Source organism: Lissotriton vulgaris, chromosome 1_1 (genome assembly GCF_964263255.1).
Source record: "Lissotriton vulgaris chromosome 1_1, aLisVul1.2, whole genome shotgun sequence".
In the NCBI taxonomy this organism is placed as follows: Eukaryota; Metazoa; Chordata; class Amphibia; order Caudata; family Salamandridae; genus Lissotriton; species Lissotriton vulgaris.
In genome coordinates, this window is record NC_141685.1 from 55,926,172 (window position 1) to 56,070,350 (window position 144,179).

At 46.7% G+C, this 144,179-nt stretch overlaps 1 protein-coding gene and 1 long non-coding RNA gene across 2 annotated transcripts; both read left to right on the forward strand.

Annotated features, from left to right (window-relative positions):
- Window positions 1-22,508: 22,508 nt before the first annotated feature.
- LOC147737234 (uncharacterized) lies at window positions 22,509-65,243 on the forward strand. Its single transcript, XR_015295872.1, has 3 exons — window positions 22,509-22,549; window positions 45,752-45,843; window positions 65,176-65,243. It is a non-coding gene; the product is annotated as an uncharacterized LOC147737234 (long non-coding RNA).
- A 1,904-nt stretch (window positions 65,244-67,147) lies between these two features.
- Window positions 67,148-69,738, forward strand: LOC147737235 (uncharacterized). Its single transcript, XM_086920602.1, has one exon. It carries the CDS (start codon window positions 67,607-67,609, stop codon window positions 69,335-69,337), a length of 1,731 nt encoding a protein of 576 aa, XP_086776728.1. The 5' UTR covers window positions 67,148-67,606; the 3' UTR covers window positions 69,338-69,738.
- The last annotated feature ends 74,441 nt before the right edge of the window (window positions 69,739-144,179 follow it).

The following is a 144,179-nucleotide window of genomic DNA, read 5'->3' on the forward strand; positions in this document are numbered from 1 at the left end:
AAGTGTCGGTTGCAGCTGTGCACTCACAGCTGAGCTGTCGGGCAGGGTACTGACCAGAGGGGGGTTCTCACCGGCGACTGTCCGTCTTCGCAAGTGGATTGACGGCTCGAGGCGCGGTCAATTCGGGAGCTTGGACCGGACGGGTCCTCCTTCACTTTGCTCTCGGGCTCCCGGTGCAGATGCGGTCACAGTGTTCGGGCCAGCGGCGGCTGGACCTCACTTTGCTCTCGCGGTTGCTTTGGGCCCCGGTCACGGTGCTTGGGGGGATGTCGATGCTTTGGAGTAGACTCCTCTGTCAGTACTGCGGCGATAAGCAGCACACACAGTCGCTTCCTTCAGGATGTAGCGCCCACTGGTCCTGGGGCGCTGGTCAGGGGGCAAGTTCAGCAGCAAGCCCTTGGAGATCTTTTAGCAGAGTTTGGCACAAAGTTTCATAAAGCAAAAGTCTTCTTGTAGTCTTTCCTTTTCCTCTCCTTCTGCAGCAAGGCACCAGACACAGGCAAGAGTCGGCACTCTTCCTTGTCCTTCCCGGTCCTTCTCGTCGGGCAGAGTTCCTTCTGTAGCCCAAACAGGATCTAATTTACAAGGAGCAGGGCTCCTTCTTTTATACTGCATTTCTTTTGTTCTTGCAGGCCAGGGGGGCCTTTGCATAGCCACTTTCAGTCCTTGAGTACTCTGGTGGGTGTAATCGGGCTTCTGCTTTCAGTGTGAGGGGCAGGCGCATCAGACGCCCCACAGGAGGTGGAGCCAGCATTGTGTGGACAGGGGCAGCCAGAAGTACCTTGTTGATGGGGCTCCGCCCTTCCTGGGCCAGGTGTCGGCTGAGTCATCAGTCGCTCCCTAGGAGGGTGGAGCCAGCATTGTGGTGGCAGAGCACAGCAAGATTCAGAGTCAAGAGCCACTCCTACCTCCCACTAAGGTGTAATCTGCGCATTCACCACCTGTCATCCCCCAGCCCTGTCACTCACACATCCCAGACAGTCAGATACACATACCAGCAGAGGCGGGCTGAAATGGTTAGGCAAGCAAATGCTAACTTTCTAAAAGTAGCATTTGCAAACACAGGATATTAAAATAACCTTTACTAAAAGAAATATTTCATTATTCTGAGTTCAGGCATACTAAACATGACTCTCTACCATGCTCCCTGAGCCTGCTAGGATTATAGAGTGTAATAATTCCAGCAGTCCATTCTGGCCTAACGGAAGCAGGTAGCCTTGCAATAGTGAAATACGAGGTCGGCAGTAATTCACTATTAGGACATGCCACGCACATCTGGGCATGTCCTACCTTACACCTACAATGCACCCTGCCCGTAGGCCTACCATAGGGGTGACTAATATGCAGTCAAGGGAAGGTTCAGGGGCTGGCGAGTGGGTGCACTTGCCCAGCCGGCATGACAGTACGAGACTGCACGCGGGGTCTGCAATGGCGGACCCCAGACACATCTTACGGCTGCTTCTGTGGGTGGCGCAACCAGCGCTGCAGGCCCACTAGCAGTAGTGGCATTCACAAGCCCCGGCACTCCTAGTGCACTTTACTAGGGACTAACAGTAAATCCACTGCACCAATCATGGACACCAATCACATGTACAATTTACAGTAGGGAGCACTTGCACTGCGGCACGGGTCGGCCGTGGCGCAGTGCCCTGAGTATTGGAAAACCACCAAAACATCGGAGGCACACCAGCAAAAAGTGGAAGGGAAACTCACGCCAAGGTGCCAGGTCTAACACGTGTCCCCTCCAGCTGAAATGTGGGGGGAACTACCCTTCCCCAGGGAGTTCCACATCACTAAGGCAGAAAAATCTGGACAGACCATCAGCATTGGCGTGATCTGTGCCAGGGCGGTGTTCCACCGTAAAGTCCATACTCTGTAGAGAAATGGACCACCTCAACAGTTTCGGGTTCTCACCCCTCATTTGCATCAACCATCTGAGGGGCCTGTGGTCCGTCTGAACTCGGAAGTGAGACCCAAACAAGTAGGGTCTTAGCTTCTTCAGCGCCCAGACCACAGCAAATGCTTCACGCTCTATTGCACTCCACCTACTTTCCCGTGGAAGTAACCTCCTACTGATGAAGGCTACGGGTTGGTCAAAGCCCTCCTCAGTCATCTGTGAGAGAACAGCCCCTACACCATGCTCTGAAGCGTCTGTTTGCACTATGAATTCCTTGGAGAAATCAGGAGCCAGGAGCACGGGCGCCGTGCACATGGCAGTCTTCAGGGTGTCAAAAGCCTTCTGACAGGTGTCAGTCCAAATCACATTCCTGGGCTGCTTCTTCGAAGTCAGCTCTGTCAAGGGGGTCACAATTGTGCCATAGCCCTTGACAAACCTCCTGTAGTACCCAGTGAGCCCCAGGAAGGCTCTCACTGCAGTCTGGGTCTTGGGGGGTTCCCAAGCCAGGATGGTCTCAATTTTGGGTTGCAAGGGTGCCACCTTGCCACTCCCCACTTGGTGTCCCAAGTACACCACTGAGCCCTGCCCAATCTGGCACTTGCTTGCCTTGATTGTGAGGCCTGCTCTGCGCAGGGCCATCAACACTTCCCAGAGGTGTCGCCGGTGTTCTGGCCAGGTGCCACTGAACACCGCGATGTCATCCAGGTAGGCGGCACTGAACTCATCCAGCCCAGCCAACACCTGGTTGACCAATCTCTGAAAGGTGGCAGGGGCATTCTTCATTCCAAATGGCATAACCCGGAACTGGAAATGCCCATCTGGTGTAGAGAATGCTGACCTCTCCTTTGCCCCATCGGTCAAGGCGATCTGCCAGTACCCAGACGTTAAATCAAACGTGCTGAGGAACCGGGCAGCCCCTAGCCGATCAATGAGCTCATCAGCTCTGGGGATGGGGTGCGCGTCAGTCTTGGTGACTGAATTGAGTCCTCTGTAGTCCACACAGAACCGGAGTTCAGGTGTGGCTCCCGGCGCAGCAGCCTTTGGGACCAAGACCACGGGGCTGGACCAAGGACTGCTGGAAGACTCAACCACTCCAAGGGCAAGCATCTTGGAGACCTCCTCCTTGATGCAGGCCCTGACCCTGTCAGTCACTCTGTAAGCCTTATGCTTCACAGGTAAGCTGTCTCCTGTGTCCACATCATGGACGCACCAATCTGTGACACTAGGAACCAGGGAGAACAGATCTGGAAACTGCCCCAGCAACTGGCGGCAGTCTTCCTGTTGTTCAGGGGTCAGGGTGGGTGAGAGGTTAACTCCATCCACTGACCCGTCTTTCTCACAGGCCACTAAGAGGTCAGGAAGAGGCTCCGACTCCTCTTCCATTCCATCATCAGCTGCCAACAACATGCCCACTTCGGACCTTCTTAAGTGGGGCTTGAGGCGGTTGACATGTAGGACCCTCAAAGGGTTCCTGGGCGTCTTCATGTCCACCAAGTATGTCACTGGGCTCTTGCGCTCCACAACCTCAAATGGACCTGTCCACTTATCCTGAAAGGCACAGGGTTCCACTGGGGCCAGGACATACACCTCTTGTCCAGGCTGAAGCTCGACCAGAGTGGCATTCTGGTCATACCACCGCTTCATTTCCTCCTGGCTGGCTTCCAGATTTGCTTCGGCAAGTTGTCTGAAGCGCCTGGTATGGTTTCTGAAGGCCAGCATGTAGCTATATACATTCTGGGGAGGTTTCCTGGGAGATTGCTCCCAGCCTTCCTTTACCAAACTCAGTGGTCCTCTCACAGGGTGACCGTACAGCAGTTCAAAGGGGCTGAACCCTAGGGACTTCTGTGGTACCTCGCGATACGCAAAGAGTAGGCATGGTAAGAGGATGTCCCACTTACGCCTCATCGGACCTTCCAGGCCCATGATCATGCCTTTCAGGGTTCGGTTGAATCTCTCAACCAACCCGTTACCTTGGGGATGGTAAGGTGTGGTGAACTTGTAGGTTACACCACACTCTTGCCAAAGGGACTTCATATATTTGGATATGAAGTTGGTCCCCCTGTCGCTCACCACCCCTAGAGGGAATCCTACTCGTGAGAAAATACCCATCAGTGCACGCCCCACCACGGGGGCCGTCACTGTCCTCAGAGGGATGGCTTCAGGTTACCGGGTGGCATGATCCACCAAGACCAGGATGAACCTGTTGCCCATGGCTGTCTTGGGGTCCAGAGGCCCAACAATGTCAATACCCACTCGCTGGAATGGCGTACCGACCACAGGGAAGGGTTGGAGGGGAGCCTTGTTCTTCCCTCCGCTCTTCCCACTTGCCTGGCAAGTCGGACAGGTCCTACAATGAGCATCTGAGCTCTTGTGCATTTGGGGCCAGTAAAAGTGGGTGACAAGCCTGTCATAGGTCTTGTCCATCCCCAAATGTCCTGCTAAAGGCACATCGTGAGCCAGCCACAGTAGGAAGGCTCTGAACTTCTGGGGTACCACCAGCACACGGGCTGACCCAGGTTCAGCAGCCTTAGGCTCTGAATACAGGAGGTCGTTCTCCCAGTACACATAATGTGTTTTGGCCTGAACACCATTGGCCTGGTCTGCAGCCTGCTGCCGCATACACACGAGAGAAGGGCATTCTTTCTGCTCCCTGCAGAATTCCTCCCTGGAGGGGCCTCCTTCTTGCTGCCAATGGGTCAGCTAAAGCAGGTCCCCCAGCTCGGCAATCTGTTCCCCAGTAGGCTCCAGGGCATCCCCCTCAAGGTCTGCTTCTTCCTGGACCGTGGGAACTTCGGGGGCCGGTTTCCCGTGCCCCCTGCGCCTTCTCCCTAAGGCCGGTTCCTGGGCCTCTCCTTCAGGCCCCAGGACCTCTTGATCACCCCTACTGGCTGCCATCGACCGGGTGGTCACGCACGCCCAGTCAGGTAGACCCACCATCCTCAGGTGAGTCGTTTTCTCCACCTTTTCCCAAGGGGAGTGCTCCAAGTCATTCCCTAGCAAACAGTCAACAGGCATGGTTTTCCTCACACAGACCTGCAGAGTACCAGAGACCCCCCCCCACTTGAAGGGAACTTGAGCCATCGGACACTGACTCTCTGAATTATCAGCATTGATAACCCTACAGTAGGCATGGGGTACAACCTGCTCTTGAGACACCAGGTGCTGCCTCACTGCAGTCACGCTGGCTCCTGTATCTCTAAGAGCCTCAGCTTCCTTGCCATTGATGATCACCACCTGCCCATATTTCTTAGTGTTAGAGGGCAGGTAGTTTGTAGGGACCATCTCACTGTCTCCTAGTGAGACTAGGGTCATCTGAACGGGACCTCCACCCCCCGGGACCATCGCTTCTTCTCCTAAGTGAACACTAGTCACTTGACGGGGCGGAGCACCAGTGGGTGCGGGTTTTCCAAACAGGCGACACTTGGGGTCACTGGAGATGTGCCCCGGCTCACCACATTTGAAACAATTGAAGGGCCCCTTTGGAACAGGTCTACCTGTCGGGGCCCCATTCTGCTTTGGGGGTGGGGGAGGCTGAGAACCTTGCTGCTGGTTCCCTTGGGGATTACTTTGGGGGCCTTTTTGGAACCCTTTCTGTTTTCCCTTGTCCCCCCCACTCTTCTGCTGGGGACCCTGCCCACCCTTGGCGGAGTCTCCCACTGGACCCTTGTGGACCCTGGTGCTGAGCCAGCGGTCCGCCTCCTCAGCAAGCTTCCTCGGGTTGGACAGCTTGCTATCGATCAGGTGTTGGCGTAACTCAGGAAAACAGTGATCAGACAAGTGATCCCATGCAATTAAATCAAAGAGACCTTGAAAATCATTCACTTTGCTACCCTTCACCCAACCATCCAGTGCTCTGCAAAAAAAAGTCACATACTCCACATACGTATTCCCAGGCCGCTTAGTACATCCCCTAAACTTCTGTCTATACATTTCAGGGGTAAGCCCGTACCTGTTCATTAAAGCTTCTTTCATGTGGGAATAGGACCTCTGGTTTTCAACGGGCAAATCTAGCAGGGTATCTCGCCCTTTGCTAAGGAACCTTCCCCACAACCCCGCTCCCCAATCCTTGTCAGAGACCCGGTGGGAGGACATGGCTACCTCGTATGCCCTAAACCATTGTCCTATGTCATCCCCTTTAAAGAACTCTTTAACTACATCTTTGGGGATGTGCACTCTTGACTTTACCTGCACCGGCGTTGTGCTGCCACCAGAGGGAGGATGATCCAAGTTTCTCTCCTTTAGACTCATCTCCCTCATTTTCAATTCGTAATCCATTTGGTGCTTTCGCTCTTCCAGCGCCATCCTTTTGGTTTCAAGCTCCAGTTGGATTTTTAATTCTGCCAGCTTTCTTTCATGATCCCTCTTTTCCTTCCGGTCTGCCAGCTCCTCTGGCGACAGGCCTTTACCAAAGCTGTGCACGCTGTCTTGCCTTTCTAGATCCACCAGATCCATGGGTGCCCTCTGCTCCTCAGTGGCATCTTGATCCTCTGTGGCATCTTGATCCTCTGTGGGCTTTCGGGACTCTATCCAGGCTTTCAGGGCCTTGTAGAGCTCTGGTTTGTTCTTGCAACCGGCGTGCGGAACTTTGAGTTTCTTGCAAAAAAACTTCAGTTCATTCTTCGAGTACTTGTCCAGCTTTGCTGCGTCCCATTCCACCTCCAACATTTCAGAGGTCGTGGACTCCGCTCCATCCAGGCTCTTCGTGCCCGGCATGGTTTCTTCGCTAGGGATCTTTTCTCGGCAAAATTACAACCAATCCTGTGGCCAAGTAACTGGACTGAAATCACTGTGCAATGGTCGGAAGTTAAGGTATAGATACTGCAAATGTAAGTTCGAAAAATCCTCACCGCTGCGTCCAATGTTGGAAGGGGGAGTCTCTAGTCGGCGCAGTGCGGCACTGGCGACAAGCAGGGACTCTCTCTTCCTGGTCAGGGCTGAGGGTTACCTTTAAGACAACCTCTGCTTACCCTCTAGGTAGTGTGGCTTAAGCAGTCTTAGGCTAATCTCTGGGGCACATGGGGTTAAACATTGGCAGTATTACACCATCACAACCAACCCACCACACAATGACACCAAACTGTATTTGTAAAAATATATATCTTTATATAAATTTCAAGCAGGCTTGTAAATACAGTTGTCAAACTTTCAATAGCGGGTCCAGTTTACTTAGTTTCAAGTTGCCACAGTTCTCTCTTAGCAATACGCAATCTTCTGGGCCTTCTGCCCGTGTTTCGAAAGGTTCAGTGTCTCGTAGCGCCTCAATGCGCGTTCCGCTGTCTCCGCTCGCTTCCGGGAGGAGATCGAGCCTCGGTTCTAGAGGCGGCTCGCGTTGGGAGCAGATAGCGCGGTGCGAGTGCGAGTTGCAGGATGCTCGCCCCGTGAGGATACAACACAGTACCTTTCCAGTCTTGTGGAGCGGGCGGCTTCTAGGGGCGGGGAGCTGTCTCACGTCGCGTTGCTTTTCCGGCGTCGCTGTTCGCTGCGGCTCTCAGCCGGGCAGGTCACGGGTCGTCCGGGGCGGCGATGTTCAGTGGCGGCAGGATCCTTCCTTCGTCGTTCGCTCCGACCCTGGAGTCGGCGGCTGTGTGGTGGCGGCAAGTGGCAGTACGGTCCCCAAGTGCAGGACGTACCCAGCCAAGTGTCGGTTGCAGCTGTGCACTCACAGCTGAGCTGTCGGGCAGGGTACCGACCAGAGGGGGGTTCTCACCGGCGACTGTCCGTCTTCGCAAGTGGATTGATGGCTCGAGGCGCAGTCAATGCGGGAGCTTGGACCGGACGGGTCCTCCTTCACTTTGCTCTCAGGCTCCCGGTGCAGATGCGCTCACGGTGTTCGGGCCAGCGGCGGCTGGACCTCACTTTGCTCTCGCGGTTGCTTTGGGCCCCGGTCACGGTGCTTGGGGGGATGTTGATGCTTTGGAGTAGACTCCTCTGTCAGTACTGCGGCGATAAGCAGCACACACAGTCGCTTCCTTCAGGATGTAGCGCCCACTGGTCCTGGGGCGCTGGTCAGGGGGCAAGTTCAGCAGCAAGCCCTTGGAGATCTTTTAGCAGAGTTTGGCACAAAGTTTCATAAAGCAAAAGTCTTCTTGTAGTCTTTCCTTTTCCTCTCCTTCTGCAGCAAGGCACCAGACACAGGCAAGAGTCAGCACTCTTCCTTGTCCTTCCCGGTCCTTCTCGTCGGGCAGAGTTCCTTCTGTAGCCCAAACAGGATCTAATTTACAAGGAGCAGGGCTCCTTCTTTTATACTGCATTTCTTTTGTTCTTGCAGGCCAGGGGGGCCTTTGCATAGCCACTTTCAGTCCTTGAGTACTCTGGTGGGTGTAATCCGGCTTCTGCTTTCAGTGTGAGGGGCAGGCGCATCAGACGCCCCACAGGAGGTGGAGCCAGCATTGTGTGGACAGGGGCAGCCAGAAGTACCTTGTTGATGGGGCTCCGCCCTTCCTGGGCCAGGTGTCGGCTGAGTCATCAGTCGCTCCCCAGGAGGGTGGAGCCAGCATTGTGGTGGCAGAGCACAGCAAGATTCAGAGTCAAGAGCCACTCCTACCTCCCACTAAGGTGTAATCTGCGCATTCACCACCTGTCATCCCCCAGCCCTGTCACTCACACATCCCAGACAGTCAGATACACATACCAGCAGAGGCGGGCTGAAATGGTTAGGCAAGCAAATGCTAACTTTCTAAAAGTAGCATTTGCAAACACAGGATATTAAAATAACCTTTACTAAAAGAAATATTTTATTATTCTGAGTTCAGGCATACTAAACATGACTCTCTACCATGCTCCCTGAGCCTGCTGGGATTATAGAGTGTAATAATTCCAGCAGCCCATTCTGGCCTAACGGAAGCAGGTAGCCTTGCAATAGTGAAATACGAGGTCGGCAGTAATTCACTATTAGGACATGCCACGCACATCTGGGCATGTCCTACCTTACACCTACAATGCACCCTGCCCGTAGGCCTACCATAGGGGTGACTAATATGCAGTCAAGGGAAGGTTCAGGGGCTGGCGAGTGGGTGCACTTGCCCAGCTGGCATGACAGTACGAGACTGCACGCGGGGTCTGCAATGGCGGACCCCAGACACATCTTACGGCTGCTTCTGTGGGTGGCGCAACCAGCGCTGCAGGCCCACTAGCAGTAGTGGCATTCACAAGCCCCGGCACTCCTAGTGCACTTTACTAGGGACTAACAGTAAATCCACTGCACCAATCATGGACACCAATCACATGTACAATTTACAGTAGGGAGCACTTGCACTGCGGCACGGGTCGGCCGTGGCGCAGTGCCCTGAGTATCGGAAAACCAGCAAAACATCGGAGGCACACCAGCAAAAAGTGGAAGGGAAACTCACGCCAAGGTGCCAGGTCTAACAGTTTAGAATATGGACTGGATGAGACCCGTGTTCATTTTTTGGCCTATCTCCATACGGACCTGAAAGCGTGGGTCAGGATTGTTGTTGGGGGAGAAGTTTCCCCTTACATCAGTGTAGAGAGAGTGGTCACACAGGGGTGTGTTCTGGCTCCTTTTCTAGTTATCATATATATAAACAATTAACATAAATCACTGATCACACTAACTAATGATATTCCCAGAATTCAAGGCAAACCTCTCCCATTGCTTTTATACACAGATGATACGGTTTTAATTGGTCGCACACCAAATGCACTATGCACTTTAGTTCGAGGTTTCACAGATTTTATATCTGGCTTAGATTTATGCACAAATTTTAAAAAATCTTTTATAATGCCTCGTGGGCCAAGGAAATGTCCTTTAAATTCTATCTCTGTGGGTGACCAAAAATTAACTTGCACTGCTACTTTACCTTATCTGGGAATGGTCTTCGCTGCGAACGGCACCTGGTGTGAACACTTGGCATATTGTAAAAGTAAGTTCTCGAGGGATTATAACTCAATCCTCAGTCTCCTCCGCCCTAAAAGATCGAGAACAATTCCAGCCTTTTTAAAGATTTTTAAGATCCAGTGTGTACCAATAGCTACCTATGGGGCAGAGGTATGGAGTGTTGCCAAATGCTCTTGCGTCCAATCAGAGGAAAATAGATTTTGTAGAAAACTCTTGGCGCTCCAATCTCCACCCCTCTGTACATATGTCAAGGCGAACTGAAATTTGGATACATTGAAGACATCATAAGGGCCCGCCCCACACTATTTTGCCTATCCATAATGAAGAATCCCGAGGCTTCTCTCACAAGGGACATAATAGATTATAGTCTTCGCTGTGAGAAAGGGATGGATATTCCATGGCTTCCTGGGGTAGTCAAGAGTCTGGAAAGCGTTAACCTTGGTAGACTGTTTGCCAATTCGAACACAGCTGTAACAATGGACAAAAAAGTTTTAAAGACAGCATTGTACGCCCTTTATAGCGCGGAAAGACTAGAAAGGGAATTGAATAAACAAACTGTTGCATCATCTTTTTCTTAAAACTTTTGTGCGGGCTGATGGACATGTATTTTGTTTTTGATGGGTTTATTTCCAATCCTTTTCGTTTACAGTACACCAGCAACTTATTCAGAAGATTTTGCAGTCCCACTAGGGTCTGTGAGAGGAGGATGGTATCATCCGCAAATGTCAGAGCACATACATGAGAGCCACCTAACTTTGGGGAATCGTGGTTTGTGTCCAATATGAAATCTACCATATCATTAACATAGAGGAGAAACAGGGTAGGCGCCAGGACACAGCCCTGGCGGACCCTCTCCTCACCGGTATCTCCTCTGTCAACTCCCCACCCATACCCCAGCGCACTTTTGCAAAATTATCTTCATGTAATTTTATGAGACGCACCAGTACGTTTTTTGGACCCCTTGATTTAGGAAATGTATCCACAGCAGATCTCTTGGAATTTAATCGAAAGCGGCCTTTAGGTCAATAAAGGCCATATACAAATTGCCGGATCTTAGTTTAGTATACTTCCAGGCAATGGTTAGCAGCCTAAACACCTGATCTATGGTGCTGATTCTTTTTCTGAACCCTGCCTGGCATGGGGATAATATGTCATTGTCAACTAGCCTGTTGTTTAGCCTGTCCAGTATCTGCTTTGAATAGACCTTTTGGGTAATGTCTATCAAGCTGATAGGTCTATAATTAGCGGGATCGTCCCTACTGCCCTTTTCGTATATAGGGACGATCTCCGCGCCCTTCCATGATATAGGGATAGCTGCCCTCTGCTAATTGCATTGCACAGTAAGTTGATATACGGTGCCCATACCTCTGGGTCATGTCTAAAGAGGTCTCCCGGGATAATATCTGGGGCTGGCGCTTTGGTCGCCTTAATGGCGGCTATAGCCTACTTAGTATCTAAGATACTAAAATATAGTGGTTCAAACTCCTTGGACATTGTCAGCTCTTTGATTATGCATAAGTTCTCGCTTGAAGGGGAACCCGGGCATGCATATAAATGTGCAAAGTGTTTGAACCATGGTTTAGGATCTAGATGGTAGTCCTGGGCTGGCTTGCTCGACTTATTGCCGTTTGCAACAATCTGCCAAAAAAGTGATTGATCTCCTTCCCTTGCTGCGGCTAGCAAGTCTTCCCAACCAGAGTCCTCCCAATTTTATGTTCTTGTTTTAGAATCTGATTGTATATTTTCCTTTCTTGCCTAATTTTAAATCGGTTCTTTCAACTCCAAGGCCTTGATTAGGTTCTTCTTTGCTTCTCTGCATAGTTCATTAAACCAGGGATTGACTGGCATCAGCTTATCCTTTGAAGAGGTTTTACCCATCACTGCTCTAGTAAGATGAGGTTCAATTTTTTCCACTAATGCTACGTGGGTTTGGGTAATTGGGATTGGATTTATATTCTCGTTAAAAAGAAAAGAAGATAGAAGGTCACTAAAAATATTATAATTGGAAGTAAGGGATTCAAGTTTCCCTAAAATGATTGCCCATCTAACTGCCCTTCTATTGTTGCACAACATAGGCTGTGATACCTGCAAGCCTGATCTAGGATGATGCTGGAAATATTTTGCTGCTAGTTCTAGGCATAGGGGGAGGTGGTCACTTTCCCTCCTAGCCGCTACTCTAAAATCAGTCACGTATGCCGAGTGCGCAGCGCTTATCATGATATAATCTATAGCTGAAGACGATTGGCCCCTCAGAAAAGTGTTTGTGGGCTCAAAATCAGAGGGACATCTCCCATTCCAAGCCCGTAGCCCTTTTTCTACTGTTAAGTTAAAGATCTGCAGGGCTGAAGCGGTGCACCTCGCTGGTCTTTCAGAGCTGAGTATTGGGATGCCCAATGCAAGGTCTTCTTCTTCTTCCAGTATGGTTTCCATGCCCCTTAGTGGTTCTGAACAACAATTAAAATTGCCATCAATTACAATGAGGTTATTATTTGAAATAGAATCAATAATCCCTCCTAGTTGGATAATTAATGGTGATTCTTTAGAATGATCTCTTGGTCTTATGCATATGTTAAGGAGAGAGATCATAGATGTGTTGGAGAACTTTAAACATACACCCTGGATATCATCTGAACTGGACAACTATTTTGGCATTTACTTGGTTTTTAGCCCATATTAAGAGCCCGTCTGAGGGTCTGCCTTTTTTTGGTTGAATTGCCTCGATACTGAATGTTCGATATCCCACCTTATATAGGGGTTCCAATGTTCAGGTCTCTTGGAAGAGGCATAGGTCATATTTATCTATAGAGTCTTGCCAGTCAGATTCCAGGTGTTGCTTTGTTAAACCAGCGATGTTCCAGGACAATAATTTAACACCATTTATATTGGGGGCACTAATCTCTTCTCTAGTTAGCCCACTATCCGGAACTAAGTTTGATCCTTGGTTTGAACCAAAGATGGGTCCGCCCTTAGAATCATCATCATCATAAGCAATTTCCCTGTTCAAACTTGTTGTCTCGTGAGTTCCCCAACAGAGACGCTGTGTCCCTAGACTTGTTGGTGTCTGGTCAGTAGATGAATTTAGTCAATCTACTGCTTCGAGACCGCTTTGGGGAATCAGGTTGGTTCCATGGGCTCCAGGGTTAATTTTGGTCACAGTAGAGTTTAGGGGGGAACCACAGCTCATTCTATCAGCTTTATTTTGCCGAATGGAAATGTTAGAATTGAATAATGAGTGAGTCCTTAGGTTCAAGGTTATTAAGTTATCAGCTATAACTTTTGAATACAAGGTTACCCTAATATCATCTAAGCCCCCTCCTTCTTGCTGTAGCCGTTCGGCGCTCTTTATGTCAGATTTGATAACAGAAAGGCAGAGGCGCTTGGTCTTTATCCAATGTATAACCTTGTTAAGCAGGGAGTCCCCATCCTCCCTGGTTCCTGGTTTCAATCTAGGGACGTTTGTAAGAAAAATGTTATGACAAGGAAAACGCACATGGGACCACCGTTTCTGGTGCTTGTTGAAGTGCTTCTTTTCTCCCTCTGTTCCCCTCATTCCCTGTCCCCCTATCGTAAGCTTGCGGGTGGTAGACTACCCAGGGGTCTTTTCTTGTGTGGGGGGGATTTGCTGCACTCTGTGTGATATATACCATTCCTGTGGGGTGGTCACCGGATGTCCTAGGTTTGGTCTTAGGCTACGGGTATAACCTGTGTTTTGCCGCCCATGGAGGTTATCAGTTTGGGAATGTTCTGCTCTTTCTGTTTGCTCTTTGAGCCTATCAGATCCAGTAGTAATATTTTCCATCCATATCTCTACAGGTTTAGTCACATCAGGTGTATAAGCTAGACCCTTATCACATATACAGAGATTGCTGGTAAGAGCTTCTATCATATTTTTAATCGCTCTGACCTCCTCCTCAACAGTACTTAATTTATTGGACAGTGCTAACAACAAGCTGTGTGTGTCAATGGCGTGAGTTTGCACCTGGGCATATGGTGGGGATGGTTTGGGCAGCCTTCTGCTATGTAATTGATCCCCCCGAATAAGGCCCTATCGTTGTTTCTGGATTTTCTACTAACACTGAGTATTTGTTGGAGCACTCAATGGTTATAATTTCATCATGAGAACCAACACTATTATCTAGGTTGTCTAATATTTCATTACTATTGGTATTAGTTTTATTTATGCTAATCCCTTTTTCTTGGGGGATAGGAACTGATGTTACAAGGGGGTGGGTCTTTCCATTGCTCCGATGGACTGTAACTATATGGCTGTTGGTATTTCCACTTATGGTTTTATACTTTTTGCCATAGTATGAAAAGATTTTATTACTTCCTTTAAGGCTAGGCTCCTTACCATTAGACAACATATTCTCTACTTCTTCAATTAGGTTATCAATGGCTGCAAGCGTGCATTTCTCAGCTGCTGATTTTGGCAGCTTCTGTGTCCTTGGGATTTTTTTCCTACCTGTGATAGTGTGACGGGGCACGGGAGCCGGAACCTCAGACTACTGCAGAATGGTGGACAGCCACACCTCTTTTACCCTGCCCCTTGTCCCCACAGAATACCGCGGCCTCATGGAGTGAAGAGGATGATTCAGGCTGGATTCCGATTAATGCTTCGGAAGGCCCCTTTAAATCTTTTGAGCCAGGTATCGAGACTCCACCCCATGTGGGCGTAGCGAGGTCAAAAGACGGAGAAGCAGAAACCTCGTCGGACGGCGTTTCCCGAGGAGCGGAAGCCCACGTGGAGGACGACAGGAGGTCCCAAGACGCGGAGCCAAAGGAGAACGACAAGCCAGGAGGCCAACGGTTTCACGCTTCGCCCCGCCACGTTCCCACGGGAGGAGCGTGGCTTCAAGAGGTACGGGGTCGGGTAGCGGGTTGGGTCGGGCGTAAGAAACAGTAGTGAACGTTTCTGTAACGAAGCCCTCTATCCTCTACCTCTGCAACTCCCCTACCTTGGCACGAGCACTTCTCTCTTTCCTCCACCGATAGGGGTAACGAAGTATAGCACGAACTCACGACGGTTACTCCCTCACTCCCTGACCCTTGAGAACGTATCAGGTTATTATTTGGTCCTGATCCTTGTTTTCTTTCCTTTACCGGTACCGGAGCGGAACCAACCGACGAATCCTCGGTGAGGACCTTGACCACCTGACGCCCCGAAGTCGAAGAGTTTAAAACCGGAGGATTCCTTTCCTTGTTTCTATTCTAAAGACTGAGTTTAATGAAAAGGACTTGTGTCCCAATAAAGCCTTCGTTAAAACCGTTATTGAAGGCGCCTGTGTTCCTCTTTTCCTCACCCCCATCGGTAGAACCGACAACCCAGAGTGCAAACCCCAACGTCCCAGTACCCTCGGGACAGATAGCTTCCGCTGCTTTCCTTTTGCCCATTGTTGGTATACGTTTAACGCTAGTAGTGAATCTGCGCAGGGGGTAAGGGAGTGCTTAAATGTGCACGACAAGCTCCTAGGTGCTAGTAGTGTCTTTCACATACAAATATGGATTCCTAAACGCCAAGTATGGATCAAGTACCAAGTATCTATCTAGCACAGTTTACCATTAACGGGTACAAAACAATACATGCACAAGATCATTAAGAATTCAAAACAGTCTTCCCTCGATGGGTGCATGAACATATTGAAACTTGCCTATACGGTAGCAACAAGTCCCGTAAGATGATTCTTCAGCGAAAAAAGTTATTGCACGTTGTTCCATTAGCCATAAGCCTGAAATCTCTCTCAATTTCATTCTCTTGCCAGACAGAGGAGGCACTCGGGACCACTGGATGTGATTTCAAGGAGGTGGCCCAGCCCAGTCTTATCCAGGCTAAAACGGGCGCGGATGGGCCCGCCCCTGGCCCATCCCATGCCGCGGGATCCCTGTTCCGGTTTTGACACGCCCCCTGGGGCTAAGAGATGACGCTCGCTTCAGGCATCACTAGGGGACTCTGGGTAATGGAGTCCCCCACTCAATGGATGATCGGTGCAGCCCCCACGGGCTGTTCTGCTGCGGGAAGATAGTCGGTGCAGCCCCCACGGGCTGTGTCTGATGCAGGAGGATCGTGGGCTAGCAAGGGCAAACCAGGACTGGTATATTTTTACTTGTATGACGAACTGAAAAAGGGTTACCTCTGTCTCCTTCGTATAAGTCTTGAATGTCTTGAGGACACAGGCCTTGCTTTTTTTTGGTTTTAAGGAAAAGACAGAGGTCACAATCAAACGACCAAAAGCAATCAAGACTTGATGGATTTCCTTCATCACTTTCCTGTAAAGATCTTTCTGCCAGAGCTGTAAAACCTTCCACTCCTCCTCAGAGAAACGGGCAACAACGTCACAAAATGTGACAGGATCGGTGACGGTGGCTCGTTCTTAAATCGATACCCTGGGATCATAGTCAGCTCGGTGTGCCACTGATTCGGCCTGTGGAGGTCGAGGTTTCCTGCTACGACGGGGAGGGACGTCAAACAGCGAGTAGAGCACCAGGTAATGGAGCGCTATCGATTTATTTTTCTAATGGTTTTTATCCTGTACATGTGTTACTTTTATGGTTACGTTGCTATCTGAATAAAGTCTTTTGGATTGGGATTGGATTGGCTACATTCAGTCCTCTCACTCTTGAATGGGATTAGAAGGGTTTCTTTAGGTTGGCTGCTGCTTATGGCTTTCCCTGACAGTGCTCTGTGGATAACTCATGTTCCTGCAGCTAGTAGATAATTAATTTCCAAGTTTGAGGGCTCTCTGAGAGGCACAGTGACAAGAGCTGAGTCACAACGTTTTGTGTATTACGTTTCTGTGCAGGTCAGTAGTGTAACAAAACTTGAGCCCTCCCCCCACTCCCCCCCTGCATATAAACATGGACGCCCTCCTTCCCCAGACTGTCAGGACCTCTCAGGCCAGAATGAGTTAAATGAAGGATGTCAAGAAATCAAATTGTAACCTCAAACTGCATATTGTTTTGTATTATCATGCTTCACATTCTAATCATGGCTAAGTGTAATATTGTTTTGAACCTTCTTTGTCTAAACAATATAGCAATGTAACTTGCTTTTTATGTGCATACTTTCATTTACTGCTCACTGAGTCATTCTTGGTGAGTGAGTCAGTTACATTTTTGCAACATTTCTTCCATGAGTCTGTTTATTCTTAAATGCATTGTGACAAGAGGCTCAAAGAAGATGTGTATGTATTTGTAAGGTGCATAGCTGCCCTTAGGCTTCCCAGCGCTAAAAGAAACATAACTACGGTGGACTAAGTCAAGTTGCCTGAGATCTAGAGTTTTTAGGGAAAGAGCAATGTTTTGAGTCTTTTCCTGAATGCTAATTTGTTGGTTATCATGCGCATGTCCCTTGGTAGGGTGTTCCACATTTTAGGAACCAAGTGCTTGAAGGGCCTTCCTCCCCATCTTGCTCTTTTTATTCTGCCCTGTTGCATAAGAAGATCCTCTGATGACCTTAGGGTCCTAATCGGGTTTCCCCTACCCAGACTTAACACCCCCGCTGGCATCAGTGCAGCCCTCGGTCACACCATAGACCAAACTTTGCGGCCCCCGGGAAAATGTGAGTACCATGATCTAGATCAACAAAAGGCGGGAGTAGTTAGACAAGAAGACGAAATAGAAGCATGCATCTCTAAAAAGGCACAAAAAGGAACCAATGAAAACAAGCATTGGCATTGCCAATAGGTCTTGCCTTTGGGACCTTATAAGTGTTTAGCCATGCAACAGTTGATGTTGTTGCACCAAGGATATTGTGCTGGATAAATAAACACTTTAAGGTCCCAAAAGCGAGACGTACTGGCGATGCCAATACTTCTTTACCTGATGGGTATTTGCTGATTGCTGCTCGTGAGAGGTTTTGCACAGCCATACCTTGTTCCCTGCTACTGGAGTAGCTCTTCGAGGTCACTCTTGCCTTTGGACTAGCGAGGAGGGTCCTGACACCTTTATGTGGCCGCAGAGGAGGTGCGAGGCACGGCGAACAGGACTGCGAGGACCAGCATTCCTGAAAACATCCGCAGCTGGTTCCTCTTCCCGCCCGAGCCGCGCCCCCTCCCAGTGCCACGCCTCCTTCCTGACAGCTCTTTACCTCTCGCGGCCCCCGCTTCGCGGGCGCCGCTCGTGAGAGGTTTTGCACAGCCATACCTTGTTCCCTGCTACTGGAGTAGCTCTTCGAGGTCACTCTTGCCTTTGGACTAGCGAGGAGGGTCCTGACACCTTTACGTGGCCGCAGAGGAGGTGCGAGGCGCGGCGAGCAGGACTGCGAGGACCGGCATTCCTGAAAACATCCGCAGCTGGTTCCTCTTCCCGCCCGAGCCGCGCCCCCTCCCAGTGCCACGCCTCCTCGTCAACTAAAAGCGGGCCTGCCAACGCGCATCGCGGGACGCGCGCGGGGCAGAGCTCGGGGCGAAGACCGGGCAAAGAGCGGGCCGTTTGAGGCCGTTTGAGTACGGGAGAGTCCGGTCCGGGCTATAAACCTTGGCCCCACTTCCATCTCTTCAGCCAACACCCCACCCAGCGGTGCACGCAGCGGCTAAGTGTGATGTCTACACGCGAGTACAGAAGCAGGGCAGCTAAGGGGAAACTGCAAAATGGAACACTTGATGACTTTATCACCAGAACCAATATTGCAATAGACAAAGAGATTAATAAGATGCAGCATAGGGTCTCCATTGAGTTAGATGCTGCCAGAAGGCTCTCCCAGGAGATGGCTAATGCCAAGAAATCCTCTCTGGGTCACTTTGCTTTTGCGAAAACACCGGACCGTACAGTGGGTCCAGCACCAAATTTCACACAGGCACTTATCCACCATCAACCAGCCTCACCTCCTGCAGTTCCAGTATTGGAGGCCGAAGCTCAACAGGAAGCCCCAACACTATTACCCAGGGTGGGAGGGGTAGACGGGCCACCCATGGGTACTCTACCAACTACAGAACTTAAGGGCAGGAGCGCGAGTACCCCGCCTATATCCCTAAAGGGCCCCAATCAAAAACGGAAGCGGAATACCAATACCGCCTATTCCAGGAAAAAGGCCAAGGTTGCAAAGGCCCAGCTGCCTTCTCAAGCATTAGCTCAGCCTTTTCACATATCTGCTCCCAAGGTAAATGGTTTTCCCCCAGTCCAAGATTCTAGTCCAGTGGGGTTGATGGAGGAACACAAGAACCTTGTAATTGAAAATGGTGGGGTGCCACTTTGTACGATTGAAGGGAAGGATGTTGAATTCTTGACGATTGTGTGGGAAACGCAAAAAAAACTGCTGACCCCTCTAGAACTCAGATTTTCCCGCATAGAAACCCAGCTCCTCGAGACGGAAAAAAGCATCCTACACCTTGCCTCCCTGACCATCCCTGGTAACAAATTATCTAGCCAACCTCCAGCGAACAATATTCCTCCAGTAGTGGTTGCCTCCCAGCCGGTACCTACGGTAACCAAACCTGTTCCAAAGCCTCGGCATAAGGTTCCTGCAATCACCAATGAAAATAGAGTAGCGGGAAGAGCAAATGAGGTGCCGGCTCCATCTACAACAGCTCCGGAAGCACCGGCTGCCCCGCGGAATAAAGATCACGATACATATGCTCACAGACATAAATACTCGAAAAATCATCATAGGGCTTATGTTGATCTCCCCCCAGAGGTTAGACCATACGTAGTAGTGCTCACAGGGGTGCCTGAAATTCAGTACCATCAGCAGGAGGATTTTGGATCTTTAAAAAACAAGGTCATCTATTGGCTCAATGTGAACAGACCTCTACCCAATCACCTGAGAAGTAAAATTCTCATGGTGCGACGTGTCCCTTGGATAGGAACATCGCACAAATCCATCACAGGTGATTGTGTCATGGTCTCATTTGAAGATCCTAAAATCGCACACTTCATACTTTCATCGAGTAATCATGGAGCAAATTCTCCCATTGCAACTAGATCACTAACCTACTTCTAGCCCCCGCATCTTCAAGCCCAAACGGGGGGAAATTGGAATTGGAACACGATGTTGGCACGGAACGGTGCGCAGAGGGGGTACCCAATTTCTGGCAAGGTGCACATGGAGGGTGGAATGGGGTCCTTACACACAATAGATTTGGATGCCTCGAGGACGTGGATTGACTTCTATATAGTGCAAATGTCACCTTGTCAGCACTAGACTCACACAGCTCTTTGTCTGATCCCCCTCCCTGTTCTGTCCCTGTATCATCACCAACACATAGGACTACTGAGAAATTGCCACCGGGACACTGTTCCTTCCCATGCTTAGCCACACCTTCGAAATCGTCTCTCTCGGAAGACCATAATCAAATCATGGGTGACAATAAGTATGTGAAGGGGCAGCCCAATGATCATCTGGAGGGGGGGCACATCCACTGAACTTAAGCAAGATAAAGTCACTACCACCAACACATGTATAGCTGGCTATATTGACAAGGACAAAGCCTCCCCTGAGGTGCGCAACGTAATTTCTCGTTCGACACCAGAGGCTTTGCCTTTTTCAAACCCTAGCCAGCTCCGGATAAGTAGGCGCAGAAACCCCCATAATCTTAGAGAGAAGCGGGGGGCACCGAGTACACTTTCGATACTTTCTTGGAATGTGGCTGGGTTGGCAAATAAGTTGGATTCCGAGGAATGGGCAGAATTCATAGAGGAATATGATATCTGCCTGTTCCAGGAAACGTGGGCAAGAGAACAACACTCCCGCACAGGTTACGTACCCTTCGAGACTATGGCCAAATGGGGTGGGAAGGGCAGACCGTCGGGCGGTCTATCAACCTGGGTGGGTTCCCATCTTGGTTGCAGGGCAAGAAATATCGAAACTAACTCACCGGACTTGCTGTGCGTTCTCCTAGAGTGGCCAGCCGGAGCAAGAGTAGCAATAATAAACGAATACTCTAGACCAGTTGCCATTACGGGCACCTAGGGAACGATCGAGGATTTATCTGTATTTATTGATTCCATGACCCTTTCTCCATTACTCGTAATTGGGGGGGACTTCAATACTCAGTTTGAGCCCCTCCCGGATCACATGGAAGGGGCAATTAATGAAGAGGATGTTCTCTCGGAGATACCCACCATCTCGGGTCCACCTGTAAAAGCATGGTCACCTTTAGTTACACAAATAATATCCTTCACCCTATCCCATTCGTTGAGGGCTTGCAACGGGCGGCTTAAGGGAGATATCCCACCCCAGAACACCTTCAACAGACCAGGACCCGAATCACGGATAGATTACATCCTGGTGTCAATTAAGGATTGGGCTAAAGTGAGGGACTTTACAATACTTAGTAGGACCGATAGTGACCATAATTCATTGTCACTGAGACTAGCTATACAGGGTGTCCCGATAGCAAATACAGATTTAAATTTAACACCCACGGAGGGCCTAGTTGCAGCTTGCAACAGACGCAGAATCAGATGGCCAACATTGGTCCAGAACCCCCAAAATATCCAAAGGCTATATGAGGTAGTGGTGCCCGCCCTTGAAAAGGTTAGGGAACCCGGAGGTCAGGGTGAGAAAGGTTAAGGGGAAAAGAGCCTCCTGGTTCAATGCTGCTTGTAGAAGAGCAAAGGTTGCCCTTTTGGAGTCCCTCAAGACATGGGAAACTCCTAGTAAGATCAGGGATAAACGGATGGCCTACAAGTCCATCATACGTATAGCCAAAATAGAATGGGACCAGGATAACTGGTCAGAAATGACGGCTGCCCTAGCAGTCCATGACGCCCGTAGGTTCTGGCTGATCGTCAAGCATGGATCAGCCGAACCACTAGCGGCAGTAAATGCAAACATTTCTGCCACAGTTTGGGAAGACCATTTTAAATCTTTGTATAGTCCCCCCGACCAGAGCCAAGTGGGTAACTCTTCTGAATTCGCTCTGGACGGAACCCCCGAAATCCTAGCCCAAATGGACGGGTTCACCCTGGATGAACTTAAAATGGCAATTCAGGGTCTCGCGCCCGAAAAGGCGCCAGGCCTGGACAAGCTCCCAGGAGATCTTTACAAGCACGAAGCAATGATCTTGACCTCACCTGGGGTTTCTTGTGGGTGCTGCGGGCCCTGCTGGGGTCGGTTTAAAAGAGAGCCTCGGATGAACAACTGCGCATGCGCCGAGAACAGACACTGCCTCCTGCCACGGAGCCCGAGTTCAGGAAGGGCTTAGGTCTTGGATGAACAACTGCGCATGCGCCGAGTATAGACACTGCTTCCGACAGTGTGGGTAAAAGAGGCTTCGGCTTAACAACTGCGCATGCGCTAAGGACAGACATAGTGTTCGCAATCGAACACCAGAAGTCTTTGCAAGAAATATTCCTTTATTTAGTTCACAGCACGGAGCGCAGCACAGGCCCGGGGCGCAGTAAAGGGCTCCACGTCAGTACCAGTGCAGGTGGGACGGGGTCCGAGAAGGGTCACATTGAATGAGATACAGCACGCGCTGAGATGTACTGAAGTGCAAAGCTCCTCTGTCCGGCTCCTCTATGGGGGGGTGTCTCTCCTCTGCGCAGGCGCAGTGACGCTGAATATCCTCTATCCAGGGCTGTTCACAGTCTGCAGTCAGTGTAAGGGCCCAACACTTTTTGATTGTTCTGCGATAGGGAGTAGTGTCTTTGCTCCGCACGAGCGCAGCTGTGACGCGCGGTGCTGCGCCTGCGCAACCGTGAGACGCCATCTACTGTTCGTTCGGGGGAATAACACACCGGGCCCCACTCCTCACAGGCAGCCGGGCCCTCGGTGCCGGACTCAGGCGGGCCGGGCCCCCGGTGTGCCCCCTCTACCCCAGGCCCTGCAAACCCCACTGAGCGGTGCACAAGGAGAGGTGAGGTTTTTATTTTATTTTATTTATGCATTTTTATATAGCGCGGACTTTACCCGAAGGCGTCAGAGCGCTTCACATTAGGAACAGAAATGAAACATAATGAGAAACATTACAGAAGAGCAGATTACTAAAACATACGTTACTTACATAAGGTAATAGTGACAATTGTGAGCAAACAAAAAACATGAGGTAGTAAAAATTGTGAGCAACCAAAAATACATGAGGTAGTAAAGGTAATAGTGACAATTGTGAGCAAACAAAATACTTGAGGTAGTAAAAATTGCGAGCAACCAAAAATACATGAGGTAGTCAAAAGTGCACAAGAGGAAAAGTGACAAGTGTGCAGTTAAAAGAGAAAACAGAGTATAATTTGAGGTATAATACTGCAATAAGTGCTAGGCACAAGAACAGGCGTTACGTAGGCAAGGTGGCACTTGTGCAAGTATCAAAGGTAAAAACATGTGAGAGGTGTCCTCAAAGCGCCCAATCATGTGTGTGTGTTTAATAATATTTTTAGTGGATCTTATGTTTTTTGTTGTTGTTTTTGTTGTTGTTATTTATGAAGAACAAAATAGAGACAATGAACGTCATCGCCATAGTCAAACAATTCCATATAATCCCATTCACCGTGTGTGTATTTGTGGAATACCAAGTAATGTCCCTGGTGTCTGATTACTGGTGTTTGTTTTTATTTATTTTATTTTATTTTTTTAACCCCTTGGCCGTGGCTGTAATTCCACGGCGGCGCTAGGGGGGAGCCGCGCGGCGCCGCCATGCTCGTGACGGAACCACTCCGTCACAAGCCGCGGGCGCGCTATGCTTGTGACGGAGTAGTTCCGTCACGGCCCGCCTGCTCCATAGAACACGCCGCGCAGGCGCGGAATTGATGCCGCGCAGGCGCGGCGGCCGGGTCATGAAGGAACCATTCCGTCACCAGCACAGCGCGTCCGTAGCTCGTGATGGAGTGGTTCCGTCACGTGCACGGAAAGGGTTAATGCATTTTTATAAAGCGCGGACTTTACCCGAAAGTGTCAGAGCGCTTTACTATAGAACCAGTTACGTTACATGAGAGAACGGTTACAGGAATGGAACAAACAAAAATAGCATGCCATAGAATCAAAGCGACGCAGGAAAAAGGCACACAATCGCAAGCGCAGACTGTACAAGCAAAAATATGAATATATATGACAAATTTTACAATGACTAAAGCACTTACTGACGAAAAATAGCAGGCCATAGAATCAAAACAACGCAGGTAAAAAAAACACAATATTAACCGCAGCAAGCACAGGATGTACAAACAAAAATATAAATATAAGTGACGAATTTACTGAGAAGGAGGGAATTAGTTCTGAAAGTGTCTTTGGAATTAAAGAGATTTGAGGTCCGCTTTGAAGATCTGGATGGAGGTGATGGCACGGAGCGGAGCGAAGGAGGAAGCGAGTTCCAGATTCTCACAGCATTACCTGAGAACGATTGTGCCATCAATTTTTCCCTTTTGATGGAGGTGGGGCTCAAGCAGGAACTTTTCCGCATTGCGAGAAGGTCTTGAGCCTCCAGCCAATTTCAGTTTCTTCGCCAGATAGCGAGGGAAGGAAGAGTGCAAAGCTTTGTGGGTGATGCACGCTGTTTTGTAGATAGCTCTAGCCTTGATGGGAAGCCATCGGAGAGAAGATAAGATAGGATAGGAGTGATGTAGTCACTTCGTTTGGACCCTGAAATGAAGCGAGCTGCTGAATGGAGGACGGATTTGAGGGGGGAGAGGTGAGATTTGGGAAGGCCAAGTCAGAAGAGAATTACAATAGTCCAGTCTAGAGAGAACTAGCGATTGGACCAAGGTTTTTAGGTCATTCTCCGGGCAGAACCGGCGAATCCCCCATAAAAGGCACCGCTGATAACGTGCGCTCTTGGCCATGGAATTGATGTGTGAGGTTAGGTTGAGTCTTTTGTCAAGTATGACACCTACGGATTTAGCGCAGTCCACAATGATGGGTTTACTGTTGAGTAGATTTGATTGATCCATCCAGGATTGAACAGGAGGCGGAGAGAGCTAGATAAGAGGAGGAATTCCTTTTTAGAGGGATTGTGAATTACTTGGTGAGCTAACATCCAGTTGTGAATAGGGTTGAGAGTAGAGCTGAGTAGTGAGAGATCATGAGGGGAAGACACCTTGAGGTAGATTTGGGTATTATCCGCATAAAGATGGTAGAGGATTCCAGATTTGCTTAGAAGGATCCATAATGATTCCAAGTAGAGTTTGAACAGAGTGGGAGCAAGGATAGAACCTTGAGGTACACCTTGACCAACCACCAGTCGAGACAACAGACTGTTCGCAATCTTGATCATTTGGGATCTGTCCGCGAGGAAAGAGGCAAACCATTTGAGTACTGTGCCTTCCACGCCCATTCCCTGTCGGAGAATGTTAAGGAGGGTGTCGTGATTAACAGTGTCAAAAGGTGCAGAGAGGTCAAGAAGAATCAGAAGGCACAATTCCCCCGAATTGAGAATATGCAGCGCATCATCGATCACTAGCAGCAGTGTTGTTTCAGTGCTGCAGTTTTGAATTAAGCCCGACTGGAACATGTTGAGGCGATTATTGTCCATAATGTGTTGGGAGAGTTGTTTTGCAACACATTTTTGTGTGATCTTTGAAAGAAAAGGGAGATTGGTGATGGGGCGGAAGTTATTGAGGTCATTTGCATCTGCAGAGCGTTTTTTTAGAAGGGGGGAAACCTGTCTAGTTTTGAGGACAATTGGGAGGGATCCTTGACTGAGGAAGAGATTGACTAGCCTGGTCGAGTAGGAGAGAGTGTCAGTATAGAAATTAATGGCGATGCCACTGGGTATGGGGTCAGAAGAATGGTTGGAGGGTTTGATTTCGCGGATGCATTTGAGGAGATCAACCTCTGAGATGGCGGCAAAGTTCTGCCAAGTGACTAAGGATTTTCGCTCCTCGATGGGGGTGGGGTGGGTGACCTGTTCCACCAGAGATCTACTGTAAAGAACTCCGATACACACCAGATAATGGCGAAGAAGTTCTTTATTTATATATCCTCGAGGATCCCTTCTGCTAGTAAGATGCTTCTTAATTACGCTCCGGCTGTGTGGATGAGAAGTGTTTATTTTTCCTTCTTTATTTTTTTTTAAATTTCGCTGACGTCCAAGGCAGGTAAACTGGACTGCTGATTTATTACTTTAAAGATGGCCGCTTGACGTTAGAGGCATCCGTCTTTGTCGCTGACATTTACACAGATGGACTGATGACGTAGGAAGAATAATTCAATGCGGCAGTTTGTGAGTGTTCGTTAAGGCAGTTGTGTACCTCAGCAAGTGTATTTTCCAGTCAGAATGTAATTCCAGCAATATTAAAAGTTGAAGAGAAAGTGTCACATTTTTTAAAATTACCTTGAAATGTGTTGCTCGAAGCTTACTTGCTGTTTAGACTTTTAGATGAAGTTTGGCTTGTGGCTCGCTGAAAATTCTTGTTGGTTTCTTTGTTGTAGTACGTTTTTTTCCGATAATTTTTCCTTGTTACTTCTTATTTCGATCGCAAGTTCCAAGTAAGTATTTTAGCCAAAGTTCATTTCTGCATGTTCAAATTTTATCAAGTTTCTTTTTCTTCAGAATTTTTACTCGTTTGAGTTTACTGTGTTCACCTTAATTACATATTTGACTGTTCTCCGACCTTAAGTGCACTGATGTTAACAAAATCAATTTATTATTTGCAAATCTTGGAATTCACCTGACACGAAGTACTTGAAATCGCGTATCTTCTATGACTGTATCCTTGTATATTTCCTTAAGTGCTGAGTTCTCGTGTTGGTGCTCGTCGCCACTTTGTAAAGAACTCCGATACACACCAGATAATAAGCGAAGAAGTTCTTTATTTATAATCGCCAACACAGGCTCCAGGGGAGCTCTAGCGTAACTTGTCAAAGCAGTGATCAGCTGTCAACTGTCAGCTGATTACCTCACGGCTGGTACGGTATCCGCACATGGACATCAAAAAAGCAATGGCAGAACTGTGTCCACGGAGGGACACAACTACAGAGGACGTAACATCTACTTATTATTTCTATGATGAGTTTGTATTGTTCTTGTTTTGTCTCAACATTGGTTTGCTTGTTCAACCTGGTGCGTTCAAGGCACTCTATATGCTCGATACTACCGCTGACCTAATGGCCTATTTAAATGTTTTTCCATTTAGCTGCCTACACCCGGAGGCTTTCTGACCATACCATTACTAAGTGGTTTATGCTCGCTATCATGGCGCTCTCACCAATATTGAAGTGGAAGATCGTTCTGAATATTTATGAGTAAGTGTTCCCTGTATCTGATGGCTTCTTCAGGCTTTTCGATGTTTGACGATTAGGGCAAGTGCAAGAGCACACTACCTGTTGTCCAATAGTTTGCATACCAATGTTCTGGTTTCTACTTACTAGTCGTTCCAGGACTCTTTACTTACGTATAACTACTACGAAGGTTCACTCGACACAGAGAAAATATTTCTGACCGACTACTTGGGCCACAGATACTCCTCTCTAAAGTAAGTGCTGGGAAGAGAGGTTGTTAGGGTCACTATATAGCTGGCTTTTAGAGATAGGTGATTTAAGTCATCTTTTGATACTTTACATTTACTATCACCTATACTGATCTCTTTAGCTGCTGGTATTTATGCTGTGAGGGGTCTCATATTTCGGATGCTCCATCTTACTGCTGGTTATTAGACTGCGGGCCCAGTAATCTTCATTGGATGTAGTAAGTTTTGGCTTGTTACTAAGCAGCCCACATGAGTTAAACCATTCATTGTATCTTGCATTAGTTACATTATATATATATATTTATATATATACATTTCTTTTTTTTTACTACACTACATCACATATATACCTTTCCAGTAAATATATTTTTTAGCTGGTATGAAAGGTCATGTGGATCTATGTTTTGACGAGATCAATCAGGACTTTGAGGAGCTAGTTGTAAAACATATAAGAAGATTGTATAGGAATAACTCGTGGATTTTCGACTTTATTTTATTTTTAGTATACATTCTACATATTTGCAGAACATCTTCTAGCTTGGCAGCCATACTACCTCATCAGAATACCCTTTGAAAAGCTTAGAAGTGCCTCATATGATATTTATAACATTCTCAACTTGGGTATTTACTTATATGTTTCTCTCTGGAATTGTTTCACTTCACCAATTATCCTTGGATTTGGAATTGGCGTACTATATGGAGATTGGGTCTATTTTTCATTTTAATTAACTTTTTCTTTCTTTCACTTGGAGCTTCAATTTGTGTACTTGGGTGTCTTTGTGATTCACTGGATATTTCCAACATTTTCCCTTCGTTTCCCTTTTTTAACTAACACTTTTAAGACCTTCCTTTCTACCCCTTCTTGTTTCTTCTACAGGCATGTTTTTATTAGAAACTTAATAGATTTTTCTATATACAAAAACGTTTTTTGTGAATAACTATTAAAAAGTTATGAATGAAATGTATTTTTCTGTTAAACAGCCTTGAAAAAGTCGTCCCAAGACACAACACGTGTCGGCTGTTCTTGTTTCTGTCTCTACGTGTCAACATTTGAGAAGACTTATGAATAAAATATTTCTGTTACATATATATAATTGGACTTGTGCTACTATTGTTCTCAGAGCTGTGGACCCACTTGAGTCCCCTTTATAACTTGTTTGAGCTGTGCCCTGTCATTCAGATTATTGTTTTGCTATATGAAGATTTTCTACATATAGATTAGCACTGTGGATGGCACAGTGCTTGGTATTGAGCACGCTGGAGAAAATCCGCTTCATCTTGTTAACTTTGTGGCAACCTTTTACGGAGGTGCTGGCTGTTGTGTACCACTGCCATCAGGTGTTTTTGTAACAAGCCAGAACTATTGGCTTTGTCTATGGTTGTTAGTTGCATAAAATAAAAAAGCAGCAACCATGGCTGCTATATTCTTTCTCGGGATGATGAGTATAGTCTAGTGATAGTGGCGCCTCACTTGATTATCGGTGTATCTGTTCTATACTATTTAGTGTGTTATGGTGCTTGGGGCGGGGGTCCTCATCCTTGACCTCATCATTCAGTACTCCACGTGAGAACTGTACAAATTTTGTTACAATGTCCTAGCACACATAAACCCTTATTCCGTTTTGTTCATATATATAAACAAAAAATAGCAGTAAACAATCTCTGTATTCATATTTTCTTTTCTTTATTCCAGTAGTTGTTGCCAACACGTGTTTCGTTTCTGCCTGGGTAGTTCATCCGCGACTTCGTCAGGGCTGTAAAACATATATACAATGCGATGTAACAACATCACACATATGTTTTGCATTAAGATCTATGCATATGTGTACACAGTCCCTCAGTCCCCTTTTAAGGTAGAGGATAAGCACCCCAAAAGTGTGAGCTTAGTGAGACAGAAATACGGCACAATTTTGGTTGTGTTGCATTCAAAATTGAGATAATTTATTTCTCTATTCCCTGTGTGTCCCAGTGGTAGGGGTATTATGCAAATAATATTAGGGGTCATATCTCCTGTATATAGTGTCTATATTCTTCATGCTATCTGTAGCGCTTACAGTGTATACCCCAGGATTGGCATACCTGAGATACTGGAATCGAGATCAGCTGGCCTGTAATTCATAAGACCAATATGAGTATTCGGGCAAACATCAGAAAACGTAATCACTCCTTACTAGTTGACATATAATCAAAATGTCACCAAAAGAGCCTACCTTCTGACCGATTGTAATTCCGTCCCGGCCAATTGTCGGCCTGGGTGAGGATGTAGGTATCTTATGTCGTATGCTCAGAAATTCTGAAACAGAATCATACCTGTCCATTATTTCCAGTCTTCATAACATTTCCATCGAGCACCATATTACTCATCCATTACCGACTCCTCCAAATCAATCTCCAACCTATTGTGTATCATCTTATCCTTAAAAACTAAAAACGGCAGTGGATTCCGTCACAACTATTAGTTATGGAATCGCTGTGCTGATCCCATTTTACAGACTAAACCTGTCTGTATTATTAAAATTATAGATATCTCATCTGTTGTACCAGATTATCATGGGAAATATCTATCAGTTCTAAACTTGGCATGCATTATTATTATACGAGCTTAAGTCTTATACTGCGTTTAGTAATATAAACCACTGTAACCCATGGTAATCCATATATTAGGTAAATCTACGCACAAAACTGCTCGTATAGATACCTTGCGTGTGTCTCAGAAGGCTCGTAGTAAGTCGATGTGGGAGAAGGCAGAACGCTGTACGTGGCGTCGTCTTCCCCAGTAATATTAGTAACTGTGTCCCAAAGTCCTAATTCGGATTCTGCATACAAGTATATGGAGATTTAGAGTGAGAGAGGTACCCCTTGGGAATGTCAAGAGAAATAGGGTAATTAAACCAGTAGAGAGCAGAGTTTCCCTGGACCGTGATATATATATACACAATCAACATACAACAATATAATATAACAACGTAAATAAATAAATGATTTCAAAATGTATTAAAAATACATCTTAACATAAAATCATTAGAAATATATGCAATTCTTAATCCCCACAATGTAAGAGCATAGATAAAAATACATAAAAACAATCATACAATTATGACCAGCATAATTTATACAAGACAGAACATGTTATATGACTTAAATTTGTCATTCCTCTTTGTACATCTCATATATTTCACTGCCACATAATGTCATCCACTTTCAAATATTTGATGATTGACAGAAATGTTGCTTAATGGGATGGTACAGGTGAATGCGTCGACGCGTTTCAATGGCTTGAAAATTTTACACCATCTTTTTCAAGACAAGTACGTTTTGTCTGTCTCTGACAGGGTTATTGGTCTTTTCCCTATAAAGATATACAGAATTAAATTCTATTCTTTTTTTGATAAAATCACATTTTATTCATCACGTTAATTTAAATGCTATACTTTAACATCATACATATAACGTCCCCTACAAAACATTATTTTCAATCTGAAACCTTCTTAATGCTGTTAGAACATTATCATTCTTTCTTTTTTTTAAATTTATTTTTATTGCAGATACACAAGGGGCCATTATACAATCTGTCAGCGAAACTCTGTGTACAGTAGCTATTATTACCTCGCACCCTGAAAGATATACGGCCATTCAGCCCACACCCCGGAAGTCGGGCGGTGCGCGTCGTCAGTGTCTCAGTTACTCCCAAGGTTGCCAGCCATGATCAGTCTTAGGCTACCCAAGTTTCCACTTTTTCTTTTTTGTTGTAAGTATTGAAACTGTCCCCTTCCCTCCCCCCTCCCTCAACCCACGGCGGTCAAACGTTAAAAAACTCAAGATAGAATTCAGCAATATACAAGCAGTTTACAGAAACGTATGATTTTCGCATACTCTCCCTCCCACCATCAGCCAGGTACATACATTTGTTCGGAGCTTGTTATGATCAGTGACCCTCTACTCCTCGATGCGGTTGAAAGCATGTCCATTCAGTCCCTCCTATACCCCAACCGGACAAAAGCAGTGACGCAATCCCTCTACCCTCTCACATCCCACTACAACCCCCCATCCAATCCATGATAGTGTCTCCATTTAGACCAAACTTTCCTGAATTTCCGGGGACAACCTCTCGCCTTGTACGTGACCCTCTCCGCTGCCATTTACAGGTCTAAACCTCTCCTCCACTCCTCTAGGTCCGCGGATTCTGGCGCTCCCCAATGTTTTGCAATGTCCCACTTGGCAACTACTAATGCCAGGACCAGGAAAATGAGTAGTGGGCGGGTCAGGTCTACTTCGGTCGACATACCAAGCAGCGCCAACTTAGGGTCTATAGGGATGGGAGCCCGAGGACTTCTTCAAGTTCCTGAAAGATCTGCGACCAGTACCTCTGTATGACAGAACAGGTCCATACTGTCCTCCCGCCGGCACCTAAGGCATCATGGTCCCTCTATTCTCCCCATTTTGTATAGATGTACCCTGTCGAAGTATGTTCTGGGGAGAAAGTTAAATTGGATCAGTCGCAGCCTGGACTTGATGGCCACTTCCCGGAATCCCGGGGGTGTGTCAAGATTATCTCCCAGTCCAGGTCTTCCATCTCCCCTACCTCCGCCTCCCATACCTGTCTAAGTTTTGTTAAGTCATCCAACATATGGTTCGTCAGTGTTTTATATGTGAGGGACACCGCCTGTCCAACCATGTGTTCCTGGAGCAGTCTCCCCTCCAGTGGTGCATACTCGGGAATATCAAGCAGCAAGATATTCTGGGTCTGCCAGGCATGGCGCAGCAGTACCTATTTGAAATGTTGCGTGGTGTGCAACCCGAACTCCATTTGGAGGGCCCTGAACGACTTTAGTTCCCCCTTGGCTATTACATCTCCAATAGTAGAAATGCCAATGTCGTCCCATCTCTGGAATCCACGTAGTTTATGTAACTCATGTAGCCAGCGACAATACCACAGTGGTGTCTGCCTTGTAGGTTTGTGTTCCCACCCCATGCGTTTTGTAGCTTTCGTCCAGGCCCTTAGCGTTATGGATGTAGCAGGGAGAAGGTGGGCTCTCCTCGCATCCCCATAGAGATACTGCAGTATATTTCTGGGCGCCAGTTTAGCTCTTTCCAGGGAATATGTCGGGTGGTCCGCCGCCGCATGGAGCCAATCATTGATTGGAGTCAGATGTTCCACCCAGTAGTAGGCTTCCAAATTGGGAAGCGAGATTCCCCCGTTGTACTGGTGTCTTTGTAGTGTGGCCAGGGCCACCCTCGCCTGTTTCCCGAGCCAGAGGAAAGATCGCAAATCTGCATGGATCCTGGAGAAGACCGTAGTTGGCAGCGGATAGTACTCGTTTTGGAGGGCGTATAGAAATTTCGGTAGGACAACCATTTTATACATGGCTGCCCTGCCCAGGAGTGTTAAAGGGAGCCGTCTCCAACGGTCCATATCCGCCACCGCGTTCACGATGATACGCTCCACGTTTTTTTGGAACGAGAGAGGGATGTTCGTCGTAATATAAACCCCCAGGTACTGGAACCCTTCTGCTGTCGTCGTCAGTTCCCCTGGTAAACTCCCCCACTGATTTCTCCCCTTCGGGTCGTATAGTACTGATTTGTGCCAATTTATTTTGTGGCCCGCCATCTCCCCATATTGTTCCAATTCTCGGAAGAGCTCCGGTACGGTCGTCTCGGGCTCTGTTATATAGAGCAGGGCGTCATCCGCGTAAAGCGAAATCTTTTCGGGGGGGAGCGTCGTCGCCCCATCAGTGAAGCCGTGCATATTTGCATTGTGTCTGACCCTGTCCACTAGGGCTTCTATTACAAGTGTAAAGAGAAGTGGGGACAGGGGGCATCCTTGCCTAGTACCTCTCTGGATAGGAAATATTCGGGAGAGCGTTCCATTAACCCTCACCCTAGCCCTTGGGCCGGTATAGAGTAGTCTGATCCACGCCGTTAACTTTGGACCGAATCCAAATCTCCGGAGCACTGCAAACAGAAAGGGCCAATGTACCGCATCGAACGCTTTTTCAGCGTCCAGGGAGAGGAACCAGTGTGGGTCTTCCCTCTCCTTTACCTCCTGGAGCCAGTTATGAGTTCTGCGGAGATTTAGCTTTGTTGCCCTGTCAGGTAGGAAACCTGACTGGTCCATATGTACCAGACCTGTTATGACCGCCCTCAAGCGAACCGCCAGGATGGTCGCCAGCACTTTTACTTCCGTGTTGAGTAGAGATATCGGCCGGTAGGAGGCACATTCAGTTCGTGGCTTACCCTCCTTGATTAATGGTATAATTGTGGCCATAGTAAGATCCGGAGGGAGTTCTCCGATCTCAAGGGCGTCTACTAGGAGGCCCCGAAGGTGGGGGGTCAGCAGGTCTGATGTGCATTTAAAGAGTTCTGCCGGGAATCCATTCGGGCCCGGTGTTTTACCCGGTCGGAGTCTGGCAATAGCGGTCGTGATGTCTTCTAACGTTATGTCAGCTTCTAATGTGTCCACTTCTTCCGGTGGAAGGACCGGCAAGGTGGTGTTGTCCAGATACTGAAGGGCCTCCTCGTAAGTCGCCAGGTCGCGCGCTTTGTATAAGGTTTCATAGTGGGTAGCAAAAGCCTCCGCTATTTCTACGTCAGTTTTGACCGCATTACCTCCCATCGTGGCTATGCCATCTATCCACCTCTCTGCTCTCTCCTTCTTGCTGAGCCATGCCAGTAATTTCCCTGACTTATCCCCCACGTCATACAATCTGTGTAGGTCGCTTGTGATTAGGTCTTGGCTTCGTTAGTCACCAATTCCCGATATTGCTTCTGAACGTCAAGTAACCGCCGCAGGGAGTTTTCGGACTTATGGGCTAGGTATTCGCCTTCCTATTTTAGAATAGACTGTTCCAGGGCTGCTGCCTCTGCCTGAAGTCGCCGTCTGTCTTCCTCTAGTCGAAGCCTAATCCTATCGCGCATGACTGGTTTCAGGGCCTCCCATAATGTGATTTTTGACAATGTCCTTGAGGTATATCTTTATGTCTGTCCTCACATCTTTCAGTATTTTTGCGTTCTGGAGGTCCCAGGCCGCGAGTCGTCAGTACCCCGCATCCTCAGCTCTGTCACGCCCTACTCTAACATACAAAGGTGAGTGGTCAGAGATGCCCCTGGCTCTGTAGTCAGCTACATCCCCTACTTCCAGCCATTGCCTGTGCATGAAAACATAATCAAGACGGGAGAACGTCCGATGCGCCCCTTAGTAGGTGGAGTAGGCGCGCTGCGTCGGGTGAAGTCACCGCCATGCGTCCGTCAGCCCCAAGGAGGACATCAGATCAAACAATGCCGTCCTATGTCCGCCGTCAACTATGGTGCCTGATCTGTCGAGGGCAACGTCCATGACATCATTAAAGTCCCCTCCCACCACCTGTATCGTGTCTGCTGTGTCTAAGAGGATGTTCGCGACTGAGGCATTTGTGCGCGACTGCAGCTTAGGTGGTGCATAAACAGAGATCAAGGTATACGTGTGCCTATTCCAGTTGCCCTGAACTCCCGCATAGGTACCCTGTGGGTCAAGCCACGTATGTGTGATGGCGAAAGGTTGGGGTTTTTTAATCATGACTGCCACTCCCCTGGAGTCTGAAGTGTAACCCGCATGGACCAACATCCTATATTTGCCCCTAGCAACAAAGGAACACTGAGTACCCCCAAGATGCGTCTCTTTCAGAAAAATGATGTCGGGGTCAGTCTTTTTAATGTATGCGTTTACCAGCCCTCTCTTGATTTTTGACCCCAACCCATTGACATTCCACGTCAGTATGTTCAACCTCTTGCCAGCCACGTGTGATGCTTCTACGGTACCGGCCATGGAAGAGTGCAGTGACCATGTGTGACCCAACACTTACGGTTGGCAGTGTTGCGAAGACATAAATTGCTGAAGTGATTTTCTACCCGAGTCTTCAGTGTTCCCACCTGAGTCCCTCCCCGTACCCTGCCCCAACAAATTTGAAATACAAATAACTGTAATGCCCTCCCCCCTGCATCCCCACCAACTTGAGCATCTCCCTCCCCCACCCCACCTCCCTCCCCTTCCAGATGTGTCCTTACACAGGACATATCTTTCCCAAGGAGTAGGCCTGTCGCCCACCCGCCAACCCACCCTAGTAAACACCCAACAACCCTATCTACGTGTCAAGCAAAGCACAATAAAGTGGGCGTGTTAACTTGCGTGCTTCCTTTTGGCAGGCTGCCACTCCAGACCTCCCAGTCCTCCAAATGGACAATATTTCACCTAACTCCCCATGGCTCCAGACTCAGAACGTAGTTTGTGCAGCAGTCTCTCTTCCGTCAGGATTTGGAGTCTGGAATTTCAGATTCGGGGGCACTGTGCTGTCCTGATAGGTCATGTTCCATGACCCGTATCTCCTTCACCAGCGGATGGTCTGATTGTCCGTCATCCTCCTCTCCCTCTCCGCCGGATGAGTGGCTGTCCAGTGTCTCCTCCTCCTCGCCTTCCGACCGTGCAGTGGTGCGCAACGCCGCGTCTCTCGACCTGGATGCAGCTGCACCTCTTGGAGAAGCGGAGCGCCCTTTCCTTGCCTGTCCTGTACCGCGGCTTCTGTATGGCGTCGCTGGGGTTTGCCTCTTAGATCGCCTGGATTTCAGTCATTGAGGTTTCGTATGTTCCCAGTGTGTCGCATTTTTCCGTGACCTATCTAGCACATCACTCTCCCTGCTGTTGAGGATCGGATGCTCCTCCAGCCATTGCCAAGCGTCTTCCGGGTGTACGAAATAGAGTGTCCGCTCATTGAATATCACCTTAAGCTTCGCAGGGAACAGTAACATGTACGGAATTTTTAAGTCTCTGACTTTAGCCTTTACTGAGTCGAAGGATCGCCTCTGCTTTTGCACCTCCTGACTATAGTCCGGGAAGATCATAACATGCGAGTTTTCCAGACGAATCTCCCCCATCTTCCTCGCCTCCCTCAGTATCAAATCTCTGTCTGCAAAGTTAAAAAAACGTGCAATGATCGGACGCGGTTTTGCTCCCTCATGCGGTTTCGCGAGGAGTGCTTTGTGTGCCCTCTCTATTATGAAGCATGGTGAGAATTGCGCCAGGGGGAATGTTTCTCGTAGCCACGCATGAAGGAAGGATACCATGTCGTTCTTTTCAATTCCTTCTCTGAAGCCTACAAAGCGTAGGGTGTTGCGCCGGGCCCTATTTTCGGCGGCGTCCACCTTCCAGGTGAGCTGGCGATTCGTGGCCTGCAGTTCCGCCATGTCTCTTCGAAGAGTTGTGATCGAATCCTCGGCTTCCCCCACTCGAGCCTCCGCAGCGGTGACCCTGTCAGATAGATTGCGGAAGTCCTGTCGTAAGAGTGTCACTTACGAGCCCACCTCGCCGATTTTGACCTCCAGTGCCGCCCTGGACTCCTGAATGTCTGTGCGGGAGGCCTGAATTGCCGCCATCAGTAGCTCAGTGTCTGAACGCGTGTTCGAGGGCGCGGGTTGACCTTCAACCCCTGGCGCGGTGCCGCAAAGTTGTCCATCGGGCCATGTTTGGGTCCTTTCGGCAGAGTCTCCTTTTTCCCCATGGTTCTTTGGGTTGTCAGCGTCCGGGCACCCCGCCGGCCGGTCTCTTCCCACCGCCGGGTGTTGTGAGTTTCCCCCAGGTGCTCTCCCACTGCCTGCGGCCTCCTCAGCCTTGTTCCTCCGCCGCTACCCGGCTGGGCGTCTTTCAGTGTGGCCCTCTCGCTGTTCCTCAATTTCCCCTCGCAGGGTCCCGGGTGTCCTGCTTATCTCTGCACCAGCTGTGGCCCCGTCCGAGCCACTCACCCTCTCAACGGCTCCTGCTGTTTTGCCTCGGGCGTGTCATGCTTCATCATCGGGGTCATCGTACCCCTCTACGGGGTACGGCGTGCTGCGACCTACGGAGACGTGGGAGCACTTGTTAGACTATGTGTGGTGTTGGTGAGGGGGTATTCTGAATAAATGTGAGTGTATTGTGGGGTTTGGGAAATAGTGATAGTTAAAAAGAACCTGGCTAGTGGGGTGACTAAAAATTATTTAATAAGCCCCCGGGCTGGTGCTGTTAAAAATGAGGGTGGGAGGTCACTACGCTGACAATGTGTGTTACCTTCTTTTTGTGTGTGTCAACATGTTTCGGTGCCAGAAGCACCTTCTTCAGAACGGGGTGCACAAATCACCACCTTACTCACGTTTCTCTAACTAATACCAGAATTTTCTAATAAAAGTGAGGAAAAATTACAGTGCAGGTAAAAGTAATGTACCTAAAAAAAAGACGTTGTCTATTGATCAACCTGTAAAGGAAAGAAGACAAAACATTTTTTTGGGGTGGTCTCCCTCTCCATATCCATAGCTAAAATATCCAGTGGTTACAGGTGACATACTATAGCTGTATTCCAGTGCTTATAGTGGGATAAAAATATTTTACCAAAAACACACTAGACTCACTGACACACAACATAGAGCACACACACTTAATGAGGACATTTTTGATCAGATGTTTTCAAATCATTTCCTGGTCGTAGCACTATTGTTGGTAAAGAGGGAAAGGACAAAGTTTGTGTTATATCCCTGTAAAGTGAGGAGGAAAAATGTCAATTTCATGCCATTACATATTTAAAACATACTGTTTTGGAGTTGTAGATAAACCTCATGAGCCAAAACGTCAGGATCTGGTGTGCTAACTAGCACCTGTTTGAGAAAGAAAGGCATATTCAGGTCTTGGTTTAACTTACATTCATGTAGTGGTGGCAGTGCTCACAATCATCAGACCTTTCTACTCACGATTTCTACGAGGAAATACCTCCTGATCGATCCCTACGTGGCTCCGGTGATAATGCCAGAAGTAATTTTGAAACTGGGGTTTTATACCTTTTCCCGGGTTGGAGTTAATTGCATGACTAAGGTTTCCTTATGGCCATATATGGTCATTGTCGGTTTTAGTTAGTTAATTGTTGAGGAAATGTTGTGCCCATTGTTATTTCTCCATTTTCCCATGATATGCCCCTTCGATGCCACCGCCAGGTTTCCAGGCCACTGAGAGTTTCTTCATCCTTTTCTGCAGTAGAATTAACCATTTCCAGCGCAGGGAAAGGTCCGATTTGAGTTTGTGAATGCTCATATACTCGCAAGCTGGTGGCCATTCACAAACTGAGAAGGCAAGCCACGCGTGCGCTGCATTTACGATTGTGCAATTCTACGCATGCCTGGTTAAGAATTACCTGGCGGGTTTCATTTTATTTTATTGGCTAAGAGGTGTTTGAACTGGAAACACAGTAGCAGGGGACAGACCCAATGAGGTGTCCAGTTTCTATTTGGCACCACTTCCCCCTTGACTAGTTTTATTTATTAACATTATAAGAAGAGCTACTGAGTCCTAAAGACTTCCGGGAACCCGCAGGTGTGATCCCTGAGATTATGATTGGACAAAGTGCCCAACCTTCTTTCAAGTTAAAACTCTCTGCGCTTACATGCGATAAACGTGTTTCCCATTGTATCTCTGCCCAAGAGAGTGGTGGTGACGCGACTTTCTTATTTTACGTACATGTATCATGACGTGCATTGATGTCGTATTTTCCAATGTTAACAGTGCGTTGTTGAACCGCCTGTTCGCTGGAGGGCCTGCTCCTGTGCTCACTCCTTTGTGATCTGGAGGTTTCTAGCCTGTATTCAGTTGAATGTAGGCGCTGGCTACACCTCTTTAGTCTCCAGCCAGCCTTGGGCATCTGGTGGTTTTGTGAAAAATAGCATGGCTTCAGAGTCCACCAGGAGCAATGTAGCCATGTACATAAGAGAACATTCCAGGCCAGTTTGACCAGCAAGAATGAACCTCTCAGTCTCTGTGCTTCTGTAGTGTAGTCTGGATAGATGGTCACTCAGCCTTGGGCAATTTGCCTGGGGCCCATGGACCTGGCGACATGCATAATGTAGTCGCGGTCCTGGTAGTTAAAGAGATGCAAAATGAATCTGTGGATTGTGGCACGCTCTTGTAGATGAAACCTAATGTATAAAGCATCCGCGCAGCACACACAGGCGACACACAAGGCACACTACAAAAAGACTCCTCACCAGGTTAGGTGGAAAACAGTATGTGTATTGTCGAATGAACACATCAGAAGGGAATCACAGGTGCAGATAAACTGTGCCAGCTGGCACTAGGTAATAATTCACATGTGACTATTTACTAGGCAGGGCCAATCAGATAAGTCTAAGGAATAGATGTAGAGTCCATCAGCTTTAGCCTTAGGGGAAAAACATTATCAGCATAACACCTCAGCATTATCATAAGTCCATTATGCCTATCCTTAGCAACATTGCCATAAACATAAAGCATTATCAATCGGCATACACCTGTGGGCATAAACATGTGAACGTTAGGGGCATATTATGCACAACGACCATCAGTGCAAGGGCCTCCACACATTTGCATAAATCATGAGGCTCCTCCCTAGGCGTAAATGCACACTAATCGCATGGGACCTACACACAAGGTCTAGAAGGAAGACATCCCTGCATCATCATATCACCACCAAAGTATGAGCATGGGAACATATGGGCAAGGAATCAGCACTGGACGCCTACATCACATTATTTAAGTGCAACGTAAATGAGGCATAAACACATTAGTGCACATGCTCAAAACAGCCCAGATCAAAGGTGTTCAGGAGAATATAAATGTGAAATTTAAGCAAAGTGTGGAACCAAAGTGCGGTAGCTTAAAGTTTTCCGTTTGTGATAAAAAAGAAAATCAAACTGCCCAGAGCTGAAGCGATCCGAACTTGTCATTATGGGGATAAAGTAAACTAAAGAAACTAACCACGTAGTCTCTTACAGTTCCATTACGAACCGGCTAAATCAATGTGTCTGTATGCACTGGCATGCAGGACAGTTAGTTTCACGGCTGTATTTCCAACGTAATTAACCCCTTCAATGCTGTCATGCATCACGGGGCTCGTGTGCTGATGACGGCTGGGGGCCGTCATAAACACGCCCACTTCGAAAAACACCGCACAGGCGCAGAATCGCGGCCACGCCCAAGGGGTTAAAGGAAGTAGAAAAGGGACTAACCGGAAGCCGTACCCAAATGTAGACTTCTGTGACCGCAATCTAAAAAAGACAACGGCCAAAGCGAAGGTGCTCAAGACCGTGTAGTCGCTTATCGTTAATTTACAAAGCGGCATGTTTGGAGTGACCATGCACGGTTGAAGACGAGTCAGTGAGTTTTGTGCTCTACCATATTTACTTTCTGGGGTGATTTGCGGGATCTCTGGCAGTGCTGACCTTATTTCCAGTTGTCTTTGTAAGTCGCTTAGTGTTTCCATTGGTTGCTGTGTCTCTGTAAGTGACCCATGTCGCTTTGTGATGGGTCTGAAGTGTTCTTTTTGCTTAGCGATGGTAGATGCAGTGTTAGCTAGATTGACTTTTTAGGTCTCGCCTGTCAATGAGCATGCGCATTGAGCTTGCGAGACTATAGGGGCTTAAAAAGAGTTTAACTAGACTGGCGATTTGATGCAGTGCATGTGCGCTTTTAGCTCAATGCGCAAGCGCAATGAGTTAAAATGCGCGTGCACAGCATCAAATCGCCAGCCATCTGTTGCCCAGCTTGGTGCCGCCAGCAGCTCTTCCCACTCCACCCCATGCTGCATCAAAGGCTTTCACGGCCGGCCGGCCGTGCTTTCAGTTTCACGGCCGCCAGGCCGTGTCTCCTTTTCTGTTGTCCAGCTGGGTGCCGCCAGCAGCTCTTCCCGCTTCGCCCCCTGCTGCATCAAAGGCTTTTACGGCCGACCGGCCGTGCTTTCAGTTTCACTGCCGCCAGGCCGTGTCTCCTTATTTTTTAACTTGTTTTTTTTAATTGCCTACACCCAGTGACTGAAACACTTTTAATGTTGGGCCAGGCTACATATTTTCCCAAGTTTACTGACAACGTGGCCTCTGTTTACAGTAGATGCTTGGCCACAGTTACTTCCAACACTTTGCACTGACACTTCTTGGGTTGCCTTGTCCTACAGCTAAATTCGAACTGTTCTGAACTAGAGTCTCATAATTTTCACAATTTTGCAGTAAAACGATCAAAGAGGTACTAACTTAATTTCGACATCATTATTGAAGTGCAGTTTATCTTGTCTTCCTCAGTACTTCGTACATCTCTCTAGAGATGTGGCCTAACGGCCAGAGCTGCCATCTAAGTCACGTAAATACAAAACATGTTGCATTACAAATGCTATAGGTGTCACATTCGCGAAAGTTATAACTATTGGCATTGTAAATGACAAAGCTATCAATTTAGCTATTTTAAAAACCAACACATAAATAAAATATTTGTCATTTACAAGACCAATAGCTCCAACTTTTCTAATGCGAGACCTATTGCATTTCTAATGCTTGTTTAATACTGATTATCTGTTCTAGAACCGCCGGTAGGGAGCTCAGTTTGTTGATTATAGGGTCACAGGCATAGGATCCTTGTAATGATGAGTCCATGGATTGAACTCTCGTTCTTAGACTGGAGTCAATGGATTGAACTCCCAATGTCTCATACCGGGATACTACGTCCTGAGGAGTGACCGGTAACAGGGGAGGGGAGGAGGCATTGCCATTATTTTAAAAGAGGGTTGTAAATGTCACATCGTCTCCAACATCCTACCGGATTGTGAAAAATGTTCTTTCTCCATCACGCTTTCCCTCACCCACACCTTTTCGAGTATTCTGATTTTCCACCTCCCTTGACCCCATGGACAATTGTTCAAAGTTTTACCACAAATTGTCTCCAACATGGCAAGCTCCCCCTCCAATTTCACTGTACTAGGGGATCTCAACTTGCATTTTGACGATCCCTCGGACCCAGTAGTGACTGAACTAATCCAGAATCTCCAAGGTATCCAGATGAAGCAAAGTGTTACTAACCCCACCCATGAAAAAGGGCACCTCCTAGACCCCATTTTTTCCAATTGTAAGGAACTCTCAGTAGGAGACCCGGTCCCAGTGCCATGGTCTGACGACTTTTTGGTCCCTTTCTCCCGGGGTCTGCTGAAACCCGCTCTTACCACCGGCACGACCAGTAGCTGGAAATGCTCTTTGTCCAACCTTCCGTTGAACTCTTGGAATTCAGCTCTGGAAAACTCCATACCTTCTTTAGATTCCTGTCCCGAATAACAAATTTAACCATTGGATCGATTCCTCCCTGGACCTAGTCATAACTAGGAAACACATTCATAAAAAACTAGGAATAACCCCGCTCCGTGGAACTTCCCCAAGCTGCATGAGTACAAACAAACCTGAAAAAGACTTGAGAGGAAATGGAGAAGAAACTACGATGCAACAGGTAAACTGAAATACAGGGACTCCATAAAAATGTATCAAACCAAAGTGAAGGATGCACAAGCATCCTACTATGAGGAAAGAATTAACTCTGTTTCAAACTCCTCACACAAATTTTTTTTAATTGCTAAGCATCTCCTAAAGCTACCGATGAGGGATGCCCCCCTTGAGGGCTCGCACGCATGGTGTGATGCTCTTTCAGAGTTCTTCTCCTATAAAATCAAGGATATCTACAATTTCTTTCCCCCTCCGGTCTCCACTATTAATCCGCTTTCCATGGAGAACTCCGTGCCCGATGAGCATGCTCTCAAGGAAATTCCCTTTATGGTTATGGACACCCTATTGAACATCTGTGCCTTAGTAAAATCCATCTCTCCCTGTGACCGGGCAGCCCCTCAATTCCTAAGCAAGGCTGAGGAAGTAGTCCTCCCGGTGTTACTAAAGATGATTAACTCCTCCATTTTGACCGGACTAGTACCGCCACTTTGGAAACACGCCCTGGTGAAGGCGCTACTGAAGAAACCCAACGCTGACCGCGACGTCCTTGGGAATTACCGCCCTACTTCCCTCCTTCCTGGGTTCAGTAAAATGCTAGAAAAGCATGTTGATTCAGCTATTTCCACCTTCTTCGAATCTCACAACATACTTCACTCCTTGCAAACCGTGTTCTGCCGCCAACATGGGACTGAAACCGCGCTACTGGCTCTGTTGAAAAGCCCAAAATGATTATCGACAAAGGGTAATCGACAGCTATCATCCTTTTGGACCTCAGCGCCGCTTTTGACACTGTTAACTATGACATCCTGATCCATAGACTGAGGAATGTAGGACTATCAGGCAGTGTTATCACCTGGCTGCAATCTCTTCTCGAGAATAGAACCTTCCAAGCCTTTGAAGGGGGTAACATTTCAAACCGGATCCCACTTGACTGCAGTGTTCCTCAGGGCTAGTTTCTGAGCTTGATGCTGTTTAATATCTATATGAGCTTCCTGGCAAAGATTGTTGTCCCTTTTGGGATAGAAATTGTCACCTACGACGATGACACCCAATTAGTTGTGGCCTTAAATCATCCAGAAAACTCCTGCCTGGAGAGAGTTCCCAAATAGATGGAACCCTCCTTCCTTAAATTGGATGGAAATAAAACGGAGCTTATGCTGCTGGGTAAGTCACCCACATTTGATATCGGTTTAGCATGGCCAAACTGTCTCGGCTCTCCACCCACGCCCAAAAATCAGATCAAAAGTCCCGACATGTGGCTAGATCGGTCACTGACAATTTATTATCAGGCGACGAAACTGGCCGCATCCTGCTATGGCATCCTACAGATGCTCCTTAAAGTCTTCCCGCTCCTCCCCCTCTCAGCAAGGAAACTCATGGTCCAGGTCTTGATCCTCTCCCGCCTCGACTACAAAAATGTATCTAGGAGTTCCAGGGGTGACAACAAACAAACTGCAAGTTATTCAGAACTGTGCAGCACACATGCTTCTTAAGATCTGCAACAGCCACTCTGCAAGACCTGCCCTGAAAACCTTGCACTGGCTCCTGTTTGTGGAAAGAATAACATTCAAGCCCCAATGTATTGCTCATAAATCTTTCTGGAAAAAAGGCCCCCCATCCTCCGATCCATCATCTCCCCCTACTGTCCTAACAGATGCCTCTGATTATCCATTCTCTACCTAGCTTCTCCCCCCCGCCCCCCCGGGGCCCCCAGTTACGTTCAGAACCCAACCCCCTTTCCTTCTGTAAACGTCTGAAAACATGGTTATTCCAAAAAACCACCGACTAAGCTGGTGTGGCCTGCCATAAATCTCTGCTAGCACAAGGACGCCTTCTGGTAGCCATGCGCTCTATAAATATCCTTAACATAACATAACGTTATTTTATAGAGGTGGGCGAGCCAGTGAAGGACGCCTGGCTTTAGCTCTGCTTGGAGTTTACTCGGATCCTCGGGCCAAAGCAAGCCAAGCCACTTGTCTGCCTCAGGAGGCCTTCTTTAGGGTTGACTGATATATATTAAAAATAGTGTTTGACTTTACCACACATGGTGAAGGCAGAGTCGAGATCAAGCAGTTTACCCTCTTCTGCAGTCTGCATTGGCCGTCCTCCTGTGAGTAGTTTACTTGGGCTACTCAGGGTGGCATAAACAGTGCTTCAGGCCCTGGTGACTACTTTAACACCCATGCCCTGGGTACCATTGATACCATGTACTAGGGACTTCTAAGGGTGTTAAAGTCATTGCCAATTGGGGATGCCAATTCACATATAGCAATTTCAGCCTGCTCCAGTGCACTTTGAGTCCTAACCAGCAGTATCTGGAGCAAAAAGATTGGGGGTAACCATCCCAAAACGGTACTTTCCTCCAGGTGATGATGACTTAGGCTGACTTGGGGCCTGCGTCCTGTGAGTCCTCTCTATATTAAAGCACGGGTATAGCTCTCTGTCTGGAATCCATGTTTTAAACTAGTCTCCCCGGTTTGTGTTCTCGACTCATAGTGGGAGGCAAGATGCTGGAGAATTGGATTTGACTATGTTATGCCCTGTTGCGTCATTAATGTAACTTGTCTCTGTTTCCCAAATTTTGGTCCAGTTCATTGTGTACCTGGAAAACGCTTTAAAATCTGATATGGTGAACATCGGTGCTGACAACAAACGTTCTGGAGAGCCTAAAGTCAGGAGTATGTCGTCTGCTTACAGCATAATTTCCAGGTTGCCGGCTTTGGTTTCAGTTCCCCAAATGCCTTCTGAGCAGTATAGGGTGAATGTGAGGGTCTCTGGGGCTATCAGGAAGAGTATGTGTGAAAGGGGACGGCCTTGCTTCATGCCGCGTTTAATGAGCTTCTTTCTCTTCCTTTTGCTCTTCTCCACTTCTTTTCTTGTCTGTCATCTGTTTGTTCTAATCTAAGTGTGCACTTCACATTATGTGTTGTATGCATGCTCAGAATTCCTAAGTGTAAAGATTCAGAAGGTCTCAATTATTATGCATTTCATCCCTTGCTTTATTAGCATCCAAGTTAAACACAGTTACAAAAAGACTGCACTTCCCAGATCCCATTGGAATACATGACTACGGAAAACTGAACTTGGTGCACCGTCATGGCACACTCGTTGTAAATCCTCCCGTGCATGCGGCAATTCCTCTTCTCTGATAATGCACATTGAAAACAAGGTGCATAAGCTTTTCTGTTATCAGTTTATATAGGTTCTAAATTGAGGTGTTTTTTCAGTGTTTTGCAAACGTTTAAAACATTTTTGCTTTGTAAAAATTCACAAGGCTGGTGTTTTTCCAAAGAAAGTTGAGTTTATTTCCTTCTCTTGCTTGTCCCTAGTGCCATTACCAATATCCATCTATCTTCCCCTAACTCTCTTTTTTTAATTTGCTCTTTCAGGTAATGTTTCATTGATTTGCTCACCTCCAAACCTGTCTCATTTCCCATTGATCGCTTTCCAGCAGTCTAGTCCCAGGACGTGCAGGATGGAGGTATGTTTGCATCTCATTATCTCATAAATATTTGATTGCAGCTGGTGAAAGTTTTTTTATTTTTTATTCTTTTAAAACATCAACAAGAGGAAACTCAATTAGGGATACAGGTTGCAGGCAGCATCAATGACATAATATATGTGACATATGTAAACACATCATGGTTCGGCAGCATTGCCATTTACATCAGTGTCGGAGCAAGATCTACTAAGGTAAAGGTTGATCACAAGGCGAGGAGGACGGGGAGGACTATAAAACATGCCAATCCTAATCGCAGACAGCGCATCACTAAAAAAATTAAATATAAGGAAGCAGGTGTAAGGGGGAGACTGCATCGAACACATAAGGGGAGATCAACATGATGTCTAATCCATGCCATATGCCGGCGTGGCTCCCGTCCTCAGGGGAACGCCGATTGCATGGACAGGAGGATATACATCATACTTTGGTACAATTGTACAGAAGTTATGCATTCATAAGGTCCCGGCCATAGTTCCTTCATGGTGGTCGAAAATCGTTTTTGGTTTCTATGCTAAGGATATCCATATTCCCCCCCATCCACTACCTACTCCTCTAGTGAATAGCATGTGTAGTGTGTTGGCCGCTGCTCGTGCACATTGCAGGAGAGTATGCAGCTGCCTCTTAGCACAGATGTTGCTTTACAAGAAATTTCAATTTGGCGCTTCAAAAGTACCTATGCACGGTCTGTAAACTGGTGTAAGTGTTTACCCCCCTTAGCTTTAGGGCGAAGGCCTAGCAGGCAGGATTCAGGAGTAGGTGACCGTGTATGGTCTGCGAGTTCCGATATGGTGGCTGTAACCTCAAGCCATGACATCTGTAGTGATGGGCACCCCCACACCATATGTTAGAAGCCGGCGTCACCCAGTTTACCGCGCAGCACTTTGGTGTCGAGTCAGGAAACATGCGCTGGATACGGTGAGGGGAGAGAACTGTGATGTGTGTAGTTAAATTATGTGAATTGGAATCGAGGATTCAAGTAACCCTTCGCTAACATGTTGTAGCGCCCGCAGGCATGACTTGAGCGGTTGCAAGAGCACGGTGTTCATCTAGCCAATGCAGTCCCCATGTGCAGCTGAGGTGGGGTGCTCGGTGCTGTCTTATTGGAAGCCAGCGTCCTACTACCCAGTTCTTTATCTCAAAATACTACATAGCTATAAATGTATCATTTCTGTCTGATCTGGGCCTGCATCGCTCTACCTGTCATAGAGGAGAAACTGCTGAGGAATTAGCACACATGCTGCTAGTTTCAGGCCCTTTGATCACAATGCAGTAACAATCCACTATACAGCTGCCTCACCTATCACTCGTTGACTCTGTGCCTGCCTTGGACCGATAGGGAGCTCAGCTGCTTTTAGGTTAGGTTTGTGCTGTACAAACACCACATGCATAGCACCTTTTTCAAAGGAAGAACGGTTTGGTGCCATTAAGCTGTGCTGCTGGATGAAGCAGCTGATATAATAAAGACCCTTGTGGCATGCAGCACGCTTTGTATCATTTGCTGGTGTGTTTCACACTGAGAATTCTTTTTATTTTACATTGTGGAGCTGAGCCTTGGGCATTTTGTGTATTTGTAAAGCAGTTCTAAGCATGTGGGCCTTTGCAAAAGCTGGGTATGGACTGTGTACTTGCCGGGAATGTGTGAGAGTCGCAGAAGGCATTTATTAGGTGTTATGTGCAGCGTGCACTGTTGGGGAGCATTCTCCATCTTGTGGAAAGAATGAGCGCACCTCAGTATTGTTCCATTAAATGTGGCCACACTGGTTGTGCAGGCGATGATGAAAAGCATGAGTAGGAGGAGAGATCCATGAAAAGTCTTGGGAAATACATGGCTTGAAAATCTTGTTCACAGGCCTCCGGCTGGAAAAGGAATGTTGATAGCAGGGCAATGCATGTGTGGAGCAGGTGAATAAATGTAAGAACCGGGCCTACCTTTATGGATGAAAGAGTGGAGGGCAGCCGAGGTGTAGGACTTCTGGACAGAGCCATTTGACTAAAGAGATGTTTTTAAGAGAGTGTTTCACGTGCTGGGCACGGTCCGGGAGTGAAAGAATGTTAACAGGCTTTGGCGCACCTTCCATGCACTCGCTACACAGATGCACCCCAGTGTTCAACTAGTAGACAGCAAAGCTGGTGTGCTATGTCACAAAGCTCTAAAGTTAGAAGTGGGACAACTCAACAACAGACTAGCTCAGCTCAGTCTCCTAGTCCAGCCGGTGATCTCCCACTCCTGTGGATAATACTGGCCAACTAAAAAAGCTAAAAAAGAACTTGCAGCAGTTTACTGACATAATGAAGGGTATCATACTGTTTTGGGGTCCGATGTTCAATTCCCGCAATATCCGACGCCTGACTAGAATAGATGAGGGAGTCTTTAACACCACCGCAGGTATACTGACTAATATTACAGTTGAGCTCCAAGCTACGAGACGTGTCTTGCTTCAAAATCGGATGGTTTTAGATTTTATCTTAGCTGACAGGGGTGGAGCCTGCCATGTCATCGTCAGCAGCAGCTGCTGCGTGTACATACATGTCAGTGCCCCGACTGTAAAATCTGCAATGCAGAAATTGTATAGACTGGCTTCAAAATTCACGGAGACAATGGTACCTGTTCCCTCTCGGGATGGCTCTGGGGAATATTGACATTATGGGGTTGGAAAATACTCCTTTTCCTGATAGCTATTGCAGGGTTTCTTTTCACATGCTGTCTATGCATAAATTGCCACCCAGCTTGCTGCACGTATTGTATAAGCAGACTCATTCCCAGTGTCTCACTACCAAAAAGTAATAATAAGCACACTCTCATGATGATGCAAGAAATACAGTCAATAATGTTAATCGACGAGGGAGTCTTCGAATATTGATTACAATTTATGATGTTTGCATTTGCTTTCTTTTCACATTGACTATGGAGAGATAACTATATCCTTTTCCCCTTATCATTGTAAAGACCCTACCGGATAGCCAAATAAAGCTAATTAGCATATAATGCTAAAAGGAGGGTCTGTTAGTCTGAAAAATCCCTTGCTATCCTTGAACTGTGCTATATTAGATTAGCATTATATGGCTAAGTTAGTTGCCGCTGCCACGTTTGTATGCAACCCGTTGAGTTATCCCCGTAATGTGCAAGTCTCAGTTAGCTAGTGTGACTCCATTTTGTATTTTGTAATCCTTATTTAGACTGCATAGGCTGCACCAGCATTAGGCCCATGTATCCAGAATTGCTTGCCTCCGCTGACACAGTATTTCACTGTTATTTTCTTTTATGACCAAGGATGTTTCTCGACTTGCTAATGAATAAGGTGCTCTCCCTTCAAATACCAAACTGAGCGTGTAGCTCTGCTCCCACGTTTAGAGACGCTGAGGCCCAGCACGATAACCGTGAGTTGCCGATAAGGTGTACCCATCTCGCAAGTAGTAGCGCATCTCTCTGTGCCCCCATTGTTCGGGTCCAGCTCGAGCCAGTACATTTCCATGGTGGGCGGGGTTGGAGATGGCTGGGAAGCTTCTTTACCTACTGTAACCAGTTTGGAAGGCAGTCCACTCAGCAACCATCTTAGAGTTCAGGTCTGACCGGATCTCTCTCTGCCGAGGACTGATAATAAATCCTGTTTATATTCTCTAATGTGTGACCGACTCTTCATTCCTGGGAAGGCATAGCAGGTGGTTCTTGGTAACCCGGGTGGCCCCTCTGGGCCACTTCCTTCAGTTCTGAGGGACAAGAAGTCGTTGAACACCTTCCTGAACTCTCTGATAGTGACTCTGCCACTCTTAATGAATACGAGATCTGCATCAAAAAGTTGGACTTTCACTACCTCACCAAAGTGAGTACTTTCCTTGAACGATATCACTTCGGCAGAAGGATGCAATGGCAGGATGAGTCGGTAGAACAGTACATAACTACCTTGCGCAAAATGGCTTCCACGTGCAATTTTGGTGCAGCTTTAGATGAGCTCTTAAGAGAGCAGTTCATATTGGGATGAGTCCTCGATAAAAAGAGAGACGCCCTGTGGCAAAAAGACATGTCCCCGCTTCAAGAAGTGCTGACCATAGCCAAAAGTCACAAGCATTCAAAAGCGTGTGTTAATATTATACGCAAAGACAGTTCAGGTGATAAAAAGGAGAACACTAATGTCAAGGTGGTGGTGGATAGATTTGTTAAACCCAAATCGAGCAAAACTTCAAAGCCCTTTAATACAAACAAATTTCAGGGGAAGTGCTTCAGGTGTGGCAACCAGGCCATATGGCCAACTTTAAAGACTGCCCATGCTGGAAGGCCATGTGCAAAATGTGTGAGAGAAAAGGTCATGTCTCAAAGAACTGCAGAAAGGGCACGGGCATAAAAAAGTCAGGGAAGTTGATCTTCATGAAGAAGAATTGGAAGAAATCAATATTCTCCCAGTCACAGGGAATGCTGATGATTGCCCTCAGGAGCTAGTTTTGATCAATGATGCTCCCGTGAACATGCTCTTCGACTCTGGGGCCAAGGTAACGCTAGTCCCCAAAACATTTTATGAGCGTAATCTGCTGCGCAAAGTCACCCTGTTGAAGCCAGACATTAGACCAAAAGGTTATGGTGGGGTGACTATTGAGTTGCTTGGTTATTTCTGGGGCACAATTGACTTCAAAAGGAGAGTCATCCCTGGTAAAATCTATGTCTTGATGAAAGGGGACTCGCTCATAAGTTGGTTCCATCAATGTGATCTACATATCTGCGTTGATCCCAATGAGATCTGTCTGCCTAAAAGAATTACCACCAATTAGGGTTGTTAGTAATGCTAATCGAGACTGTGTACATCGGATAAAGGTCAAATCTAAAGCTGTTCTAAAAACAGCTAAGGAGCTACGGTCAGGAATGCACGTCTGTTAGTAAGGGAGAGCATGAAAGTTGAATTAGACAATCTCTTAGCCAAGGGAAACCTTCAAGAAGTTGAAGCAACGGAGTGGGCCTCTCCTGTTGTTATGGCCCGCAAAGCCAATGGGGAGGAAAGGCTCTGTGTCGGCTCGAGGGAGCTCAACAAAGCAGTTATTGTTGATCATTGCCCTTTACACAACATAACTAAAATGCTGTGTTCTCTTGAGGGGGCAAGGCATTTTTCATCCTTGGACTTGACCTCTCCCTTTCACCAGGCCAGGCTTCACTCCTCTTCAGAATATTCAGAAAATGTACTCCTCTTCCCAGGACCTTACCTCCTTTGAAACACCATTTAGTACCTTTAGATTTCTAAGAATGCCTTTTGGACTGATTTCTGCATCCTCAGTTTTTTAGTGGGCGATGAAGGGCATTCCTGATGGCCTTCAGGGTGTCAAGGTGTACCCAGATGATGTGCTCATCTTTGGTGTGGATCTTGAGGAGCATGATGGGAGGCTGAGGTCAGTATTGAAGAAGTTACATGATGCTTACCGCACTCTTAGGGCTGACAAGTGCAAATTTTATATCTTAGGGCACTTTTTGTCCGCTGCAGGCATCGAATCCAAAGTGTCATTGGTAAATACCCTTTGTAATTTGCACACCCCTTTAAACAAGGAAGAGTTTGTAAAGTTTCTGGGCATAGCTGAATTTTATCAAAAGTTCGTTCCGAACTTTGCAGAGAAAACCTCTTGTTTGAGGTCTCTCCTCCAGAAGTGAAGCACATTTGTTGGGTCCAAGAGCTGTGAGAAAGTGTTTGAGTGCATTAAGAAACATCTGAATGAAACACCTTGTCTAGCAAGTTTTGACTCCACATCTTATCTCATGACTGATGCCAGCTCGAAGGGGTTAGGATCACTTCTTTTGCAGAAGGTGGATAGGGAGGATAAAGCCATTCTTTTCGTCTCTAGGCCCTTGAGAGGTGATGAATGCAACTGTTCTGTTTTAGAGAAAGAAGCTCTGGGTGTTTTCTGGGCGGTACCCAAGCTAAGAAAGGTTTTGTGGGGGAAAAGGTTCAGAAATCTTACTGGCCACAATCCTCTTAGGAAGGTCTTCTCCAAGAAAGACATTGATTGACTTTGTATCCCATAGGATACTGAAGTGGGTTGTGGCTCTACAGTTCTGGCAGACTGTCTGTCAAGACTCGGGGTGAGGAGTGTGAAACGACGGATGATGTTGAGTGGTTTGGAGGTGAATAACTGGATGAAGGAATTAATTTGTGTCTGATTAGTGAAGGGTTGATTCCTGAGAGTGAGGACAGTGAACCTCAGATGAACGATTTAGACTTGCAGAAAGTTCTAACCATGGTCACAAGGTGGTTGGTGTGAAAAGAAGGACTGTGAAGAGGTCCTCGAAGGCTTTTGGCAAGTTAGGAAAGATCTGACGTGGAGGATGGTCTCCTCATGCGCGGTAGTATGTTGGTTGCACCCCTTGCACTAAGGGATAAGCTAGTAAAGAGTGCTCACACCTCGCACATGGGCATTGCCATGCCAAAGGAAAGGATCAAGTAAGCATATTGGTGGCCTGCCATGGATGTACATGTAGAGAGGTTGGTGCGTGAATGTGTTGAATGTGCGTGGTGTGACAGGATATTGAAGTGCAGGATGCACCCATGGTTATTAGAGAACAGGCTTCTGCTCTGTGGATGGACATTTCAATCGATATTTTGGGACCTGTGAAGTTGAAGACTCGGGATTGCTATTTGATTGTGTGTATTGATATGTTTTCCGTTTGGCCTGATATCAATATTGTTAATTCCGTTGAGTATGGTGTAGTGATTGAGTTTCTAGAGTTTCCCGTTAACACTCTTGTCTGACAATGGTGTTCAGTTCACATCCTTAGTCATGGAAGAGTTTCTAAGTTCCAGGGGGATCAAGCATAAGAACGCGGCCCTGTACCACCCACAAAGCAATAGTGTGGTGGAAAAGTTTGTCAACGTTATTAAAGAGACTATGCAACAAGCTGTTGCCTTTGGTGAAAGTTGGGACTGGGCCATTGTTGGACTTGGCCCTTCTGGCAGGTTCACCCCTAAACTTGTTGTTTTTAGTTGTGACCTGGTGTTAGATTTTTTTGGCTTCTGCGCACTTTCACTGTGTCCCAGTGTAAAGTGCGTGCGCACTCTTGAGTGCGTGTGGTGAGATTGGCCTGCCCTCCCATAGGAATGCAAGAGGAATGTGTGTGTCCATGTTAGTTCCTGATGTGTGGGGAGTGCAGGGTCGAGTTGATATGTGCGGACTTGTGTGATCAACTAGAAGTTGGCAGGTCTGTGTAATAAAGATGAATTGACTGTCTGGCTTGTGATTGGCTGGCTCCAGGAGTCAGGATGAGTCTGCCCCGGTGGTGAATAGAGAGATTGACAGCCAGATGGGTGGGAGGAGTGCACATGGGACCTGAATAGGGCTGGGCCTTCCCTACACAATGCTGGCTTTGTCCCCTGTGGTGCGACTGATGTCCCTAGCCTGACTAGTGAATGGGGAGAGGGGCTGAGAACAACAAAGTGCTCCAAAACCATTTGCGTCTGATTTTCCCTTAACCCTGCAGCCTCAGACAAAGGAGTTATATGTATAAAAAAGGGCTGTGACCCCATGTAAAATGCCCTGGACTTTTGTGCACCTCAAGCGCCTGGGTGCGCTTTGCCTTTATTTCTTTACAGCGCTTTGTTTTCCTCCAGGGAGTGCTTCTGCTTTTTACTGCTGCATGGAGCTGCGATCATCCTGCAGAGGGAGTCCCCGGCGTGGGGACCCACTGCCTTTGTGCCGTCTTGTGCCCCTGACGGGTGCCCACCCCACCAGGGACTTGGTGCTTGTTTGCGGGTGCCACCCCGCTTCCTCTGTCTCAAGCGGGTGCCTACCCCGCGTGGGTGGTGACTGGCAGCTTAAATACGGCGCGGGAGTCCACCCCATCTCGCCAGCCGCATCGGAGATAAACCAGGATTCCTCCGCGCATCTGTTGATTTGAAATCCCTGGCGGGTGCCCACCCATCCAGGGACTTTTGCCTCTAAACGGGAGCCTACCCCGTATCTTGCCAAGGGACTCACCGCCGCAGCCCGAGGCCTCTTCGAGAGGGCCGCACCGCCATTGGCTAGCGCGCCCCAGAGCCTGAAGGCTCCTCTCCCGGGCCGTGCTGCCATTGGTTCAAGTGCCCCGGATCCTAGAGGCTTGTCTGAAGGGCTGCGCAGTGATTGGCCGCCCAGCCATCCTGCACCTTGAGCCAGGGGGTGCTTCCCCGAGGTGAGGCTGCACCGCCTGGGACCCGCGGTGGAAACGGAGAGACCGGAGAGCCCCCACGGAGTCCGGGAGGCTCTCCCGGACACCGCCTGAAGCCCCGCAGAACCGCCGCAGGAAGGAGAAGAGAAGCCAGCGGAGACGCCACCTCCCAACAGCCGGTGAGTGCGGGCGTCTCGGCGAGTCGCTCCTCTGCTAATGGAGGCATTTGTTTAGAGCCCACGAGGCTCCACCTGATTTCGGGGCATTGTTTTAGTTAGAGCCCGAGAGGCTCCTGGGGGCATTGTGGTTTCGAGCCTGAAAGGCTCCACCGTGACTTGGGCACACTCTTTGTTTTAGAGCACACGTGGCTCCAACGTGACCCGGGCACATTTTGTTTCAGAGCACAAGAGGCTCCAACGTGTTGGTGCCCCGTTCATTTCGAGCCCACAAGGCTCCAGCGAGCATTTTGTATTCAGAGCCCACCAGGCCCCACGTTGTATTAGGGGGCATTTTGGAGCTTAGAGCCTGCGTGGCTCCCACGTCGTGTTTGGTCGCATTCCTATATTCAGAGCCCCAGAGGAGAGCCAGGCTCAGTTCATCAGCTGCCCGGCACTTAGTGGGCAGCTGCATCGTTTAGGCCTTGTGCAATCTTCTTTGGCTGCCTGCGCAGCCAGCACAGACATTCTGGACATTGGGCCTGTGAACCCCTGAGAGGCCAAGCTGGCCTGGGGTCAGATATATGGTTTTCTGCGCAAATGTGTGATTACTTACCTACTGTGATTTCTGCATAATATGTAATGCTTTTTGCCTATACCCCTAAATGTATTTTTTTGCCTAGGAGGTTGTTTTACCTAGTATAGTTATACTAGTGAATTCATGGTGCCCTGCGTGATATATGCCTACGGTGGTTAGGGTTGCGTAGTGTGTACTTACCTTTTACCAGTGGTTACTGGTTGTGTGCTACATGTGCTATTTGGTGCTACAATTATTCTATGTTCTAAGTGTTATTCCTACAAAGTGCTATTTCTACCAAGTGCTAGTTCTAAAAGTTCTTATTCCTGACAGTGGTCCACGTGGCCCTGTCCCGTGTATATAATCCCCTGTAAATTCTGCCCGTGCCAGTTGGCACAGTGTAAATTGTGTGTTTATTATCTAATGTGTTTGGTATAATACAAAGGCTATTTTTATATATAACCTTGTGTCGAGTTTCCTTTGTGGTGGGCCTTGGGTGTTGTTGATGGGTGCACGCGCAAACGCTTCACACATTGCCTCCGGGATAAGCCTGACTGCTCGTGCCAAGCTACCAAGGGGGTGAGCAGGGGTTATCTTTGGCGGGTGACTTCCTTGACCTACAGCCATGAGGAAGAAGGTTCGCGAGTATAGGTTCACTTCTTGATCGTCCACTGTTGAAACTCCCTTTCGTTTATTTAAAGGAAGGGTCCCCAACACGGAGGTCACTCGGTTGTGGGTAACGACCAAAAGAACCTTAGTGGATAAAAAGGTGAGCAGCATGGAGGGCTGGAAAGAGAGAAAGAGGTGATGAAAAAAAGAAGGATCTTGTATGATAAAAGGAGGGCTGTGAAGAGAACAGTGGTCGACGTGGGAGACTGGGGCAAGATTAAGTCTTCCAGGAAAGGCGGAGGCAGATCCAAATTCACTCTTCCATTTAACGTTATCAAGGTTTTCAAAATTGCAATAAAGACCAGGGACCATAGAATTTGGAATTTAAGTTGCGTGGCAAAGTGTCAGGCTAGTGCTAGTTTTGATACTAGCACCGCAACTGGTGGGCCTGATTCGGGCTCTGAGGTGGAAGAGCCTGTTGCACGAGAAAGGGGCTCTGGGCCACTTTACTTGAAAGGTATTCCCTGACGTTTGCACGATTGTGTTTCTTAAAGTGAGCGCTTTCCCATTTGCCATGCACCCCAGTTTTCTCTTTGCCTATGAAATCGCTTTGTTGAGTTCTTCAAAGATCGTAACTGCATTCTCTATTATGTTCTCAGCATTCTTTGCATTCATAGTTAAGTTTCCTTTTATTTATTCAAGTTTAGAATGTGTAAGGGGGGAGAAGGGGTGACGTCCTGTGTCATGATACTCTGGAATGTGGGGATGGTTGCTAGGCGGTGGGCTGGAATAGAGACATTTGTCGGTCGGTCTTAGCTTGATGATGGATGGGGTCTCTGTAGCTGTGATACTTAAATAAACCTTTCTTGACTTCCACCGTGTGATCTACTCTGCTTTCTGGAGGGACACACTTCCACAGAAGTCCATGTTAAATCTAGAAGCGCACAACCCACTGAGCATTCCTGCAGGTGTGGTACTTGATGGCAAAAGTTTATTGTCAGCGGTTTATGCCATAATGCCTAAAACATTAATATTTACTGCACATAATAAAACAATCACAATTCTTATTCACTTAAAACAACTTAAGCACAGTTGATATAAATACTACACCTTGTGCATCGTCCATGATCTGACGTTAAGTGCAAGTGCAAACGGATGACGTACATCACTATTAAAACCAATCAATTAGATAGAGCGGTCATTAGATCTTACAAAACGTACCAGCTCACAAGCGCGTACCTAGGTGCAGATACCGGCATCTCCGTCTGCTCGTTGCCTACTCAGAGCAAGTAAACCTGCTAGGAAGCCTGAAAGCTATCTTATAAACAACAGAAATAAAAGAAGAGCACAAGCTTGTGGCGCAGACGTTACCTAGTATGGTAAAAAAAGCGAGATTGACCAAATAATGACAGTTTTGCTGACAATCCAATGGAAATTAACCCTCAGATATGCGCCAATAGACGGCCAACACCTAAGCGAGCATTTTATAAAGTGCAGGTGCAAGTAGAAATGTGCAACAATACCTCTCGATGCTCTGTTCAGTCAATAAGAGGCTCCAGGTCGTCCATAGTGCCCAAGTGCCTTTAATGCCGGAGTCGAGCCACGCTCCATTTTATGAGGGCAGATATGTCAAAGAATGACCACAGCCCCCAGAGACAAACCGAAAATGGCAAAACCATCACTTCAGTTGGTTTATGGTTTGAACCCACTTCCTTCGCTGCTGTCTGTAGCAGGTCTGCATATACAAAGGAACTGCCTGGTAAATCTCCATACGATCAGTTCTATAACATAATGATAGTGCTGCACTGCAGCATCTCAGTTTACGTACTAGAAAAAGGGGACGTAGGTAGTACCTTCGGATTTTAAGCGACATATCATACAACAGCATAACACGCATAAATGACTCTGGTCCTCCTTATGTTCGGGGGCATGTGTCAGATGCGCCTCCAGGTGCTTTACCCGTGATTTAGTAAAGGCCCGCACCTAAGGAGTTTCTAATCTGAACATGAGATATAAAGCCATTTCCTCAGCAGGGAGCAGCAAGTCCAAGAACGGCCCCCAGCGACGTTCACATGTTACTTTCTGGTAATTAGTCGGAAGGATGCCTCTCCCGGCTTCTTGCTTGCTCCACATGAATGACCAATATGTCTTTGTAACCAGTTCTAGGGTTGCCTTACTCATCAGTTCCAAGTTATTCTATTGCTCTACCCTACAAGTGGATGTTAAAATGTTCTTAACGTGCCTGAACCAGGGTGAACTATTATAGTTCCTGCATCATTGCTGTTCCTGCAGCTCCATTCTATATCAGGCAAGAGCTGGAGTCGGCCACACTCGCCCCCGGTGTCTTACGGGGTCGAGATCCTCCAGTGGGGTGAACCCCAGCTCAGCTGTTAATGCTGCCATTGGGGTACCAGGACCAAGGTTCAGTAAACTTCACAAGAAGATGTTTCCCAGTTTATGAAGAGCCTGAACTTTCGTAAAATCCCACAGTTAGCACCAGAAGAACAAGCCACCCGTGCGTTTGTCTTGAATGCGTCAGTGCTCCTTTTATTGGTCTCTTGCTGCTTGAGTTAGCAAAATGTAGAATTGTGGCGTCAAGTTTGTTTTCAACTTCGCCAGATGAGTTTTCCAATATAAATGGTCTGCCGGTGTATGTGGGGAGCTTCCAGGGACACGTACTTCACACAGATTATGTACAACCTCAGAGCCTGGTCGATTCTACTTTGGCCTTTTCAGAATCCGGCCTGAAGGTTAGAAAGAATATTTTTCTCCTTTGTCCAGGTCTTGAGTCAAGACTGTAAGAGTTTCCTAAAGATTGCATGATTCTAGAATCGCACCAAGAGTCATTACGGTGTTAAATAACTCTGTTAAAGGCCCTGAAGCACTGAATGTCTGAACTGGCCCTCCCTCCTCTCCTCTGAATCCATGCAATAACGCCTCGCGAAGGTGTGGAGGAGGGAAGCCCATGTCACCGCACAGTAAATCTCAGCCACAGGAACACCCCTGACAAGTGCTGATGCGGAGGACTCTGCTCTGCGGGACTGAGCGCAGATTCCTTTGTGATGCACAAGATGATACAATGAGATAAGGTCCTCTTCTGGGCAGAGGTGCCCTTCTTGCAGCCTCTACAGTCGGCACCTATGGTCAATATAAATGTAGACTTCCTTTTGGGGCTCTTACTGATGTAATGTTGCCTCCTCTGGGGGTAGAAGGTGGGAAGGGTGACAGATCGCCTCAGATGGAAAGAGGTCACTCCTTGGGAAGGAGAGGCGATGTAGTTCTGAGGAATAATTCCTCCAGGAAGAAGAATGTGAAGGGCGGCCACACACTCAGTGCCTGTAACTCACTGATGCGCCGCAACGAAGTGATGCTATAAAGAGTACAAAGGTATAGCCAAACTGCTAGACGAGGAACCTGGGGGAACAGCAGATAACAAGCAACAACGCTTCACTGTAGAGTGATTTTTGAAAATTACCAAGAGCGGTCCATTAACCAGAAATGTACAGTTTTTACATTTGCTGACATGACGTGGACAATATGGAAAATACAGTTCAAAAGCAAAGATAGAACAATCACACTTGATTAAATCTGTTCACAGAATTTAGCAAATAAAATCAGCAATAATCATGAAATAAAGTGCGCAAGAAGTGAACAGCTGCTCATGTGAATAAAGAAGTGAGGGGTGCATCGAGACAAAGTGAAGATGTATGACTCGACTCCTCGAGTGACTTACAGGCGCTATAGACACTCCATTTCGTTCTATGGTTTGTAAACTGTCTTAGTAAATAATAAGTCTACAGCATGAGGCATGCTGGACAGGGAATCAAAGTATCCTTCGTCTACTGCTCAACTCTGCAGGACCAGCGACAGAGCACAATGGAAACCTTCTGAAAGGAGAGCCTTTGAAGGGTCCACGTTCTGATCAAAACGCCAGACGATGTATGAGTTTTATCTTCCAGAAGAGACTGACTAGGTGGAGGGGCAACAAGCTGATAAAATTAGATCGACCACCTCCATTGGCAGCTGGAAGGAGCTCCAATGCCCCTTTCAAACTCCAGACATGAAGGTAGAGGCTCTGGAGACCGAGGTGCGGGTCCCGTCCCTCTCGATCTCCAGGCATGTATGTGGAGGCTCTGGAGAACGAGGTGCCTTTCCTCCCCCTCTCGATCTCCAGACTTTCCAATTGGGAAAGAAGGTCCACTCGAGGCAGATGTGGCAGGTGGCACATGGAGAGGCGCAGGCAGGCCATGTACCACACCCTTCTGACCAGTGATGGGTGGTAAGAATTGCTTCAGAACAGTCATGGTGAATATTCCTGAGAGTGGGAGGGATTAAGGATATGGGAAGAAAGGTGTAGTGAAGCGGAAAACCACACCTCAACCGAAATGAGTTCCACAACATTTCCCACATGGTAAACTGGAGGACACACAATTGTGGACAATGGGCGTTATCACAAGTTGCAAATCGGGGTCCCACAGGGCTAACATGTTCTACACCAGAATCCAACAGGAGATGCCGTTCGTGCCTGGCAAGATGAAGCCAACTCAAGCTGAGAGCTGACCAGATGGTTGGCACCTAGCCAGGTCCCATGCTGGTGCAAGTTGAACCCAGAGACTGGCACTTTTGCGGCGCCGGAACTTCACTTTTTTTAAGCTCCAGTGGCGCAATGTGCCACTGCATATTTATAAGGCCATGTGAAGCCACTTTACATGGCTTTTCATGGCCTTATAAATATGTGCCTCTTTCACGCAGAGCACTGCATGAAACGGGTGATCCATAGTTGTAGGCACAACCAGAAGATGTATTTTTTATTTCTCCTCGGGCTTTCCTTTTTCTATTTGTGCTGCATTCTGCTACACACCTATAGTAATAGGAAATCGCCTTTTGTGATTGACTTTGTGCAGGAACGTCTCCCTACAATCAATCAACCCTGCAACGCAGGCACCCTTGCATTACACCTGCGCTGGGGAAAAGGACAGGAATGCGCTGAATCACATAGATACGGTGCATTCCTACCCTTTTGTTCTGACGTAGGACAGTGCAGCAAGATTCCTTGTGGTGCTGCCCTACCCAAAACCTCATAAATTAGGCCCAGAGTCTCTGGACTTCCTGACTGAGGAGGAGAGACCTCCAGCAGGACGGCGTTGGATTGACTGAATCCAGTCGAGCGTGAACTAGAAAAAGAAGAGATCACATTCTTTGGCCACATCTACACCGACACAAGATGTTTGGACGAAAGAGCCAGAACACCCGTAGGATCATGAGACCACCATGAGCCTGACCACCGGTAGGATCATGGGACCACCATGAGCCAGACCACCCGTAGGATCATGAGACCACCATGAGCCAGACCAGATTACCCCCCTCCCGTAGGATCATGAGACCACCATGAGCCAGACCTGATTACCCCACCCCACCCGTAGGATCATGAGACCACCATAGCGTTTGAGCAAGAAGCAACAGCTAAGACGAAGACATTCGCTGTATCAGAAGTGCACAGAGATGGGTCGAGGAGATGTGGTCATGGAGTGACTCGCGTGTATTCTCTTCCTCAAGCATTCTCTTTTTCGTGTTTTCTTTTCTTTCATTCTTCTCCTTCCTGTCTGATTTTCTTCCCCTCACCCCACCTGATGGCCCAAAATTCTTTCATTTGTCAACCAAGCGGTAAGATGTAGATTAGAGCTTAGTTTGAGCCGGTGGTCGGAGGTGGGGCCCTTCAGCACTCTCTTTTTGGGGGCTGCCACTTATTTTTCCTCATCAGACTTTTACCCATCAATCTATCCATCCATCTACCCATCCATGCACACATCCATTCGCCCATCCACCCACCCATCCACCAACCCATCCACCATCCATCCATCCATCTACCCACCCATCCACCAAACCATCGATCCACCCACCCAACCATCCAACCACCCACTGACACATCCATCCACCCATCCATCCACCCACCCACCCATCCACCCACCAACACATCCATCCATCCACCCACCCATCCATCCATCCACCCACCCATCCATCCACCCACCCAACAATCCATCCACCCACCCACACAGCCACTGACCCATCCATCCATCCATCCATCCATCCATCCATCTACTCATCTATCCACCCTGACACATCCATTCACCCATCCATCCACCCACTGACACATCTACCCACCCATCCATCCATCTCCACCGCCTTGGCAAAGTGGGCTCTGGCCCCGGCCTTTTAGGGGCCCCTGATAGACATGGCTCTGTTCTCCACACAGCCCTGCCCTGATGACCTTGAATGGTTTTTAAACACAGTTTATTTTCATATATTTGTATTACAGGTGGGTGGCAGGGATTGTGCGCAGTGTCAGTGAGCTGCTGCTGAGTCATTGGACACACTTTAGAGTCTGGAGCAGTCTGATTGGATCAGGAACCCACAACTGGTCTGAGCAGGGGCCACAAAATGTTTGGTCCAGGGCCCTCACAATCCTTAAGATATACCAGCCTCCCCCTCCTCTTCCTCTCTTTCCATCCATCTAATTTCTACCTCCCACCCCCAGAAGAGAAGCAGAGGGGCCCCTCCCAGAAGCAGAGGGGCCCCTCCTATAAGCAGAAGCAGAGGGGCCCCTCCTATAAGCAGAAGCAGAGGGGCCCCTCCCATATGGAGAAGCAGAGGGGCCCCTCCCATATGGAGAAGCAGAGGGGCCCCTCCTATCCTTCTACAGGAGTGCACAGGGGGGAGGCAGCAGCAGTCGCCCAGGGAAGGGATTATTCTGTCTTTATTTTAGGATCTTTATAAAGCGTGAACGAGGGGGGGAGCCAAGGCGCCTCGGATTAAACATTTATTATCATAAGTTGTGACAAGAAGAGATACACACAGTATAACACCCCCAGAGGGACAGACATCAGGAGTGGGGTACAGTGGGGTGCAGTGTCAGCTGCACAAGACACGATCATCACCACAAGTCAGAAATACCCCAGAGATATGTTCCCTCCGGAGAGGACATTTCAGGGTTATAAGTCACTTTTTGGGGACGGATCATTGAGGGGTGTTGGGAGGGTGGGGGGGGCAGCAGCATCACCCGAACCAGGCCCCGGGGCTGAAGGATGGAAATGGATCAGGACATTTCCCTCATTCTGAGTGATGAACACGTGCCTCGTGTGTAGCGCCTCGTGTCTGGTGTGTGGTATTAAAGCGCCTCGGTCCGAGCCACAGTCCTGCCCCCAGGGGCGCCTCTGGGCAGGTCCAGGCGAGCAGTGTCTCTCTTCGGGGCCTGTGGTTAGCGCCCCGAGGCTCAGGGCGGAGTCAGAGGCGTTGTATGGTGTGGAATGAACTCTGGGCTCCTCTGTCCTTAATGAGAATCCTTCACTGAGAGGCCTGTCCAAGGGTGCAGAGGAGGAGAGGCCAGTCCAGAGGTGCAGGGGAGGAGAGGCCTGTCCAGAGGAGGGGTAGAGGAGGAGAGGCCTGTCCAGGGGTCAGAGGAGATGAGGCCTGTCCAGGGGGGAAGAGGAGCAGAGGCCTGTCCAGAGGAGGGGCAGATGAGTTGAGGCCTGTCCAGGGGGCAGAGGAGGAGAGGCCTGTCCAGAGGAGGGGCAGAGGAGGTGAGGCCTGTCCAGAGGAGGGGCAGAGGAGGTGAGGCCTGTCCAGGGGTGCAGAGGAGGTGAGGCCTGTCTAGGGGTCAGAGAAGGTGAGGCCTGTCTAGGGGTCAGAGAAGGTGAGGCCTGTCCAGGGGTGCAGAGGAAGTGAGGCCTGTCCAGCGGTCAGAGGAGGTGAGGCCTGTCAGGGGTCAGAGGAGGTGAGACCTGTCCAGGGGTGCAGAGGAGGTGAGGCCCGTCCAGGGGTCTGAGGAGGTGAGGCCTCTCCAGGGGTCAGAGGAGGTGAGGCCTATCCAGGGGTGCAGAGGAAGTGAGGCCTGTCCAGGGGTGCAGAAGAGGTGAGGCCTGTCCAGGGGTGCAGAGGGAGTGAGGCCTGTCCAGGGGTGCAGAGGGGGTGAGGCCTGTCCAGGGGTGCAGAGGTGGTGTCCAGGGGTGCAGAGGAAGTGAGGCCTCTCCAGGGATGCAGATGAGGTGAGGCCTGTCCTGTGTTTGGGTGGTTCATAGAAGGTGGGGCCTGTCTCCCAACCCACCCCTCTTGGGAAACAAGTCCAAGTTGTAGGCATTTCTAATAAACAACTAATAAGCTGTCAGCAAATGTTCCCATACAAATTAGGTCATTGATGAATGGCCACAAACTTAAACTTTGATTAAGATCCAGTTATTATGTTAGGGAATAACCTTGTGAAATGATTGGTGGCTTTTAGGTGAAGAGTCACAATTCATTATTCATTTTGTGGGTGTGGTTTATTAAATTACATTTTGTTGTGCCATGTTTTCATGAACATTCATTGATTGCTGTCATTTTTACCTCATCATGGACCATGTTAATAAGTGTTCTCTCTGTCAAAAAACTTAAGAACGTTTCCTTGATTTTTAACTAAGCAGGTTCTAGTCAGTTTGCTATTTGATATTATAAAAAAAGTGTTCTTATTTCTTAGCACACATTTGTTGTGGTGGTCTGTCTATTGATTTTACAGCTAGAGTTATTTCTGAGTCTGTCTTTTGATATACTTTAGAGGTTAACTTTATGTGATCCTCCTGCAAATATTATGATAATTATTTCTCTGATTGAGTAACCATGTTTATGCCTTCAGTAATTATTTGAAACCTTTAATATAGCATTGAAGCTTGTTGTAGCTCCAAAGGCAAGTGTCTTTACCAAGGGAACGGTCCTTCAATGGGCAGTATTGCCTGCTATGGCTGACTATAAGGTCATTACACTTTTTGACCTATGAGGGCAGAATGTGTTACTTAATAAAACAATGGTGTCCCAGAGACCCAGGGGGTTGAAACACCTCTGGTACTCCGACTGCTGTAAGTGTGAATATTGAACAGTTAACAGCCGCATGCAGGACCACAGGGGTTAATTGTTGAACAGTCACAGCAATCGCTGTGAAAGGAGGCTGAAGTCAGCCCCTGGTTCTCCCTGGGCTTGGCTAAACTGCTTTTCATCATTCAGGTGAGTCGGGAGATTCGGGAGTTGAGCAGAACCCCCCCTTCTTCCGAGATGCCAGTGACACTGCGAGCTACGGGAGGAGGAAGGGGGGAGGCTCCTGTGTGCCCTGCTGCAGGCTCTATCTTCTGCCTTCTCCTGTCCAATCCATATATTTTGGAGAGGCAGAGGCTGTGTATTAGGACATTGTAATGTTGAGAGCAGCGGGCCTATATCAGGTTGTATAGGCTGCGGCTGCTCCGTTGTCTTCAATGGAGGTCTAAACATTTCAATGTTCCAAGCTATGTCTCGTGAAGGATTTATTTATACTGACCCTCCGCATCATCCCTTCAGATAAGTTATAGATAAAAAGCACCAATACATTGATGCTTTGTTGCTTCCATTGCTCAGCATTCAAACTCTGCATCAGCTTGAGCTTGAATTGCTGTTGCTCCGAGAGCATGGTTTGTATAAATCTAAGAGTGGACTGATTTATTAACGGGGCAGAATTATGTACAAGGACATTAACATACCTTTGCAAACCAGATTGTTTTGATTTGCAAGTTTCATGGGATCTAAATGGAAAGATGGGGGTTATGAAGACATGGACTGGGTTGTTAGGGTTTGTTCTCTGAGACTGTGGGTGCACTCTACATTCACAGAGACCTTTTCCAGCAAGGGATCATGGTTCTTGGTGATCCAAGAAAGTATTTATTCATACCCATATTTGCTTCACAATGGACTCCAGTGAACATGAGATTCTTTTATTCTGTAAGTTCAGGATGGTTATTTGAAGATGGGATGAAGTGTGATTGTCGTCTGATGCAAAACTATTTCTTTACTTAATTTTCAAGGTATTCTGGGATGACCAGGCAGTGCAGCGTGGCTGCCACCCTCGGAGGAACAAAAAATAAAATAACTGTCAGATAAGGATTCCTATAACTCTTAAGTTTCCTTTTCCCCTGTTTCTTCTTTCCCTATTCCCTTTCTTGATCTCTGTTTTGGTTTTTTCTCTTCAGCTTCAACATTTGACTCCCTCTGTACACTATTCTTGTGGTTATCAAACTTCTGATAATAATATGATGGAGCCACATTCCTCCTGGAAATGTTGGGGGTGTAGTGCAAGTCCAGTTCCTTCTTAGGTCAGTTTTGCCCAGCAGTTCCTTAACTATTGGCACATTTGTCTTCTCCTCTAAACCATGTGATACTCTCCCCCCTCTGACTGTTCTTTCGGCATCTTTTCTCTCTGGATCTGACTTCCATCTCTTTATGTCCTCCTAAACTATCTTTTTCTGTCTTATCTACTACAAGCAAAAGACACAGTATATGTGTGTGGACATACATACACACAGGGCTTGCTTTAGGGTGGTACGGCTGGTGGAGCTGCGCCTGGTGCTGACTTTGGGGGCACTGTGTTTAGAAGTAACGTATGGGTTCACAAGCATCTGCTGCACAGTTTCCTGTGCTGGAACATGTGGTGAGAGTGGAAGATAGCCTTTTTTCTCTTTCTTCTGTTTTGTGTTTTTCTTTTCTAGACCCTTTTTAGTTTCCTTTACGGTTGTGCTGTTTTTTTCTCTTTTTCAGGTGTTGCAGTGCCTGAGTCCTGTCGGAGGAGTGTGATGAGTTCTGGGCCTCCAAGTAAGTCCTTATCATCCGCACAATTTGAAATAGTAAATTCCACCGAGCTAACTGGACACAGCGTCAGTCTACATTGGCATTTAAAGCATTACAACAAGGCGAATTTCTTTTGTTCAATAAAATGTCCCTTCCTAGATCACTGGAAAAAGGAATAGATTAACAGTCTAGGTGGGCAGGGGAGTAAATAAGTTCTGATAATTCATTAAAAGTATTACAAATATCTCATTGTGATGCCATCCTTTGCCACAGAAATTGAAAATTGATAGTGTTGGCTGCTTCTGAGAATCTGTGTCACAATATATGTGCAACTTGTGTTTCTTTCTTACATATTAATTACATTTTCTCTCACATCCTTGAGCTCCAGTGATCCGAAGCTCCTGATCTACAGTGTCCCCGAGCTGTTTCCCAACTATCAGAAATGATATTCAACTGATTTCCTAGCTTGTTTTTGTTCATACTTTCTTTGTGCAAAGTATATGGTCATAAATATTTTTTCGTTGTGTTCTATTACATTTTTTGACTCCTTTCTACAGGTGACTGAAGCATGAACAGAAAAAAGAAGGTTTAAATTTAGTGAAACACAACGAAAAGGATTATTTCAAGGAAAGTTAAAACATTCTCGAGCTCTTGAGAAGAAACACATTCTATGTGCCAGGAATGGTGAGGATGTTGGTGCGGAAGAAACTGGTGAATGAGAAAGTTGTCAAATCCCTAAAGGAAAATGACCATCAATGTTTAGCAAGTGTCAGTAACTGAGATTGAGGAGAACATTGGCCACATCTGATACCTACACAGTGCCCTCGAGAAAACTCAGTGCTGTAAGTTCGGTTTGATGGTTTATGAGAAATGCATTGGAGACTTAAACCCTCCCCAACAGATTAGCATCTGTAGACGTGTTGTGATGTGACAGAACTGTCAAAAAGACTAATATATATGGGTTACAAGCGCAAGCTTTTGTCTCTGTCTCCTGAAGACGAGAGGAGAGAAAAGATTGTTTAAAAGAAAGTCATTGTAAATACTCTTTCTCAGATGTCGTTACAGCAAAGATGCTGGATTATCATTTCCAATATAGGACGACTTTCCCCCACCAGCTCTGTCTCTTGGGTTGATCCGAGTAGTTTCAAAGTGTTCTGTAACTTCCAAAGTCGATCATGTACCGGTCTTAGCCACTGAGCAAAAAAAGCATATACTGGCACAGAAAGTATAAAAGGGGCCAGTGTTACGCTATTGATAATTCATAACCCACCCTGGCATGCCCTAATCATCTGTCATTACTTGTATGAACAAACATACCTAACAGTCAAACACTAAACCCAAAGACCTTATCAGTGCTTTTAGAACTCCTAAATCCAATGTGATAAACTAGAATCACTAAATGAGACTAAATAAACTTGAGAAAATTCACCCGGGCATAACTTGGAGAAAATGAATCCATGAGGGGCCTCTTAATCAATACAAGGGGCTCCTCAGTGAAAGTTAATAAGACAAGTTAGATCAATGCCTTTAAAGGCAGGAAAATGATCTCCAGGTAAAAACTATCATTAGTTAAATACAAATGTGAAGACGATCATCTGCAGTGTAGTTTATAAGTTAATGCTGAGTGTAACATAAACAAGAACAGACTCTGGAATCAGATTCAGTCTTAAGATGACATGTATCCAGGAACAAACCCAACTTGGAGAAACAAACAACTCGAATAAGAGCAATGAATGTGAGAACAGCTTTAGTTATCAATCCCACCTCACTAAACAGAAAACTAGCTCTGGACGAAAACCCTATCAGTGTCCTGAATGCCAGAAAGGCTTCAATCACAAATCCAACCTTACGGTACATGAAAGAGCCCACACTGGACAAAAACCGTATCAGTGCTCTGAATGCTGGAAAAGCTTCAGTCACAAATCCTATCTCACTTTACATGAGAGAACCCACACTGGACAAAAACCTTATCAATGCTCTGAATGCTGGAAAAGCTTCAGTCAGAAATCCAATCTCACTTGTCATGAAATGACCCACACTGGGCGAAAACCTTATCAGTGTCCTGAATGCCTGAAAGGCTTCAATCAAAAATCCAGCCTTACGGCACATGAAATAACCCACACTGGGCGAAAACCCTATCAGTGTCCTCAATGCCAGAAAGGCTTCAATCACAAATCCAACCTTATGGAACATGAAAGAACCCACACTGGACAGAAACCGTATCAGTGCTCTGAATGCTATAAAAGCTTCAGTAGCAAATCCAATCTCACTGTACATGAAAGAACCCACACTGGACAAAAACCTTATCAGTGCTCTAAATGCTGTAAAAGTTTCAGTCAGAAAAGCAGCCTTACTGTACATGAAAGGACCCACACTGGGTATAAACCGTATCAGTGTCCTGAATGCCAAAAAGGTTTCTATCACAAATCCAGTTTAACTGTACATCAGAGAATCCATACTGGGCTCAAACCCTATCAGTGCTCTGAATGCCCTAACAGCTTCAGTCGCAAAATACCTCTAACACACCATGAGAGCACTCACACAGGGCACAAACTGTATCAGTGCTCTGAATGCCAGAATAGCTTCAGTCGGAAAATAACTCTCACACACCATGAGAGCACTCACACTGAGCATAAACTGTTTCAGTGCTCTGAATGCCGGAAAGGATTCAGTCAGAGATCCAGTTTAATTGAACACGAGAGAACTCACACTGGACAAAAACCTTATCAGTGCTCTGAATGCTGGAGAAGCTTCAGTCAGAAATCCAGCCTTACTGTACATGAAAGAACCCACACTGGGTATAAACCGTATCAGTGCTTTGAATGCCAGAAAAGCTTCAGTCGGAAAGAAACTCTCACTCACCATGAGAGCACTCATACTGGCCAAAAACCTTATCAGTGCTCTGAATGCCGGAAAAGCTTCAGTCGGAAATCTACTCTCTCACAACATGAGGTAACTCACACTGGGCAAAAACCTTATCAGTGCTCTGAATGCTGCAAAAGCTTCAGTCAGAAAGGCAACCTTACTGTGCATGAAAGAACCCACACTGGGCAGAAACCGTATCAGTGTTCTGAATGCCAAAAAGGTTTCAATCACAAATCTGGTTTAACACTACATGAGAGAATCCATACTGGGCTCAACCCCTTTCAGTGCTCTGAATGCCAGAAAAGCTTCAGACTGAAACAGATTCTCACTCAGCATGAGAGAACTCACACTGGGCAAAAACCTTATCAGTGCTCTGAATGCTGTAAAAGCTTCAGTCAGAAATCCAGCCTTACTGCACATGAAAGGACCCACACTGGGCTCAAACCCTATCAGTGCTCTAAATGCCAGAAAAGCTTTAGACTGAAAAAGACTCTCACTAGACATGGAAAAACTCACACTGGTAAAAGACCTTATTAGCTCTCTGAATGCTGGAATAGTTTCAGTCGGAAATCTGGTCTCACTCAATTTGGGAGAACTTACCTGGAAGAAACCTTGTCATTGTTCTAAATGCCAGGGAAGGGTCTGCTAGAGATTCAGTTTCATTCAACAAGAGAAAACGCACAATGAGAAAAAAAATGATCCGTGCTCTCAATGTGACAAAAACTTCAGTTGTAACTGTAATCTTTCTACATAAGAGAGACAATGTGGGAGAATAAAAGGTGCTCACTGTGAACCCTGAGGAGGAGCTTTCAGCATCGCAAAACATGAAGCAGCCACAAAGACTCCACTGTATTGATTGTCCAACAAACCGTCTACTGAAAAAAGCACACAAAGAGGGATGGAAATGCTTGAATTAAACTCATTCCTTTGTAAACATTCAGTGTGTTTTGCTCCCTGTGTGTTGATATGCAGAGCTCTGACCCACAAAGGCCATTCGATCCTGAACTTTGAGGCCACGCTGCTAGATTCAGGAATGCATGTAACTTCAAGCTGTTTCCAGCCTTAGTGAGCCTCACCAGAGGGCTGCAGCAGGAGTCCCTTTATCGTAGGCCTCTATGGGACCAACATCTGTTCTGTGCCACGTAGGGCTGATCATCGAGAAAAACTTAAGGTGATGGATGGACTGGTCGTTAATCTCTGCAACATCCCGCGACATCATTCTCCAGTCTCTGTGCCATTAAAGACAAGGCCAACCATATGCAAACCATTATTGGCCCCACCCTAAATAGTTCTAATGACTTCTGTTCCAATGGGACATGGCCTCATATTACAAAGATCCACTTTAGCTGCCTCTTTCCATGTTCTTTCTGCTACAAATGGAACCTGCTTCTCATCTGCTGAGGACAGTTTCACAAGCTTTACAATCACATCAGATACATCCAAAAAAGTCTCACAGATAATCAGGCCTATTCATAAACTACTATAGGACGACTGCAAAACATGAAAATGCGATTCACAAACTACGTGCAGTCGTTCTGCCTCTCCTATCTTTTTCTTTGTGGAGTTGTCTGCCTTGACTGCAGAGTTTCCGCACAAGTTAGTATAGTTTTAGTAGTAAATGTGGGAGTGATAGAGGGAAGTGGCTGTAAAATGTGAAATACTTATGAATAAAGGGGAGGGGTAAGGCAGGAGTAAAGAGAAGTATAGGGAGGGGTTTAGGGAAGGACAGGCACTCACTAGGGAGTAGTCTCATTTCTATTTACGAACTACACTTATAAAGTCACTACAGCCATAATGTACCTAAAGAGTCGTAAATGTACTCCTGCTCAGAGCCGGAGTAAGTCCAATATCACACATGGCCAGCCACTGGAACTGCAACTAGTTAAAAATAAAAAATAAAATTCAATGGCAAAAAATATCTCAAAAGTAAACTTTTGATTATTTTAATAAAAATATGTTATTTAATTTAAACACTGATGTAACATTCATTTTTAGTAAGGTATAATTACACTTAATACAATTAATTCTCTACCTCACAATGAATAATTATAAATACATAATAAAAATGTTACTTACTTTTAATTTAAAATAAAATATTTGTATGTTAAATATGAATGTAAATTTACTTTATAACAAATAAAAATTATGCAACACTATTAACTTGAAATTTAATTCATTTTAAACATCTTTTTTCAAAGGTTTGTATGAAAAATCCTACCTAAAGTAAAATCATTCTTTTTTTTTATGTACTCATAATTACTAAATTAATTACTAAATTTCCTTTCGCAACTCTGTTCAGAGGCGGAACTCCCTTTCAAAAAGTTATGGATATAATTATTTGAAATTTACTAAAAAGTTTAAAAAAATTATGAATTAAAAGCTCAACATATTTTATCATGCAATAATTATTTTTAAAATATAGGTAATTTTGTAACATTCTTTTGAATGTAAATGCAGTTTTAGAAGGCATTACCAGTGGTCGGTTATGCTGCACTTTCTAATGCTCCATTTATGCTTCAGTAAGTTACATTTGTACATTTTGCTCCACATCTATTTAAGGGTGTGCAGATGTGGAAGTCCACACTTTTGAGTAACGTTATCGTAATAGTGAATAGATACAAGTAGCAAAGTTACTCTACGAGCATCCTTGCATGTATAGATTACTCACAGGTGTAAGGTACCTTTGTGAATAGCCTTCGAGGTTTCAAACTTGGCCTGGGTGTGTCATTTTTGTGCTAACTCTAAAGTGGACGCGGGCACTTGGGCTGTTATTAGAGTGAATTGGATTGTCCTGCGCGAACACCAGAGCACTCGTCCGATGTGTCTGTTTAGCTGGGGAGCGGCAACAAACATCTTGAAGTAATTTTCCTGGATTTGCTACATCAATGGGCCTCCTCAGGGCTTCCTGTAGCAGTGATGTATCATTACCGTAGTATGATCAGGTAATTTCTGTGTGTTAGCCATCTTATCATGATTTGCGTTTGTTTTTCCTTTCTCCTCTTCCTTTTGCCAGATTTTGTTGGTTTTACCACATCATTAGCACAGAAATGTACTTTGCTGTTAATTGGTTCTGAGGTCTTATCCTTTGTGTACACTTGTATACGATGAACAGTTTTTACCCTCGCTGTACGGCTACAGTGTAAGCCCAAACCCTGAGATTCCTGCACCTTGATCTGCCTTTATTGGTATTCTACCTTTCCACTTGGATAACTGAGATATGGGTTTGAATTGCTGAACAACCTTTAAACCTGCTGTGATACACCTTGACGGTTACAAGTTTCATGTTTGAACCACCAGCGTGAACTCCAGTACTCTGCTTGTCTCACACCATGTTCCATTCTCTGGCTCGCATTATCAACCTCGGACCATCTCCATAACTAGGAAGCTCCGAAGACTTCGCAGCTGTTGTAACCGCCTGAAGTTTCATAGGTTTTGATGGTCGTAGATTTAGGTTCAACTTGATAACCCAACTCTACTATGTGGGAATTTTGCACTTCATGACACTTCTGCACATCTCGTCACCTTCTGAGACTGATTCAGCAAAAAACCTTGCATCAAGTTCCAGTTTTGATCATCACCAGAGACTAAACTTACCTTTGTCCCCTCGGGCATAGCTAGCGAAGTCAGCTACAATTTTGTATGTGACTTCCTGATTGATTCAGTAGATCAGCTTTTTTTTAAATGAATTTACCTTTTTGTTTGGTTTTGACAGTTGTTTTTGCTAATTGAAAATCCTTTAATCACACCCCTCCTTTAGATTTTGCTTCGGAATAAATATTAAATATTCTTTTTGATCTAAACTTGGTTTGAATCTTGAAGTTCCTTGTCTATTTTTAATAAACTGTATTGAAATTTGTGACTTCCACTGTTTTTCTTTACCTTCAAGTGCCCCTTAGGCCATAGTGCTCAAGCCACGTTACCAAAAGCGAGCTAACAACACTTGAGTAGAAGACACATTTACCTTTGCTGACTAAAGTTTGGGAAAAGCAAAGCAGGCTGACTCTAGAAAGGTTACTCTTTTAGGTGGCATCTGCACCAACTGTAGATGCAAAAAGTAAAGATTATGAGTGAAGCTGTTGGTATCTGTGCCGCAAGAATTTGAGACTGACACCCTCTCAGTCTCAAACAGTTGAAAGAGCTAAAGATGCACCCGTCAGAGATTCATATCTCAGCAACTAAGACTGCTCGCTGCTGCCATACAACACTCACACTGTTACCTGAATCCCAATCCCTGTGCAATGTACAAACCTTTACATAAACAAGTTGTGGTGTGCTTTGTGAACAGGCTTTCACCCCCCTTTGTATGTAAAGGAGTTTCTGTGATCAGACACCCCAGGCTCCCATTTCTTCTAGTGCGGATGATAATGTGAGAACTGTAACGAGATAACAAACAAGGGCAGTATTGAGAAATAATCATCTTCCAAGTCAGTTTGTAGTTCTTTATTAGTCTTTTAAATGTACATTCACCTAGCATATTCCAAGGTAGAGTAAAGTTTGCGAAGCGCGACTCTGTTGTGGCCCGATCCCCAGATTAAGTCCATAAGAACAGAAACAAAGTCCAATTTCCTGAAGAAGCGCCGGGGCGGGTAAACTAGAGGGGTCGAGAAGCAGTATAAATGTATTAACAGCATCTTTGCAACTGCCACTCTACCCATGGGTTGATAGTGCAGGGAGCCCCAAAACGGCAGGGAGCTGCAAACATTGGACATCACCAGTTCTTCGTCCGTGTGGTAAGTTCACCTCAAAGTACCTGAATATGTCAGGGTGCCAGCCCTGTGCTAATTGGGGCAGCACTTCCTGTTCTAAGTTGTGAGTTTGCGCATGGGATATAAGCTGGATTTGGTCCAATTTAGCCTCAGTCCAGAAGTCCTACCAAAATCGTCTAGAACCTCCATCACCTTCAGTAGATACGCCTGCCCATTCCTGAGGTACACAAATGTGTCATTAGCATACAGTGAAATGACCTCCCAATTTGCCCCACTTGGTATACCGACTGCTGGGTGCTGTGAACGAAAAAAGCCAGCGAACAGGTCCATGACTAGGGCGAAAGTAATCGATAGCGGGCATCTTTGCCACATGCTTCAAAAGAAACTGAGATCTCTGCCTGTCCGGATGCGGGCCACCGAATTATCCAGTGCAGTATTTCTGCACCTAGTTTCATGCACATCAGCACTTTCGTTAAATAAAACTACTCCGGGTTTCGAAGGCCTTCTAGTGAGAGTGTTGTTTATGGAGGCAAATTCTTAAAGATTCTTTTCCATCAGCTGCAGAGGCGTCATAGGTTTAGACACATTTTTCTCCCAGGTACGAAACCAATCTGGTGTCGGTGTCAATGTAGAGAGGCAGGGGAGCAACCTGTTTGCAAGGACCTTCCTGCGAATCTTGTGGTCGGTGTACGGTGGCCAGTAGTAGCGTAGCTCAAGGGGGTCCCTGTTGGGCTTAGGCAGTACCAATATCATAGCCTCCCATAGGGATCCCGGCAATGTGCCCTCCTGCAGGGCCTGTTGGTACATTTGGAGTAGGTTTGGAGTGAGGGTTGCTCTGTAGGTGAAGTAAAAGTCTACCGGAAACCCGTGCATCCCAGGAGTTTTGTTGCACGTGATCTAGTCAATCATGAAGCCAATGTCCTCAGTGGTCAGGGTTTTATCTGGTGTATGTCCCTGAAGGGGGTTAAGTCTGGGGATCGACAGTATATTCAAATACTCATCTAATTGGGGCGCTTGTACTCCCAACACAGCCTGGTATACAGACGTCTGGTACTACAGGAAAGCCTGGTTTATATCTCCTTGTACATTTCAAAAACTCCGTTATACATAAGTATAAACAGACAAAACAGACCAAAAAATATATGTTTACCAAGTAATTTAATGTACTAGTTTTTCTGGTGAATATTCAAGTAATATTCAAGAGACAGGTAATATTCAAGAATTACCGGTTAAGTAAAGGCTTCTCCAAAAGGGGGAAGGTGCTAATAGGATGAGGAAAGTTAAGTGTTAAGAAGGAAAGAAATCAGTGACCTAGGAGAAAACAAGAGATGCGTATTATATTCAAAAACACTATGATCGGTTGACATTCACCGTCATAAGCAGCCTAGCTCCACATGTATGTGTACACAATTTAAGTCATATGTAAAATTGCAGAATAAAATTCAAAATTTGCATGATAGAGGACACAAAAGGGTAAGTCTAGGTCTATCCAAGAGCGTCAACGTTTCGTTCCGATTTAGGGCACAAGGGAATTTCGCAACCTCGGCCGTGCGGATCTTCTTCAGGACTGGGGCGGTGTGGGGCAACCTGGATGAAGGTTGATAAGTCACCTAATGGGAATAAAAGCTTGGGTCAGGTCCGTTGCTGTTTGTAAAGATGCGCATCAAGAAGCAGTGCGTGTGGTTGAAAAAGGTAAGGCTTACCCTTCGCATGTGGTGAGAAGCCAAGGGATGAGTTCATCAAGCCATGTCGTATTCACTAGTAAATTCCATTTGGAGTAACCATCAAGGAGATTAATTAACTAAGGAGGAAAAATGGGGAGAAAATGCCTTAAGTACTTGACCGGCATCGAGGATAGCGTATACGTCGGTTACAGTGCTGATCAGACATACCTCAGTGTTATTCAGGAATGAAGCCTGGGCATAGTTGTAAAGGTGGGGGCGCCGTCGTGGTCCGTGTATTATGTTATAGAGAACATTGGTCCCTATTTTCACAAGAAGATTCACATTTATTCAATAATCATACTCTAAATAGGTAGTATGTCTTTTGTCCAGCCGGACAAGAATTTATTTTACACATATATATATATAAAGGAGATTAACTTGTTAGAAACACTTAGTAACAAGTAGACACAGCCGTGACCCACGGAACAATGAGACAAAACAACGAAACACAGAATGGCCAAAGAGCAAGGTAAAATACGTCTGTATACTCGTATTTGGAAATTTTAACAGACTTATATCATTCTTTTGTACACCATTGCACATTACAATATTGTTTAATCATATTGCGTTTTTTAGGTGTCGACGTTTCGATTCCAACACTAGATACCTGATGGTCCTCTTTGATTAAAGGGTGCAATATGGGGACAAGCGAGCGGAATATCCAAGCACTTCTGACACTTGTAGGCCACCAAACTGGTACGCGCGTTTTGATAACTACAATTCCCAGAAAACCCGCACCGAGACCGCCTTGCTCAGTGTCTTAGAGGACCTCCGTACCATCCTTGACGCCGGAGGCACAGCAGCACTGGTCCTGTTGGACCTTAGTGCTGCCTTCGATACGGTGTCACACGAGGTCCTCTTGATGAGATTGGAGGAAATTGGTATCACAGGGTCAGCTCTGGGATGGTTTAGAGACTTCCTTTTTAATAGGTCTTTTAGAGTCTCTACCCCTCCACATATCTTTGAGGAACATAACATTGGACAGGGAGTGCCGCAAGGCTCTTCCTTGAGCCCTACCCTGTTCAATGTATATGTCCGCCCCCTGGCAGAGGTGGCTAGAAGAAATGGACTTGCCCTGGTATCTTATGCAGACGACACCCAGTTGGTGGTGTCACTTATGGACAACAGTGGTCTGGAGGCACAACACTTTAAACAGACACTCACTGACATCACCAACTGGATGACGGCGAATTTTCTTCAATTAAACGCCGGGAAAACGGAGATTCTCCTCCTGGGCAAAAACACTTCGTCCTGGGGTGATAACTGGTGGCCGGATGCGCTAGGCCCATCCCCTACGCCTAAGGAATGTGTTAAAAACCTGGGAGTTTGGGTGGATTCTGCCTTAAAGTTCACGCACCACACAGAAAAAGTTGCCGCCACATGCTTTGGCGTCCTGCGTAACATCCGGCCCATTCTGAAGTTCTTTGACTGCCGCACGCGCCAACTAATCGTCCAGGCGACCATCCTTTCCAGACTGGACTATGCCAGCTCCCTTCTATTGGGGGCGAATCTAGCTGAAATTACTAGATTGCAAAGAGTTCAGAATGCGGCTGCCAGGGCTCTGGTTGGTCTCCCGCGCCATTCCTCGGTATCTGGAACCCTGAAGAAATTGCACTGGCTCCCGGTGGGCAAAAGGGTCCAGTTCAAAGCATTGTGCCTCGCTTTCAAAATCCTTAAAACCTCCTCCCCCCCAATGCTTCGCCCACTTCTGTCAGAGTACATCCCTAGGAGATCGCTCCGGTCAGAGGGGCAGCATCTTGCGATCATTCCCCGCATCAGACTGGCCAGAATGGGCGGCTGCTCTTTTAGCTTCCTAGCGGCCAAGTTATGGAACAGTCTTCCCGAAGCTATCCGTGGGATACAAGATCTCTTAGCCTTCAGAAAGGCTGTCAAAACACACCTCTTTCAACAATAGCTTCATCCTTAGCGTCTCCACCTCACTGTAAACTGTTTTCTGTCCTTCCGCAGCGCCGGGACGCCCCTTCGCTGGGGCAGCCGTGCGCTATACAAATCACCATAGCATAGCATAGCATGTGACCGTATTTAGTATCTAGGCAACCCGACCGCCGCCCTCGACATTGAATCATTTGGGAAGCAAACCGCAATGCGAAAGGTGAGCGGAGGGTCTGGGTGTATATACGAATCCGGGTTGTTAAACTCAGTAACTCAAACAGATACCGATCTTTCTTAACAGCGTTGAAGATCGGTGGATGATTAAAAGTCATAACGCGGTACTTCTAAATCAGCACGAAGAACCAAAAACTGTGTGGCATGAAATGAGCCGCTCCCGAAGCCCGCGGGGCACCGTAAGAGGTAGGGGCAGCCCTTTAATCTTTTCTCTTGGGCTTTAAAGGACTCAACTTTGCAAGTATTGATTTCCGCCTCGTCCTCCCCCAGGTCTTTGAAGCTTCACCGTGCCATTGGGAGCGCCCTACCGTACCCCCAAACTAAATTAAAGGTATGTCCCGCAATGTGTTTTGACCGAAGTGACTGTAGAGCTATCTCTGAACTTGACTCTAAACTAAATTCTTAACGTCTTGTAGACTGCAACTTCAATTTCCCAGAACAAGACATAGGACAAACTCGGCTACTATCCAGGTAAATTGCTTTTTAACGCAGAAGACCAGTAATGGGCTTAAGCAGATGAGGCTATAGAATTGACACTTTACACACATGCAAGGCCCTGAAGAGAACTCGTAATTGATGTATGAAGTTCGAAACGCGTCGGCAAGAAAGGGGATAAAAATAACAGCACCAATAACAAACAACTAACATGAACACAAACCATTTTTTTGTAATGACTGGTATAACCAATGTGTCGTAATATCTCCTTTCATTCGTGATTTTGTCTTTTACTGTTTCCATAATTTTTCATTGTTGACTATTGAGATTAATTACTGTGATTTTTCTCGTGGAACAGTCTGAATACAGACGTAAATGCTTTGTTGTGTATAGTGTATATACTTGGTGATTTTTCTTCTTTTTTGTGTTAAATGTTATGTTCAAATTGGTACATGTATATGTTATATTTGTGGTGTTCTTTGTCTGACATGTAAAGTCCAGAATTTCCTAAAGAATTGGTGAAATCAGGTAAAAATAAAAAATACCTAACATATCTAACCCAGGTGGATGTGTTGCTTATAACTAAGAAGCTTTTTCTAAAAAACAAGTGGGGGGGGCACTTTCTCTATTTAAAACACTAGATACTGGGCATCATCCTCAGGACAACTTAATGATTCATTGTTGTCTTTAAGAATTACAATTACATTATGCCTTTATCGCATTACTATACATATAAATGACACAGGGAAAGAAAATGGGGAGGAAACAAAAAGAACATAAATTGGTAAACATGAATGCTGCTAGGCATGTAAAATTGGTGACTGTCATGGGTTTTAAAAAACGGCGAGAAGTGTAGGGCATCAAGTGAGTGAGAAAGGATTAAAAACGACAAATAGCGTGACTGAGTGCTTACTGTTCCGAGGATCCCATGCTTAGAAGAGCTCAAACTTGACTTCCAATATTGAAAATGATGGCACGGTACGGGGATTAAATTGAAAACACACAAGAAGGTATTGTGCTGCAGTGGAAGAAGCAAAGTGCTCGATGCTGATTATATAAACATGAAGGTGGAATACCCTTAACAACGGCGCAGTGATTGGTATGGTAACGCAGAGGAGAAAACACATTCAAGGGATTCATGCATTAGTTCAGAGCCGATGCGATATCATGCCGGAACGTGAACACTCATAATTACGGCGCAGTGGTGGGTGTAATAAGACAGTGGGCGGGAGCACAATTAAAGGATTCATGCATTATTTCGGGCGAATCTGACAGGGCACATGAGAAGGAATTAGGCATTGTTTCAGTGCCTTGGCTTAAATTGGGTCTTAAAACGGGGTCGAGAATGAAGCGGTACCTGTAATAAGGATCAGGAGCGGGCGCAGTAGCTCGCGGTCAGGAATTAGCAGTGAGCCAACTAAGGAGACCTAATGGGGGATAGGGAGGACACAATTAATAACGCTGGATTCATTGTGAGGAGGCGGCAGCACACGGGTGTTCCGAAATACGGAAAGGCGATAGATGCAGCATCCGGTCCAGATCTGGTAAAGGCTACCCCACCGAATTACCTAAACTTTGTCCTGGATAGACCTGGGAAAAAGGGAGGAGGTCTGGCTATTATCTATCATGCTTCCATCCAAGGAGTCTTTTTTTCCAGTGACCTTAGTGGCATGTGAGGCCTTGGGGTTTAAGCTGGAGCTCTCCAACCATCAATCCTTTAAGGGCTGCCTCCTGTATAGACCTCCTGGGACTAAGTCCCTTTTTCTTCAAACAGTGGGCATCATTCTGGAGGAGGCCCTCTGCGTCAACTCCTTCACGGTCTTGGGGGATTTCAACTTTCATTTAGAAGGTGCCACTGACGTGGACATCATGGCTCTAGCTGAGGCGATGTTCGTGGTTGGATTGACTCAGGTGGTCACAGGGGCAACGCACCAGGCCGGCCATACACTAGATGGGATATTTTCGAACAACCCTGATCTGGTATTTTCTAAAGCTGAACCTGTGCCCTGGACAGATCATGGGGCGGTGCTGTTTACCATCCTAGCCCCCTGATTAAGAAGACTCTGTGCAATGGGAAATCAACCAGGATGTGTAGGGCTTGGAAAAATATTGATGGTATCGCCTTGGAGGATTTGTTAACAGCCTCTAGGACAGTCTTGCCCGCAGATGTGAACAAAGCTACCACCGAGTATACGGATTGGATTGACCAGGCCTGTCGTAAACTAGTTCCTCCGAAGTTATGCCGGCCTACTAGGTCGGTTCCATCTGCCCCATGGTTTTCGAACGAGCTCAGAGAAGCTAAAGCAGTATGTAAAAAGCTAGAACGGATCTGGCGAGTGAATTACAACGAGGCAGACAAAGAGAGACTAAAAGTCGGCCAAAGGGCATACAAAGATAGCATCAGGAAGGTCAAGAGTGCCTACTACACGGACCGCATTGAGAAGGCCAAGAATTCAGCAAGGGAACTTTTCAATACAGTGGCCAGTCTGACCTCCCCCAAACCGGTGACTGTGCCACCCAATATCGAACTCTGTGAATCACTGGCCAATTTCTTCCTGAATAAAGTTCAAGCAATTTTCACTACACTTGAACCGCAGGTGGCTCAGAGCCTCTTGGAGGGGTCCCATAAGGCCCATCCTGTCGGTTCCTCGGGGGCCAAATTTTCGGCCTTCGAGCCAGTAAGCTTCGATGACGTTTTAAAACTACTGATGGCTACCAAGTCGGGTTCACCCCAAAATACCTGCCCTACGTCGATTGCAAAGTTGGCAGCCTTCCCCATAGCAGACCCCTTAGCCAGCTTTTTCAAGTTGATGTTTATGAAGGGTGACTTTCCCAAAGTGTGGAAGCGGGCATCCATCTGCCCACTACTCAAGAAGCCCTTGCTGGATATTACGGACCCTAACATATATAGGCTAAAAGGCAGATTGCAGATGCCGGCAAAACTTATTGAGAAAGCCATGAACTCCCAGCTCTGTTAATTCCTGCGTACCTCGAAGGATCTGGACCCGGCCCAACTCGGGTTTAGGGAAGGACTCAGCACTGAGACTGCTCTGATTAAGTCCACAGAGGAGGTCCGGAAGGTGCTGGACGATGGGGGCCAGGCAGTGCTGATCCTTCTGGATCTGTCTGCGGCCTTCGATACGGTCCACCATGCTATCTTGGTGGACCGATTGGAGAGCTGTGGGGTCCAGGGTCAAGCACTTAACATTCTAAAAGCCTTTCTGAAAGACCGGGTACAAGTGGTGGCCATGGGAGATTTCGAATCAAGACCTTTCGAACTCCCCGGGGGGGTCCCCCAGGGTTCCTCCCTAAGACCCACTTTATTCAACAACTACGTATCTTCTCCTGCCCCGGTGATCCGATCCTTTGGGTTCGAGTTAACATCTTACGCAGACGACACCCAGATTGTGGTTTCTGTGCTTCCGGGTAAAGAGCTGGGTGTGGCAGCCAGGTTTCAGGACTGCATGTCTGCAGTCAGCTCTTGGATGGCAAAATGCAGTTTAAAATGTAATTCCTCCAAGACCGAGGTTCTTATCTTCGGGTCGAACACAAACCTTTGGAGCTCTAAGTGGTGGCCTACAGATATGGGATCTCCGCCATCTCCGGCTCCAAAGGTGAAGAATCTTGGAGTCATTATTGACAACCAACTTTCTTTTAAACCCCAAGTCAAGGCGATATCTTCTTCCATACACTGGACTTTGAAAATTATTAGGAAGGTTCTCCCCTTCTTACCGGGGGGGAGCAGAAAGACGGTGGTGACGGCACTCGTGCTTTCGCGCCTTGATTATTGCAACGGCCTTCTTTTAGAGGCCCAACAGGGGTTGCTCAACAAACTCCAGGTCCTACAAAACGCGGCAGCTCGCCTCATGGGGGGCTTGCCCAAGTTTTCATCAGTCAACAAGGAACTGGAGAAGCTGCACTGGCTCCCGGTGCGGAAGCAGATTTTGTTTAAAGCCTTCTGCATCGTCTTCAAGGCACTGCATGGTCTGGGTCCGGTGTTCCTTCAGGATCTTTTCCAATGGTACAGACCAGGGAGACAACTAAGGTCGGCCAGTATGGGGCTGATTAAAACAGCCCGTATTAGGAAGGCGCGCTGGGGAGGCAGAAGCTTTGTCAGGGGAGCAGCAAAGGCGTGGAATGCCCTTCCTATAACCCTCAAACAAAATACGAACCTGTTGGCATTCAGAAAAAACCTGAAAACATGGCTCTTCACCCTCTAGTTCGGAAGGCTCAATCTCAGGGAGTTACCACTTCAGCGCCAGGACACCGGTTGGTATTAGCGCGCTTTATAAGTGTTATAAATAAATAAATAAATAGTTACCGTGCTAGTTGGGGAATCCAAATGAATTGTAGAGATAATAAGTCCTTGCGAGTGTGCGATACCACAATCTGAAAGAGAGGGGGTTTAAGCGCGTGTTATAACGCAATTTGCAATTGCGGTGGGCAGCGCAAGGTCTCGAGTTTCAAGATTGAAACCTGAAAGTAACTTACTTCAAGGGTGGAAGCTCAATGGCTGGTCCGGCTTCATGGTGGAGAATGGCAGCCATCTGGGGAAGCCCTGTTGTAGCATTAGATGGCCGTGGAAAGAGAGGACTAGGGTTCTAAGGATACATTGAATGGGGCGGAAATGAAGTGGCCATTTTGAAAAGGAGTGCACAGGGCATATTAGTGTGGTAAAAAGTGATAGTCTTGTCGATAGTGAAAGTGAAAACGGCGCAGGTGACTTGAAAAGGCAGTACAATTAATTATTGACTATGATACAGAATTACACATTAAAGCAGAGAGGTCCAATCTTCAAGGCGATTTAAACCACTGTGGAAACTGTTAGTCTTTAAAATCCAATGCAGTTCTTCTTTGTTAAGTAGCATTGAAACATCTGCTCCCCTAGGTGGGGGTTTGATCAGTGTTATTATAGTCCAAATCAGATCTTTTTCGGTATGTCCTTTCTCTGTGAAATGATCCACGAGGGGGGCGTTGGCTGTTTTTCAGCGGATCCTCCTGCGGTGTTGTCCAATCCTGAGTTTTATCTTCTGACTGGTTTGACCTATGTAAATCAGCATACAGGGACAGAAAATAGCGTATACCACGTTTGTTGAATTACAATTTGAGAAGTATTTCCTGTCAAATTTGATTGTACCAAATTCAAAACTTTTTCCTTCTATAGTTGATTCACAACATACACAGCTGCCACATTTGGAATGACCTGTCAGGGTGGGGAGACCCCATGCATCATTTAGTGTTGTTTTTTGTGGTTGTTGAGGGAGAGAGGCACGCACCAAATGGTCCTTTATATTTTTTGCCCTTTTAAAGGCGAACATTGGGCGTTCCAGGTTGAGTATTCCAGCACTAAGTACGTGCCAGTGTTTTAACACACTTTTCCTGATGGTGGTCCGTGTATTAATCACGGTTCAAGGCGATCAGCGGTCTGTGAAGTAAATTTGTGAAAGCTTAGTCAAGCTAGCAAGGAAAGGCAGCGGGCTGTAAAAGCATTACAATTACGCCGCGAGTTGCGTGGTTAATTACCTGAAGACAGGGGTCCTCACAGTTCGGTGTCTCGGCAACAAACGAATTGCAAGCGCGGCCCCGCCCGGAGGATAATTAAATACCGGAGGCCGCAGGAAAAGGTTACTGAGGACGTGCGCTATGGGCCAGAGTTGAAAGACTCACAAGGCCATATGCCGATTACCAGAGAAGGAGAGGAAAGCTCCGGTCACGTGTGACAGATGCCTGAGTTAGGATAGTGCATTAACGCTGGCATAGTAAACCTGAGACATCATTATTTCCGAGAAGTATATACATTGTGATGAAACACATAAAAAACATTGAAAGCTAATTAGTCACGAAATACATGTGCTATATACAATGCGAAAGCGGGAAGAATTCAACATGTTTGAACATTCAGTATATAAGAGAAAAACATGTTTTGTGAGTACAAGAAAATGCTTATAAAATGCGAGCATGAATACTCAAATGGAGTATTTCAAACAACAGCGGTCCCATGCATTCATAAATGAAAGAAAAAATAAATATAGACAGAATCCGTTCTATATTCTGAGTGACTTGGCTTGTGTACCACACAGGTGATCAGTAGAAGGTATTTTGTCTGAATTGAATTGTGTATTTAGTAAACTAATAGACCTCTGTCCGGCTGGACATGTCACTCAGAATATAGAACGGATTCTGTCTATATTTATTTTTTCTTTCATTTATGAATGCATGGGACCGCTGTTGTTTGAAATAGTTAGTTCCCCGAGGTCCCTTGTTGACTTAATTGGGGCCCCTTGTTGTTATAAATATAACTGTGCGCAATCAATAGATTGCAAGGGCTTTGCCTTCCTTCCACTTTTTCCCTAGTGGTTACTCGCCTTCCTACCCGGGCACGTGTGGGTCTTATACTTTCTTCCTCCACTTATTCTCTCAGTCCCTCCCTTTAACGCGAGGCCAGAAACTGTTATGTCTGATACGGCCCCTCTGTATTCACTTGAATACATCCAAAAGATCCGCGCAGGTCCTTCCCTATTTACTGACCAAGAAGAATCCAACCCAACTGGGAGCTCTAGCCTCTCTGAGGATTTGGAAAAACAAAAGAAAAAATATGTACGACTAGAACTAATGTCCCTCATGCTCACCCAATACTTGAAATCTAATACTATCCCCCTTGGCTTACAAGTTAGAAATATTCCCGGGGTTTTCACTGATAACCCTAGGTACATCACCAGTTTTAGCGGCATTGGTACCACCTGCTCGCGACACTGGTTAGTTCTGGGAATAGAAACTGCCAGGGAGGAACTCAAAAAACTTGATATTATTATTAAGTATCTGGAGAAACAAATAACGGATGACAAAACGATTGCTGACACAAAAGCCCTTCTTGAGAAAATTGATAAAACTGTCTCAGAATTTCATCGCATTGAACAAAATAAAAAGTCTAACAAGGTAAAGAAAGATATTAAAACCCTCACTACTGAGCGTACTTACCCTTACCTACAAAAAGATTTTTACGCAAATCGCAACTTTAACTCTCATCAACAAACCCCAAGACCCTGGGGACGTTTCAACAAAAGAAACACTGTGGTTGGTTTCACAGACTCTTCTGCTGAATCGTCTGATAGTTCAGACCCCGGTGAGGGACAGAGTGGCCCCACACACAACCAGAGCCATTTTTTAGGCAGAGGCAACTCCGAACCCCAAAAGAGAGGGAGAGTAAAGCAACAACAAAGATGGCACAATCCACCAGGAGAACGTCAGACCAGACAGAAGTTCTACCAATGGTAGGAAACAATACCACTATGGATACTATCCCCATCTTTAATATATCCAACCATACTCTCTCGAGTCAGGAATCTTCCATCTTAAGTAAGGGTTCATCCTTTGTCCCTACCACTTACCCTGACTTTTTGAATCTTCAATCTGAGTTAATGGGCTTCTTTTGTAAATTGCGATTAAGGGTATTCTTTGAACTTAACCCTTCAGAACCTAAACCAGTAATTACTCCATTCAGACCTCCCTCCACTTTCTCCCCTACTGCCAACATGATCCCCAAAGAGATTGTGACATTTGAGAAGGTTATCTTAAAAGAAATATCCGAACTTGAAAAAATACACCTATTCATACCTTACAATATCTCACTGGAAGAAAAAACTGCAATTTCCAATCTTAAAAACAATCCCAATATGATTATCAAACCAGCGGATAAGGGCGGGGGCATAGTACTACAAGACATTGGGAGCTATAAAAATGAACTTTTACGCCAGGTCTCTAATACGGACCACTATTGCAAACTCCCTAATAACCCCACCAAGGACATACAAAACTTGGTGAAACAACTAACCACAGAAGCATTGGACAATGGTTTCCTAAGTAAACATGAACACAACTTTCTTAACATCACTAACCCCAGAACCCCGGTTATTTACACACTGCCTAAGATCCACAAGAGATTGGTTGATCCTCCTGGTAGGCCCATTGTCTCTGGCTGTGGATCGGTTCTTGAGCCATTGGGCCATTATGTCAACTTCTTTTTGCGGGATTTTGTACCAGCTACCAGATGCTACATCAGAGATAGCATGCATATGATTAATCTCTTTGAAAATCACCCATACCAACCTGAAAATGAGACTCTATGTACATTAGACGTGGAGTCTCTTTATACTAACATCCCTCAGAGAGACTCACTCCTCGTTATGAAAAGCATTCTAGACACAAGAGCACATCCACATAGGGTACCTACTCTATTTATAGTCCAACTCTTAGAGATCTGTCTTACTCAGAATTTCTTTATATATGACTCACAATACTATCAGCAGGTGCGCGGAACATCTATGGGAGCAGTTTTTGCTCCCACCCTGGCGATCCTCTATATGGATTGGCTGGAATGCATTACCATCCTTTCCAACAGCAATCCATTCCATCAGGGATTGCTCACATGGAAACGTTATACAGATGACATTTTTCTCATTTGGGGTGGGTCTACTGAGGATTTCCCGGGACTCCTACATTGGTTCAATAATAATTGTAACAGCCTCACTTTTACCTTGACCCATAGCAAGACCAGCATTCCCTTTCTTGACCTAACAATTCAACATCATGAGGGCTTACTATTTACGTCCCTTTTCCGTAAACCTACTGAAAGGAACACCCTGCTGAGCTATGACAGTTGTCATCCTAGGGCCTTAAGGGATAGTCTTCCCTACTCCCAATTTCTTAGGCTCAGAAGAAATTGTTTTAGAAAAGAGGACTACTTCAGTGAAGCAAATATATTGCTTAACAAGCTCAAAACAAGAGGCTACCCAAGGCTCCTAATCAAAAACGCAATGAAAAGGGCCTGGTACTGCCCCCGCGAAATACTTCTTGAGCCTAAGCAGAAACAAACCTCCGATGTTACAGTCTGTGTCACTACCTTCTCCACTGTCTCTAACCGAGTTAAAAAGAGCATCAAAAGAAATTGGCATATATTGAACTCTGGGTCTCTTGATTGGAAATCCCCCCTCTTTGCATTTAAGAAAAATAAAAATCTGAAAAATCATCTAGTCAGAGCAGCCTTACCGAACAGTAGTGTAAAGAATACCACCCTTCACGATCTTTGGTCACTACCCCCTCTCATTGGTCATTTCAAATGCGGTTCATGTGTGGTATGTGATTTTTCAATTGACTCTAAAGAATTTGTATATAAAAAATGTAAAACATGAATTGAGAACTTTTACCAACTGTAATAGTTGCAATATCATTTATGCCATCCTTTGTCCATGCAACCTAATTTATGTGGGCCAGACCAAGCAGAAAATAAAGCTTCGAATTTCTCAACATCGAAGCTGGATTCGTTGTAAAACACCGAATGCCCCTCTGGTGCAACATTTTGCTAATAACGGACACACGGAAAATGACATACGTTGGACAGTGATCACACAAGTCATCATCCCACCCAGGGGTGGTGACCTCAACCAAATGCTCAACAGAGAGGAGTTGCGTTGGATACTGAAAACGGACAGTCTGAACTCTGGTCTGAACGTCTAAGAGGAGTGGACTGCCCTCATCTAAATCCTAATTGATGTGTTCTACGTGAATTTCATACCCTTTTAAATGTTCTGTTTTTGATTGCCTCCTATTTCACTTTTAATGTTATAAGCTGAATCGCTGAACCTTTCCATGTCATTTTAATACCACTATCCTCTTCACCCTGCGTTGCACAATTCACACTGTTAACACCTTGCCTCTTCCAACATGGCCCCCGAGGTGCTTGTCCCTCGTTTGTGTTTGGACTCCGGCACGCCCCTCACCCAATCAACATCACTGTACTTTTAACGCCGCACATCCCCTCGCCGAGCACGCCAGGCAGTTACTGAACACCGACTAATCCGGTAAGCTCTGCACAGCCTGCAGTACTCGTTTCTGGTAAGATTTTTATCCCACGATATTTATGGTCAATACTTTCCAACAGGCAGTATCCTGGCGCCGTTGGAACTGGTTAATTACCGCGACGCGCATAGCAAGCCATTTTGGTAAGATCTCACTCATCCTTTTGACTCCAAACACTCGTTCCGATTCCAACCCCTTTCGTAACCCCCTAATTCCTTTTCTAGGGTTGTGGTACTCACTTCTCAGTACCCCCTCTTTCCGGCTAACACGACTGCCCTGGTAAGCCCATTTTGAATCCTGTTCCCCTCGGTACGGTACAATCTCGGCATGCTCCGACTCTAACACCCCGGCGGGCACCTTCGCCAACACGATCTGAATTGTAAATAGTTCACCCCTTTATTCGGAAGTCTCACACGGCAGCTTGTTCTGTACCTATTTGCCCAATGCCAGGCACCTGTGAAGCTTGTATACGTTCGTTAGTCCTGAGCTCAGCTTCCAATCCAGCGACACCTACTAGTGCATCTGAACAGCATGGACACGCTCTCGGCATGCACTGACCACAATACCTTGGCATGCATCGTACGTATCACCTTGCAAGCATGAATTAAACCTAGTTCACCCCTTCTCCTGCTCGGAAGTCATACACGATAGTATGACTCTGTACCACTGGGCTCCTTGCCAGGCACTTGTCCAGCATGTATACGTTCGCTTGTCCTGAACTCAACCACCAGTCCAGCGGCACCTACTCATGCATCTGATTGGCATTTAAACGTTGACCTTGAGCTTCACCACTCGAGCCACTCGCCTAGCAAATCCGACGCCGTTCACTGTCACAATCATGACCGTTTTTGTTAAGTGCCTTGTTCACTTTCACCAAAAGTCACCTTCCTTAAACTATGTTCGTTTTCTCTAAATAAATGTGATTCCTTCTCCTATCTTTTCCTTAGGTAATTAGAGGCTAACAAAGTTAAGGCATTATTCTAATGTCCTGATGATGGTCCCCATAACTAACTGGGGGACCGAAACGCCGTCGACTTCTGTAACACCTTATACAAAACGTGATTGCTATGTGATGTAATGGTGTCTCCTTGATTTTTCTGTATAACTGCATTTATTACACAGAAAACGTTTGTCTGCCTTAAAAGCCTTTTTCCTGTCTATAAATCTACCTTCTGTATTTAGACCTGTTTGTGTTGGGCACAGGCTTGTGTACCACACAGGTGATCAGTAGAAGGTATTTTGTTTGAATTGAATTGTGTATTTAGTAAACTAATAGACCTCTGTCCGGCTGGACATGTCACTCAGAATATAGAACGGATTCTGTCTATATTTATTTTTTCTTTCATTTATGAATACATAGGACCGCTGTTGTTTGAAATAGTTAGTTCCCCGAGGTCCCTTGTTGACTTAATTGGGGCCCCTTGTTGTTATAAATATACTCAAATGGAGTAGCGCCCCCCGTTGAGGTCTACTGTATTCTTTAGGTCATCCTGTTTGGAAGTCTGAAAGTATAGCATTTTCTTCAATGAATTGTGACATCTGGGCAAACGCTGCTCTTTCTATCAGTTTGCCCAGGAAAGGTTGATTTGTAGTGGGTCTGTAGTTGTCAAGGTTCAGCTGATCCAAGTGTTTTTTTTTTCAGTAAAGGGTGTATGTTTGACTTTTTGAGTTCATCTGGAAATAGTCCGGCAGTTAAGGAATCGTTGATGATTCTTCTTACTGGAGTGGAAGCTGAGGTTGATAAAAGAATTGTCTTGAAAATCTGTTGTGGACACACGTCAGAAGGGCTGCCGGTAGGCCTGCTTGCTTTGATCCAGTCCATAAATTCATTGTGTGAGATGTTTTGGAAGGAACGGAGAGCCTGGGTTATAGTACTCTTGGGTTGTTGTTTTGTACAAGGGTTAGTGCTGGTGCTTTGTCTCTGTTTTAAGTACGAGTCCAGTGTGGTTGCTTTGTCTGTGTAATGATTTGCCAGTTTGTCTGTGAAATCTTGAGTAACAGGATGAATTTTCTTCAAGGCAATTTGATTTGGGAAATTAGGTATTTGATAGAATTCTTTATTTGCTCATTTAGCAGTTTGAATTCTGTTTGAATAGTATCTTTTTTAAACTTTTTTGATAACTTGTATTATCTGTTAAGTTTCTGTAGGTGAAGTTTGTCTTGTTTGGCGTTTGTTTTGAGCCATGTACGTTGCAGCTTTCTAATTTATTGTTTTATGTCTTTTATCTCTATGTTCCTTCAAGGAGCTTTTTTTCTTTTGGTCTGTTGAGTGGTTTTGAGTTGTATCAGGATGTCAAAAGCTTCCTGTAGCCACTTATATAGTTTTTGAACAGAATGTATTGTTTCCAGATTTGTACTGGATGTTAGTTGTGTTTCTAAATGAATAGGTGGATGGATGTAAGGTAGTTTTAGGTGATTCGCTTAGTGTTGTTTTATGTTGGAAAGCAAGCAAGTGGTGGTCTGACCATGTGACTGGAGTAATAGTTTGAAAGGTAACTAGTTCAGTATTCGCAAAATTGACATCTAGGATATGTCTGGCGATGTGTGTGGTTTGTGGACAATCTGATGCAGGTTCAGTGCGTCTAGGCCGGTAATTATTGTTTTCGGATGGGTCATATTGGGTTTGTCAAACCAAATGTTGAGCAAAACACACAAGATGATGGACGGAATTTTGCACAATGGCAAAACATTCACCCCCAGTCACAGATCTGGGTTTAATCCATCGTTATTTTGCTCACCAAGCCACCCCAGTTCAGACATGGCCATATGCAAATCAGTCTTGACCCTGTGCCTCATGGGAACAGTCCAGCATGAACTGCCAAGCCATGTCTTCCCTGGACCGGAATCAAACATCCTAGGACCGGTTTCTGGCTATCAGCCGTCTTCAAATCACATATAGATCAAAAAAGATGTAGAAGTAAACTACAGCTGGCTAAAATACAAGTATACAACTTGTATTTTAGCCAGCTGTAGTTTACTTCTACATCTTTTTTGATCTATATGTGATTTGTACCGTCAAATGTCCTAAGTTGTTACTTTTCAATCGTGCTTATTTCCCTGGCCTAGGAATTCTAATATTCGCTAATTCAGGGGGTCCTTGCTATATACACATTGATTTATCAGCCGTCTTCAGCCAGGATAGCTTGACTCCAGTGGCGAGGTGAGCACGGGACCCACGTCTGGACATACCCTTCCCGCATAGGGTGAACAGCAAAACACACAAGATGATGGACGGAATGTTGCACAATGGCAGAACATTCACCCCCAGTCACAGATCTGGGTTTAATACATCATTATTTTGCTCACAAAGCCACCCCAGTTCAGACATGCCCATATGCAAATCAGTCTTGACCCTGTGCGTCATGGGAACAGTCCAACCCGAACTGCCAAGCCATGTCTTCCCTGGACCGAAATCAAGCATCCACGGACCGGTTTCTGGCATCTTCAGCCAGGAGAGCTTGACTCCAGTGGCGTAGTAAGCACGGGACCCACGCCTGGGCATACCCTTCCCACATAGGGTGAACAGCAAAACAGACAAGATGATGGACGGAATGTTGCACAATGGCAAAACATTCACCCCCAGTCACAAATCCGGTTTAGTGCGCATGCGTGTGATTGCACGCATGCGCTTTCAAGATCCAGCGGCGAACACTACTACTGGTAAATCTAAGACATGGCCCATAGTGCTGTTTCAAGCTCCCCCGCCGCCAAGCACCCTCAGCAAAAGAAAGGCACCCATTCACTCCTTGCAGATGCAGCTCGCCTTTGTTTCACATTGCGCGGCCCTAGGTGTGCAGCTGAAGGAATCCCCTTCATTCTATTGCACTCACATCCCATGCTGCCATTTTAAATTGGCCCATGTCAGGTGTGTTTTCTTGTAGAGCACTCCCTGAAAATCCAATCGCCTTTAGGCGCTCCAAATTTTCCTAATAAAATATTTTTATTGAACGCTTTCTGCTACAGTTCTGCCGATTCTTAGTACTGTAAATAACAGATACTACTATTACCATATTTATGGCACTCAATGCACAGAAAAGTATGCCTACGTGCTTTTTTTGATGACAAACTTATTATGGATTAAGAAAACCTTCAACTTTCACCTCCACTGATGGGATGGTTCCCCCTGAAGTCTTGACATTCGAACGAGCGGTCCTTGCAAGTCTGAAGCAAAAACCACACGTCAAACAATTTCAAAACTTGACGAATGCAGAAAGACAGGCATCCATCACTTTAGGGAATGATGAATCCATTGTCATCAAACAAGCCGATAAGGGCGGAGCCACAGTCATCCAAGATTATGAGGACTATGACCGCGAATGCAGACGCCAACTGTCTAACAACACCCATTACAGACCCCTCACTGAGGATCCAACCAAACGGCTGACCACTACCATCATGAGCCTAGTAATTGAGGGAGAGACGAATGAATGGATTACGAAAAAGGAGGCAGACTTCCTCATCACCATGGAACCCATTACACCCTACTTTTATACCCTTCCTAAAATTCATAAGGGTATCACCCCTGTCCCTGGAAGACCTATCGTCTCCGGTATAGGGTCACTCCTGGAGCCATTGTCCCAATTCACCTACTCTTTTCTACAACCCTTGGTGAAGAAAATTCCATCATACCTCCAAGATACCAGAGACGTCCTCGCTTGATCAATGAAGTGGATGGAAGAGAAGACATTGACCTCCTCCTAACCTTAGACGTAGAGGCGTTATATACCAACATCCCGCAACAAGCAACTCTGGAGGCTGTCGAATCTACACTGAGATTGGAAGAATGGTCTTCTCCTACCCCGATCTCCTTCATCATGGAACTAGCCAACATAGCCCTAACAGAAAACTTTTTCAAATACCAGTCACAACTCTACCATCAGATCCGTGGTACCTCGATGGGTTCTACCTTCGCTCCGAGCTTGGCATGTATCTACATGGCGACCTTCGAGAAGCACCACATCTACCCATCTGATCATAACCCGTTCCTCGAAAACCTCACCCTTTGGCGTCGCTATATCGACGATATTCTGGTGTTCTGGAAAGGTGACCGAACCAGCTGTGAGGCGTTCTGTACTTGGCTCAACCTTCAGGATCCTTTTTTGAAATTCACGAGCACCATCTCTGAACAGTCTGTACCCTTCTTGGATCTAATGATTCAATTAAATCCGACAGAGATCACAACTACCCTCTACAAAAAAGAAACTGATAGGAACAGCCTTCTGCTATATAATAGCCACCACACCAGAGCCTTGAGGGATAATTTGCCTTTTGGACAATTTTTGAGGCTCCGCAGAAACTGTACCTCGGTAACAGACTATAAACAAGAAGCCACCACCCTACAACATAAACTCCAGGATAGGGGATACCAGACAAGACTCCTCACAAAATCATTAAAAAGGGCGCTCAACAACAACAGAGATTCTCTCCTGGAAATCCACACTAAAGAGAAAGAGGACACCATTACATGTGTCACCTCCTACACAAAAAACTCTGCGCTCATTAAAAAAACTGTTAACTCCCATTGGGGGATTCTGAACTCGGCAGGCTTGGATATTCCTCGACCTCGCTTTGCCTTTAAAAGAACATCCAATCTCAAGGACACCCTGATCCACACTCGCCCGAAGAAGACGAACATCCGTCCCCAGAACACCCTCTGGGATCTGCCCCCGGTTACGGGCCACTACCGATGCGGATCATGTGTGATATGCCCTCAGACAACCCAAGGGAAATCCATAATGCTGTCCAAAGATTTTACCTGGCATCTAAACAAACACACGAACTGCAATAGTTCTAAATGCATTTACAGGTTGACTTGTCCATGCAACCTAAACTACATCGGCATGACGATGCGCATTGTAAAATTACGCATCATGGAACATAACAGTAACATTCGCTGTAAGAAGTCACACACCCGGTTATATGAACATTGCTGAGAACATGGCCACTCCGCAAAGAGCATACAATGGACTGTCCTTGAATGTCATCCATCTATTACTCAACAAGCATTGTATAGAATGGAACAGCAATGGGTACATCGTCTACAGACAGATACACAAGGACTCAATGACTCCGTACCATGGAATATGCTGGCCAGATAAACCATGCTTAGATTGCCCTAGCAGCCATAGATGACATGGAGTACCCCTTCATGATCGACATATGGGACATATATCCCCTCTACCCTCTGATGCCCTTTTCATGTCACTTTGGTTAGACCCCTTGATGGAACATGCTCTGACCACCCCATCCCCATGCCCCTGGTACCTCCTCTCTAGTCTCTCGGACAGCTGAAGACATTGATACACAATCATTTCCGTAACTATAACTATGGAGATTGCCCTTTACAAACTAGCTGTAATTCACCCTGCAGTCACTCGGGGCGATAGTATATACCGTTTCCTCTTGACTGTCCTGTAGGAATGTTTTTATGCCTTCTTAAAATATTGCTATCACACACTCTACACGGACCCTGAAAACATAACCAAAGATTGTATCTTAATTAGCCATCAGTTTCATGAGGCTTTCTATTAATTGGCATCCCCGTTTTTGACTGACTCGATCAAACTATGACATCCGCCCCATTGGGAATTTCCCCATTCCAAAATGGCGCTCCAATTGGACGCTGTGTCTTACACTACCTCCCCCCTCCCCGCCTACCATACCACGCTTGGCTGGGTCACCTAGCAACGCTCTTCTGATCACGCCCCCTCATGGCGCCCGCGGAGTCTCACATTTAAGCACCATCGAGACCTTAATCCAGCTACCGGCTGTCCTGCGATTCTGCATCGCTGGCGTGGTAGGGGTAGGTGCATTCCGGCATTTGCCTCGAGCGATTAAGGTAAGGTGTGGGGACGAGGGGTTTGGGATATGCCCACGTTATCCCCTGATTGCCTGCATCTCAGCGCGGCTTTGTGCCGTCTGGTCCCGGCGCCCTGGTGAGTACCCACACGGGCGGGTCCTGTCTCGGCCGCCGCTGGGGTGCCTTGCACGCTGGGTTCCTCCGGCCTCGGGGTAGTCTCGCCTCCTCAAATGGGGACGCGTGCGGCGACCTCGCCCTGGGAATACTTCCCTTTGTTTGGATTGACCGCGATCGGCTTCAGGCGACGGGGCTGTCCGGTGGTCGGGTGGTGCCCGTGGGGTTGCTGCCTCAGCGGCTGGCTTGGCCTGGATCACGTCCCCTGAGGTTTCAGGTGCCCGTGGCTGGACCCCATGAGCCGCGCTGGACAAATCAATCTCTATCGCCCACACCTTTTGAGGTCCTACTTCTAAGAGGACTATTTAACCTTGGCTATTCGGCCCTTTTCCCTCCTTACCCCCCTCTCTCATACAGGTAATTACCCAACAGCTCAGGCCCCACAAGGACAGCCTGTGGGGACCATCCACCAAGGATCAGGGGTAAGATATCAAGACTGTATGATCAACCTGACACCCTGTGTCTTCATAATCTCCCTTTTTTCCCCCTTTTGAAGTGCTTCTGGCTCACCTACCCCTTGGCTTTGACACACAATTGAGTGACAAGCATGAATGTAACACAGTGTGTACATTCATTTCATGTATTCATAATGTGTTTCTACTAATGTATGCCCCTCCGTGACTTGCACGGTTTACCTCCCTTGTTCTCCTCTCTCACTGTGCATAGGTGTGAGCTCCTTAGCCATACCAAACATTGGATAAATATCCCTCTGTGTGTAGTCCTGTACTATATATAATTCATTCTAGGTTGCAGGGAATTACTTAGTCTTTCCTTTCTCCTCTTTTCCCACACAGGGCGGGAACCCACGCAGGACACCCTCCTGCATTGGTAAATTCACCACGCAGGTTGTATGTGAAACTTCTTTCATATTTGATAGATTTCCCTTACAAGACGATGAGCACGCTTAGGTCCTGATGAATTGCCGCTGAGGCATGAAACATGTCGACTACACCATAGGCGAGGGTTGAACGAAGCCGAACCACCTAATTTTGAGCTTCAGTACCCCTCCCTTCATTAATTTTAACAAGGCAGTAAGCCACATGAATAAAGGAATCTGAAGTGGACTTTTCTGACCTTTTTTAACTTTTCCTTCACGCTCACTTCTTCACCTCTTAGGCCCCTCACACACACGCATCTACTGGCCAGGAACAAAAGAACTCCACCAAAGAGTAACACTCTGTGCTACCCGGCAGGCATTGCACCGCCAGCCTGTCGTTGGAGCAGGAGGCCAATGATGACACAATACAACCATTAGGTAGGATGACAACAGTCGTCCAGCTTTTTAGTTGTGTTAGGCATCCTCAGTTCCGATAAGGGATTACCTTTATTCCCTGTCATGGTTTTACATCATTTCCAGTGAGAGAGTCACTCCTCCAATCTTTCACCCTCCCTTGGGGAACTTTGTACCTTTTGTTGACTTCAGTTTAGTAGGACACGTACATTGGACCCCGGTAAATATTGTCCTCATTTTGTCCCTCCTTGTTGTTAATACTCAATGCACAGCCCTCGAAAGAACTACGGGAGGAGTCTGTTTTGCCATGATATCCATGCGTGACCTTTGGCCCCCTTCATTACCTCATCCACCAGCTTTCTCGCACTTTGTCATAACATGTTGCAGGGAACTCGTTCTAGTGACAGAGGCTTTCAGTCCTCGCGCTGCATCTGTTCAGCCCTCAGGACATGAACCTCTCGCTCTGAAGTCCAAGGCCCTCCATTCTCCGGCCTCTGTTCAGTTCTTCCGCACCTCTGACACCTGGCCTACTTGCTTACAATCTGAAGTGTTTTACATAAACAGATCACTGCTGACCAGGGGTTTAAGTGGGATAAAAGAACTGGGGGGGGTCTCTCAAAGGGGCGTGGCCAGTGTATTTAGGGGCATGGCTTTAAAACACTTGCGCCAAAAATCTGTGTTTAGCATAGTGTGCCGCCCGACTTGTAGTTTGCTGTATCTGTCATTGCATCCAGATATATGATACAAGAAGTAAGGACTATTGGCTTTGCCAATGGTTATTTGTTGCATAATATAAATAAGCTGCAACTATGGTTATTACATAGAATATTGAAAAAGCTTCCAATTAAAGCCCTGGTGACCCTACCACAATGTTGCTGCTCTTGCGTTTTAGAAAGAGAAGGGTAATCCAGAAAGAAAATGACTCTTTAAAGGATGTCCCTTACCCCACAACGCTCACCTGGCATGACGTCATGCCGTAACTTCTTCACTAGTGAGAAGCGAGCAGTGAGGGCAGTGCACATCGACGTGCCTGCTGTCTCAAAACGGGTCTCTATCACGCTGTTTGCACCCTGGCACTTTTTTCCGACTGCAGTGACAACAAACTGCTGTCACGACAGTCCGGAAAAAAAACAGACCGCCTGTGCCAGGGCTCAAAACAGAGCCCGTTAGAGACCCGTTTCAAGCCCCCCTTAAAAAAACTGCCGGTGCTACGACCCCTCGAGACCCAGCCCACATAAAGTCCTACTGCTGACACCTCTGTTTTTTCCAACCATCCCCAGTGTCTCTACTTCCCAAGAAATAAGAACTAATTTTGTCACCACACCCATCTCTTCTCTAACAACCTACCGACTCCCATGCCAGTGCTTAAATTGTACAAAAATAAGTGCAAGGCCCTCGTCAGGAGGCTACTGTACCTAGCACACCCCATTGCTACTACCAGTGCTGCCAATGACAGTACCTATAAAACTACGGACCATCAAACTGCTACTAGTGTGACAATTAAGACAGGTCGAGGCCCCTAAAGCCATAAAAACTGGCTTGGGTGGTAGGCGTTAGTTGTTTTGATGTATTCAAGCGCTATATAAATACAAACCTGTTTTCCTCTTCTATCCTTCCGCTATTCTTCCCAATCCAAATAACTGACTAACCTATCCACCACTGTAATTATTTTCATATTTCACGATACTAATTCAACACTAATCCATTATGGGTCCCGGAGTAGCGTGCTACTCGCCGAAAAAGCGATTTGACGCCTCGTCAGGGATACTAAGCGCTATATAAATGCAATTACAATACAATAATGAATTAATAACCAATTGAGGTTCTGCTCATATCTGAATTACACAAACAGCACCACCATGTGGCAGCAGTCATAAGTGCCAGTGTTGACAATTAACTACCAGTGCCCAGCACAGGAAACTACCAGCTCAAGTTAAGCATTACTCCCATCCAAAAAGATCTCCTTGGCCATCATATTCATCTCTCTCCTATGCTACTCTGTCTAGAGCATCAGCCGCCTTTGGCATAGTTGACCATGTGACAAAACTATCCTTTCTCAACTTAACTGTCATCAGGAGTATCATTAACTCCAAGACACCATCCCCGCCCCTCCTCCCCCACCTCCAGTGGGCATATCAAAAGGACTGCTCCTTTTCTCACTGTATTCCACCTTCCTTGGTGACATTGTGTCTTCATTTGGGTTCTCATATCATCTGAGTGCCGAAGACACTTCCTACTTTTACATCAAACCTACAGTTGCGTGATTGACTGTCTCACCACCACTCACTCGTTAAATTTCTCGGAAACTAAAGTCCTGTCGTTTCCAGCATCATCAGCTGCCTTCTCTCTAACTGACCCACTCTGCTTCACCCAGACCCTAAAATTTGCCCTTACTTCAAGAAACCTTGGAACCCGTTTCCACCGAAACATGAAATTGACATCTTACAAAACGAATACAGCAACCAAAGTCAACATCAATGACTGACCGCATGCAAGATCCAACCCCTCTTTCCAGTCAACAGTACAAGAACATTAATTAACTCAACCGGACTAGGCAGGCTGGACTGCTCCAATCAGTTACTAGCGGCCTTCCACTAAACTTGTTTTAACCCCGGAAAAGGTTGCATATTTGGCAACAGATCACTGTATAACCTGCAGAAGTATTCTCCCGCCTTCTCTTACTGCCAACAAGCTGGCTGGCTCACCACCAAAAACTAGGCCATATGGAAGCTAATTGCACCTGCATTCAAGGTAGCCCATGGCATGGCCCCTAGGTACCTCTCCAAACTGACTTCACATGCATGGGGTCATGTGTGTGAAGGCTGTAACAACAGCTTTTCACAGGGTACACCAGTCCTTAGTAGACCAAAACACCAGCCCGCTAACTGGCCTCAGGCAGAGGCCCATTGGCCGATGGCAGATTGCCCGCCTTGCCATTCAGAGGCGCTCTCAGTCTACCCATAGGCCAGATGCCAGACTTGAGCTAACCCGCACGTGCCAATGCCCCATCACCAAAGTAAATGAGCCACAACCCATCAGGTCTGCTCGAGTTCTTCTAAAATTGCCACCAGCCTTGTGTTTAATGCCTGAGGGCAGTAACTAAATACGTTGATACCCTATATATGCAAGATATGTGTTGAGTTGCTACTTACAAAGTGCAACAGAGCCAGGGAGGTAAGGCTGCTGTCATACCCTACTGGGATAAAGTCTTGTTGGCCACTGCAGCTAAATGCGATGACCAGCCCCTTGAATGTCTTGTGGAACATTTATGAGTTTTAATAGACGCTACGACATAAGGGTTTCATGTCCTGGGTTGATGCTGGTCTGAGCACACTGGTGAAATTGTACCATCAGGTGGTTGTCTAATGGAGAGTAATGTTTCACCTGAGTCCAGAAATGTTCTGGTGTTTTCTGTGGGTCTCCTTTCGGCTGCATTCTATGTATAAACTATATGCCTATAATGTTACGACTGAAAAGGCAAATGTCTGGTTGGCTGGAGATTTTGTTTTAAGGTTTAGTTTTTATCATTTTAGCTCTATATAAAATATTTTCCTGGAACAATATTCTGCAATAAATAAACTCAATAAAGAGCGATTTCCAAAAATCAAAAGTTTGAAGGACCAGTGGAGAGGTGCCAATCCTCGCTGGCATGGCGGTCTGGTGGGCCACCTGCTAGACTCTAAAGGAGTACCATACTCTACTACAACGAATCTTGGGTGTACCAACATGTATAGAGAACTTTGCATGAAAACGTTAATACTAATGTAAGAATGCATCTCATGTCAAAACCAGTAGGCCTTCCATACTGATAATGATACCCCCTTGTACTATGATATTGTGTCAATGCCTATGTGTAGAAGTACTTGGATTTATGGGTATGGCTTCCTCGGGTGCCAACTGTTCAGCATGCGTCACCAAAGGTATTTCCATCTACCTGACTGTATATATTTGTAAATGATGCATAGTATGTAATAGTGTGTTTGCAATAAAGTAATATCTATGAAATAAAGCACTGACTGGACAATGACTTATTGAGTGTGGTTGTCCCGTCCTAGCAAACTGGGGGTACCAGCCCCCACCCCCTCCCGAATAGGCCTTGCACTGCTCTGCTTCATGAGCCGGACAGAGTCAAGTGCTACAATCGGGTACTTGGTTCCCAGCACAGAGAATGTTGCAGACTTATTTCTTGTAAAGGACTAACATACTTTTCAAGTCGTAACTCTCTTCCTTAGAAGGATGAAGTTAGAAAGCAGGTGTAACAACCGCAGATAAAGATTTTCAAAGTTTGGACTGGAAAGTACATCATCTGGAGAGACTGCCTTTCAGGCGGTAAGCAAGGAGGATATCCCTTCTTCCTTAATCCTTGGGAGAACTAGGATACGAGGGATGAAGGCTTGTAATGATTCTGCATGGGAAAGCATGAAATAAGATGGAAAATACAGTCATGAATGACCTCGATCTCTTAGATAAAGGAGGCCAAAGTTTCACAAGCATCTTAGGAGGGGGAATGGTCATTTTGATACAAGGCAAACTGGTGAGATTCGAGACTGCCCTTGAGGAGTTGGAGGCTTAAAATTGAAATTAAAATGGTAGCAATAAGATGCAATATCCAATGCCTGAGTGGTTGACATTTATTTTGCACTTTCATAGGCAGATATATGTATTTTTAAGTGTCTACTGTACTTGCAAATGCAAAGACTCCATCAAAACACATACAGACACACAGCCGAAGGTCGAGAACCTGTAGGTTGTAGTTTACTTATTTGCAGTTCTTAGGCCACTGCTCAAGCAAGCCCAAAGCACCCAGAGATTGTCCCATCCTCCTGGTGCAGATCGGAGATTCAGTGTCAAGCACATCACAGCCCAAGATATATGAAACACTGGCCATTTAGAGCACTGCACTTTATTTTAGCTAAGACACTTTCCTTCTTGCCCTCATTACTACACTAGGGCTTTCGAGTAGGACATTATTTCTCGCATTAGAAATACATTTTACTGCTTTTGTTGTTTTACACCGTGTGTGTTGTGCATGCTTGCAATATATTGTGTGCACAATGAGGGTTGAATTGTTTGTTTGGTTGGTGAGATTTGCAGAATGTTTTGTGGGTTAGCTGGTTTGCAGAGTCTGTTGAAGGTATGTGGTTTGCTGAGTAAGTTAGAGCTGCAGTGTGTGTCGAATGTGTGTGGTTTGCTGAGTAAATTAGGGCTGCAGTGTTTGTCGAATGTATGTGGTTTACTGAGTAGGTTAGGGCTTCAGTGTGTGTTGAAGGTGTGTTGTTTGCTGAGTGAGTTAGGGCTGCAGTGTGTGTCGAACGTATGTGGGTTACTGAGTAGGTTAGGGCTGCAGTGTGTGTCGAACGTATGTGGTTTACTGAGTAAATTAGGGCTGCAGTGTGTGTCAAATGTATGTGGTGTACTGAGTAGGTTAGGGCTGCAGTGTGTGTTGAAGGTGTGTGGTTTGCTGAGTGAGTTAGGGCTGCAGTGTGTGTCGAACGTATGTGGTTTACTGAGTAGGTTAGGGCTTCAGTGTGTGTTGAAGGTGTGTTGTTTGCTGAGTGAGTTAGGGCTGCAGTGTGTGTCGAACGTATGTGGTTTACTGAGTAGGTTAGGGCTGCAGTGTGTGTTGAAGGTGTGTGGTTTGCTGAGTAAATTAGGGCTGCAGTGTGTGTCGAATGTATGTGGTTTGCTGAGTAAGTTAGGGCTGCAGTGTGTGTCGAATGTATGTGGTTAACTGAGTAGGTTAGGGCTACAGTGTGTGTCGAAGGTGTGTGGTTTACTGAGTAGGTTAGGGCTGCAGTGTGTGTCGAATGTATGTGGTTAACTGAGTAGGTTAGGGCTACAGTGTGTGTCGAAGGTGTGTGGTTTACTGAGTAGGTTAGGGCTGCAGTGTGTGTTGAAGGTGTGTGGTTTACTGAGTAAGTTAGGGCTACAGTGTGTGAAGGTGTGTGGTTTACTGAGTAGGTTAGGGCTGTAGTGTGTGCGGAATGTATGTGGTTTACTGAGTGAGTTAGGGCTGCAGTGTTTGTCGAAGGTGTGTGGTTTACTGAGTAAGTTAGGGCTGCAGTGTGTGTTGAAGGTGTGTGGTTTACTGAGTAAGTTAGGGCTACAGTGTGTGTCGAAGGTGTGTGGTTTTTTGAGTAGGTTAGGGCTGTAGTGTGTGCGGAATGTATGTGGTTTACTGAGTGAGTTAGGGCTGCAGTGTGTGTTGAATGTATGTGGTTAACTGAGGAGGTTAGGGCTACAGTGTGTGTCGAAGGTGTGTGGTTTACTGAGTAAGTTAGGGCTGCAGTGTGTGTTGAAGGTGTGTGGTTTACTGAGTGAGTTAGGGCTGCAGTGTGTTTTGAAGGTGTGTGGTTTACTGAGTGAGTTAGGGCTGCAGTGTGTTTTGAAGGTGTGTGGTTTACTGAGTAAGTTAGGGCTGCAGTGTGTTGTAGGTGTCACAGCAGAGTGGGCAGTGGTCAGTGGGTTTGGAGAGAATCAGAGGTCAGCAAGGTTGACATGTTTATCAGGCCAGGAGGGTTTGCAGTGACTGCTAGGAGTCAGTGAGCTTACAGAGAGCTACCTTTTCGGTCACAGGCTGCTCTGAAGACAGGCACGCCTAGAAAACAGGGAGCCCGCCCTCAGCAGCAACAGAATCTGCCATCTTTGTCCCCAGCAGGCCCTTCCCCTGCTGTTGTTTGATCAGCAATATTGCAGAGACGAACGTCAGTAGCAGCAAAACACTCTACTGTGTGTGTGTCACTACACTGTCCGAACACCGTTATCTTACTGGGACATGTGGTATGTTAACAGTTATGTATTACACTGGTGGCCCAAGGAGCTAATGTGCATACTCCAATGATCTGTGTTTGCTCTCCTATACTCACATGTTCACATAGCTTTTCGTCCTTCTAAGGTCGATAAAACAAGTACCATTGAACAGAGGATCTTTGACCATTCAATAGCACAACCAAACTCTGGGGGTTGTACTTGCAGTCTACTAATATGGGTGCTATGTTTGTAGGTAATAGAAATGAAAACTCTCAGAAATGCCTATCTACAAACAGTGGTGCTGTGTTTTGCTAAAGAGGCAGAGCGCAACAAAAGACAGGACCACAGGGACAGTATGGCTATACAAATATCCAATCCACCACTGGCCTGAAACCCCCATCGTATGGCCATGCAGTCTATAATAACTGCTGACTGGCACTACTGGCGGACTCAGCAGCTATGACCTGCCTGCTGGAGGCAGGCATGGCGACCAGCTGACAACCTACAGGAAGAACAGGGAGTTAGAGAAGGAGGCGAGGTGGAAGAGAGCACCAGATCAGCAGAAGAGAACAAGGAGTTAAAGAAGGAGGCGGGGTGGAAGAGAGCAGCAGATCATCAGAGGGAGAAAAGAAGAGAACAGGGAGTTAGAGAAGGAGGTGAGGTGGAAGAGAGCAGCAGATTAGCACAGCAAAAGAGATCAGGGAGTTAAAGAAGGAGGTGGGGTGGAAGAGAGCAGAACAGCACGGGAGAAGAGAACAGGGAGTTAGAGAAGGAGGCGAGGTGGAAGAGAGCAGCAGATCAGCAGAAGAGAACAAGGAGTTAAAGAAGGAGGCGGGGTGGAAGAGAGCAGCAGATCATCAGAGGGAGAAAAGAAGAGAACAGGGAGTTAGAGAAGGAGGGGAGGTGGAAGAGAGCAGCAGATTAGCACAGCAAAAGAGAACAGGGAGTTAAAGAAGGAGGCGGGGTGGAAGAGAGCAACAGATCAGCACAGGAGAAGAGAAGAGAACAGGGAGTTAGAGAAGGAGGTGAGGTGGAAGAGAGCAGCAGATCAGCACAGGAGAAGAGAACAGGGAGTTAGAGAAAGAGGTAGGTGGAAGAGAGCAACAGATCAACACGGGAGAAGAAAACAGGGAGTTAGAGAAGGAGGCGGTGGAAGGGAACAGCAGATCAGCACGGGAGAAGAGAACAGGGAGTTAGAGAAGGAGGTGAGGTGGAAGAGATCAGCAGATTAGCACAGCAGAAGAGAACAGGGAGTTAAAGAAGGAGGTGGGGTGGAAGAGAGCAGAACAGCACGGTAGAAGAGAATAGGGAGGTAGAGAAGGAGGTGGGGTGGAAGAGAACAGCAGATCAGCACGAGAGAAGAGAACAGATAGAAGGAGGTGGGTGGATGAGAGCAGCAGATCTGCAGAAGTTAACAGGGAGTTAAAGAAGGAGGTGGGGTGGAAGAGAGCAACAGATCAGCACAGGAGAAGAGAACAGGGAGTTAGAGAAGGAGGTGAGGTGGAAGAGAGCAGCAGATCAGCACATGAGAAGAGAACAGGGAGTTAGAGAAAGAGGTGGGTGGAAGAGAGCAACAGAGCAACACAGGAGAAGAAAACAGGGAGTAAGAGAAGGAAGCGGTGGAAGAGAACAGCAGATCAGCACGAGAGAAGAGAACAGGGAGTTAAAGAAGGAGGAGGGTGGATGAGAGCAGCAGAACAGCACATGAGAAGAGAACAGGGAGTTAAAGAAGGAGGAGGGTGGATGAGAGCAGCAGATCAGCACATGAGAAGAGAACAGGGAGTTAAAGAAGGGGGTGGAGTGGATGAGAACAGCAGATCGTCACAGGAGAAGAGAACCGGGAGTCACAGAAGGAGGCGGTGAAAATGAGCAGCAGATCAGTACAGGAGTCTTGTCCTGCTTTGTGGGAGGGGTAGGGGGAGCGAATTCATATGCACGCGCCTACCTCATATGAACTGTATGCGATCCGCAGTGGGTAGACTTTTGAAAGCAGCTTTCTAGATTCTCGCCGAAAACAAAGCTTACGCATTGCTTCAGTGAGACCTAAAAATGGCGAGTTGGATAGAGAGGAAGGGATAGTGAGGTGGGAGAGGTAGAAGGGGAGAGATCAAACGAGGGAAGTAAGAGAGAAAAGTATGTGATAGGAATGTAGAGCTTAAAGAGAGGTGTCGCTAGAGAAGAAGAAGGAGATATGGAAGTAGTAGGAGAAGGAGAGATCGGTGGGGAGGGATATAGAAATATGAAACCTGGAGTTGGGTGGAAGAAAAAGAGAGTGAAAGAAAGAGATGGGAAAGAGAAACAGGCAAAGAATGGAGGAGGAAGGAGTGGAAGAGGGAGTGGGGACTGAGGCAGGAAGAAATACATGGATAAGGACTGAGAGATTATAGAGTGCAAGATAATGAATAATATAGAGAGAGAGATAGTGGAGGCAAAAGAATGAAAGAAGGGTTTTTCTCAGGTGGAGTTAGGTTAGAAAGAAAGAGACCAAAAGAAGGAAAAGGAGACTGTAAAATAAAGAGGGAGGTGTGGGTTGAGTGAGAGAGAGGAACGCTTATAGAGATGTACAGACAGTTGACAGAGGGAAAGGGAGAAGGGGAGAGCATCCCCATCGTGGAGAGGCCAATGGAACTAGAGAGAGGGAATTTTTCAGCAAAGAAGTAAGTGAAAGGTCTAGAGAAAATAGAGAGAGTACTAAACGAAGAGGAAGAGAACAGGTTAAACAGGGAGAGACTAAAGGAGAGTGGAAAACTAAGAGGGAAGGGCACAGAAACTAATTGGAGTGGATAGGATGGGCTAGAGAGAGAAGAGGGGTAAAGAAAGAGTTGGTGAGATGGTGTGAAACTGAATGATGGAGAAGGAGTAAGGGAAAATGTGTCAGCAAAAAAAAAAGGCATAAAAAGGGTGAGAGAAGGTGGAGGAATGAGAAACCAAAGAGAGAGGGAGTGGGGATAAAGACATGTAGAGTGACGCAAAAGAGAAAGAAAAAAAACAGAGACATTGTGTATAAGTAAAAGTGGAGAGGTTTCATTATAATTTGACTAAGAGTACAAATACACAAATAAACTGATAGCAGCATGTAATTCAAAGTGCGGAAGCGTTCCTTGTACAGAGATGTACCGTGAATAATTGTTTCTCAGTGGCTAAAGTGGAATTAGTGAGCACACGCACCGGGCGTGCAGACAGACAAGGCAGCAGTGAGTATGAACTTGAAACAAAGTGCTCAGTTAATGATTAGGAGGAAAGGTGCGAGGGGTAAGCAGGGAAAGGAGGGACGCAGGGAGGGGTGGGGTGAGAGATCATGAGTCTGTGTGTGAGGACAGTAAAAAATAATGAAAGCAGTCTGTCAGTATATGGGCTATGTAACCAATGGTTCTATTTCTCCAACTTTAAAATTAAAATCACCTAATATTATTAATTAGGGTGCTTTCATTTCCAATGTAGATGCCTGCGAACAAATTGATAGCAGAAATTAGTAGCTGTCCGAGGTGGGAGATAAACCGAGCCCCACACACACACTCACAGAGCCCCACACACACACAGGGTCCCGCACACACACACAGAGCCCCCCCCCCCACACACACACAGAACCCCCCCCCCCACACACACACAGAGGCACACACACACAGAGAACCACACACACACAGAGCCACACACACACACACAGAGAGCCACACACACACACAGAGAGCCACACACACAGAGAGCCACACACACACACAGAGAGCTACACACAAACACAGAGCCACACACACACAGGGCCACATTCACACACAGAGCCACACACACACAGAGAAACACACACACAGAGCCACACACACACAGAGCCACACACACACAGAGCCACACACACACAGAGAGCCACACACACACACACACAGAGCCACACACACACACACACACACAGAGCCACACACAGAGAGAGAGCCACACACACACACAGGGTCCCGCACACACACACAGAGCCCCCCCCCACACACACAGAACCCCCCCCCACACACACACAGAGCCACACACACACAGAGAACCACACACACACAGAGCCACACACACACACACACAGAGCCACACACACACAGAGAGAGCCACACACACAGAGAGCCACACACACACACACAGAGAGCTACACACAAACACAGAGCCACACACACACAGGGCCACATTCACACACAGAGCCACACACACACAGAGAAACACACACACAGAGCCACACACACACAGAGCCACACACACACAGAGCCACACACACACAGAGAGCCACACACACAGAGAGCCACACACACACACACACACAGAGCCACACACAGAGAGAGAGCCACACACACACACAGAGCCACGCATAGAGCTACACACACAGAGCCAGACACACACACAGAGCCAGACACACACACAGAGCCACACACACACACACAGAGGATCAGCGCCTTAAAGGCGCAGGAGGAGCAGAGACAGCAGCACACACGGGCTGGGGACTGACAATACAACCCTTGTAGATGACTGATCTTCTACTTTTGTGTGAAGTTCAAAGAGGCCATGAGTATTCTCCAGTGGCCAATCCAACAATCATCATGCTTATACAAGTCTGATAGAACAGCTCTATAAATGAACATTAGTTCACAATACAGAACGAAATACAAAATGCAGCTTTCTCCACCATTATAAACAGTCAGGCCTCTGTTCCATCATGTGTGTATAATGCTGGCACCTCAGTCCACTTTTAGCAACAAATGTCACAATAGTTTCTACTTGCTCTCTCCTCAACTTCAATATCCCAATTACAGCCTTTAGTGGCTGATAACACTGCTACAATGAAAATGAACAAATACACGCTATGCTTGTTCAAATTTATTTTGCAAAATCTCAGCGAAGTACAGTCTCATTAAAACAAACACGGGCAAAGTCAATAGGTCTCACCTTTAAAATGGTGGTGCAGAGCCATTGGTTTGTTATTGCATATTTGCTATGGCATATTAGATAATGAAAAATATGTTGAGGGGAGTTGCCATTTTGGTGTGTAAACTGTACATATATGTGCTCCTGACACTATTTACTGACAGCAGGAATGCAGAGCTGAAAGTCCTGCTTGTGTGAAGGGTCGGCAGACAGTGTTACAGCCAACAGTGCGCATTCTGCATTGGCAGCGCCCAGGCTGGCAGAGCACTTGGGGGCCTTCATAGATGGGAGTGGCATACGGCCGCAGAAGAATGCAGCGCTATAGTTAAAAATGCGGACAGATTGCAATTCTGTCCTTGTGGCTGAAAGCAGTGCAGTGTTGGTAGTGAAGAAAGGTCAGCAGTCATAAGGATTTCACTGCGCTGGACAATCGGTAAGCAGGACTGAAAATGCAGAGGCAGACAGAGTTCCATCTTGCCTACAGGATAAAAGACAGTGCGGGGTTAGAGTGCACTAGGTTAGCTGACATGCAGTTGCTGCAGGGCTAACAAGCAATATACATGGATGGTTAGTGTGCAGACCACTAAGAGTTAAGAGTTGTATAATCTAGTAATAAGAAATTAGGCAAACTTGGGACAAGACACGTTAAAATTCCTCAACATCTCAAACAATGAAACGATATAAGGGGGAGGCGAGAGAGGGACGGAGGAGGGCTCCGGGCAGAGGGAAGGGGGAGGTGAGAGCGGGACGGGCTACAAAGACCTCCCGAGTCCATATGAGGGGGTGAGGGTGAGGGTGTGAGGGTGACAGGGTGTGTCAGGGTGAGGGGGTGAGGGTAAGGGTGTGTGAGGGTGAGGGGGTGTGAGGGTGAGTGAGGGTGAAGGGGTTGTGAGGGGGTGTGAGGGTGAGTGAGGGTGTGTGAGGATGAGGGGGTGAGGGTGAGTGAGGGTGCGAGGGTGAAGGGGTGTGAGGGTGAGGGCGTGTGAGGGTGGGTGAGGGTGGGTGAGGGTGAGGGTGAGTGGATGTGAGGGTGTGTGATGGTGAGGAGGGTTGACCAGAGACAGACAGAGGCCACTGGAGACAGTCAGAGAGCAGCCTAGACAGACAGAGGGCGGCTGAGAGAGGGGCGAGCAGGGACAGAGAGAGGTCACTGAAGACAGTCAGAGAGCAGCCTAAGTGTGGCGGAGAGAGAGACTGGGTCGCGTCATTGGAGACAGCCAGAGAGCAGGCGAGATGCAGAGAAAGGGAAACAGCAGCAGGGGCAGCAAGAGGGATGGAGGATTGCAAGGACAGAGGGCAGCAGAGAGAGAGCGGGAGATGCAGAGACAGAGGACAGACGACAGGGAGGCAAACAGGGGGAGGAGAGCAGAGACAGAGATAGACCAGAAAGATAGAGTGAGAATTTTGCAGAAAGAGAACAATTTCAACGTAACGGGATGCTTTAGCACAGAGAAATATTTATGCATTTTTTCAATCTTTAGATTTAACATCATTCTATATACCGATATATTTAGTATATGAAAAGCAGAATAGATTCTGGTGTAGTCACTGACATGGTCTGCATAATGAATCCAGAGCTGAAGGGAAATAGAAGACTACACGAAGGAAGGGCGCAATGGCACTATAAGTGTGATTATGTCAGCTATGCCAGCAACATTAGCTCATTTCTCAAAGTTGTGAAAAAGTGGCAGTCTCGATTCGTTCTGTTTAGGGCTCTGGGAAACGTTCACTGTAATCTTGAAGGATGTGTATGGAATCCGTGAAAGAACGAAACACGGCCTGGCGGCCGTAAAAGTGAAAGTACGGCCGGCCGGCCGTGAATAATTAGGGGAGGAGAAATGCCTGAGGCAGAGCGCACGCTGGGGGAAGCTGTGGGAGGGAAGCAGAAGGCTTTGATGTGCACACGCTTTTCACGGGCACTGTATGAAATCGCCAGATAGTTAAGCTCTGGTTAAGCCTCAATATCTCTCGCCAGCAATGCGCAAGCGCATTAGCAGGCGAGCCCTAAAAAGCACTATGGGGTCATATTCACAGTACAATACCATATATAAGTGCTAATAGCTTAACTGTAGTGCATGAGACCATGGGACACAGCGGTATACACCGTTAGTGAACAGGTATGACGCTTATTAACCACTGACTTCTGTAGGAGCCAGATAGAAATCCTTACAATAGTGAACACTGTGTTACGCTACCTGCAGTGAAGCACCCTATCGGACAGGAAGGAGTACGGCTCCATTCAAAATTGCTTCTTGACATCACGTAAACAGAACAAGTATTCTGACGCAGCAATGAATTTATCACTTCTTTGGTATAGAGGACAGTGCGTAGAAAAATAAATTTACACTGAAGAATATTACCGTCCAAAATATTTGCATCAACAGACACAATGGTAAACGTAAACTTCCTATCCACCGCTAAAAAGGCAACATCATTTGTACAAAAGACCAGCACCCAGACCGAAGGTGTAAGGATGGGTATCTCTGTAGGAGAGGATGTGGCATAATGGCCAGAACTGCCGACTTTGGAACTGGGGAACTGGGTTAAAACCTTGGAGTCAGCTCAACATGCTGTAATTCTGGGCAAATAAAGTAATCTCCCTAGTGCCTAAAAAAACTAAAACAAATGTAATATAATGTAATGTAACATGTGCTCATATAAAGTGCTTCAATACATTCACATTGATTTTAGTGAAGGGGAAGGGTTTGGGTGAAACCACAGAGAGCGGGGGAGGTGGTGGGAGGGTAGATTGCAGGTGCATGCACTCTTATGTAGAAAATAAAAAAAGAGTACTTGCAGCTAGTAGAAGGGCACTGGCAACAGGAAGCAGTACTTGGTCTATGCTCCATGGGATGGATTAAGCCTCCAAAGCCCAGGAGGTAGCCGGAGGTTAGAAGGAGCCACTGTTCAATTGGAAGACAGGAAATAAGAGTGACATAGGAGCCAACCAATGTTTACTAAAGGTAAGTAATGGGTGGGGTCTAAGCTCCTTGTAAAAAGAAAATCCCATTACAAGAGATTTCGCATGCACAACACAAGTGCAGTGCAATCTAACCCTAAAAATGAATACAGATGATTGCATATAAAGTTCTACTTAAGACACATGTCCGGGTCTTTGAAGTATCTTAAAATGTGATTAGATGGCTGGTAGTTTACTCTGGGAAAGGTTGAAACTCTATTTGATGGGGGTCTGCCGTGTTCACCCAAGTGTGGAACCAGGGCCGGACTGGGAACCAAAACCGGCCCTGGCAAAGTGCTCGCCCCCCCCCCCCTCCCAACTCGGGAGGGTTGGAGGTGCCACCGAGCGCTTTGCTAGGGCCGGTTTTCGGCCGATTTTGTTGCAGGGCCGATTGCTGCAAAAACAGCCCTGTAACAAAATCGGCACCCAGGGGCTCAAAACCGGCCCCCACCCTTGCGGCGCACCGGGGGATTGCCCGGTGCCCGCTATGCCAGTCCGGGCCTGTGTGGAACCTAGTTTTAATGGCACACTCACCAAGTACAGCAAAGCTGGAGTACATTACGTGAACCCTATGTGCATTAGCCAGTCTTACATGGTCCACAGCTATTAGCATGCAACATGAACATAACAGATGTTTTCTCCTGTGTTTCTATGGGATTTCCAATACAATACTGACAGGGATCATATGACAATCAAAAAAGAAGAAAAAGGATGGGAATAAAAATGTATGCAATGTACAGAATAAACAACTAACCACTGTCCTGCAGCTTGGGCTTTTAAAGATTTATATATGTGTGTATTGTAATTAGATGGCCTTTACAGTGTAGTAGACGTACTGTGAGGAGCCAAATATGGAGAGGTTTCCCAAGAAAACCTCAAAGACAATAATGGTTGAATCTCTAAAATGCTTGGCCACAAAGCGTGGCTATACTAATTCTATTTGAGGATACACGACATTTAGGATTTAGGAACCTGCGATACTGATAGAATTCTTATTACAAATAAACCTACTTGGAGGCTAAAGAGCTGGTCCCGGCATTGCATTGATTGAAAGAAAACACGATTGTACACTGCATGTTTACTCGCATGTAGTGTTGGCGTTAGGGTGCTCTGAGTGAGTGAGAAGTCAACTTCTGTGCTGGCCATGGACAGAAAACTACAGCAGGGTGCAAATCGACCTCAACATTTTACCCAGAGAGACACTGGCATTTAGCATATTGTTTTGGGAACCAAAGCCACCGCTGTTGTGAGGTCCAGAAAGCTTTGCAGATTCTCAATAACTACTGGGCCCAATTTTTTGTGCACGTTACTTCCTTGGTGTGGATTGGATGCATTTTTCTGTGAATCGCCAGTTATCATTAGTAAAAAGTACCTCACCTGGCTACTTCCTTGTGTTTCCCTCTTAGGAAAGTAGAGTAGACAAATGAAGAGATACAAAAGGTGCATGCATAATCCCATGTAGGTAACAGCAGGCTGTGCTGTGATATGCAAGTGACATTAGCACAGCCAAAGTCACTGATCTTTAGACTGAGACAGTAGTTTAACACCTGCCTGGAAAAGGGACATAGTCCTACAGGGCCCTGACATTAAGGGCGAGTGCTTTACTCAGTGTCAGACCTAGGAGACTGGGACTATTTCTCAGAATTATGGCGACTGAGTTTCACTTATTTCTGCTTGTAGTTGCATGGTGTTTTGTTTTAAGGAGACAAACGTGCAGACAGCAGTATTAATCAGTTGTCTGGTAGGAGTGTGCTATTTCTCTATCCTGTAGCAATCCAAATACCAATTGATCAGGGTGTTTTGGATCAGTTGTACCTATAACTCTTAATTTAGGGCTCAGTGGCTCCCTCGGAGGGCGTGCGGAGCAAGCATACTTCTACAGTGAGAAGTCTTGCTTGCTGCCCGTGTTATCATCGTCTGACGTGCTCCGGTGGGGCGGGACAGAATTGGAGGCATTAAATGTAAATGTAAATGTATTTATATAGCGCAAATCACTGACCGAGGTCGGTATCTAAGCGCTTGCTTAGGGAACCCGTCCTGGTATTCCCCTGTGAGATACCCCGGCAGGGTATCCACAAGGTGAAAGCCAGGCATCCCGCCGCGAGGGGCCGTTGTGGAGATTAAGCAAACTATTGCCCAGAGTCGCAGAGTGTGAACCCGTGAGTCGAGAAGGCACTGGAGCGAGAATTATCGAGTCCGTGGAAATTTTTTAGCCCAAGACCCGCCGAGGCGGGGAATTGAACCCTGGTCCAGGGCCGATCTCAGCTTCCGGGTCTGCCGCCTCTAACTGATAAATGGTTTAGAATTGAGGTTATTCCTGGGATAATATTCATGAACAGTCTGGCTGATCAGGCTGAATGTTAATGTATGGTAATGTTCTTGTTGTTAAGGGGTTTTATGGAACGCTCCAAGTTCTTGAGTGGGAGACCTGTCATTTGTCGTTGTCCTTGTCAGGTGCCTTTTGTGTTTATGTTTAAATTCAAATACCTGCAGGGGACCTTGCCAGGAGTGAGGATTGACATGGCTCATCAACTCGGAGAAATGTTTGTCTGCCTCACAAAAAAGAATGATGAAAATCATGCAAACGGGGCCATGATATTGTTCCGCTAATGGGTATTTTGAAAGTGGTTTAAGCCAAAACATGTAACCATCCTGCCTTGAGCAGTCGCAATTACAGCAGGGGATATAAGAAAAATGCAATTTAAAATAAATACCAGAAACAAAAACAGATTCAATGGTTGACGTAAATTCCAATCCGCAGCCGAAAAGGCAACAGCATTGGTACAAAACACCAGCGTCCAGCCCAGATAGGACGGTGTAGAACGGTGTCTCCGTGGCAGAAGATGTGGCATTACGGCCCGAGCTGCTGACTTTGGAACAGGGTTCGAGTCTCGGTGTCAGCTCGTCATACTGTGATTCTGGCAAAACAAAGTAATCATCCCAGTGCCTAAAATATATATATATATATATATTCCTGACACCTTCGGGTAAAGTCCACGCGAGATAAAAACGCATACATAAAAAATATAAACCGAAGCACGCATGCGCAAAGTGAGTGACACGAATAGGGTGTGCACAGCCAGACGGGGGAGCACGAATATACAGGCAGAACCTGCATGAATCGGCACCCCTCTGACGTAGGGGGTGTACAAAACGACGGGGGTGCGAATTTAGTTAGAACAACGGCCCTGGGTATCTGTTTGGCCGGTGTACTATCAATAGACCCACCCCATCTGTCTTTACACCCCCGCGTTTCCACGCATGCGCATCATTATGCGCATGCGTGGAAATCCCATGTCTTGGCTGCATGTATTTTTAAGCTCCCCACTCTCCTGGCCGTTTAGTGCGCATGCGTGTAATTACACGCATGCGCTTTCAAGATCCAGCGGCGAACACTACTCCTGCTTGAGCAGCATTAACCATATAACTGCCAGCCAAGGCAGGCAACTGAAAACGGAGCAGAAGGGAGCCACGCAGCGGCTGCACAGCTCTCATAGTAGCCACAGCAAGTCAGCTGCACTGCTATATACCGGCGCCGCGGGTTCAGGGAGGTACAGTGACTGCTAGGAGCCAGTGAGCTTACAGAGAGCCCCCTTTTCGGTCACAGGCTGCTCTGAAGACAGGCAGTGGCAGCAAAACACTCTACTGTGTGTGTCACTACACTGTCCGAACACCGCTATCTTACTGGGACATGTGGTATGGTAACAGTTATGTATTACACTGGTGGCCCAAGGAGCTAATGTGCCTACTCCAAGGATCTGCGTTTGCTCTCCTATACTCACATGTTCACTTGTTTCATTCCACATGAGTTTACATAGCTTTTGATCCTTCTGAGGTCGATACAATGAGTACCATTGAACAGAGGATATTTGACCATTCAATAGCACAACCAAACTCTGGGGGTTGTACTTGCAGTCTACTAATATAGGTGCTATGTTTGTAGGTAATAGAAATGAAAACTCTCGGAAATGTCCATCTACAAACAGTGGTGCTGTGTTCTGCTAAACAGGCAGAGCACAACAAAAGACAGGACCACAAGGACAGCACGGCTATACAAATATCCAATCCACCACTGGCCTGAAACCCCCATCGCATGGCCATGCAGTCTATAATAACTGCTGACTGGCACCACTGGCGGACTCAGCAGCTATGACCTGCCTGCTGGAAGCAGGCATGGCGACCAGCTGACAACCTGCAGCCCTGCATTTAATTTGGCCTAATTTCTGACACTGTGGAGTGGGTCAGGTATAAAAACAAATTGCATCCACTTAAAAGATGCCCTCTCCCAGAAACCTCTGAAGGCAACATTGGAGATGATAGATCATTGCAGGATTCCTGTATCCTGGCACCTTTGGAGAAGGCATGTTAGGTGGCAGGGCTGTACTTTTAGAAGACCAGGTGGTGGAGTACAGAATGAGATAGATAGAGTGAGGGCGATAGAGAGATAGATAGATAGATAGATAGATAGATAGATAGATAGATAGATAGATAGATAGATAGATAGATAGATAGATAGATAGATAGATAGATAGAGGGAGGGTGATAGATCGATAGATAAAGTGAGGGCAATAGATAGATAGATAGTTAGATAGCTAGATAGAATGAGGGCGATAGATAGAGTGAGGGAGATAGATAGATAGATAGATAGATAGATAGATAGATAGATAGATAGATAGATAGATAGATAGATAGATAGATAGATAAAGAGTGAGGGCGATAGATAGAGTGAGGGCGATAGATAGAGTGAGGGCAATAGATAGACAGAGTGAGGGCAACAGACAGAGTGAGTGCGACAGATAGAGTGAGGGTGACGGATAGATAGAGTGAGGGCGACAGATAGAGTTAGGGCGATAGATAGATGTGTGTGGTTGTGTGTGCATGTATTTGTATGTGTGTGGTTGTATGTGTGGTTGTGTGTGTGGTTGGGTGTGATTGTGTGTGTGGTTGTGTGTGCGATTGTGTGTGTGGTGTGGTTGTGTGTGTTCGTGCGGTTGTGTGTGTGTAGTTGTATGTGTGTGTGCGCGGTTAGAGAAGGATGCATGTGGAAGAGAGCAGCAGATCAGCAGAAGAGAACAGGGAGTTAAAGAAGGAGGCGGTTGGAAGAGAGCAGCAGATCAACACAGGAGAAGAAAACAGGGAGTTAGAGAAGGAGGCGGTGGAAAGGAACAGCAGATCAGCACGGGAGAAGAAAACAAGGAGGTAGAGAAGGAGGTGGGGTGGAAGAGAACAGCAGACCAGCAAGAGAGAAGACAACAGGTAGTTAAAGAAGGAGGTGGGTGGATGAGAGCAGCAGATTAGCAAAGGAGAAGAGAACAGGGAGTTAAAGAAGGAGGTGGGGTGGAAGAGAGCAGCAGAATAGCATGGGAGAAGAAAACGGAGGTAGAGAAGGAGGCGGGTTGAAGAGAGCAGCAGATCCGCTCTGGAGAAGAGAAGTGAACAGGGAGTTGGAGAAGTAGGTGGGTGGAAGAGAGCAGCATAACAGCACAGGAGAAGAGAACATGGAGTTAAAGAAGGAGGTGGGGTGGAAGAGAGCAGTAGATCAGCAGAAGTTAACGGGGAGTTAAAGAAGGAGGCGGGGTGGAAGAAAGCAGCATAACAGCACAGCAGAAGAGAACAGGGAGTTAAAGAAGGAGGTGGGTGGATGAGAGCAGCAGATTAGCAAAGGAGAAGAGAACAGGGAGTTAAAGAAGGAGGTGGGGTGGAAGAGAGCAACAGATCAGCACGGGAGAAGAGAACGGAGGTAGAGAAGGAGGCGGGTTGAAGAGAGCAGCAGATCAGCTCTGGAGAAGAGAAGTGAACAGGGAGTTGGAGAAGTAGGTGGGTGGAAGAGAGCAGCATAACAGCACAGCAGAAGAGAACATGGAGTTAAAGAAGGAGGTGGGGTGGAAGAGAGCAGTAGATCAGCAGAAGTTAACGGGGAGTTAAAGAAGGAGGCGGGGTGGAAGAAAGCAACAGATCAGCACAGGAGAAGAGAAGAGAACAGGGAGTTAGAGAAGGAGGCGAGGTGGAAGAGAGCAGCAGATTAGCACAGCAGAAGAGAACAGGGAGTTAAAGAAGGAGGTGGGGTGGAAGAGAGCAGCAGAACAGCACGGGAGAAGAGAACAGGGAGGTAGAGAAGGAGGTGGGGTGGAAGAGAACAGCAGATCAGCAGGAGAGAAGAGAACAGGTAGTTAAAGAAGGAGGTGGGTGGATGAGAGCAGCAGATCAGCACATGAGAAGAGAACAGGGAGTTAAAGAAGTAGGCGGGTGGAAGAGAACAGCAGATAGTCATAGGAGAAGAGAACCGGGAGTCACTTTTCATCTCTTATCTTTATAACCCTCCTCCCCCATTTATACCCCCGTGAAGCCTGATACAGATAGTCCACACTCACGTGCATGCAGTAAGGCATCGAATAAATCTCAGACCCTGTTCAAATTGGTAAAGAGCTTAGCCAACCCTACATGTGCCATACCATCTCCACCGGTGTCACAGGAGCTTTGTGACTCTTTAGCCACAGCTTTTGATGACAAAATTAGGAACATTCTGAAGGGCTTTGAGGGTTCTATGCAGCCTATGCCATCTGGTTCTTGTCCCTCTGTGTCCCCAGCCCACCCGGCTTCTGAGTCAAGTATGAACAAGGAGTCTGCCTGTCAGCTGCCGAGTTTTCCAATACCCTCGGTGGAGGAGTTTTGTGCTCTGGCTAACTGTGTATCATCTGGCTCTCCCCTTGATCCCATGCCGCACAAGATCTGGAAGGCCTTTCAGGGCGAGCTGTTTCCCCCGCTCCACTCAATCTGTTGCCAATCGTTAGCTACTGCATCTGTACCAGACTGCTGGAAATTGGCTATTGTAACACCTTTGCTAAAAAAGGCTACTTTGGACCCCCTCTGCCCAGCCAATTATAGGCCTATTTCGCTGCTACCATTCGCGATAAAGATCTTAGAGAAGTGGGTTACGAGAGCCTTGGCCAGCTTCCTGGAATCCAACTCCAGTCTGGATGTAGCTCAATTTGGCTTCAGACCGGGCCACGGTACTGAGACTGCTCTGGTTACCGTGTTGAATGATCTGCGAACGCGTGTCGACAGGGACAAGTCAGCATTTTTAGTACTGCTTGACATGTCGGCCGCGTTCGACACGGTGAACCATGAGGTCCTCCTGGGCCGTCTCGGTAATGCGGGAATAACGGGCTCGGCACTAGCCTGGTTATCATCATACCTGGATAACAGACAACAGGCAGTAACATTACCACCGTTCCGCTCTGCCATACGCCAGGTGAACCAGGGTGTCCCCCAGGGTTCGGCGATAAGTCAGATTCTTTTTAATCTGTACCTCCGCCCCCTGATACAACTTATAAGATCTTTCGGTATTCAAGTCATCAATTATGCCGATGATACCCAATTGATTTTTTCTTTTGAGGGTTCAGAGGCAGTGTCGAGGGACACCTTCCATCAGTGTATGTCGGCCACAGCAGAGTGGTTGCAAGCCAATTCACTCCAATTCAATGGCGCAAAGACGGAGATATTGCACTGCTCTTCTGACCGTCTCCCTCGCCCATTGCCGGAACACTTCTGGCCTAGTTCCATTCCAGGCTCGGTGGAGGCAGCAGACTCGGCCCGCAATCTGGGAGTCATGTTCGAGTCGAACCTGCAATTGGACGTCTCGGTGAACAGGACTGTTGGGACATGTATGGGCCTGCTCCGTGCTCTACGGAAGATAATGCCGCTTCTCCCGCGGGAAGCCAGAGTAGAAGTAGTGCGTAGTACCATCCTCAGTAGGTTAGACTACTGCAACGCACTACTTCTAGGAGCCCCAAAGGTTTTGATCCATAAATTACAAAGGGTTCAAAACATGGCGGCTAAACTAGCCCTATCCCTGCCTCGCTCGGCTTCTTCTGCCGGAGCCCTGGCAATCTTACATTGGTTACCGGTCCAGCAGAGGATCTCCTATAAGGCTTTGTGCATGGTTTTTGGAGCACTGCATGGTCAAGGACCAATACCATTGCACAATCTCTTTTCGTGGTACCAGGCTGCCAGACCTCTGAGATCTGCCTCAGCGTTCTTAGTGAAAATCCCAAGAATAAACAGAGTGAGAATGGGCGGCCGCGCCTTCAGTTTTACGGCCGCCACAATGTGGAACACTCTACCTCTAACACTGAGGAGCAGTCAAAATTTGATTCTATTTAAAAAGGACCTTAAAACCTTTCTCTTCCCTAGAGCAGAATAAATGGTAGAACAGATGGTGGAACTGATCTCAGCGCCAGGATACCCGCTGGGTGACAGCTGCGCTTAACAAGCATTAAAATACATACATACATACATGCGTTTCCAGGAGCCCCCATAACCGGCGCATTTATCTAATATGATGTCTACCTCCTTCATTTCTGTCTAACGGTAACCGGTCGCAGCATCGCACGCCCCGCATAAACATGGCTTCTTGGGTAGTAGACGAGCGGCCGCGCTCCCCACGCTAAGATGGCGGCCGGGGAGGCAGGCGTCACACAAAAAGATGGCCGCTGAAACGTTGGTCTTCTCACCGAAATAACAGGCCGCATCCCTCACAAAGATGGATGCCAAAGTAGTCTCTGCTCTTGCACAACGCGTAAGGGCTAGAGTATCGCGTCCTTCAAAACAAGGCTAAAGCGGTTATTGGGATCCACGTAACAGTAGCCACGCATGCGTTTGTATCACAAACGTGCCGGTGTTCCGTGGTTCCCTGCTCCCCATCTGTATGCGCTCCCCCCTCGTGTGTGCGCATGCGCACTATCCTACGCAACCGCACAATGTACTTTTGGCTTCATACAGGTATTTTTAAGCTCCCCGGTGTTCTGCCGTTTTAGTGCGCATGCGTGTCCTTGCACGCATGCGCACTATATAATATGTTTTTTAATTTGAAACTCCCCACGGCAGAGGTTGAAGTCCCAGGAACAGCCGGGGGCCACCCCCTCCCCATCCACAGCCTGACCTCCCAAAACACAAGCCACGTGCACACGCCACATGCTGGTCGTGCACTAAACACAACCACACGCTGTGCAACGCACATTGGGCTCAAAGTGCTTCAGCCCCCCCCCCACGAGTAACTTCTACAACCAAATGTCTGACACTTGGAGCTTTTCTCTCGTTTAAGGACGCCTGGGTAGGGGATGAGATACCTGGGCAGGTGGGCGGGGAGCTGAATAGGTGGATGTATGTGATTCTATGCGTGGTGGATGGAAAGGTGGTTGTGTGGATGAAAGGATGAGTGAAGTGGTGGTGGATGAATGGGTGGATGTCTATCTGGCTTGATAACTAGGAGGATCTGAATGGAGAGGCAGGCGGTGAAAGGGCGGGTTGCAGAGATCTGGCGTTCAGGGTTTTTAAATATCATTGACATCACTAATCTATAGCGTGAAATCACATCCGGTGGAGAAGAGGATAACTACACTTTCAGGGGAGAGACTGGCCCTCACCTGTGGGACTCCCACTCATACATCTCTATGGTGCCCAGGGAGGTGACCTTATATTCCTAAGTCACAGGGAAACAAGGATTTAATTTGTAAGCATTCACTACAACAATAAATACATTCTGAGACAAGAGTCTTGGTTTACATCCAATAAACCGACTAAATGCCAAATACAGAAAATACAGCACCTTCGGTGGCAATGGGTCACCTTGTTGCAAACACACAGAGGACACAAGCCAGCATGAATGGCGAATACGCCGCACTTCAGGCCTTGGGGGCCGTTAGGCCTCTGGCCTCACAGTTTCTTCACTTACCCATCCAGCAGTGCACAAACACGCCTCCCCACGAATTCATCCATCAATTCATGCTCCAAGCATCCACAGTCAACCATCCATCCATGCATTCATCCATCCACCCCTCACACATCTATCCATCTCCAACCCAGCATCCATCCACCCACAAATCACACATCCATCCACCCCTCACACATCCATCCATCTCCAACCCTGCATCCATCCATTCATCCCCACCCCAGCATTCATCCATCCCCAACCCAGCATCCATTCATCCACCTCTCACATCCATCCGCCCCACTCCATTCATCTCCAACTCAGCATCCACCCAACTCCAAACCAGCATCCAACCAACTCCAACCCAGCATCCATCCATCTCTGCAACCCAGCATCTATCCATCCCTAACCAAGCATCAATCCATGCCCAATCCATCATCCATCCATCCCTAACCCAGCATCCATCCATCCACAACCCAGCATCCATCCATCTCCAACCCAGCATCCATCCATCCCCAACCCAGCATCTATCCATCTCCAACCCAGCATCTATCCATCTCTAACCCAGCATCCATCCATCTCCAACCCAGCATCCAATTAACTCCAACCCAGCACTCTGAAAAAAAAAAGCGACAAAGACTCCCATCTACCCAGTGGCTATTGCAGCGTGATAACAATCAGTGCAACTGCCTGCCTGTAGCGGTCAATACATAGCCCCTGCAGGGCGCACCAGTAGGAGCCCTCTGCTGTTGGTGGTTGGGGTCTCCCACGGATGCTGAGGGCCCCCCTGATATTGAGAGTGTGTGCCTCGGAATATACCCTGACTCTGGGGGATTCAGCACGAGCCAACCTGAACCCAGCTGCCTGACCCTAAGATGGCGGCCATTGGACCCAGGGTTCATTGCGTCCAGGTACCTGGGACTTGCCTGACTCTAAAATGGCGCCCAGACTTCAATTTATAACTACGAGACCCCATCTAAGCTTGGAGACCGTTTACTCTACCGTCTTGGGCCCGCACAAGGTTTTTTCACTCCCACTGCTGATCTGCCAGATCTGACCCGCTTCCCAGCTCCCTGCCCCCCCCCCTCTTTCCTCTTTCCTCTTTTCTCTCCTGGGGACTGGTTTCTTCTGTCTTGGACTTTTGCAACTCTAACTATTGTAACCATGTGCCCTTTACCAAAGCACTCCTTCTCCCCTTGTTGAGAATGGATCCAACATTTATACCCTGGTGTATGTAGGTAAAGACACTCGGGATCCAGACTCTTCTCCTGCTACACCTCGGCAACGGGAACTTATACTCGGCTGGGTTATTGCCTCATTACCCCTGAGCTGGCACGGCAAGTTAGGGAGGTTTCCTATCTGGCGTGGTATGTATCTGACCACTCCCCGCTTCTGGTGTGCCTGGCGAGGGGCCGCTGTGGAGCTTATACAGGCAGTTTATTTGCTGGCGGTGTCCGTCATGACAATGAAAGTGACCATGCCCCTGCATATTTTTAATAAAGCACTAAAAAGAATACATAATCACACTATAATAATTTATTTTTCAAATGTTTTCAAAATAATTTTCACTGAAGTACAATATTGTGTTCTGGATATCAAAAAATATAATTTAGAATAATCCCCACAAACTCTGATATTACAGTAAACAAGTTGTAAAAATAGTTTGAATGTATCAAAAAATAATAAATGTGAGCACCACAAACACCGATATTACAGTAAAGAAGTTATAAAAATATTTCCAATGTATCGGAAAAAATAAAATGAGCACCACAAACAACGATATTACAGTAAACAAGTTCTGAAAATAGTTTCAATGTATCAGAATAACTCATTTCACTTCACTGAGAAGGTTTCTTTACTTCTCTCACAGTATTGCAAACAGAGTACACAGTTGAGATCTGGGTTACTATCAGTGTAAGCATCTGTTCTTGGAATGTAGAGCTGTGGATTCACATGTGCCCTCCCACCTCCCCCGACACCTGTGGTTGTTGCAGTTGTTATTATTTACTTAACATACGCATTGACAACTCTGTAGTACACTTATATACTGCATTCTCAACCTCTTGCGGGAAAACAGTCTAACAATGGAATTGATGCCCATGCGCACTATCAACAAAAGAAGGAGTCACCTAACCTCGTGACTGGAAAGACTTCTTCAAAGAAAAACTACTTTTAAACATCCGTAACCAAAACTAGATGGCACAATTATGCAAAGCATGTGATCTACAGCTCACATGCGAACACATCTTTACCGAAGGTAAGTAACTTGTTCATTAAATACATTTGCTACATTTGAAAACTTCTTGATGTAACAAGGATGTTGCATCTTTTCGAATGCATTCGATATGTATCCATCTGCAGCATTGTTTACATAGTGCCTGTTGGAAAGATAGTAAAAAAAAAATATGTATTCACTTTGCATTGTAAACAGGTAAATATGTTTTTATTTCATTTGTAAACTGAAATTAGTTTTCAGAGTTTGTGAAAAAAATCTGTAGGAAACTGCACTGATTTGAAATGCTCAACCATAGTTTGTGACTGATATCTAAAGCAACTTTCACATAAAGTCACTTGGTTCATGCGTACAAGGTCCCCAGTGCCAGTGCTCTTTCCTAGCATGGTAAATGCATACTTGTTCCACATTTCACACAGTCCCCAGTCAGTGGCAACAAGCTCAGAACCTACTTCCACCAGAAAATCAGATCCTTCTAAGTTCCTCCAACCTCGCACTAGCCAAAACCACGCGCGTCCACAGAGCCAGAGCAGGAGCAAGATCCTTCTCCCACATCGCAGCCAAGACATGGAACAACCTACCACAAGATCTCAGACACGCCCCCTCTTTGAACACCTTCAGAAAGACCCTCAACAGTCGCCTGGCACAGCACTAAGCCGGAGAGCCACAGTTAGGGGGACAGAGCACACAAGCTCAAAGAGGCCCTATCACCCGCAGGACATGGGGCAGCCACCAAGGGTGTGTGCTGATTTGCGTTGGGGCGAGTGAAGAGATTGTCGGCCCTGAGGACCTCCGGAGAAGGCTCGTCCTGGGTACTGCGAGAGTGAGGGGCTGAGGTGGCCGGGGTCTGGTGTAGGCGCGGTGTCAGGCTGGAGACAAGGGCTGGGCACAGTGAAGCTGGGGCCACCCGCAGAGGTGGCCCTGTCACTGCAAGGAGCAGTGCCGAGCCCAGGGTCCAGCAGAGCAACACAGCGGAGAGACACCCAGCCACAAGTAACTGCCGATCCTGTGCCCGGATGCATTGGGCCATTCAAAGGCGCAGCGATGCAAGCAGAGACTGGCTAGAGCTTACGAGAGCAGCAAGTGGCGTGGCAAGGGCACCCCATGACGCAGTGATAGCACCTTAGAGGAGCAAGGGGCACCAAAAGCAGTGGGGGGTCGGAGGCAGCAAGGGCCAGCTCTGCCTGGGGATCGACATGGACATGGGTGTGGCACTAGAAAATGTCCTCAAGCATTCAGGCTCCCCCCCACCCCCAGACATGGGTTGGCTTCATAGGCTCAGGTACATACTGGGAATGGAGCGCATCACTGCTACCTTGAACAACTCCACTGACGCCTTCCAGAAAATTTGGAGCCCATTCCTACACCTTCTCTCAGCTCAATTTCACGAGATTACCCTGCCTCAATATCTGAGGATGCTGCGTCTGCCGGACCTATGAAAGGACCTGCCCACAGCCTAAGGAAATGGTTGAGGGCTCCGGGACCATTGTAAAGGTACTCAATGAAGACCGTTCAGGGGATGCCGGATGGAGAGGGGGTTGTGGAGTTTTGGTTCTCAACAGGGGCAGCAAATAGCACGATGGACTCTGTTTGGGATCTCCTAGTGCTTTCTTCTTTTTGGACTTTCCGTTACCGCTATGCCTAGCCTTGCTAAGAGGCTGTCTTTTCAATGTATGAGTCACTGTATTACGATGATACAATTGCCCCTGTGGGGTTCTTTGTTTGTAGGAAAACTAATAAATACATTTACATATAAAAGAAAATTTGAAAGTATCTTTAGCCAGACCTCTACAATTGTTCCTATTAAAAATAATTGTGTGTATTTACCATAATGTTTTCCTGACCTCCGCCAGAAAGTTATTTGGTTGCAGACACCGCAGAAATCTTCAACAGAATCTAAATGTAATATGGAGGTAGATCAGCACATCTTAGCAGGAAAAGTAAAAAACGTAAACTTATCTCGGGGCATCTGGTACATGTTTCTAAGTTTATTCCTAAGACTTGATATTGCTGTGACACAGTCACAACTGTTAAAAACTCTTTCTATTGGCAAGAAAAATGACCTTTTAACATACTCAAAAACATAATTGCTATACCGTACTATATGTAATACTATGTACAAAATTTATGCTGTGTACTTTTAAAAACGTTGAAGAAACAAAAATAGCTACCAAAATCATCAAAACATTCTGTTGACCCAAAGGCATGACACATTTATAAAATTGAGACATGAAATGTTAAACTCAAACCTGATGACTCCATTAGATCCATTGCAATTTTGAATCTAAAATCCTCCATAAATGTAGAATTTATTAAAATCTCTGGAATTGGCTGTTGACTGATGTAAAAATCTGCAAACTGAGAACACAGTTGAAAGTTTTACTTTCATCAATTAAAAGTAGAGTAAAATGTATATGTTATCCAAATGAACAAGTTAAAGTGAAATGGACGTAAAAACAATTGGTCTCAATATGATATCGGTTGGAAAGCCATCATCAGAGGTCTCTGGACAACCGCATTAGGACCATACTAGTGGTTAGAGAGATAATCTGAGGGGAATACAGCTCTGCTTCCGACAGGCTCTACGGCCTCATCCGGCCGGATTTCTGAAGTGAAATCCCTAATAGGCCGCATGTGGTGCACCCCTAAAATCCATGCATCATGTGGCAGACTGTTTAAACTATTTCATTAGTGAATTTCCCCTCACCTGTAATTGTTTATGGTCTAAGCCCTCTTTACTATTTATAAGTACTCCAATAACAAAAACCATAATTAACTTCAATAATGTCTCATTCGAAAATATGATCAATTAATCACTTTGATAAAAACAAATTAAGGTTTATAGTATTAATAGGAATTTATCATTACCAGCATGCACAAAACACCACAATTGTAGTTGTCCTGTTGCTTTATGTTAGAATCAACCACTAATTCCCAAAGCTCATAGTCAGGATGCTCCAGTGCCTGTAGGAAATTTCTTTAGAGACATATGAAAGGTTATGTAAAATATTAGAGTTTGTCAATCAGAATAAAACAATAAAGATATTACATTGTTGTCACAAATAGTGATCAATTAGTAAAGTTTGTGAATTTTATTATTTTGCAATCTTAAAAGTACTAAATAGATAATGGAAACTGTATTTGGGAAAGGGCACCTCCAATTTCTCAAGAAGACTTTGTAGGTATGAAGATTTGCCAGCAGTGAATCATAGACTAAAATGTTCTTTGTAAAAGGTTTCAATATCTGTGGAAATGATATAAAAGCTGTTTGAAAAACAACATCAGCAAGAGAAAGGGAGTAAGGTAAGGTTTGTTGTACTTTAATACCACTTTTTCGATTGTTATAGTTCTTTGTAAATAATGTCTTTTGGATTATACCCAACTTAAGAATTAGTAAGCAAAGTAAATGAGCATAATACGCAAGTACCCTTACACAGCTTTAGAAAATCCCTTTGGAATCATCCTTCAATTATTAAGTGATGTTGCTTTACCTTTTTTTTTTTATTTACACATTTTATTGATTTCTAATCATAAAGCTTACATTGCTACTTCGTTATATCAGGTTGTACCAGAATCTGTGGCCGCGGCGGTGAATCTGCATCCTCCAGGCCGGCGGTGGCTTCCGCTGAGCCAGAGGATGCGGATTCACCGCCATCCTAATCGGCCCCTAAGTGTCAAATATAAACGGTTTCAAACAATGGGTTATAAAAATGGTACGTGACTTGCTTCACTTGTGAAGAAATTAGCATAACACTGATAAGCAAGTACCAAATAGTGTGGACCAGCTCTCTAAAACAGTAACAAAGGATTGTAACCCCAATGGTGCAATCATCCACTGAATAAAAAGGGTGCCGAGCAATTTAACAATTAGCACTGTCATTAAATATGACAGATGGCTAATTGGTCTTGTATAATAATTAATCATGGCATTTCTGTATAGATATCTATGACTATGTCCAGAATTTACATTTACGTTTACCGTGCTTTATTTGCATTTTCAAACCATAAAAAAGAATCTTTTTTTACAAAATGTATGTATTAAATTCATATCTAAAAATATATCACCAAGTTGCCGTTCAGTATCTGTAATAGATTGCGACAAAGCGGGTACGGACCACAGAGATTACTGCTTAATGTTTTATTGTGCTATATATATATTTAACAAACCAAAGTGTTATTCTCCTAATTGCATTATCGAAATGTAAGGCCTAAATTGGAAACTGACTTCATTGACAAACTCCCGGCCTTGGTCTGATAGAACCCTTTTCGGACTTCCATGGCGTAAGTACATTTGCAACAGTCTGGAAGCAACCTCGGCTGCAGTCTTTGATTTTAGTGGAAATGCCTCAACCCATTTCGAAAAATAGTCTGTTGCTGTCAGAATATATTTGTATCCTGTAGGAGTAGTCGGTAAAGGTCCCATCAAATCCACTCCTACAAGTTCCCAAACGTCTTCCACCTGTTCATAAACAAATGAAAAATAAATGTAATCAAATCTCAAAATTTCCCAATTCAATTATTCTTCACAAATGTTGCATTTATTTCAGTTCTCAAACATTTATATTAAATATTTAAAATCATGCCAACCGAGCTGTAATTTCATAAAGCAAAACATAACACATATACAACATACTTTGATTGGTTTCAATTCAGAGCAAATCTGGAGTGCAGGTTGTTCCTTTTGGCAAATATCACACTCTTTGATCTGAAAATGAAGAAATAAAGATCTCTCAAAAAAATGTTAAATGGAGTCACAAAAAGAATAAATTCACATTTACGTTTTGACTTCATAACTCTAATGTAGACAGTGTGCATAAAAATAGCATACCCTCCAAAAGTAGTGCCTGACACACTTCCTTGTGGTAAATTACATTATTTAAAGTTCACCTGCAAAATAAATAGATTTCTAAAGAACACATCTTTACAAAACAGTGTCATTATATTGGTGCACACAATGGCATAATGGATAGGTTAAAGAAATACTGTAAATGTAATAAACACCAATGGATGGGACAACAGACCCATGAGCAAGAGAATGAGAGATTTAAAATTTGAGATAGTAAAAACAAAAAGAAATAGGCTATTAAGAATGGCTTTTAAGACATAATAACAAGTGAGATTTTTAGTTGACAACAAATTGTTTTGAAAGGCTAGGACATTTGTAACTCACCCATTGATCAATATCAATTGTCATCTTCGGCCAATAAAATCGCGTGCTAATACTTTTTTTGGTTTTTGGTTTTGTTAATTCCTGAATGGCCACCAATGAGAGATGAATGAAATTCACCAAAAAAATTTTGGGCAGCTTCTTCACCAATGACAACTTTTGCCTTCTTTTCTTTACCAATGTAGAACAAGTTACCATCTATTGTAAAAACCAAAGGGACAATGCAAAAGATTTTTAAGTAACTATGCATGTCTGAACCTCCCTTTTCTCAACCGGCCGTAACACAAGCTACCATGATGCACACGCCGCAATGGAAAACAGGGATTCATGTTCCCTCCACTCCCTGCCACCCTTGTGGCAGGGAGTGGAGGGAACATGATAATCCATACAGGCAACATTTTAGGATGGGGAGTCCCTATGCCGCACCAACATCGAAATGAGGCCCATAACATTGTATATAAATAAACTAAATGTACTATGCAATAGTTGTTAGCACCAAAGTTATGATTTTTATGTATCACCTACATGATTTACAATTCATATTGATCATTTCAAGCAAGTACCCAATTCGATTTAAAATGTCTATAATTAAATTGTAATAAAAAAACAATAGTTGGAAAATTAGAGTACCGTCAATGGTGAATTTTTTAGCCAGTCTACGTAATCCATTCTTCTTCATTTTACTGAAACCTTCAGGATACACATTACGGTTTACATAATCCAGAAGCTCTTGATACTTTGTGGCATCCATTTCTATTGAAAATAATGAAAAAGTGTGACAAAAGTCAATCGAACATCATAGATATAAGTTCCCAAGTTTCCGTACTCACATTGGTCATAACTGGACTTACCTTTCTTGATTTCAGTCGAAACCATGTGCTTTGCAACACTGAAAAAGACTGGGAGGATGTTTTCAAGTTTGGCGGCCGCTAAACGGATGCCATGCAACTGGCCCAGGACCACCAAACTGCCATGCCACCCACCGGACAGATTATGAATAATTTTATGGCCTGGCGTGCAGCGTATCAGTGCTCCAGAGTGGCAGTGTAAAGGCTGAGGTGCTCGGAGACAGATCCCTCGCCCGGCCGTGAACGCTGCCCCGGTGGAAGACGTTGTGAGATGAGACGGCGGAGCGGCCCCTGGTTCAGCACAGGGTCTGCAGCGTGGTGTGGAACTGCAGCTGGGCTGAGCAGTGGGTGGCGCTGAGCCCAGCATCGCCCTGGGGGGGGCCCTGGTAATCCTACAGGGTAGGGTGCATGCTTATGTGTGAGGGGGACCCTCAGCATGAGCAGAGCCCCTCTGCAACTTTCATTATATCGATTTCGAGGTTTTTTATAGTGCAGCCATACCATATACTCTTAAGTGCATTATATAGCTCGCGGTCAAATGCTATCTTGAGAATGGCTGCACCAAACCATGTTGTGTTTGGTGTCAAACATCTTGGAATCATACCCCCACTCCGGTACTGGAGGGGGAGTATGATTCCACCCTACTCAGGGGGTGACATGGCACAAGCTGCAACTGCCGGTAACCAACTACTCTTTCATTTGGCTATTCAAGAGGTTATCTATGGTAAAACAATAAGCTTAACACTTCATCAAGACTTACCCTGAAGGATGCTCTCCACAGCTACCACTAGGATAGCTTTCTTTAAAGGTTGTCTTTAACCTAACACTATAAGGGTGGAATTGGACTGTTGCAAGGTGTTCACTATAACTAGTAAACAGCATATGCCAGGCTAACTTCTCACAACGACCATTACTGTTCCCGCGCCCGGTGGTCGGAACGGGGGAGACTGACTCTGAGAGGTGACCGGTGCCCCAGTCCTTCCCCCCGGCGCCCGCGTTGGCCAGCAGGACTTTGCCGGAACCGGGAAGTGAGCGGGGTGAGGTGATCCTAGGGTGGCACCGTGGACAGCTACATCGCATTGGGGCCCGTTTGCAGTGGGGTCCTGAGTCGTACTTTGCTACCACACTGGCCAGCGTCCTGGGCCTGGGGACCACCTTGGGGGCACCATTGGTGAAGCAGGGCCCCCGGAGGCCAGATTATAAGGTCCCAAATGCGAGAACTATTGGCTATGCCAATGCTTGTTTATTTTTATGTTGTTGCTACGATGCCCACATAATGCCTGGGAGAGGGCCAGGTGTGTAGACGTATACATATGTACTCGGGCGGCAAACACTGCGCTCCGAAAGCTGCAGACAGGCTCAGCTCATGCTAGAGCACCATCTCACATAAAACCAAGCACTCTGACTCCAGGATTGTTAAGGCCTGCCATAGGAGTGACTTATAGGTATATATGTGTCTCGATATAGGTTTAGATATAGGTATACTATATCTAAGCAAGGGGTGATTACACGGCCTTGCCCCAGCTGAGTGATCAGCCAGTTGTCAGTTTGGATAGCCACTCAGGGGAGGCAAAAGATATGCTGCAGCCCCTGGTAGATACAGAAAAGGGGGTGGTGATGAATAGAGTGTCTGAATTAAGCAGACCACTCTTACCCAGTCCAAAGATCAGGGCTTGATCCATCACCGTTATTTATCTCACTGCCCCATCCCAGCTCAGAACCTGGCTATATGCAAATTAGTCTGACCCTGGCCCAGTGCATCATGGGAACAGGGCAGACCAAACTACCAAGCCAATTCTTCACCAGAAAGGAGACAAGCTACCGGGGACCGGTTTCTGGCATTTCAGCCTCTTCGGCCCGGCTTGCTTGAATCCTGATGGAGCAGTGAGAAAGGGACTCATGTCTGAGTATACCCTAAGCGTGGAAGGGTATTCTCAGATGTGAGACCCTTGCTCATTGCACCATCAGGATTCAAGCAAACCGGGCCGAAGACGGCTGTAATGCCAGAAACCGGTCCCCGGGAGCTTGTTTCCTTCCCAGTGTAAGAATTGGCTTTTGTAGTTTGGTTTGCCCTGTTCCCATCATGCACTGGGACAGGAACAGACTAATTTGCATACAGCCAGGTTCTGAAACTGGGATGGTGCAGTGAGCTAAAAAACGGTGTTGGATCTAGCCCTGATCTCTTGACTGGGTGAGAGCTTTCTGCTTAATTCAGAGACTCTGTCCCTCACCACCCCTTGTTGTAAATATTTTTGTCCACCCTAAGCGTGGAAGGGTATTCTCAGATGTGAGACCCTTGCTCATTGCACCATCAGGATTCAAGCAAACCGGGCCGAAGACGGCTGTAATGCCAGAAACCGGTCCCCGGGAGCTTGTTTCCTTCCCAGTGTAAGAATTGGCTTTTGTAGTTTGGTTTGCCCTGTTCCCATCATGCACTGGGACAGGAACAGACTAATTTGCATACAGCCAGGTTCTGAAACTGGGATGGTGCAGTGAGCTAAAAAACGGTGTTGGATCTAGCCCTGATCTCTTGACTGGGTGAGAGCTTTCTGCTTAATTCAGAGACTCTGTCCCTCACCACCCCTTGTTGTAAATATTTTTGTCCACCCTAAGCGTGGAAGGGTATTCTCAGATGTGAGACCCTTGCTCATTGCACCATCAGGATTCAAGCAAACCGGGCCGAAGACGGCTGTAATGCCAGAAACCGGTCCCCGGGAGCTTGTTTCCTTCCCAGTGTAAGAATTGGCTTTTGTAGTTTGGTTTTCCCTGTTCCCATCATGCACTGGGACAGGAACAGACTAATTTGCATACAGCCAGGTTCTGAAACTGGGATGGTGCAGTGAGCTAAAAAACGGTGTTGGATCTAGCCCTGATCTCTTGACTGGGTGAGAGCTTTCTGCTTAATTCAGAGACTCTGTCCCTCACCACCCCTTGTTGTAAATATTTTTGTCCACCCTAAGCGTGGAAGGGTATTCTCAGATGTGAGACCCTTGCTCATTGCACCATCAGGATTCAAGCAAACCGGGCCGAAGACGGCTGTAATGCCAGAAACCGGTCCCCGGGAGCTTGTTTCCTTCCCAGTGTAAGAATTGGCTTTTGTAGTTTGGTTTGCCCTGTTCCCATCATGCACTGGGACAGGAACAGACTAATTTGCATACAGCCAGGTTCTGAAACTGGGATGGTGCAGTGAGCTAAAAAACGGTGTTGGATCTAGCCCTGATCTCTTGACTGGGTGAGAGCTTTCTGCTTAATTCAGAGACTCTGTCCCTCACCACCCCTTGTTGTAAATATTTTTGTCCACCCTAAGCGTGGAAGGGTATTCTCAGATGTGAGACCCTTGCTCATTGCACCATCAGGATTCAAGCAAACCGGGCCGAAGACGGCTGTAATGCCAGAAACCGGTCCCCGGGAGCTTGTTTCCTTCCCAGTGTAAGAATTGGCTTTTGTAGTTTGGTTTGCCCTGTTCCCATCATGCACTGGGACAGGAACAGACTAATTTGCATACAGCCAGGTTCTGAAACTGGGATGGTGCAGTGAGCTAAAAAACGGTGTTGGATCTAGCCCTGATCTCTTGACTGGGTGAGAGCTTTCTCAGAGACTCTGTCCCTCACCACCCCTTGTTGTAAATATTTTTGTCCACCCTAAGCGTGGAAGGGTATTCTCAGATGTGAGACCCTTGCTCATTGCACCATCAGGATTCAAGCAAACCGGGCCGAAGACGGCTGTAATGCCAGAAACCGGTCCCCTGGAGCTTGTTTCCTTCCCAGTGTAAGAATTGGCTTTTGTAGTTTGGTTTGCCCTGTTCCCATCATGCACTGGGACAGGAACAGACTAATTTGCATACAGCCAGGTTCTGAAACTAGGATGGTGCAGTGAGCTAAAAAACGGTGTTGGATCTAGCCCTGATCTCTTGACTGGGTGAGAGCTTTCTGCTTAATTCAGAGACTCTGTCCCTCACCACCCCTTGTTGTAAATATTTTTGTCCACCCTAAGCGTGGAAGGGTATTCTCAGATGTGAGACCCTTGCTCATTGCACCATCAGGATTCAAGCAAACCGGGCCGAAGACGGCTGTAATGCCAGAAACCGGTCCCCAGGAGCTTGTTTCCTTCCCAGTGTAAGAATTGGCTTTTGTAGTTTGGTTTGCCCTGTTCCCATCATGCACTGGGACAGGAACAGACTAATTTGCATACAGCCAGGTTCTGAAACTGGGATGGTGCAGTGAGCTAAAAAACGGTGTTGGATCTAGCCCTGATCTCTTGACTGGGTGAGAGCTTTCTGCTTAATTCAGAGACTCTGTCCCTCACCACCCCTTGTTGTAAATATTTTTGTCCACCCTAAGCGTGGAAGGGTATTCTCAGATGTGAGACCCTTGCTCATTGCACCATCAGGATTCAAGCAAACCGGGCCGAAGACGGCTGTAATGCCAGAAACCGGTCCCCGGGAGCTTGTTTCCTTCCCAGTGTAAGAATTGGCTTTTGTAGTTTGGTTTGCCCTGTTCCCATCATGCACTGGGACAGGAACAGACTAATTTGCATACAGCCAGGTTCTGAAACTGGGATGAAGCAGTGAGCTAAAAAACGGTGTTGGATCTAGCCCTGATCTCTTGACTGGGTGAGAGCTTTCTGCTTAATTCAGAGACTCTGTCCCTCACCACCCCTTGTTGTAAATATTTTTGTCCACCCTAAGCGTGGAAGGGTATTCTCAGATGTGAGACCCTTGCTCATTGCACCATCAGGATTCAAGCAAACCGGGCCGAAGACGGCTGTAATGCCAGAAACCGGTCCCCGGGAGCTTGTTTCCTTCCCAGTGTAAGAATTGGCTTTTGTAGTTTGGTTTGCCCTATTCCCATCATGCACTGGGACAGGAACAGACTAATTTGCATACAGCCAGGTTCTGAAACTGGGATGGTGCAGTGAGCTAAAAAACGGTGTTGGATCTAGCCCTGATCTCTTGACTGGGTGAGAGCTTTCTGCTTAATTCAGAGACTCTGTCCCTCACCACCCCTTGTTGTAAATATTTTTGTCCACCCTAAGCGTGGAAGGGTATTCTCAGATGTGAGACCCTTGCTCATTGCACCATCAGGATTCAAGCAAACCGGGCCGAAGACGGCTGTAATGCCAGAAACCGGTCCCCGGGAGCTTGTTTCCTTCCCAGTGTAAGAATTGGCTTTTGTAGTTTGGTTTGCCCTGTTCCCATCATGCACTGGGACAGGAACAGACTAATTTGCATACAGCCAGGTTCTGAAACTGGGATGGTGCAGTGAGCTAAAAAACGGTGTTGGATCTAGCCCTGATCTCTTGACTGGGTGAGAGCTTTCTCAGAGACTCTGTCCCTCACCACCCCTTGTTGTAAATATTTTTGTCCACCCTAAGCGTGGAAGGGTATTCTCAGATGTGAGACCCTTGCTCATTGCACCATCAGGATTCAAGCAAACCGGGCCGAAGACGGCTGTAATGCCAGAAACCGGTCCCCTGGAGCTTGTTTCCTTCCCAGTGTAAGAATTGGCTTTTGTAGTTTGGTTTGCCCTGTTCCCATCATGCACTGGGACAGGAACAGACTAATTTGCATACAGCCAGGTTCTGAAACTAGGATGGTGCAGTGAGCTAAAAAACGGTGTTGGATCTAGCCCTGATCTCTTGACTGGGTGAGAGCTTTCTGCTTAATTCAGAGACTCTGTCCCTCACCACCCCTTGTTGTAAATATTTTTGTCCACCCTAAGCGTGGAAGGGTATTCTCAGATGTGAGACCCTTGCTCATTGCACCATCAGGATTCAAGCAAACCGGGCCGAAGACGGCTGTAATGCCAGAAACCGGTCCCCAGGAGCTTGTTTCCTTCCCAGTGTAAGAATTGGCTTTTGTAGTTTGGTTTGCCCTGTTCCCATCATGCACTGGGACAGGAACAGACTAATTTGCATACAGCCAGGTTCTGAAACTGGGATGGTGCAGTGAGCTAAAAAACGGTGTTGGATCTAGCCCTGATCTCTTGACTGGGTGAGAGCTTTCTGCTTAATTCAGAGACTCTGTCCCTCACCACCCCTTGTTGTAAATATTTTTGTCCACCCTAAGCGTGGAAGGGTATTCTCAGATGTGAGACCCTTGCTCATTGCACCATCAGGATTCAAGCAAACCGGGCCGAAGACGGCTGTAATGCCAGAAACCGGTCCCCGGGAGCTTGTTTCCTTCCCAGTGTAAGAATTGGCTTTTGTAGTTTGGTTTGCCCTGTTCCCATCATGCACTGGGACAGGAACAGACTAATTTGCATACAGCCAGGTTCTGAAACTGGGATGAAGCAGTGAGCTAAAAAACGGTGTTGGATCTAGCCCTGATCTCTTGACTGGGTGAGAGCTTTCTGCTTAATTCAGAGACTCTGTCCCTCACCACCCCTTGTTGTAAATATTTTTGTCCACCCTAAGCGTGGAAGGGTATTCTCAGATGTGAGACCCTTGCTCATTGCACCATCAGGATTCAAGCAAACCGGGCCGAAGACGGCTGTAATGCCAGAAACCGGTCCCCGGGAGCTTGTTTCCTTCCCAGTGTAAGAATTGGCTTTTGTAGTTTGGTTTGCCCTATTCCCATCATGCACTGGGACAGGAACAGACTAATTTGCATACAGCCAGGTTCTGAAACTGGGATGGTGCAGTGAGCTAAAAAACGGTGTTGGATCTAGCCCTGATCTCTTGACTGGGTGAGAGCTTTCTGCTTAATTCAGAGACTCTGTCCCTCACCACCCCTTGTTGTAAATATTTTTGTCCACCCTAAGCGTGGAAGGGTATTCTCAGATGTGAGACCCTTGCTCATTGCACCATCAGGATTCAAGCAAACCGGGCCGAAGACGGCTGTAATGCCAGAAACCGGTCCCCGGGAGCTTGTTTCCTTCCCAGTGTAAGAATTGGCTTTTGTAGTTTGGTTTGCCCTGTTCCCATCATGCACTGGGACAGGAACAGACTAATTTGCATACAGCCAGGTTCTGAAACTGGGATGGTGCAGTGAGCTAAAAAACGGTGTTGGATCTAGCCCTGATCTCTTGACTGGGTGAGAGCTTTCTGCTTAATTCAGAGACTCTGTCCCTCACCACCCCTTGTTGTAAATATTTTTGTCCACCCTAAGCGTGGAAGGGTATTCTCAGATGTGAGACCCTTGCTCATTGCACCATCAGGATTCAAGCAAACCGGGCCGAAGACGGCTGTAATGCCAGAAACCGGTCCCCGGGAGCTTGTTTCCTTCCCAGTGTAAGAATTGGCTTTTGTAGTTTGGTTTGCCCTGTTCCCATCATGCACTGGGACAGGAACAGACTAATTTGCATACAGCCAGGTTCTGAAACTGGGATGAAGCAGTGAGCTAAAAAACGGTGTTGGATCTAGCCCTGATCTCTTGACTGGGTGAGAGCTTTCTGCTTAATTCAGAGACTCTGTCCCTCACCACCCCTTGTTGTAAATATTTTTGTCCACCCTAAGCGTGGAAGGGTATTCTCAGATGTGAGACCCTTGCTCATTGCACCATCAGGATTCAAGCAAACCGGGCCGAAGACGGCTGTAATGCCAGAAACCGGTCCCCGGGAGCTTGTTTCCTTCCCAGTGTAAGAATTGGCTTTTGTAGTTTGGTTTGCCCTATTCCCATCATGCACTGGGACAGGAACAGACTAATTTGCATACAGCCAGGTTCTGAAACTGGGATGGTGCAGTGAGCTAAAAAACGGTGTTGGATCTAGCCCTGATCTCTTGACTGGGTGAGAGCTTTCTGCTTAATTCAGAGACTCTGTCCCTCACCACCCCTTGTTGTAAATATTTTTGTCCACCCTAAGCGTGGAAGGGTATTCTCAGATGTGAGACCCTTGCTCATTGCACCATCAGGATTCAAGCAAACCGGGCCGAAGACGGCTGTAATGCCAGAAACCGGTCCCCGGGAGCTTGTTTCCTTCCCAGTGTAAGAATTGGCTTTTGTAGTTTGGTTTGCCCTGTTCCCATCATGCACTGGGACAGGAACAGACTAATTTGCATACAGCCAGGTTCTGAAACTGGGATGGTGCAGTGAGCTAAAAAACGGTGTTGGATCTAGCCCTGATCTCTTGACTGGGTGAGAGCTTTCTGCTTAATTCAGAGACTCTGTCCCTCACCACCCCTTGTTGTAAATATTTTTGTCCACCCTAAGCGTGGAAGGGTATTCTCAGATGTGAGACCCTTGCTCATTGCACCATCAGGATTCAAGCAAACCGGGCCGAAGACGGCTGTAATGCCAGAAACCGGTCCCCGGGAGCTTGTTTCCTTCCCAGTGTAAGAATTGGCTTTTGTAGTTTGGTTTTCCCTGTTCCCATCATGCACTGGGACAGGAACAGACTAATTTGCATACAGCCAGGTTCTGAAACTGGGATGGTGCAGTGAGCTAAAAAACGGTGTTGGATCTAGCCCTGATCTCTTGACTGGGTGAGAGCTTTCTGCTTAATTCAGAGACTCTGTCCCTCACCACCCCTTGTTGTAAATATTTTTGTCCACCCTAAGCGTGGAAGGGTATTCTCAGATGTGAGACCCTTGCTCATTGCACCATCAGGATTCAAGCAAACCGGGCCGAAGACGGCTGTAATGCCAGAAACCGGTCCCCGGGAGCTTGTTTCCTTCCCAGTGTAAGAATTGGCTTTTGTAGTTTGGTTTGCCCTGTTCCCATCATGCACTGGGACAGGAACAGACTAATTTGCATACAGCCAGGTTCTGAAACTGGGATGGTGCAGTGAGCTAAAAAACGGTGTTGGATCTAGCCCTGATCTCTTGACTGGGTGAGAGCTTTCTGCTTAATTCAGAGACTCTGTCCCTCACCACCCCTTGTTGTAAATATAGCAGCCCCTGGTAGGCCTTGGATGCACCTATGCCCTGGGTACCTATAGTACACTGTACAGGGGCTGATAAGGTGACCCAATATCCAATTAGTTATGCACCTAGGGTACATGGAGTCCATTTTAAATAGAGAGCAGATAGCCTTGGGCCCTGAATAGCAGGAAACCAGCTAAACACAAGGCAAAAAATCTGGGGTAACCATAGTCAGGTATCCACCCTCCTACAGTTCCCCTAATTATGGGCGTTATCCGTGATAATGCACACTCCCCAGTGTGAATATACACCCCCGATAATGGACATTGTTATGAATAAACACAGTCTCTATGGCAATATACGTTCTAAGTGCTGATAGGCGGTCCCGAAAGCCATATACGTACATGTCTCTGTTGGGAATATACATACTCCATTTTTTCCTGTAGGGTACCTTTTGATTGAGACGAGCTGAAAGCTCCTCTAGCAAAATGCAGGGCATCTCTGAAAGCGCTGAGGAAATATAAATTTTTGGTCATGTTATGTTCCCTATCGTGTACCCCACCGACTCCATGTATCAAGCTTAAAGTACATGTAACTTCCCTCCTGTGTCAGCTATGAAGACGCAAATACATTTGCGTCCAACGTTAATATGTCCTCTTTCAGACCCACCCTGAATGGGTTGAATGGTCCGTTCCTAAGTATGCCATGCCAACGTCTTTTTGTGGTGTACTTCTCTGTTTTTCAGCTCTAGCTAAGTAGGCCCTGAATTTCTGCCACCGAGCCTCTTTTCTGGCTTCTGACTCCGAGGGCCTCAGCCCAGGCTGCCTCTGTACCCGTGAACTCTGACTTACTTCCAGCGCGGCCCCTCGCGCTCAGCCCAGCCTGTTTTCTGCCAAGACTGACTTCAACCTTCGAATTATCTGATCTGCTCCTCGAAAATACATTCCTGCCTACTAGTTTAAGTAAACATCCTCTCAGCTGCAGAGCCAAAGGGCCGGCCTGTCTCTGTGCAATTAATTCAAGTAATTCATAGCCTCTGTTGCCATGCTCCCATGGAAGGCCCATGCCCCCACGCTTCTCCTGCAGACACTCAGGCGCTTATACACGCACTCTCAGTCAGTATAGAATAACTTCTGCCCCAGAGACCTTTCCGCCCAGATAGCTTAGTTCCTATAACAGCAGATATCAGATATGATAAAAGTACAAGTTGATCTGACATGCCAGACTTCTGTCTCTTTCCGTCAGTTTGAAATGTCAAGTCCCCTGCACCCTCCAGCTTCACGTCATTCACACGTCATGCAGCTGCGCGCGCATCCAAGCTTCCAATTTCTGCTGACATTGCAACATTTCTGTTAGTGCCACCCCTTTGTGACACCTATCTGTGACGTTTCTAGCACACACCTCCAGTTCACGCCTCTTGATTACGTACTAGTACCACGTGTATACTGTTATCTTGTCTTCTCTCAGCTGTTACGCCTCCTGCACTGTTGCTTATGACATGAATTAAGTATATAAGCTATGTACTGTTAATAAAATGTAGCACTCTATCCCTTCTGACACCCCTGTGGTGGTCAGAATCAGATATCCTGGTCATGACCATTCCTTTTTAAGGAATAAAACCCCTAAGAACTCTAACACCACGGACTCTGGTTTTTTCTTTCCGATCTGAGTTATTATTGATTAAGTACTTACCTGCATAGAAATTAAGAGAGTAAATTAATTATTTACGTCATTTTGGCGCCCGAATAGGGACCCCTCCCCCACCTCACGCGCCGGTTGGCGCATTGCAAGCTCTGTCCCCTGCCATCAGTTAGATGGAACCTACGCGTACCGGCAGGATTTCCTGCATCTCCCTCTGACCCACGGAGGTGACGAAGACTGCGATCAGTGCCCAGACGAGGCGGTGAGGAGTGCGGAGGATCCCGACCAGAGCCTAGCCGAAAGAAGCAAGGTCCGAGGTGTCAAGAGGCCCACCAGGTTTCCGAGGTTTTCCGAAGCTTTCCGAAGTATCGAGTCGAGTCCAGTCGAGTTTTCCGAGGCCTTCTGTTCCGTGCTTCCCGGTGAGTACCATTGCTGGGACGTATCTAGACGGGTTTGGGTACACAAGTCCGGTCTGCACTGTTTTTAGGCAGTGTATCTGTACTGTTTAGCAGTATATCTAGTATTCTGAATTTCTGCACTGTTACACCAGTGTATCTGTACTGTTGAGCAGTACATCCAGTATAGGGGGTAGTCATCTATGTTTCAAATATTTTTTTTATGTGATTAATGTCGTGGTATGAATGTGACCGTTTAATGTGCATTATTGTGTTTCTCGTATAAACTAGCTGTAACCAGTATTAAGCAGTAAGGATTGGGTATTCAGTAATAAGTAAACAAGATGCCGTTTTTCAACAAGTTAAAGCAGATAGGAACTAGGAAAGGGATACTAGAGGAAGAAATTCCTATTCCCCCTAGGGACACTCCAGGTAACTTTATGTATCATAAACATGGCATAGATGCCATATTGTATCTAGACTTATGGGCCGACTATACCAAGCATCTAGACGAAAGACACAGATGGCCCACTACCGGAACATGGGATGCCGAGTGCATCATGAAGGTAGAAGAAGCATTATGGAAAAAGAAAGCTAGACAATCTCAGAAAGACGCCATAGAATTTTGGCGTAAGGAATCACATAAGCGTGCTGAGAAAGCACTCCGTAGAGAAGACAGACTTAAAGAATCAGAAAAAGCCCAAGAAAACGAATTAGTTACTGAAGGGATCCGAGTAAAAACAGAACAAATAGACCGTGCCCGAAACAACCTTGTAAACGGTATGTATCTCGCGGCCGAGGGTACACCTGAGGCCCTATCAGAAATACCGAAAAACCTACCGCCACCATTAGTGCCAACTAAAGTAATGCATAAGACTACTAAAGACATATTCCTAAATTCATATTTAGAGGATGTAGCACCAGCTTACGCCAATCTGCCTGTTCGTGCCCTGCCTACTGACAGAGACGGGGGTGGCACTCCGCCCCCAGATCATGTTCCGCCGGTACCACGACAGACCTCCCCCGCTCCGCCAGCTCCACCACTTCCCACACCTAAAATAGACCCACCGAAACAAGGTTTACCTGATCCTACTAAACGACAAATTCAAGTCCAGATACAGACTCCACAGGGAGATAATGCCCAAGCCTCCGCTTCAGGAGGTGCGACCGCGGGTCTTCGGACCCCGCCATTAACACGCAGATTCAATATCAGGGATACGCAGAGTCCTCTCACGTTCAAGTCTCCTCGTCTTGACGCATTCAGAGAAAACATTTCCGTTTGTAGATATGATCCAGTACCCGGTAAAGACGATCTAATGATATTGGCATCACTACGGTTAAGATCTGCTACTGATATCTTGCTATGCTACGTAGGAATGAAGGACCGTCTAGATAGAATATATAAGTTTGTTCAGACAGGGAAAGACCCTGACAGTATCAAGGATGCCATGGAGAAACAGAAGGTTGACATTCAAGCACAGATACTACGGTTTTTCATAAATTGTCTAATAAGAGAACGAGATAGACCTGGAACAGATCAGAGTGAAATGGATGCACTGAAGAAGTGGGGTCAAAATATAGCTGAAGGAAAACATGACAAGGGGACTTGCATAGCCAGTATGTACAAGAAAATTAGAAAGGCAGTAATAGCAGTACACCAAAAAGGGAAAGAACAAGCTTCCTCCGAGGAGGAAGAAGAACTTGAAGAACCAGAAAGGACTACGGATACCATAGCGTATGTAGGTAAGGGAACTTACCTTAGGAAGGGCATCCGTCCGGAAAACAAGAGAGTTTTTCTCTCTGCTTTAACAAATCCGAATTCTTCTGAACATCAGTTCCAGGAAACTGATAAAAGGCTTCGAGACCGAATGGGGTACCATGTACTAAATTCTATGGACGAACAGGAACTAGCCCGGTCGGCCTTGTTATGGGCCGAAAATCCAGATATATATAATGATGATACATTAGCGCAAACATTCTTGAACCTCTCCCCAGACGAGCAGAAGCTGGCAGGTGTATACATGATTCAGCACCTCCTCATCAAGTACAGAAACCATCATTCCGATCCAGGCCCTTTACACGAAACATTAGAAGCACTACTTATGGACAGATGGAGAGGTTTCAGTACCAAGTTAATACAAATAATTATAGAACAACGACATAAATATAACACCTTCATAAGCTCTGAATATGTTCCCGCCCGCCTCCAGAAAGGAAAACGTACCACTTGCAATGTGGTAGTGGCATTGAAAGTCAGAACCCCTTACGAGAAGTACACCCAGTTCTGGGTGCGGATCACCTCTTGAAACGTGTATATGTACACACACCACTGACTAAGTTAGAACTGTTAGAAATGAAGAAACTAGTTCCGTGTCATGATAAAGACCCTGCAGGTTTTCACAGAGAGCTTAAAGACATGTTACTAATGGGGGATTACACGTATGATGATATCATGAAAATGTTGAAGGTGCTGTTGCCCACGGGCATTTACGAGAAATTAAAGGAAAAGGAATGGGTGGTGGGGGACACAAAGATTTCATGGGCAGAAATAGAAGACGAAGAAAGCAAACGGGTCCCAGGGGTAGGCCTTGGGGAAAAGACTAAAGCATTACCCGGTTTAATAGTACAGGTCCTGCCAAGATTATTGACAACTAGAAAGGAAGATTGGGACGCCATCTCGTCCTGTAAACAGAAACAAGATGAAGATACTAGTGACTTTTATTCGAGATTCGAGAAATGTTTCATTATTAATAGTGGTCTCAAACCAAGTAGCGAGTCATATCCGCATCTTTTTGTATCAAAATTAGTCGAGAACTCCCTACCACTAGTTAAAAACCGAGTGTACAAAGTTGAAAGTACTTGGCAGGCAAATACGCCATCCCAGATGTTACAAATGTTACAATATCACCAGAACAGGATTAGAGAAGAACAAGATCAGGAACAGAAACGCATGAAAGACACGAAGATGAAAATGTTAGTAGCACAGACGGTCCCAGCCGACGGTCAGAGAAAAGGTGGGACCCAGACAAGTCACCCTACAGCTCCCGTTAAAGGGACATGTAATTACTGCAAGCAGCCAGGTCACTACGTACATGAATGTCCCGTCCTGAAACATAATATAGCAACAGGTAAAACTAAAGAAAGACCGCATCCGCCTAGACATGACCATGGGCATCAACAGACCTCACAGAGCGAACAGCCAATGCAGAACACACAGTCTATGCATGCTCCATCCCACACAGCGCAGACAGTAGCAGTACCACAGCCACAGCCCATTGCCGCGACTCAGCAAGTTTCGCAACAGATGTATCAGTATGCCCAATCTGCATATCCAGATTACCCCCGATATACATGAAACAGCCTAGAGAGGGAAGGTGGCCTGCCTCTTATTGAAATTCCTGTAGATCAAGAAGGTCCTTATGTACACAGTCACGTATTGGGAAAAGACAGAAAGTTTTTAATTGACACAGGGGCAAGTCGCACCACAATCAGCCATGATGAAGTCCCAGGGGCACCCCTCTCAGGCTCACAGAATGTTTCCCTTGGTTTTTCAGGACAGCCTATTGTAAATGAGGTATCGCAACCCGTTCCATTGGCTGTGGGTCCATTATCAGCATTAAAGAGCCCTATCACCTCTGCCTTTGTGGGACGCCCTGAGCACAGACGCACTTTGCAGCCACAGCGGCATTTTCCTGGACACCGGCTAATACTCGCCGCACCCGCTCCGCGGGTGCCGCTTCGACCCTTGGACACCGGGTTGCACCGAAGGACACCAGAAGGCTACCGGGTGAGTGTGGTCAGCGGGGCTGCGAGCGTGCAGGGGACTCCATTGCCCAGGAGTCCCTGCAAGACCATCCTCCAACTTCCGGTCCGCTCTCCCCGCTGCCGCCCCCCGCCTCTCTGCAGCATTAAAGAGCCCTATCACCTCTGCCTTTGTGGGACGCCCTGAGCACAGACGCACTTTGCAGCCACAGCGGCATTTTCCTGGACACCGGCTAATACTCGCCGCACCCGCTCCGCGGGTGCCGCTTCGACCCTTGGACACCGGGTTGCACCGAAGGACTCCAGAAGGCTACCGGGTGAGTGTGGTCAGCGGGGCTGCGAGCGTGCAGGGGACTCCATTGCCCAGGAGTCCCTGCAAGACCATCCTCCAACTTCCGGTCCGCTCTCCCCGCTGCCGCCCCCCGCCTCTCTGCAGCATTAAAGAGCCCTATCACCTCTGCCTTTGTGGGACGCCCTGAGCACAGACGCACTTTGCAGCCACAGCGGCATTTTCCTGGACACCGGCTAATACTCGCCGCACCTGCTCCGCGGGTGCCGCTTCGACCCTTGGACACCGGGTTGCACCGAAGGACTCCAGAAGGCTACCGGGTGAGTGTGGTCAGCGGGGCTGCGAGCGTGCAGGGGACTCCATTGCCCAGGAGTCCCTGCAAGACCATCCTCCAACTTCCGGTCCGCTCTCCCCGCTGCCGCCCCCCGCCTCTCTGCAGCATTAAAGAGCCCTATCACCTCTGCCTTTGTGGGACGCCCTGAGCACAGACGCACTTTGCAGCCACAGCGGCATTTTCCTGGACACCGGCTAATACTCGCCGCACCCGCTCTGCGGGTGCCGCTTCGACCCTTGGACACCGGGTTGCACCGAAGGACTCCAGAAGGCTACCGGGTGAGTGTGGTCAGCGGGGCTGCGAGCGTGCAGGGGACTCCATTGCCCAGGAGTCCCTGCAAGACCATCCTCCAACTTCCGGTCCGCTCTCCCCGCTGCCACGCCCCCCTGTTCGACCCGGCTACCTATTTATTTTCCTATCGCTACCGCAGCGCGGGACGCAGCGCCGGGGCGAAGACCGGGCAAAGAGCGGGCCGTTTGAGGCCGTTCGAGGTCTGAGCGGTCTGGTCTGGGCCCCTTCTCTTACACCCTCGTCTTGCATCCTGGGTTCTGT

What these genes read in the sequence shown, in the direction of transcription:
- LOC147737235 (XM_086920602.1), top strand. Translation starts at nt 67,607, where the DNA reads ATGACATGTATCCAGGAACAAACCCAACTTGGAGAAACAAACAACTCG.